We start from the raw sequence: 121,699 nt of genomic DNA, 5'->3' as shown, positions 1-121,699 counted from the left end.
GTTCTTCACGCATGAGATATTCACCAGGATGGAGAAAATTCAGGGACTTAAGCAACCCTTAATAAATCTAAAAAGTAGAAATCATATGAAGTATGTTCTCTGACATAATGGAATTAAACCAGAGAGATATCTGGGAAATTCCTAAGTATCTGGAAAGAAACACACTTTTAAATAACCACGGGTCAAAGAGAAAGTATCAAAGAACCTTTAGAATTTTTTTAACTGAATGAAAATGAAAAACAAATATATCAAATGTGATGGGATGCAGCTAAACTGTACTTTGATGAAAACTGATAGTACTGAATTCTTATTAGAAAAAAACAGAAGGTCTCAAATACATAATCTAAGATTCCAGCTTACTAGAAGCAGAGAAGATAAAGCCCAAACAGCCAGAAGAATGGAAATAATAAAGAGGAGAAGTCAATGAAACTTAAAACACAAGAAAAAATGAAAAAAATCAAGGAGCCCACATATGGGTTCTTTGAAAAGATCAGCAAAATTAATAAACCTCCATCCAGACTTATCAAGAATTAAGAACCACAAGTGGTGGTGCACGCTTGTAATCCCAGCATTCGGGAGGCTGAGACTGGAGAATTGCGGTTCGCGGACAGCCTCAGCTACTTAGTGAGGCCCTTTGCAACTCAGTGAGACCCAGTTTCAAAATAAAGAACAAAAAAATAGGGCAGGGGGTGTAGCTGGGAGGTTGTATGCCCCTGGGTTCCATCCCCAGACCTGCAAAAAAAAAAAAAAAAAAAAAAAAAAAAAAGAATTAAGATACGAATTGCCAGTATCCGAAATGAAAGCAGATCTCACAGACATCAAAAGGAATGTAAGAGGCTGTTTTCCACTTCTGGAAATGGACTGTTCCAGAACTTTCCTTGAATATAAATCATTATCACTGCCTCACTGTAAACTGTACCCCTATTTCCCTAAATAAGCCTTTTGCAGCTGGGTGTGGTGGTGTATGCCTGCAATCCCAGTACTGGGAAGACCTGAGACAAGAGTCTCAGGTTCAAGGACAGCCTCAGCAACACACAGAGACTCTCGGCAACCTTGAGAGATCCTGTTTCCAAAAGCAAAAGTGAAAAAGGGCTGCAGGTGTATCTTGGAGGTGAAATTCCCCTGGGTTCGATCTTAGTACTACAAAAAAATAAGAAAAACTCTTATCTTCCCCTAAAATTAAAACAATATAAGAGAATACTGCTCTGAACTGAGTGCCCCTAAATTCAGCTTTTGGGGCTCAGCCCTCCGCATGGCTGTGGCTGTGGCTGTGCTGGACAGCCTATGAGGACATGGCTGAGGTCAAGCGGGTCCTGGTGCAGCCCTGTCCCCACAGAACTGGGGGGGCCCTGAGGCCAGGAAGAAGCCCGCCCAGAAACCGAAGCTGCCAGGGTCTGATCTCCAGCCTCCAGAATAGTGAGAGGTTAAGGTCTGCTGCGTCAGCCGCACCCTGTGCGGTGTTTTGTTATGACAGCCCAGGCAGACCACGACAGAGACTCTCCATAAACCCAACAGTCCAGACGCCTCGAAAGGCACTAACTACCAAAACTACTCAAGAGAAAAAAAGTAGATTACCTAGGTAGTACTATGTCCTTTCCAACAGGCAAAGCCGCAGCCCAGATGGCCTTGCTGGTCTATTCTACTAATTTAAGGAAGAAATTATGCCAATGTTATGCCATCTATGGAAGCGAACCAGATTAAACATTTAACACATGTGTGAGCTCAGCACTGCCTTGATATCAAAGCAAAGATATTACAAGAAAAGGAAATTACAGGTCAAGATCCTGATGAACACAGACACAAAAATCCTCAAATAAATATTAGCACATGAAATCCATTAATACATTGATGAATAAACTCCAACTAAGTGGGACTTATCAAGGAATCCAGGGTTTCTTCAACACCAAAGAATCAATTGCAATTCACTATATTAACAAACTAAAGAAGGAAATATATATGATAATATTATGTGCAGAAAATCACTTGATGAAACCTGAATTCAGGCAGGTGTGGTAATGCATGCCTGTAATACTAGTACTTGGGAGGCTGAGACAGGAAAGCCATAGGTTCAAAGACAGCCTCAGCAACTTAGAGATGCTCTCAGAAACTTAGTGAGACCATTTCCATATAAATACAAAATCAGGCTGGAGGTACAGCTCCGAGGAGAATGTCCCTGAGTCCAATCACCAGTGCTCCCAAAAAACCTGAATGCATTTATGATAACTAAAAACCTTCTCATCAAACCAAACTAGGAGAAGGGAATGTAACTGACTTGATAAAAGACGTCTACCCAAAGCCTCCACCCAGCTCCACTGCACCGTGAAAGACCACGTCTGGCTCACAGCCACAAGCAGGGCAAAGACACCTGCGTCTGCACTCCAGGCCAACTCCACACCTGCGCCCTGGCCTGGGCAGGAAGGCAAGGAGAAGAAGGGAGGGAGGGAAAAAGATAAAATGCTAAACCTAGACTTTTACAACCTGTAAAAAATCAGTGTGAAATAAAGTTTCCAGACACACGAAAGCTGGAAGAATTCATTGCCACCCAACCTGCACTGCAAGAAGTATTACAGGAAGTTTTTAGGCCAGAGGAGAATGCTACGAGGTGGTAGCAGGGGTCTGCAAACTGGAACACAAAGCACAGAAGTGACAGCCACATGGGTAATAAGCAAGTTTTTATATTTTTAAAAGACACTGGCTGCCTAAACAACATTGTATTGTAACATTTATAACATGTGGCACCAAAGACCAGCAGGGGAGGCTGCCCATGACTTGGTGTGGCTGTACTCAGGAGTGGTGCCATCAATCTTCCGGCTCCACACCACCCTCCCTTGCCTGCTCTGTATGCAGGAGCTGGGCCCTCTGGACATTTCTTAGAGAGAGCATGGTGGCTCACCTGTGGGAGAGGGTGCGGAGAAAACCGTGCAGAGGAAAAGGCCTCTTCTGATTCTGTAGTCTGATTTCTCTTTTAGCTACTGCTCAGCGCTGCAGAGGCTGGGAATCAGTGAGCTTCGTTGCTATGGGGGGCTGAACCCAGCTTTGGGGAGGGGCCCCATAGGCACAGAATCTCCACCCCGGGGTACACTTCAGAGTGCCCCTTTTGGCTTTATAGTTACTCTACTGTAGTTATTTTTTTTTTTTAGTATTAAAGTTTCTCCATTCAAAGTAAAAATTAAGTTGAAATATAAAAAGCTGATTGAAGTCCACATGTTTTAAAGATATACATTAAATAGCATATGTGAAAGAAATGACCTGTTAGGGATTTGCTTTTGTACAACTTGGGGAGGACAGTTGGGGCCTCAGTGACCTGGGGCTGGTGGAGTGGGACTCGAAGCTGGACCAGCTGATATTATTACCCACCTGTGTCAACTGATGGATAAATGGTGCTGAGCACACAATTCTCCATTGTGTGGAAGATACAAGAAGCTCCTCAACGCACAGTGTAAGTCTTTTAAGTGCTAAATAGAGAGAAAACAGGGCTCAAGACAGTCGTATTCTGGTCACTTGACTGCGACCAGGATTCCAAGATCACAGTACAGAAAAATATGGTGTTTTCAACAATAATGCTGAAACAACAAGGGACCCACAGGCAAAGAACAAAACTAGATCCCTGCCTCACCAGTATGAAAAATAACTCCCTATTGATGAAGACTTACATGTGACAACTAAAACTATAGCACTCTCAAAACATACGTAAATCTTTGTGGGCTGAGATCTGACAATCATTCTTAAATTTGGCACCAAAAGCACTTGTAACAGAATTTAAAAATGGACACGTTGGAGCCGGGTGTGGTGGTGCATGCTTGTAATCCCAGCATTCGTGAGGCTGAGACTGGAGGATCACAGTTCGCAGACAGCCTCAGCTACTTAGTGAGGCCCTCTGCAACTTAGTGAGACCCAGTTTCAAAATAAAGAATAAAAAATAGGGCAGGGGGTATAGCTTGGAGGTCGAATGCCCCTGGGTTCCATCTCCAGACCCGCAAAAAAAAAAAAAAAAAAAAAAAAAGAAATACATTGGATCTCATCAAAGGACACCAGCAAGGAAGTGAAGCTGGCCGTGATGGCATGTGTATGCTTGGGACCCAAGTCCTCAGGAGGCTGAGGCAGGAGGATGGCTTAAGCCCAAAAGTTTGAGTCTCAAAAATAAAACAAAACATAAAGAGAAAAGACAACCCACAGAATGGGGGAAAAAAACATTTGTATATAGCCGGGCGTGGTGGCGCACGCTTGTAATTCCCGCGCTTGGGAGGCTGAGACAGGAGGATTGCATAGGTTTGAAGCCAGCCTCAGCTACTTAGTGAGACCCTGTTTCCAAATACAGTATAAAATAGGTCTGGGAGTGTAGCCTGGAGGTAGAAAAGCCCCTGGGTTCTACCCCTAGTACCACCAAAAACAAACAAACAAACAAAAAATTTGTATAACTAATAAGGGTGTAATATCCAGAATCTGTGAATATATGGCGAACTCTAAAACCCAACAACAACAAGACAATCAACTAAACGCAACCAAGGGATCTGAACAGGCACTCTACCAAAGACCCACAGACACCAACACATGGGCAGATGCTCTGCTTCTCGAGCCACCAAAGAACCCAAGACGAAGCCCCAGCCAGACCAACCCAACCACTTCACATGGCCCAGAGGGCTGTCACTAAAGGGGAAGGATAACAAAGGCCAAGGGAGGGGCTTGGAGAAGATGGAACCCTGCACACTGCTGGGGTCAGAGTGCAGCCTCTGTGGAAAGCCACTTGGAGGTTCCACAAGAAGTTCAACAGAATCACCACACGGCCCAGCAATTCCACTCCTAGGCATATAACTGAGAGCAAATGTCCAAACAAAACCTTGAACATAAATGCTCATCGATATTCACAGTGACAAAAAGTAAGCAACCCAGGTGTTTATAGTGGATAGGTAACAAAATGTGATTGGTCTATACTGTGGAATAGTATTCAGCCACAAAAAGGAAGGAGGCTCTAAGACACACTGCAACATACATACGGACACATGCTTCAGTAAAGAAGCCAGACACAAAAGGTCATACACTGGCTCTGTACATATATGATGCATTCAGAACTCATGAAGATAGGCTGGGCGTGGGGGCGCACGCTTGTAATCCCTGTACTTGGGAGGTGGAGACAGGAGGTTCGAAGCCAGCCTCGAGACCCTGTTTCCAAATAAAATATAAAATAGGTCTGGGAGTGTAGCCTGGAGGTAGAAGGGTTCCATCCCCAGTACCATAAAAAACAAAACAAAAAAAAAACTCATGAAGATACAAAGATTAACAGTTGCCAGAGACTAGAAGGTGTGGAGTAATGGCTAAGCCCTGTTCAGGTGATGAAAATGTTTTGAAACTGGACAAAGGTAGAGATTGCATACCTTTTTCAATGTATTAAAACCAGAGAAGTATTCACTTTTCTTTCTTTCTTTTTAAATTTTTTTGGTGGTACTGGGAATGGAACCCAGGGGCATTCAACCTCTGAGCTATACCCCCAGACATATTTTATTCTTGTATTTGATTTTTTTTTTTGCATTACTAGAGATGGAACCCAGGAACATTCTACCTCTGAGCTACACCCTCAGCCCTATTTTTTATTCTTTATTTTGAAACAGGGTCTTACTGGGTTGCAAAGGGCCTCACTACATAGCTGAGGCTGTCCGTGAACCACGATTCTCCTGTCTCAGCCTCCCAAAAGCTAGGATTACAAGCATGCACCACCACACCCATTTTATTCTTTTATTTGAAATAGGGTCTCATAAGTTGCAGATGGCCTCACTAAGTTGCTGAGGCTGGCCACGAATCTGCAATCCTCCTGTTTCAGCCTCTCAAGAACTGAAATTATAAGCATGAGTCACCACATCTGGCTGTTAACTTTTTTATTTTATTTTTGCGGGCCTGGGGGTGGAACTCAGGGGCATTTGACCTCCGAGCTACATCCCCTGCCCTATTTTTTATTCTTTATGTTGAAACAGTCTCACTAAGTTGCAGAGGGCCTCACTAAGTAGCTGAGGCTGTCTGCGAACCGCGATCCTCCCTCCTGTCTTAGCCTCCTGAATGCTGAGATTACAAGTGTGTGTCACCATGACCTGCTGGCTGGGGCAGGGTTGCAGTGGCTGTGAGCTGCAGCAGGGACAGAGGGTGGAAGAATGTGGCATGGGATGGACCTTCCCAGCCTCTCCTCCCTGTGTCCACCATGGCTGGTACTCCAGCCTCTCCTCCCTATGTTCACCACGGCTGGTACTCCAGCTCACTCTATGTCCACCAGGGCCCCAGTCAGTGTACTTCTCTGGAGAACCAGGGTGGACACGTAGTGGCAAGCCTGCAAGGCCATCCCATCTGGACGGCAAGGCCTTTCAACTCAGACAGGAAACTCCCAAGCCACACCCAGGCCTGGCCCCAGCCTGGGGGAGAACAGGCCAGGGACATTTCCCAGCACCCCAGTGGGCCGGGCACACAGCAAAGCCACTGGGCCACCCCTGCAGGGCACAGAAAGTGAAGGGACAGGCTGGTCACATGGCCCCAGAAACCCAGCCACTGGCACCACTGCCTGGTCAGCCCTTGTGCCCAAGTGATGCCTGAGCCTCAGAGCAGGAAGGGTTCTGGGGAAGTTGGGTGGGGCTGGCGGCCAGGAAGACAAGGGAGGTCAGGGGCCCTGTGGGAGGTCAGCACCAACCTCCTCACCCTTCCACATCCCAAACCCCCTCCAAACAGCAAGAACTGAGACCTGGTGAGACCGGGTGCGAGCATGACACCTCCCAGCCTTCTACACCACTCACTGGTGAGCATGGGTGCTGTGACACTACCACCCCGAAGCCACATTCTCCTGGGTGTCTCCAGCTGGTACCAGAGCTGATGAACACTGAGCCAGGGGCCATCTGCACAGGACAGGGGCAAGGAGCTGCCTACTGGCCCCAGAGCCAATCTCCCCGGCCCACTGTGGTTCTATAGCTGGGTACCAGCCGTGGTCCTGAACACAGGACGGTGTCACTACTCAGTGCTCCACCCCACAGAATGCTCCCCAGGGTCCTTCCAGGGTGGGATGGGTGTCCCTACCCTGACACTCACAGCCTCCTTCCCTGCCTGGGAGGTGGGTGGGAATGCTTCATGGATGGCTGTGGGAAGAGCCTCCCCACTGGGCTCTTGGTAGCCTGGGCCAGGGTCCTTGTGCAGCTAGGGGCCCAGTGAAGGCCATCCCTGGGGAAGTTGGGTGGGGTTGGTGGCCAGGAAGACAAGGGAGATCAGGGGCCCTGTGGGAGGTCAGCACCAACCTCCTCACCCTTCCACATCCCAAACCCCCTCCAAACAGCAAGAACTGAGACCTGGTGAGACCTGGGGCCAGTAGGCAGCTCCTTGTCCCTGTCCTGTGCAGATGGCCCCTGGCTCAGTGTTCATCAGCCTGGGTCTCCCACCTGCTGAGCAGTGAACTGACTGCATTTCTCTGGGAAATCTGAATTTTTATAAGAAGGAAAAGTAATATCTATTCATTTTAGAAAATACAGATAACCAGAGGTAGAAGGGCTTCCAGGAACCCCAGTTCCACCAAAAAAAAAAAAAATAGAAATAAAGAAATACTCTGGAGAGAGTGCACTGCCCCACTGCCCACAGAGGAGTGTCCTCAGGCTACTTTCCACCTCTGCATCTTCAGTGACCCAGGGACCTCATCAGTTTCTGCCTGGCTCACGATGGAAATGTCAGGCTTGGTCTGGGCCCAAACTCCACCAGTCACCCGCTGAGGGCTGAGTGATGGCCACCCTGCCGTCCTCATCTGTGAAAGGGGAGAGAACTGGAGCCCTGGGGCTGCTGTAAGAGCCGAGGACGCCATGTCTGGTGGTTCCCTGATGCAGTGGGGGCCTCTGCACATGGCACAGTCTCAGGCCACTGCCAGGACCTTGCAAAGGTGGGGCATGAGGCCCTAGTGGTGGACATGGGCAGAGTACCTGGAGGGGCTGGAAGACGTCCAGTGGTCAGCACATACATGCACACATGCATGGACACACAGCTGCAAGCCCCTCACAGGCTGCAGCAATGCTGGCCACACAGTCCAGAGGACATGAGGGCACCTGGGGGTGGCCACGACTAGACAGGCCCAAACCTTGGAGCCAACAAGGAAACTGGCTTTGAGGAGCCGGAACTGCGCAAGGCCTGGATCGTTGGCGGAGAAGAGCCCTGGGGGCAGTCCCTGGCCCGTGGACGGCCCCTTCCCAGCAGGGCTCAGAGTACCAGCACTGGACTGGCCAGGGTCTGTGGTCCCACACTCACTCAGCAGACCCAGATCCCTCCCTCTCTCAGAGCACCCATACTCAGGACTTGGGCCACTCAAGACTCTAGGGGAAAATTTCTTGCTGCCACCAACTGAGTGAATTCCTGGAACATGGGATTCCCTCCCAAGTGTGAGCCTGGACCTGGCGCTCTCTGACCCCCCCATGGAGGGCCAATTTTACTGCCCCCCTGGCCCTGCCTACCACATCCCAGACTAGCCCCAGACTAGACATGCCCCCCTGCTAGCATCTACCCAAAACCCTTGGGCAGAGATCAAGGGCCACCTGGCCCCACTCCCCAACTCGGCACTGGAATGTCCACTGGCACCTGGAGAGAGCCAGGATGGGAAACGGGATCATGAGCAGTGGAAGCAGACTGGCTTCCCTCGAAGACCCGGGTGTTGAGGGAGAAGCCCCCACTCAGTCCCTAGAAGAGAGGCACGTCCAGCAGCCCCAGGCCTTCCAGCCGCGAGGACGAATGAGATAAATGTGTCAGGCGATGCGAGAAGGTTCCCGTTGGGGTGAAGGGGGCGGCACCAGGTGAGGACCTGCGGAGCTGCTGGGGCCACTTACCCGGAGCCGGTGGGGCGCAGGGCTCAGGCGCGCCCGCGGGGGGAGCCGCTGGCCGGGAACTGTGGCCGCGCGGCTGCTGGCGATCGCATCGTGGGGACCGGGCGGCCGGGAGGGCGCAGAAGGACCGCCCCGCCCGGCCCGCCAGCCGCCCCGCCCCGCCCGCAGCGGCCCCGGGAGGCGGCAGGGGGCGCTCACGGACACCCCGGCCGGGCGGCACCGCGGCGGGTCCTGCGGAGTCACCGCCAAGTACCCGCTGGTCTGCGCGCCGGGGCGGGGTCGCGGCCGGTGCCTAGGGTCACTGCGACCCCCAGAGTCCGCGCGCCCTGTCGTGGGGTCGCGCCCTAGAGTCACTGCAACGCTCCCTGGGTCTGTGTACTGTTGTAGGTTGTGGGGTCCTTCCCTGTGTCTAGGGCCACTGCGACCCCCAGGGTCTACTGTTGTAGGGTTGCACCTTGCGCCCTAGAGTGACTGCGACCCCAGGGTCTGCGCGCCCTGTAGTGGGATCGCGCCCTGGAGTCACCGCAGCGCTCCCTGGGTCTGTACTCTTGTGGGGTCGCGCCCCGTGCCTAGGGTACTGCGACCCCCAGGGTCTGCACGCCGCGGTGGAGTCCGCCCCTCGCGTCTCTGCAGTCCCGCCGAGGTCTGCCCTCTCGAATTACAGCAGCCCTGCAGGGTACGTGGGTCTGGCGGAATCGTGCCCTGAGCCCCTCTGTCCTAGCTGCCTGTTTTCAGCCTCAGGCCTTACCCTTCTTCCCCTCGCCTCGCGCCAGCGCCCGGGGAGGCGGCGCTCACACCAGAGGCTGAGCAGAGGTAGGGGATCCGGGCTCCACCCCACACACAACTCCACCAGAAACTGAGAATCTAAATAGGTAGGTGGAGATACGCGTCCCCCGCCCCCCCACACACACACCACCCCCACCTGCTCTCTGGAATTAAAAGGTTTTTCCAAAGTGTAAAATGATGCGTTTTGATGATTTTTTGTTTTTTGTTTTTTACCCTAAACTCCCCAAGAATTAGATATGCGCCAAGCACGCCAAGGTCTTACATGAGACATGGTCTCTGGGGACATTTCAGGGTCCTCCTTGCTCATCTTCCCGACCCGGGCCACTGCCCTGTCCTCCCTTTACCCAGTCCCCCAGACCCCCTCCAACCCTTAGGGCTCTTCCATCCTTGAGTCTGGATTACCACACCACCGGGCTGGTTCTGGCCTCTGGGAACACCCTCTACTGTTTTTGCACAATGTCTGAAGGGCCCCCAGAGCTCCTCCTTCCCTTGCCCCATCTTCATGGGCCCTCCAAGTCCAGTCCCTGGGAGGCCCCGGGCAGGCAGCTCAGCATCTAAGGAGGTCTTCATCCAAGATCCAGAGAGGGTGCAGGCCCTTAGCCAGCCCCACAGTGGTCCTCAGCAAGGCAGCTGAGCTGCCACACTGGGCCCCCACCAAGCTTGTTCCCTGGCTCCTCCCCCACCCCACACTTACACAGAAGCTCTGAATAAACACGTGTGTGGGTCTCTGGGCCTTTGCACTGCTGCCTGCTCCTGATCACTCCCAGGTGCTCATAGCGGGGCTGTGCCTAGGCCGCCTGCCCCCTCCCTTTGGGAGGCGTAGCCCCTGAGCCTCAGGCCTGTTTGCCAGCTGCTTGGGGCTTCAACAGGTAAGGCCGGGGCTGCTCCTTAAACCACTGTCCAATGCCCAGCAGAGTTCAAGAATGTTGCTGAATGAATGGGTTTACACAGCTTCTGATACGAAACAGCATGCGGCTGTACTGCTGTATTTGTAAAAGTCATTAATTGTATCTCGATCCATTTTTTAAGTGAGATATACACAGAAAAGAATGGCTGGATAGTTCTGAGGTTACTGGTAAACTTCAATTTTTACTTTTCAAAATATCCATGATTCTGTACTTTTGTGCGAAGCATGTAGTACTTTTGTGATCTGCTGAGGGAAATATGTGACCACAAGTAGAATGAGGCTGTGGTGGTGGGAACCTGTGCCAGGGGGAGGGGTCTGCTGGCCCAGGCAGGGAGGTGGGCCCTGAGAACTCCCTCCCCGAAACCTTCGGGCTTTCCTGAAAGTCCGCACTGCCCATGCATGAGAAGCCCCCCAACCAAGGAAAGGGTGCCTTCACTGCTGCCCTCAGGGTGGCCACGGCAGGGAATGCACCCTCCCCTCCCCTCTTCACACTGCCCTGCAGCACACCCCATCCCCACAGCTGTCCTGTGTGGTTCTGCAGTCAGAGGGCTGCAGAGATGACCCTTCCAAAGAAGGCTAGGGCCCCAAGGCAGACCCATGTGGGGCACTGGTGCTGGGCAGCCCATACCAAGGCGCCCTGGCCTCCCAGCAGTGCTCCCTGTGCACAGGGATGTGCCGGCCTCAGCACTTTCCATCCCGACGGCAGTCTGGTGACCCTGCATCCTCGCTGTCATGACCATCCATGCTCCATGACCAGCTGCATCTACACCCCACCCACAGCACCTCCTTTCTGCCTTGGCTGTCTCCAGCACTCTCTTGCCGCCGCCTTTCAGTCAGGGGCCCCAACCAGAAAAGGAGGTACAGCAGGGCGCCTGAGCCCTTCCCCACCCAAGCCCCCAATAGCTGGGCAATGGCCCCTCCCAGAGTTCGAGGGATGGCCACTTGGAAGGACAGAGGACCCAGGTGCCACGCCCAGCTTGTGCACACCTGTCCTGGATGTGCCATTTCCCAAGCTGTGACAGTCCTGAAAGATGGCCACACGTGGTGACCAAGGCCATTCAGGCCCCTCCCCCCACCAGGCCCAAGTTGGTCTCCTTGGAGTGCAGAGCCACAAAACTGCTCTCTGGACTGGGCTTTGAGGGGTGGGGACCCGCAGTGCTCCTGGCTCTGCCTCTTCCCCCTCCTTTCCGTGCTCCTGGAAACTGGGCGGGAGCTGCTAGGCTGCCCTCAGGGCAGATGGTGTGGACCCTCCATGCCAGGCCCTGCACAACTGTGGGCCGCTCTCCCACAGCTTTGGTGCTCTGAGCCATGCCCCACGGCATGTACCCCTTTGCCCCTCAGTAATGGCTGTGTCTTATCACTCTCTTAGAGGACAGAGAAGGCAGGGCCGCTCTCCCACAGCTTTGGTGCTCTGTGCCATGCCCCACGGCATGTACCCCCTTGCCCCTCAGTAATGGCTATGTCTTATCACTCCCTTAGAGGACAGAGAAGGGTCTGGACGTTTTGTTGAAAGCCATCAGGTCACCGTGATGCCGGTGTCCCACTTATCTAGCTTGACTGGATTCCTTCTCCCTCCTGGAGTGGAAGGTACTGTGGTCCACTTGGGCTGATGCATGGCTGGGAGGTTGCAGCTTGGTACAGCTGTACCTGCCGGCTGCACCGGGGGGGGGGGTGTTTGAGAAGCCCAGTGACCCCACCTGCAGATAGGAGGGTACAGCAGCCAGGCTCCTGATGATCCCAGGAGGTCCCCACGGGGCCCCAGAGGGCAGGGCACTGATGTGGCCAGCAGATATTAAAGCCAGAACAGGGAATGGACCAGAGGATCCACTGGCCAGCTGTAAAATGCAGACTCAGGTATGTATCTGAAAACCTGGGGCTTTGACCAGAGCAACCTCGTGATGGCAGCCTCTGACCCCATGCCCCTCCAGCAGGACCTCTGACTTGCGACTCCAGCACCTAGAATATACCACCTCCACCTGCCTTCTCCCAGGCACAGACTCCGTGCCTGGAGTGCTTTTGCCTGTATATCCTGTCCCGTCTTTAGTCCCTTCAGTGCAGACACCCCCCTCCCTCCAGCCAGCACCAGCCAGCCCTCATCACCTGGCCTGGGCCTAGTCTCTGCTCAGAGCAGGAGGGGAATGGGGAGCAGGGGTGGGGGTGGTGCAGGTGGGAGGGGAGGTCCATTCCTGTCTCCTTCCTATGCACCCACACACCCAGTGGCTCATCTGCTTGGCTTTCCTGAGTTTGTCTTTGTCCTCCGCCCCCTCCCTCAGCTCTGGGGCATTTCTGGATGTCCAAGGCCGGCAGCCAGGTCCTATCCCGCTCCCTTGAGGTGCCGCCCTCCCAGGCTCTCACTTCTCCCTTTCCCTCTCCATTCACTGTTCTCTGCACTCCGGGCCCATTTTCTGCTCTTCTCACTTGAGTTTGCTGGGGTACACCGCCACAGGCTTCCTGGTACAGTAACAGAGGAGGTATCTCAAAACACCCATGCTTCACAGGGTTCAGGGTCTCCTCACACAGGTTCGAGGTGGCTGTGTGAGTGCTGGGTAGCACGTCTGCCCAGGTCCTGGCCCCTGGACTTGGCTGCCTGAAAGGCTTCAGGGCCTCCTCTGCCCTGGGAATTGGATATTTCTTACCACAGGCCTCTGTGAGGCCTTCATCTGTGCATCTTGCTACGCACGGAGCCCTTTTAATACAGCCTTACATCCTTAGTTCTAGAAAATTCTTTTCCCTTTTGTTTGAAATTTTCTTCCCTGTAGTTTCCTGGTTTTTAACCTTCCCTATATTTAATTCCTGAGTTACATTTCATTCTGTGATTCTTGGAGAACCCTTCTTCTTCAATGGATGCAGTACCTTCCTTTGGACCTCTCTCTCAAGGTGCTGATTATGGGTTGGAGGGGCTTGGGGAGCCCTCCTGACCCCTAAGTTCCTCTTTTATACACGTGAGGTGCACTCAACACCAGTGCATTGTGCGGGTGGCTCCTCGGGGACTGGACTGCCCTGCTCCCTGTGTGGGCTTCTTGAGATGGCTGGTTTTGCTAGGGCCTTCCTCTGCCTCCTGCCTGGGGCTGGCAGGATCTGGCCTGCAGGTAGCAGGCTTCCCCTCAGAGTGGACCCCCTCCCCAAGTTTGCTGCCCACCCTGAGGCAGACTTCGGGCTGCCATTATGGCTTACAAGCAGGTGAGTTTGGTGGGAAGCTGAATTTTTCCTCCCTCTGATTCTCTGCATTGTCTGAAGGTGACTACAGGAGAAAGCTGGCCATCTTAAACCCTCGCTGACTTGCTGGCAGGATGCTTGAACCCAGCCCTGGCAGGATGGCTATTGCCTATGGATGGATAGAAGGAAGGGAAAGAAGGAAGCTAGTGTTGGCAGTGATGTGGGGAACTAGAATCCTGTAGTGCTGCTGGCAAGAATGTAAAATAAAGCAGCTACTGTAGAAAACTGCAGCTACTGTGGAAAATAGTATAGCAGTTTCTCCAAAAATTAAAAACAGAATTACCATATGATCCAGCAATCAAACAGAACCAAAATATTGGTTTGAAAATATTGGATTTTGAAAAGGGATCTTATGTAGACATTTACACCACACTCATGTTCACAACAGCATTATTTATAATAGACAAAAATGTGAAACAACCCGTTTCCATCAATGGATGAATGGGTAAAATGTGGCCTATCCATCCAATACTCAGCCTTAAAAAGGAAAAAAATAGCTGGGCATGGTGGCGCACACCAGTAATTCCTGTGCTTGGGAGGAGGAAACAGGAGGATCGTGCAGGTTCGAAGTCAGCCTTCCTGGCTCAAGAGACCCTGTTTCCAAATAAAAATAATATAAAATAGGTTTGGGAGTGTAGCCTGGAGATAGAAGGGTTTCCAGGAACCCCAGTACCACCAATAAATAAATAGTAAAAAAATAAAAAAGAAGAAAATTCTGACACTTGGAATATGGGAGAAACTCAAGGGCACTTGCTCATGAGGTAAGCCAGAAACAGGAAGACAAATACTGCAGGAGTCCACTCACAGGGAGTCTCTAGAGTCATCAGATTCATAGAAACAGAAGGTAGAATGGAGATTTCAAGGGGCTAGGAAGGGGATAGGAGGTGGTATTTAACGGGGACAGAGCTTTAGTTCTGGAAGATGAAAGTTCTGGAGATGGGGTGTAGTGATGGTTACACAGCAAAGTAAATTCCTTAATACCACTGGGTTGCACACTTTAAAATGGCAAACACCAATGGGCATGTTGGAACATGCATGCAATCCCAGCAGTAAGAGAAGCCGGGAACTTGGCTGGCCCTCCACCCAATGTCATGGCCATGTGAAGGAAAGGGGCTGGTGAGGAGCCCCCTCCTGGATCCCTGCCTTTAGGGCAGCAGGAAGGTCTTTGGCCTGGAGGTGGTATAGTTGTGAGGGGATTCAGACATAGGGAGAATTCAGCATCAGCTTCCTGGGGACTGACAGCCTATGGCAAGGAAACTAGATCCCACACCTGCCCAGCCTGGGGGGGCTGCACCCCAGCCCCTTTCCTTCTCCAGCCTGACGCCCCCACTCCCATCCCTGCACCTGCTTGCACCTACAGGTGCAGGTGCCCTCACCGGATGGGCTCCAGGGATGGCTGTGTGGTGGCCTCAGAGGGGCAGCCTTGGCTATCCCTTGACTACCGTTCTTCATGAAGGACCCTCCTCAGTTTGTTTCTGGTGGTAACTCCAGGGTCTAGAGCAGTTTCTTCATTTCTGTGCTAAGTCAGGCAAGTTCCAAGTCATGGACACTGCATCCACATGGTTTACCCTGAGGGGAGGATGCGCTGCCCCCCAAACTCACACTGGCCTGGCCACCTCCTCCTGGCAGTGCCTCATTCCAGTCCTACCATCACTAGCTCTCTTCCCACTCCATCCTAAAACTGGCTCTACATAAAGATCAGGGCATCCAGGCAACTCCCACAGGCCTGGCCTCCTCCTGCTGCTTCCTGGCTTGACCACACTGCCCCCATGTGGCCAGAGATGTGCACGACTATCTGACAGGGTGCCTTAGGAGTTGGCCAGCCTGTTTGACCAGCAGTCTTCCTGGTTCCCTCTGCTAAGACCTCATGAGGGGCCCCACCATCCAGGGATGGTACCTATACCGGACGCACCTCATAAACAGCCCAGCACACTTCCCACACTGCCTCTACTGGTGGGACATTTGACTCGAAGTCATTCAGCCCTCCTGAAAGCAGCCCAAACCACATCAAGCCCATCCCTCCTAAGAAAGACACTGGACTCTGGCAGGTACTCCCCTTGGGTGGGTGGCACAGGTACCCACACACACATATGTGGCATAGGTGCTCTGTTCTCAGGGCAGAGCACAGGTATTTCATTCCCAGGTATGTGGTACAAGTAGGTATTCTCAGGTGTGTATCACACATCCCTCAGCTCTTGGGCCTCATCCTCAGCCAGCACAGGCCAGTGGACACCCAGTTTTGATCACTGGCACCAAATGTCCTTAAGTTCCACCCCCTCAATCTGCCACCAAGCTTCATGCAAAGTTGGTGGGGAGGGGGCGAAGGCCACACTGTCAGCACTGCACTCCGTGTGGATCCTCACCTCCAAGGTGCCTGCTGTGCTGGCGACCCCTCCCTCCCCATCCTGCTAACTCTAGCAGAGGCACTTTTAGCAAGTGAGAACATCAAGGCTGGAAAATGTTGAGGATACAGGTGCGATTCTTCACCTGTTTGATGTGAAAAGCTACAAGTAGGGCGCGAGTCTAGAAGAGTATTTTATTGCTTATATTGTACATTCCAAGACATACAATAAACTCTTTTAAAAAAGTAAGGCACATGAAAAGCCTCCTGTGCATGTTCCATATGATTTTAAAATCTTATTGGCTAACAAGAGCATTTCCACTATAGAATGAGAGACACCTAAAAAAGGATGCATTTTTTGCAAGCAGAACACCTGAACACTATTACATTTCGGCTCATGGCACAATTAGTAAGCCAGCACATCCAAGGCTGTAGCATAGAAACATCGCTCCTACTGCAGCCACAACAGCACTAATTAGTGTATTCACATATGTACAGCCAGTCCCCGGGCTAATTACACACATCTGAAGGAAGAGCAGCACCCAACTGCGCCTGTGCCCTGCTGCGCCACAGGGAAGGGGTTTGGCAACTCAGTGTTTTTGTACATTGTGCTTCTATTCTCGAGGTCTGCGTTATACGATGCTGAAGACCATAGAGAGATACTGCTCATAGGAGACCTGAATCCAACCATCCTGATCCGTGTCGTAACGTCTGAATATGTCTGTCAACCTCTGTGGGGAAAAAAGAGGCATTTAAGACTTTGATGTTTGTTGAACAGGACAGCATGGCCACCTAAGACATCTGGTAACCCAATCTCAGAAGCATGTGTCCCTCACTGCCCAGATGGACACTGGTGGTGGGCCCCCGCACAGGAGTGTGGGTGGGATAGCCCTGAGCACCCTACTTAGGGCCTAAACCCTGAGGGTGGTGGAACCCAAGCACATGGAGGGCGGGCCTAGCCAACCAGACCCCATCTGGGCCCTTCTTCCTACTCTACCACCATCCTGTGGGCAGCTCCTCCCCAATGGCTCACCTCTGCTGCAGCAGGGACCCGGGCCAGCCAAGCTCAGGACAGGGGAACCAGCACTGACTGGGACTCCTACCTTGGAACCAAAGTGCATCAGAGGAGGCCAGCTGCAAGCAGTATTTGTAGGTACCACATGGGACCCAGCCATTCTGCCCACCCCAACACCTGAGGATCCAGGCCAGGCCAGAAGCAGAGGGGAGACACACCATGTTAAGAGACAAGGTTCGAGCCGGGTGCAGTGGGCACGCTTGTAATCCCAGCATTTGGGAGGCTGAGACCCAAGGATCGCAGTTCACAGACAGCCTCAGCTACTTAGGGAGGCCCTCTGCAACTTAGTGAGACTCTGTTTCAAAATAAAGAATAAAATATAGGGCAGGGGATGTAGCTCGGAGGTCGAATGTCCCTGGGTTCCATCCCCAGACCCGCCAAAAAAGGTTCAGTGAGTGTCACTTCCAGAGATGGGCTTGAGCAATGCTAACAAGCTCCGAAGAATTCTTTTTCTTTCTTTTTTTTTTTTTGGTGGTACTGAGGGTGGAACTCAGAGGCTTTCTACCTCCGGGCTACACTCCCAGACCTATTTTATATTGTATTTGGAAACAGGGTCTCACTAAGTTGCTGAGGCTGGCTTTGAACCTGTGTGATCCTCCTGTCTCATCTTCCCAAGCACAGGGATTATAAGTGTGCGCCACCACGCCCAGCTCAAAGAATTCTAATTACAAAAAAAGAAGCAGGCACAAGGCAGTTCCATGTGACAGTAGAAGACAACAGCCCCGGCACACTAAGGCCCACAAGGCTGTGTGTAAAATGAGATTTTACACTGCATCTTTTTTGTGGTACTGGAGATTGAACCCAGAGACATTCTACCTCCAAGTTACACCCCCAGCCCAATTTTATTTATTTGAAAACAGGGTCTCATTCGGTTGCTGAGAGCTTTGATAAGTTGCTGAGGCTGGATTTGAACCTGAAATCCTCCTGTCTCAGCCTCCCAAGTACTGGAAATACAAATGTGCGCCACCATACCTGGCAGTGCCACACCTTTTTAAAGTGTCCAGAGGTTACTGAGAAAACACAATCCAATGTTACAGAATCTGAGTGGTTGGGATGGAGCAAGGTTCTCCCCATTTGTAAGATCTGAAGTTTGAATACTAATGAACTTGCTTTTCAGCAAGTGAGTGAAGAACAGGGACCAATGTATCCAAATTTATTTTTAAAAAACTTTGAAGGCTGACCGGGCATGGTGGCGCACGCTTGTAATCCCTGCGCTTGGGAGGTGGAGACAGGAGGATTGCGCAGGTTCGAAGCCAGCCACGCTGACGTAAGAGACCCTGTTTCAAAAATATAAAATAGGTCTGGGAGTGTAGCCCGGAGGTGGAAGGGCTTCCAGGAACTCCAGTACCACCAAAAAAACAAAAACAAAAACAAAAACAAAAAACAAAACAAAACAAAAGCTTTGGAGGCTGTGCTTGGCAAAGTCAGAGCAAATGTACTTTTACTCATCTATCATTTAACTGGGGGGGAAAAATTTAAGATTTTCCCAAAATTCTCTATCTATCCAACAGCTTTCCATGATTCCAAAGCCAAGATGTGGCCTTGACCTGGACTCAAACCATAAGGGCTCACCTTTTAGAGACACATTCTCTTGAAATATTTACAGACCACACCTGCAGGAAGGTGCTACACATAAATGACCCGGAATTAACAACTAATGAATCTGATCATTATACTGTTGTCTCTGCTATCATCTTCACTTGAAATTTACCATAATAAATTTAAGATACAAAAGAGTTAACCAAACTACCACATTTCAAAGGTTAAAGCCACAAACCCTGACATCCAGGTTTAGAAGTGCAGGCCTGCAAGGAAGCTGAGGGAGGCCTGCTTTGTGACAGTTACAACACTGCTTAACAACAGGGACATCCCGAGGCGCAGCACTGTCTGAGCATCCTAGAGTGTGCTCACACAAACCAAGCACTCAGACGTGGTCTGCTGATTAAACCAAGAGCCATGGTGAGCACAGGAGGCTACTGCCACTGTAGCATGGCATATGGTTTACAGTAAACATGTTTTTACTAGTAGAAGATATACACCCTAAAACAACAATAAAAAGTATAGTAAAGTCAGGCGGAATGACACACGCCTACCTGGAAGTACTTGGGAGGCTGAGACAGGAGAATCACAGGTTCTCAGCCAGCCACAGCTACTTAGCAAAGTCATCTACAACTTAGTGAGACCCTGTTTCAAAATAAAAAATAAAGGTAGAACACCCCTGGGTTCAAGCACCAATACCATTCCCGTCCCTCAAGAAAGTATAGTAAACAAGAAAAACATTAACACCACCATTACTGAGAACTATGTGCTGCCATGAATGGATGTGCTATGCTTGCATGAGTGCTAGTAAAGGGTTCTTTACACGAGAGTAGCGCCTGTGCTGCGACTATAGTGTCATAGATTAGGGATTTTTCAGCTCAGTATAATCTTATGAGACACACACTAAAACATCACTATGCAGCACAATGACTACTTCCAAGGGCAGGAAAACCACTATAGTTTACACTTCCGTTAAAAGAACTACTTACTTCTCCAAAGATGAGACTTTTATTATATCAAAAAACTAATTCTAAGCTGGGCGTGGTGGCACACGCTTGTAATCCCTGTGCTTGGGAGGCTGAGACAGGAGGATTGCACAGGTTCAAAGCCAGCCTCAGCTGGTTTAAGAGACCCTGTTTCCAAATAAAATATAAAATAGGTCTGGGAGTGTAGCCTGGAGGTAGAAGGCCCCTGGGTTCCATCCCCAGATAAATAAATAAATAAATTAATTAATTAATTAAAAACTAATTCTATAGGTGCCTAACTCATAAATTGAAGGCCAGGTGCCCTGTTCTGACAGGTACCCTTTCCTGCCCCAGCCCAACCCGTACCAAGTCACTCAGTCACCTGCAAGACGATGCAGCCCTGGATGAAGTCATCAAATGCGATCTGCCCTCGTCCTTGTCTGTCAAACTTTCGAATAAGGATGTCGTGGAACTGATCAGAGAGCCGGTAGCCTTGGAGAGGAAAGACCAAAGTCAACAGGGGGCAAGTGAGGCAGAAGGCACGCAGCCCAGCCCAAGCTGTGCCTCCCCATGCCCCACCGCCATCTTACAGCCAACACTGGCTGGGTGGGAAGAGAAGTATGAATTCATCCAAATGCACTCGAAGACCCATGAGGTGCTGCCAAATTATGTAAGTCATTCTGAAAATAACTTTGCATCTCCAGTGCTGCAAAGTGACCTACTCGGAGACCAGTATCATCTAGGAATCATAGCTTGGAAGCTTTTGCTGTTTGGTCCTTTCCGAGAGCTCACGTGCTCACTGGCTAACTGCATAGAGTCTGTGCTGGTTTCTCAGAAACCACTCCACAGAGCAGTCATGGGCTTAGTAATCCTGAGCCAGGTGGAGCCACCTCACGTCTGCTAATCTGGACACAAAATCTCTCAACAATCCTCTGCCCTGGCCACTCATGACCAGAGAGTACCCTGAGAGCTACAACGTAACACAAGATCCCCCTACCCCCATTACACAAATTGTTGATGTGAGGAAAGGGTGAACTGATGGGGACCCCACACACAGCACTGCATGCAACATAAGGGAATGGAGGGTACAAGGAGTAGTTGGCCTCGCAAAGCTCAGCATCAAAAGGGCCAGCAAGCATTATGATGCTCTTTCCAATTTTCTGAACGTGTTTGGGAAGGTCTCCAGCAGGGAGATAGCTCTGAAGATGTGTGGACACACATCCCTGGAGGCTGCGCCTCACTGTCTTCTTTCTCTCATTACCCACTACCTGTGTGATGGTGGCTTCCTTACTGACTCAGGAGACAAGATCCATGAGACAACATGTTTATGTTTTTCAGTCTTGCTGGAATCTTTGCAAGGACATGCACACCTACTGTCTGAGTGAATCTCACAGCTAATTACCAGTGTGAACACTTAAATTATTTCACTGATAAAGACTCAAGCACAGAACATGTTTACAGTACCTTCCAAAGCAGTCAAGGAGAGCTGGAACTTAAATATAGGGCCACTAACTGAGTCATGGCAAGCCACTATGAGAACCCTCTTCCCTGCAGCCAGGTAGGAAAAGAGCAGGTGGGGAGAGGCTGCCTTGCATCTCTTCACTTCATACCTAGCACATGCCTGGCAGGTCAGACAGCAGCCCTGGCTGGGATGAGAACAGCCGTGGCTGGTTTCCTGTCAGGGCAGGGGAATGCCAGACAGGAGCAAAAATATGTAATTTCCAGTCTGTACACACAACGGAAACAACTCTGTTACTCCTAGAATTAACTTCCAATTTCCCTGGCCACTGGAGTTGTTGTAGGGAAAACAGAAACAAACAAAGTAACACTAGAAAAATGAACATGAACACAGACCATGAAAGAAGGCTCAGCCAGGCACAGGGGCACATGCTCTTTCCAATTTTCTGAACATGCCTATAACCATAGTACTTAGGAGGCTGAGACAGGAGGATCACAGGTTCAAGGCCAGACTCAACAATTTAGTGAGTCCCTCACTAAACTTAGAAAGATCTTGTTTCATATTTTAAAAGTTTTTTAAAAAGAGCCAGGCATGGTGGCTCATACCTGTAATCCCAGTGCTGGGAGGCTGAGATAGAAGGATCATAGGTTTGAAGACAGCCTCAACAATGTAGTGAGACTCTAAGCAACCTAGTGAGATTTTCTTTCTTTTTTGGGGGGGTGGGTGGGTACTGGGGATTGAACCCAGGGGCATTCTACCTCTGAGCTATATTCCCAGCCCCCAGCCCTATTTTATTTTTATTCTGAAACAGGGTCTTGCTGGGTTGATCAGAGTCTCACTACTTGCTGAGGCTCAAACCTGCAGTCCTCCTGTCTCAGCCTCCCAAATACTGGGATTAAAGGCATGTGCCACCACTCCCGGCTTAACCTAGTGAGATTTCTGAAGCAAATTTGTGTGTGTGTGTGTGTGTGTGTGTGTGTGTGTGTGTGTGTGTGTGTGTGTTATTGGGGGTAGAACCCAGGGGCTTTCCTACCTCCGGGCTATACTCCCAGACCTATTTTTTTTTTTTAAACAAGGTCTCACTAAGTTGCTGAGAGGCTAAGTAGCTGAGGCTGGCTTCCATCCTCCTGTCTCAGCCTCCCAAGCACTGGGATTACAAACTAATCTTGGCACGAAAGCTCTCAAAGATCCTCTGCCCTGGCCACTCTTGACCAGAGTACCCTGAGAGCTACATCATCACACAAGACCCCCTCCCTGTTACACAAAATGTTGATGTGAGGAAAGGGTGAACTGATGGGGACCCCACACACAGCACTGCATGCAACGTAAGGGAACGGAGGGTACAAGGAGTAGTTGGCCTCGCAAAGCTCAGCATCCAAAGGGCCCTGCGACACCACGTCCAGCTCAAAAAAAATTGTTTAATTGGAAGCTGTAGCTCAGAAGCAGAATGTCCCTGGGTTCAATCTCCAATATCAGACTAAATAAATAAATAAATAAATAAGAAACCCACAAAAAGGCTCATCTGAAAGGCCAAACCAGGCAGCACCTGCTCATAAGGATTTCCCTCCACGGAAGGCCATGTAGGAATAGCACTGCCTCCGTACCAAGAAGCAGCCTGGTCAGGACTGGCCAGCAAGACACTTGGAACCAGGCTGCCCAATGGACCCAGTATGCTGACCACAGGGCTACACCCACCATACCTAGGAGGTACATCCCATGGCTCTTCACCACTTTTAGATGAAAGCTGACTTTGGAAATACTGCTAAGGAGCCAAACAGAGCCTTGGCCTCCACACAGATCTAGTCCAGCTCCCCTGAGCTGCACCACTCAACGGAACAAGGGCCCTCCAGACCATCAGGGGCACCCCGCTGCTGAGTCTCAGCCCTCAGGCCCAGGTCCTCTTGGGTATGATTCGGTGGAGCTGCCTCATGTCAGGACTGCAAGGTTGGAGCAAAGCCGTGTGGAGAAGATGCTCCCTTGTCCCTAGCCCTCGCCACCTCTGCCAAACGTGTTCCCCCAACACCCCTGGAGGCCTCATCAAAGAGGGACAGGAAACACTCTCTGGTGTCTACTTCTAGGAACCAAACAGCCCTTGGTGATGAAGCAAAGTCCTTCTCTGTCTAGGAAGAATGATACCCCTGGAAGTGACCCTGCAGACAGTCCATGGGCGGGCCAAGGCCTGCACCAGGCTCTAAGCCCTGGCGCACCAGCAGGCCCGTATCCCCAAGAGACACTGCTGCAGCTGTAGCTCCACGAGGGAGGTGATGGATGGGAACCAGTACAGATGGTGGACATGGGAATGGGAGCAAGTGATGTATCCACGCGGCACAATCTGTGTCTCCAGCCGGCCTACGGCACAAGGGATGGGGCTGCTTGTGAACCTTGCCTGACCCTAACTCAGGAAACAGTCATAAAGCACTGTCAGCCTTGTAAGGTAGGTTGAGGGCAATGACCACGTAAGCAGGAGTCCACATGTGCCAGCAGCAGAATGAGGTACAAAGGACACACCACAGGCCTTGGACTGCTTTAAAATCTTCGCCAGAAAAGGGGACAACAAATGCAGCAAAAAGATGGAACATGCCTGAAAATAAGTCATAGGTAAATGGAGGTCTGTGGATGGGCACGGTGGCACATACTTGTAATCCTAGTACTTGGGAGGCTAAGAAGAGGAGGATCACAGCTGAGAGTGGCGATGAACACCAGTAATTCCAGTATTTGAGAGGCTAAAACAGGAGAATCACAAGTTCGAGGACAGCCTCAGCAAGTAGTGAGACTCTCATTAATCTAGTGAGACCTTGTTTCAAAATAAAAATTAAAGAGCTGGAGGTATAGCTCAGAGGTTGAATACCTCTAGGTTTAATTGCCAGTCCTACCTAAAAAAGAACAGGAGGACCAAGGGTTAGAGGCCAAGGTATAATAACTTAGCAAGACTATTTCAAAACAGAAAATAAAAAGGCTGGGGGGGGGGTAAGGCTCCATGATGAAGCACACCTGGTTAAATCCCCATTACCGTAAAAACAGTAAAATAAAAATAAATAAATAAAAGTTCACTTTCTTACAATTTCACTATAAAAAACTAGAATGAGCTGGGCATGGTGGTACACGCTTGTAATCCCAGCATTTGGGAGGCTGAGAAAGGAGGATGGTGGTTTGCAGAAAGCCTCAGCTACTTAGAGAGGTCCTTTGCAACTCAGTGAGACCCTGTTTCAAAATAAAGAATAAGGGTGCATTCATTTCGAGTCACCCCCCCCAATGTCATTTTGGCATGGGGCTGTATTTCTATTTTCTGTATTTCTATCTTTCTAATAAACTTCTTTAAATCTTAAAAAAATCAATAAATAAAAAATAAAGAATAAAAAAGTAGGGCTGGGTGTATAGCTCAGAGGTATAATGCCCCTGGGTTCCATCTGCAGTACTGCAAGCAAGCAAGCAAGCAAGCAAACAAACAAACAAACAAACAACACTAGCATGAGCCACGCATGATGGCAGACACCTGTAATCCCAGTACTTGGGAGGCTAAGACAGAAGGACTGTGGGTTTGAGGTCAGTGTTATCAACTTGAGATTTTTTTTTTTTTTTTTTTGCAGTACTAGGGATGGAACCCAGGTGCATTCTACCTCTGAACTACACCTCCAGCCCTATTTATTTATTTATTTTTTAATTCTTTATTTGGAAACAGTCTCACTGAATTGAAAAGGGCCTCACTAAATAGTAGCTGAGGCTGTCTGTGAACTGTGATCCTGTCTCAGCCTCCCAAATGCTGGGATTACAAGCATGCACCACCATGTCTAGGCTCTTGATGAGATCTTGTTTCAAAATAAAAAACTAACCGGGCGTGGTGGTGCACGTTTGTAATCCCAGCACTTGGGAGGATGAGACAGGAGGATCCCACAGGTTCGAAGCGAGTCTCAGCTACTTAGTGAGGCTCTCAGCAACTTAGTAAGACCCTGTTTCCAAATAAAGTATAAAATAGGTCTGGGAGTATAGCCCTAAGGTAGAAACCCCAAGTTCCACCGCCAGTACCACAAAAAATAAAATAAAAAAATAAAATAAAATAAAATAAAATAAAATGGCTGGGAATGTAGCGTGATGGAATATCTGTGGGTTTAATCCCCAGTACAAAATAAAGCTGCAAAATTTGCAAGACAGCCAAGATGGTGGCACTTGTAATCAAGTTGTTATAATTCCAGTACTTGGGAGGATGAGGCAGGAGGATTGCAAGTTTAAGGACAGCCTCAGCAAATAGTGAGACTCCATCAACCTAGCAAGACTCTGTTTCAGAATAAAAATAAAATAAGGCTGGAGGTGCAGCTCAGAGGTACAATGCCCCTGGATTCAATCTCCAGTGCAAGAGAAGAGAGAGAGAGGGAGAGAGAGGGAGAGAGAGAGAGAGAAAGAGAGAGAGGGAGGCAGACAGACAGACAGACAGACAGACACACACACACACACAAACACACACACTTGCCAGAGGCAGGGTGTGTGTGGAGGGGAGTCCAGAGGCTGATCAAGCTTCTAGGTGACCCAAATTTCACTCCAACAAACAACCCAAGCTGTACCTGCACAGCCTGCTGGCCAGCATGCTGGCAGAGGTGTCATGCCAACCCAGACTCCCTCCCAAGCGGTAGATGTTAACCACGGTTTAAATTAGTGAGCAAAAGGATCATCAGACACATTGTGTGGCCAGGTCAGTCAATGCTGCCAGGCAGGGCTGGGCTGAGACATCTGCAAATTCTGGAAACGCTTGGATGCGCTCTGGACAGGCACTATAAACACTCGTGAAAAGCACAGCACACTGCCACACACCTGAGCCACGCGGTTATGTCCACAAGTGCACACGCCAAGCACACACATGCTAGCGCACTTGAGAATGGGCATAGACACTTCCTACTTCCCCATCAAGGCCCAACTTGGAGGGACTGAGAGTTAGGCCTGATAACTTACAGAACTGTTTCTCACTGCTATTTTCTTAATGTTATTTTCATGTAGTTTGATGTATCATGAAGCTGCCTCATACCACTTTATTTTCATTTACCCATTTTAAATTGTTTCAAAAGCCACATTCTCAATTTTGCTCATCAAATCACCTCACTTCACAAAAGCTGACAATTTGCATAGCCCTTATCTCATTTGGATGAAAACTGCGCAAAAGACTACAGTCCAACGTGAGTCATCAAGACATAGAGAGTACCAAAATATGAACCTGTACAATGTAAACAGAAATGTCATAGGGATTGGGTTAAAAACTGGTACACAAAACAAAGTGAAACACCTCAGGGGCACCTAGGTTCCAAAATGAAATACGCTACACAACCAAGATAAGCGAATTACCAAAACCTGAGAGTGCTTGCTTGAGCTCATTCTTGTCAATCATCCCGGAGTTGTCCCTGTCATAGGTACGGAAGACGTTCTGCCAGTCTGTTATGTACTTCCAGACGCCCGTGAACTCGCTGAAGTTCACTCCGGCCTTGTTCTCCCGGTCAAACATGGCTGTGATAGAGGAACCAGTGACAAGTCAGGTCTCGACCACCGCACGTGCGCCCAGAGCTTCACTGGACCAGCCTGCTGCTCACCAAGTGCTGGTTGGTAAATGCTTGTCTGTCGAAGACACCTGGATCCCTAAGAGCACTGTGACACCTGCCCAGGTTGGAGAATGAGTGTCCCCAGAGTCAGTCCCTAAATCATGGCATGCACAATATACACTCACAACAGTGCAGCAGACTGTGGTGAAGGCATGGCAAAATTAGAAGATGCTTTACACTGAGGTAGGTTCTGCAAGCAGACCCACTGTGGGTGTTCTCGCTCCACCACGACACCTAGGCGTACAGGCCCAGCAGCTCCCACTCTCCTGGCTCCCCGTCCTGGGCCAGGCTGGCCCTTCCACTTCCTAGGGCCCTCAGTCCTCAAGGAGGCTCAGAAAAGTCCTCCTAGAGCAAGGGAAGGCTATTTTAATTAGAAAAAGAAACCTTAGCCTACTGACCTACTGGGGTTAGATTTTTAAGACAGAACTTATTTTTCATTAAAAAAAAAATCATAGTGAGACCCTTCACAACTCAAGTGAGACCCTGTTTCAAAATAAAGAATAAAAAAACAGAGCTGAGAGCCAGGCATGGTGGCAAACCCTTGTAATCCCAGCATTTGGGAGGCTAAAAAAGGAGGACCGTGGTTCGTGGACAGCTTTAGCTACTTAACGAGGCCCTTTGCAACTCAGTGAGACCCTGTTTCAAAATAAAGAATAAAAAATAGGGCTGGGGGTGTGGCTCAAAGATAGAATGTCCCTAGGTTTAATCCCTAGTATTCACACACACACACACACACACACACACACACACACACACACACACACACAGTAAGTTAAGTGTGGTAGGGCACACTTGTAATCCCAGTACATAGGAGGCTGAAAGAGGAGGATTGCAGGTTTGAGATCAGCCTCAGCAACTCAGGGAGACCCTGTTTCAAAATTAGGCTGGGGGTGGGAGTGTATGTAGAGGTAGAGGTACAATGCTCCTGGTTCAATCCCCAGTACCACACACACACACACACACACACACACACACACACACACACACACAAAGAGACAGAGAGAGAAAAGAAAGAAAAATATGAAAGAAAGAGAAAATCAATATAATTTAGGTCCAAATATACATAAGACCTGCTAACTACAATTTACATGTAACTGCAAAATGGCTACAAAATATAACAACTGAATATGAATTATTGCTGCAGAATAAATAATAAACCATTTAGTCTCTGAGTCAGGCCCAATGGCTAGTGCCAGGCTACGAAGAATGTCAGAAGTCAGTAACATTTCAAAAAAGAGGGCCTACTTCATAGGGCTCTCTGCAACTTAGTAAGACCCTGTTTCAAAATGAAGACTAAAAAGTAGGGCTGGGGGTGTAGCTCAAAGGTCAAATGCTCCTGGGTTCCATCCCCAGACCTACAAAAAAGTATGGCTGGGGATACAGCTCGGAGGTAGAACGCTCCTGGGCTCAACCCACAGCACCGCCACACCAAAAAAGATGTAATATCAAACAAGAACAAGCAAGAAGAGAGTATGAAAATTGCCAAATTAAGGTTTAAAATGAACTCAATAATAATGTTACCTTTAGAATTTGGAAACTGAAAGGATGAATTAAACTGTAATTTAAAACTAAAGAGCCAGTGAAAGCCACACAGAGATGAAAGAGGGGTGGAGGCGAGGAGGGTGGGAAGTGCAGGCCAGCGCCATCCGCCTGGCTCCAGAAGACCGGGAAGTGAGTCACGGGTGTAGGAGCAGCCGCCTCACTTGTTTGCACGGATACTTACAGATGATGGAACGGACCGTCACTGGGTTAAATGGGGTCCACGTGCCTGCAAGAAAACACACCACAGCAATTATACAGAAGACAGCAATTGTACAGAAAACTGCAAGAACCTGTACTCTTATAGGCAGCCTGTAACAAAGCCAGGAAAGTCAGATGTTCAGCAGGGACCACCCCAGGGTGCCAGGAGATCTGGTTACCATGATTACAGAGGAGCTGGATCACGTAGGAGTGGTCAGCATGTAGTCTATGCTGCAACTTGTAGGAACCCTTTATGTCCTGCTGAAACATAGTACCTTTTGAAATTAAGAGCTCCAAACTCTTACCTTCTGAACTTTCTCCTGCTGAGGACAGATGCCAAGGAAGCTGAGACTGAAGGGCCATCTCACTAGGTCTGCACATGTCTATTTCCCATGTTCTGTCCCTCCGTGCCCTCTTCTCTTCTAAAAGCTTTCCTCGCCCCTGAGCTGCCCTCCTCCCCTGCCCAAGATGGAGACTTGCGAGGTCTCCTTTAACTTCCTTGAAGCCAGCTTTGAATAAACCTATTTTCCTCACCAACCCGATTCCAAGTATTTGTGGGGCATGAGGAGTGGGAAAGCCTCGTCTTGCCCTGCAGTAACACTGCCAAACATTTAAAGCTACTTATGATCGCTGGAGGCTGGATGCTGACTCTACTCTCTGGAACTCTGCTGGGAATTTTCTGGAGAGAGCAAACTCGGCTGGCTGTGCTGGAGAGCCTGACCACCCTCAGGCCTGATAGTTCTATAGGACCAGACTCGTGGCCAGTTTCTTACCCAGCAGGGACGCAAAGGCAAAGCACACAGGGAAAAGCAGGTAGGAAACCAGGTATGAGCGTCCAAAGTCTAGAAAGGACACCACAACTCCTCAGCACGTGTGCAGTGAGCCACCAGAGGGCAGCTGTGCCAAGCCTGGGAGGCAAGGGCTGTTAGGAGGTCAGTCACTGAACCCCAGACACCCAGAAGGAAAGTGGCATCTGCCACAAATCACATTCTTCGCATAAACTGGGCAGGCAAAGCAGCACAACTTGGCTCAAGGACCCTGGGGAATAAAGTACTCTTCAGTCAGAACATTCTAGGAGCTCTGTCCCCAGGAGCCAAACGAGGGCCAGCCAGCCAGCATGGTTTTCTTGGGAAGGTTAGGAACTGGGCAACCCAGCAGGCCAAGCTGACCTTCCCCATATCTCCAACTCTACCTGCTCCATCATGGGCAACAAACACTGTCACCCACTTAATGGGGCCCATATTGGAGAAGGATGGTGATGTGACCATATTATCACCCAATGGGGAATTGTCATGCTTATGTGGTCTGATTTAAATAGACCTTTTAGCCAGGTGTGGTGGTGCACACTTGTAATCCCAGTACTTTGGAGGCTGAGAGAGGAGAATTGTGCAGGTTTGAAAGCAGGCAGCCTCAGCTACTTAGTGAGACCCTGTTTCGTTTTTCTTTGCTTTGCTTTTTTGCGGGTCTGAGGATGGAACCCAGGGGCATTCAACCTCCAAGCTACACCCTAAGCCCTATTTTTATTCTTTATTTTGAAACAGGGTCTCACTGAGTCGTGGAGGGCCTAAGTAGCTGAGGCTGTCTGCAAACTGCGATCTTCCTGCCTCAGCCTCCCAAACGCTGGGATTACAAGCGTGCGCCACCACGCCTGGCTTGAGACCCTGTTTCTAAATAAAATATAAAATAGGTCTGGGAGTGTTGCTTAGAGGTAGAAAGCACCTGTGTTATATCCCCAGTATCACCAAGGGGGGGGGGGAATAAATCAGTCCTTTTTTTCCTCCTCTTTCTTTTTATTGTTATTTTTGTTTGTTTTGTGTGTGTTTGAGGGGGGAAGAGGCTGGTGATTGAACCTAGGGGCTGAGTTTAATCTGCGCTCCACCTTCAGCCTGATATTTCAGTCTTTATTTTCAAACAGGGTCTCACTGAGTTGCGGAGGGCTTAAGTTGCTGAGGCTGGCCACAAACCTGCGATCTTTCTGGGTCAGCCTCCCAAGTGCTGGGATTACAAACCTGGACTTATATGACCAGCCTCGCAGTTCTTCTAACATAAACTAGAGCTCCATTTGAAAAAAATATCTTCAAAAGAAAATAAGATTATTTTTCTAATACAGCTAAAAGATGCCCCCTCAAATACACCAACATGTAATGCTAAGGCATTTTTTGTACTTCAAAAGCACAAAAATAGGCGGCTTGAGAAAAATTAATTTCTCTGTATCCCAAGAAATATGTGAAAACCAAATATGGGTACTCAAGACAGTTTTGGCAAGTTATTTCAAAAAGAAGGCAAGAGAACACTGTTTTGTATACCTCCATCTGTGCCCACTGACCACGTGGCTCTGCCTAGAGTAGCCCTGGTAGCCGCTCTCCTGTGGACACAGGCCTCAGAGGTCCTGATGCAAAGCCCACACACGTGTGCACATGCTCCAATCTTACAGAAGGAATCTCTGAGAAGCACACACTGAACTGAAACAGAAACCACACTATTTTGCAGCTTTACTTTTCCTACCAGTGAGATATTAAATTACTAAAATGGCCTGGATTGCCTGTGATCCTAGTACTAGGGAGGCTGAGACAGGAGGATCACAGGGTTGATCAGCAACTTTGTCAAAATCAAGTTTTGAGCCCTGTTTCAAAATAAAAATAAAAAATAGGCTGGGAGTATAACTCAGAGGTAGAATGCTCCTGGTTTCATCCCCAGTATAAAGATAATTATTAACTGAACTAACTTAATAACCTAACTCCATTGTCAAAACAGAAGACTGATCCTGGAAGAATAACTAGAAATCAAAATGGTTTCAACCACATGCTCATAAGGATTCAAAGAGAATGAAGAGAACTGGTAAATGCTGTGTGCCTGCACTGACTTTGAATCTTCGTCATGAGCTTACAATCTGGTGGCCAGAGAGAGCTGTCGCTCTCTCTGAAACTCTAGGTGAGTTTTGATTGCCATTGTTATCAGTATTAGAGGTGGGACCTTCCAGAGGTGATGAGCTCAGGAGGGCTCCACATGCAGGACTGGCCTCTGGCCAGGGGAGGAGGGCAGTTATGGCAAGAAGGAGCTCCTAATGAAAGAACATAAATTTGGATCCTTCTTTCTGGTTTGCCCTTCTACCTTCTGCCACAGGGAAACGCAGCAAGAAGGGCTTGACTAGAAGCCCTGTTTCCTGGCTCCCAAGGCTCTGAACCAAACGACTTTCTATGGTATTGTTATAGCAGTTGGAAACAAACTAAGACAGGGGAATCAGAGAAAAGGAGAACACAGGTCTAAAGGCAGAAGTGATACACCATCCTCAGAAGGGTGGTTTTATTATGTATTTATTTATTTCTGGTGGTACTGGGGATGGAACCCTTCTACCTCCGGGCTACACTCCCAGACCTATTTTATATTTTTATTTGGAAACAGGGTCTCTTAAGCCAGAGAGGCTGGCTTCAACCCTGCGTGATCCTGCTGTCACCCAGCAGGAAGGTGGTTTTAAATGCACCTCCAGTGAAGAAAGGCAGGAAGCCAGAGCCCATGGCTCACTGGGGAGAGTGCGCCATGCTGCAGCCTTGGGTAGACACCAGCAGGCAGGACAGGTGGAGACCTGAAAGGTCTCAGAGCAGAGGCTTGCATATAAAGGAGAGAAGTGATGTACAGGGGACCTGTGCACCAAGAGCACGCCTGGCTTCAAATCCTGGCTCTACACAACACTGCCACCATGGCTGGGTAAATGTATTACCATCCCCTGCTCCGTGAGGCTGTGAGAGGACTAAAAATTTGTGCTTATTCATAATCTGCCTTGTTAAAGATACTTATGAAAATATGCAGAGTATGCAAAATAAAGTAAAACTATGTTGCCTGGGAGGAGAAAAGTAGGAGGATGAGAGGGAAGAAAAGAGTCTAAGGTGAAGTCAGAAAATTTGCCCCTTAAAATTCTAAATTCTTTTTTTGTTTGTTTGTTTGTTTGTTTTGTTTGTTTTTTGGTGGTACTGGGAGTGGAACCCAGAGGCTTTCTACATCCGGGCTATACTCCCAGACCCATTTTATATTTTATTTGGAAACAGGGTCTCACTAAGTTGCTGAGAGCCTCACCACGTAGGTGAGGCTGACTTCGAACCTGTGCGATCCTCCTGTCTCAGCCTCCCAAGCGCGGGGATTACAAGTGTGCGCCACCACACCCGGCTTCTAAATTCTTGTTATCAGCAAGCCACAAATTTGATATTAAATATTAGCAGTTCATAGATTTAGGGTTTCCAGGATATATACAAAGAGAATAGTCATTATGACATGCTTTAACAACCAGCCGAGCCAGGGCAGATCAGTGCCTGCTGGTGAAGATACAGGAGCCTAAAAACACATGTAAATCATGAGCTCGTGTCCCCTTAGAGGCCTGGCATAAGGTCTGCGAAGGGCTTGGCATGGTGTTCACTAAGTGTGAGTGCTCAGGAAGTGAAAACCACCACCACCATTAGGTGATGGGAACCTCCACACCTCAAGCAGGCTCCCCAGCCACTGGCCTCTTCGGAGTACACGTGACCCACTGAACTTACTCTCCCAGAAGTCATGAAGACACAGAACCAGCAGGTCAAGTGCTTGCTCAAGGTCACACTACAACAGGGCCAGCAGGACTTGGATCCAGGTAGCACCAGGGGTCCAACTGGAGCCTGCCATGGTAGACAGGTCATCTTGCTAATGAGGGAAGCATTTGAACACCAGTACCAGTTGAAAAGGTTGCACCAAAAGCTTAAATCTGGTCAGCACTCTCTACCATCCAAACAAATGAGCCAAAGAAAGACTGTTCACTAGGTTTGTGATCTTCATCAGTCACTGGACTCCCCTGGAGATACGTACGCAGTTACAGAAGCATGTCTGCAGGGGTGACAGAGCTCTATGCAGCCCTATCACTACACTTTCAAAGCAGGATGTAAAGAAATCATCTAGTCTGTCTACTTGGAAAGTTTTAGGCCAGGATTTGCCAAGCTGCAGTCTACTGGATGCCAGGTAGAGAGAGGTCTTTCTAGGAACTCTGTGTTGCACCTTCTGTTTCAAAATAATAAATAAATGGGCTGGGGGTGTAGCTCAGAGATGTAGAATGTCCCTGGGTTCAATCCCGGTTCCACCAAAGACTAATCACACTGACTCCACAGAGAGGTCTCCCATACCCCTACAAAAAGGCCAGCACCTTCCAAGTCCCTACCCAAACACCTAGTATTCCCCTGATGATAACACTGCCCCATGATCCTTCGACCAGAGCCTCCAATATCCCACTTTCAATTTGTCCCTAGACTTGTAGCAGTTCCTATAGCAACCACATTCCCCTGAAAGTGGACCATCTCCATACCCTTCAACCCCTCAGTGCCCTGATGATCCTTTATAGGAGTCACTAAGATTAAGTTGCCCAGGAAATTCAAGAACTTCGAGCCAAGCCGGGCGTGGTGGCGCACGCTTGTAATCCCTGCGTTTGGGAGGCAGAGACAGGAGGATCGCGCAGGTTCGAAGCCAGCCGTGCGAACTGGCTTAGGAGACCCTGTTTCCAAATAAAAATATAAAATAGGTCTGGGAATGTAGCCCGGAGGTTGAAGGGCTTCCAGGAACCCCAATACCACCAAAAAAAAAAAAAAAAAAAAAAGAAAGAACTTCGAGCCACCTGGAGGATTTCTGCTGTGCAAAGATGAACTTCCCACCTCTCACCCAGAGCCCACACTCTAGAACCACAGGTCCCTGTGCTTATACACATCAGTCCTCCCTGGAGCTTGGTGAGCTCGAGTGTCATCACCAATGACAACCAGGAAACCACTGACTCAGTGAGTCAGAAACACTTCCACCACGTATCACTCATGGTGAGTTAGTCTTGATGACGCTTCTGTACTTGGTAGTCAATTCCAGAAAGGAGCCGCTCACTGTGAGAGGGCTGGGATTCAACTCACCATTGGAAAGTGCTTGCTGAAGCTCATTGTCTGATATCACCCCACTCCTGTCTTTATCAACCCTACAAAATCAAGAAGACCAGGTAAGCTGATGACACAATGTGTAGGAACAGCAAAATACAGTAAAAACATTTACCGCTTCCGGCAACACTCCAGCAGCTCTGGAATGCTCCTCAGGTAGGCCTTTCACCTCAGAGACTTCCTAAAGAGCTAAATCATCTCTTCCGTTTCCCTTTCAAGCCTTCCTTCTGTATCTTGCCCTGACCTGTCTGAATTTACAACTGCACCAGTTTGCATTTTTACAAACAGGAAAAGAAATCTCTAGGATAATTAAGCCATTCCCCAGCTATGAGTCATTCATGTTATGGTCATTTGTTGGAAAGGATGACCAGGGACAGAAGGTCCTGCCAACAGCCACCTGCCCCGAGCCGTGCAGATCTACCTGGCCAGGATCTGGCTTGTTCCTGCATTCCTAAAACTGCTCCTCTAGCTCACTGGAGTGGTTGGAACCTGCCCTTTAACTCTGAGAACCACGCAGGGCGGGCACAACTCCAGGCCTTCTGGAGGGGCCCAGGGCACCGAAGGAGGACAGAGAGGGGGAGGAGAAAGGGGAGAGAGGAGAACAGAGAGGATTAAGATGGAGGCAGGGGAGAACATGGGAGGAGCCCAGGGAGGACAGTGCAGGAGCGAGAGGCGGAGGCCAGGCAGAGGGAGGAGACCCAGGAGGATAGCGGAGAGGCTGGAGGGCGGGGAGGAGGCTGGGGAGGACGCGCAGGGAGGGCAGAGAATGAGGATGGGGGAGGGGGACTCGGAGGCTAGGGAGGGCCTTAGGAAGCCTGGGAGGAGGCTCAGGCCCGGGAGGACAAGGTGGGGTGACGAAGGCGGCAGGGGAGAACGAATGAGGAGGAGGGAGAGCAAAGGAGCCGGGAAGGCATGGAGTGGACTGGAGGCCGAGGAAGGAGTCGGGGAGGGCCGAGAAGGCCGGAGGAAGAGGACCAGGGAGGGCGAAAGGGCCTCACCGCTGGAAGACGTTCCACAGGAAGCTCTGGTCCGGCAGCGCCGCGCCCGCAGCAGGCCCAGGCCCGGCCCCGGGGCCGGGGCGGTAGGAGTAGGCGGCCATGGGCACAGACGCGGCGGGGTCGGGCGGCTCCGCTTCCGCCTCTGCTGGGGGCGGGTCTTATGTCATTTCCGGGGACACCGGAAGTGCGTGTCTTCTTGCTAGGCGCGGCCAATCGCCTCCAGGGCTAGTTGCCAGGAAACGCCGGGCGTCCCTGTGACCCCTAGTCTGGGTTTCCTGCGTAGCGCTGTCAGCCCTGGCCCGCTCAGCCTGTCCTGTCCCTCCTGTCCCCCTGCCTTGGCCTTTTCCTCCTTCCCAGGCCTGTCCTCCCTGCCCCGACCTTTCCTGCCTGGCCCTGTCCACCCTGCCCCATGCTTTCCCTTCTGTCCCCCTGCCCTGGCCTGTCCTCCCTGCCCCAGGCTTTCCCTTCTCTCCCTCCTGCCCTGGCCTAACCTGCCCTATCCCAACCTATTCCCCATCCTAGCCTGTCCTTCCCTGGTGCCCTGTCCGGGCCACGGGCAGCACTGTAGAGGTGTGCTGGGAGAGGGATGCTCATCTACTGAACCAGGGATGGGAAGTGAGGGAGAAGGATTTCAGCTGGATTGATGACATCCCATTCTGTATACAAAGTGTTGGTGTGAAAATGGCAAGACGCCAACAGCCAAGATTCTGCAGAGGAAGATGTGTGATGGTCCGTGTTTTTTCAGATCCACCCCTGCTTCCCCACCAATGCTTCCTCATGCTCTTCTACACAGGTGACTTGACATATTTGGGTCCTGAAGGTGAGAACGTCAAGTCCTCGTTGACCAAGTCACCATCCTTTCTTGGACTTCTGGCCTTAGCCACACTCATGGTAGTAAGTAATACTTTTCCCTCAGTTAAAGACAGGGTTGTCTTCATTTTGAACCCTACCCCTACAATGCGATTTAGAGAGATTTTACCATGAATTACCCACATTAGGAAATGCACTTTGAGGCAATTACTGCCCCAGGTCGTCCTCACTGACTGCCATGCAAGTTCAGAATGCTAAGATTATTCCTATTCAGAGGACTATCCCAGCTGTTTATTTCCTAATTCAAGGCATGTTGCTTTGTTCATCCTCCAAGCTGGTAGACTTTCCATGTGTATGTCTGTGTGGGGAGTGCTGGAAATTGAATCCAGGGGCACTTACGTCTGAACTACATACCAGGCCTATTTTATTTTCTATTTTGAGGCAGAGTCGAAGATTACCACATGCGGATCTCAAGCATTCGATCTTCCAAATACTGGGATTACATGTATGTGCCACTGTTCTTGGCTGGCCTCTTGTGGAGTTTTACCTCACTTGCAAAAGTTGGACAGACCAAGGGCCAAGAATGTGGATTCTTATCACTGTCACCAGAGACTTTCTTCCCTGTGGACCCCAATTCATTATTCAGCACATGGGGCACAGATACAGATCTGATCAGCTCCAACTATATTGTTCTCTGCCCTATTTTTCTTTCTTGTCCACAAGACACCTTGAGGCTTTTTTTTTTTAATTCTTCAAATAAATTAAGCTACCCAGCATCTTTGGCATTCAACTCAATTACTCTACACACTTTTTCAACAATGTGGTTTTTTCCAGTTTAGTAAATTAGTTTCTAATTTTCTCTTTATAAGGTATCTACATCATGTGTCAGATAACCCTCTTTAGAATCTTCCACAGCTCTTTCATCAATAGTTTCTAATACTCATTCTTTCTCCCATACCTAGCTCCTTTTATATTCTAAGAACTACCCAAATATTAATAACTACAAATCTGTGGAAAAAATTTGGGATGTTTCCCTGCCCAACAGGGTCCCTGGATGTATCAAGTGCTCTAGGTCTCCCGTCCAGAATGCCACAACCACCAGTACCCACAGCACACTTCCGTGTTCAATTCTAGAGGTGGGAAACACATTCATTCAAGGGAAGAAACATTTATCAAATGCTCATAAGGAGCTAGAACTTATCCTGGTATTTTTTTTTCTTTTCTGTGGTACTGTGGATTAAATCCAGGGGCATTCTACTTCTGAGGTACACCCTAGACAGATCTATTTTATTTTTTATTTTGAAACAGTCTTGCTAAGTCGCTGAGGGTGTCCTCCTGCCTCAGCCTCTCCAGGACTGGGATTACAGGCATGTGCCATCATGCCGGTATCCCCAGCCATTTTTATTTTTGGGGATGTGTGTGTGTGTGTGTGTGTGTGTGTGTGTGTGTGTGTGTGTTACTAGAGATGGAACCCAGGGACATTCTAACTCTGAGATACACCCCTGGCCCTATTTTTATTTTTTATTTTGAAACAGGGTCTCATTGAGTTGCAAAGGGCCTCAGTAGCTTATCCACAAACCGAGATCCTCTTGTCTCAGCCTTCCAAATGCTGGGATCACAAGCGTGTGCCACCACACCTGGCTTTCAATTTTTTTGAAACAGGGTCTCACTAGGTTGCTGAGAGTTTCACAACACTGCTCCCAGGAATGTCGATATAAATGCACAAAGGGATGAGTCCAGCTAGGAGTGGCGGCACACGCTTGTAATCCCCGTGCTTGGGAGGTGGAGACAGGAGGATCGCGCAGGTTTGAAGCCAGCCTTGCTGGCTTAAGAGACCCTGTTTCCAAATAAAAAAATATAAAAAAGGTCTGGGAGTGTAGCCCGAAGGTAGAAAGGTTTCCAGGAACCCCAGTTACCACACACACACAAAAAAGGATGAGTCTGGAGGACAGAGATGTCTTGACATGTTATGTTGTTGAAGGACACAGCTTTAGTCCTTTCCTTCTCACAGCCTGAACTGCGTCACATCAGCCTCTGGGCAGTGCTGCTGTGGGTGCCCTTGCCCCTCACAAGCGGGGTGCCTTTACAGACAGGATAGCTGCCTGAGCTTGGCTGCCATGTTACAAAGGTTCTGCTCCAGGAAGCCCACCCTCAACAACAGCAAGAGGTGGACCACATCCCAGGCTGCCACCCTCTATCTCTGCCTATCTCGGATTCAATTCCTCTTAACCAGGTCTGTTCTAAGTTTTCCAGGAGTCGAGAAATGAACTGAGAGATAACACTCTTCTCCCTACATAAAGTTAATGGCATCATGTATCCAAACATTGGGCCAGTCTCTCCTTTGGCCTAATTTCTGCAAAGCCTTACTTTCCTTTGAATCATCCTAAATGTGCCTCTTCTAAGAGCTGGAGTTTCTGAGGCCTTACAGCACACACTTGCGGCCATGACAAGCTTCAACAAATGTTTGTTAAATGATTGTAAAACTGAATGGATTATGTGCCTGCCCCATCCTCGCATGTGTGAGGATATGTATGTATGCACACAGTCACATGTATATTTTGTCTGCATCTGACAAGTGTCCTAAAGCCAACTCTGGCTCATTTTCTTACTTTCTCTGGTTCAAAAATGGCTGCAATGCCGGGCGTGGTGGTGCACGCTAGTAATCTCCGTGCTTGGGAGGCTGAGACAGGAGGATCATGTAGGTTCCAAGCCAGCCTCAGCTACTTAGTGAGGCTCTCAGCAACTTAGTGAGACCCTGTTTCCAAATAAAAATATAACATAGGTCTGGGAGTATAGCCTGGAGGTAGAAAGCCTCTGGGTTCAACCCCTAGTTCCGCCAACAAAACAAAACAAAAATGGCTGCATTGTAGCTGGGCGTGGTGGTGCACACTTGTAATCCCTGCACTTGGGAGGCTGAGACAGGAGGATCACGTAGGTTCCAAGCCAGCCTCAGCTACTTAGTGAGGCTCTCAGCAACTTAGTGAGACCCTGTTTCCAAATAAAAATATAACATAGGTCTGGGAGTATAGCCTGGAGGTAGAAAGCCTCTGGGTTCAACCCCTAGTTCCGCAAACAAAACAAAACAAAACAAAAATGGCTGCATTGTAGCTGGGCGTGGTGGTGCACACTTGTAATCCCTGCACTTGGGAGGCTGAGACAGGAGGATCGCACAGGTTCAAAGCCAGCCTCAGCTACTTCGTGAGGCTCTCAACAACTTAGTGAGACCCTGCTTCCAAATAAAGTATATATATTAAAAAAGGCTGCATTGAGATGTTTGCACAACAAAGACCTTTCCTTTTTGAGTAACTTTCCCTCTTAAACTTCTGGCTGTATAATTCTAGGGACAGAATATGCACAGAACTCCTCTCTCTTTCTCAGGATGATGATGATGCCTTTTCTTCTGGTTCCAACCAATATTCTTCCAGTTAGAATTCAGGATGAAAGAGAACAACCTGTCCTTTCCTTTTTTTTTTTTTTTTCCATTACTGGGGATTGAGCCCAGGGACATTCTACCTCTGAGATACACACCCAGCCCTATTTTTAACTCTTTATTTTAAAACAGGGTCTCACTAAATTGTGGAGGGCCTCACTAAGTAGCTGAGGCTGGCTGAGAACCTGCAATCCTCCTGTCTTGGCCTCCCAAATGCTGGGATTACAGGCGTGTGCCACCACGCCCAGCTCAACTTGCCATTTTTATTGAACTTAGGCTTCTTATTGAGTAGCAACTTATGGAATATATGCTATTTATCATTTTAGCAAATGTCTACATCAGTATTGACCAAGGATGGGTTTGTCCTGCACCTGTTCTGTCTGCTGTGATGGCCACTTGCTTCACGTGTACTGAGCATTGAGATGGACCAATGCGATTGGAACACTTTAGATTTTATGCAGTTCTATTATTATTTTGGAAGTAATGGGGTTGATCCCAGGGGTGTTCTACTTCTGAGCTACATCCCTGGCCCTATTTTGTTATATTTTTTTATTTTGAAAAAAAAATTGATCTTGCTAAGTTAAGGCTGATCTCAAACCTGCAATCCTCTTGTCTCAGCCTGCCTAGTACTGCACCAGATAAATCTACAGATTTATGTGTTTTTTTTTTTTTTTTGCGGTACTGGAGATGGAACCCAGGGACATTCTACATCTGAGTGACACCCCCAGCCCTATTTTTTATTCTTTATTTTGAAACAGGGTCTCACTGAGTTGCAAAGGGCCTCAATAAGTAGCTGAGGCTGGCCGGGAACCATGATCCTTTTGTCTCAGCCTCCCAAATGCTGGGATTACAAGCGTGCGCCACCACTCCCAGCTGTATTTATGTATTTTTGATGATACTAGAGATTGAACTCAGGGTTGTTCTCTCTCAGCTCTTTCTTTCTTTCTTTCTTTCTTTCTTTTTCTTTTCTTTTTTTTTTTTGGTGGTGGTGCTGCTGGGCATTGAACCCAGGGGCATTCTACCTCTGAGCTGCACCTCTGGCCCTGTTTTATTTTATTTGTACTGGAGAAGGAACCCAGGGCATTCTACCTCCGAGCTACACCTCAGCCCATTTTTTTTTGTGTGTGTGGTACTGGGGGTGGAACGCAGGGGCCTTCTACCTCTGGGCTACACTCCCAGACCTATTTTATATTTTTAATTGGAAACAGAGTCTCTTAAGCCAGCGAGGCTGGCTTCGAACCTGCGTGATCCTCCTGTCTCCGCCTCCCAAGTGAGGGGATTACAAGCATGCGCCACCACGCCCGGCCTATTTTTTAATTCTGATTTTTGAAACAGGGGCTCATTGGGTTGGAGAGCCTCACTAAGTAGCTGAGGCTGTTGTCTCCATGAACCGCAATCCACCTGTTTCAGCCTCCCATATGCTAGGATTACAAGCGTGTGCCACCACCCCAGCTCCTATTTTTGATTTTGAAATAGAGTCTCACTAATTTGCGGAAGGACTCACTAAATTGCTAAGGCTGGTGTGAATTTGCAATCCTCTTGTCTCATCCCCCCACTTACTGGGATTACAAGCATGCACCACCATGCTGGGGTTTTTTGTTTTGTTTTTAAACAGGGTCTCGCTATGTTGCTGAGTCTCCCCAAATTGCTGAACCTGCAATCCTCCTGTTTCAGTCTCCCAAGTATTAGGATTACAAGTGTGTGCTACCATGCCTGTCTATAATTGCATTTAAATATAAGTAGTTACATGCAGCCATGGCTATAGCATGGGACAGTGCAAGTCTGAAACTACTATAGATCTCACCCTTTTGCTTCCTCTGACAGATTACAAACTATCCACAAAACAACAACAACAAAAAACAAACTATCCACATCTCCTCTGGGCAGTATTCTACTTTATTGTATTGAAATGACTTTGTCATTTCAAAATGTCAGAATGACTTTGTGTAAAATGTGTGCTTCATTTTCAACTTTGAGACCCAGACACTTCCAATATGAAATATTCTGGCCCACAATACCAGAGAAATTTTTATTTGCAGACTACCCACTCTGAGTTGGTCCTTCCTTGGAGGTTTGCTTTTGGTTCGGAAGCAGTAAACAGTGGCACAAGGAAACTGCTCTCGGTCGCGTCTCTGAAGCTCAGCAAGTCTTTCTGCTGTCACCCCGCTACGCTGCAGGGAAACCTGTGCCTTAGTCCATGACTTGAACCTTGAACATTGCTGCAAGCCCAGGTTAGTACTCCCACTTAATTTATTAAATGAGGTGTATTCAACTAACTGGTTGGAAAGCTGCCTGAGGGCCCGTACTCTTTGATCTACACTTCCCTGGTGTTGTTGGACCATGACATTCCATGAAGGTTTCCAACGTGTGGTCACTGGTCATGCCAGAAATGCAAATTCCAGAATGCTACCAGTCCTATAGCTGAAGCCCCTGAATCAGGGTTATACAAGAATAGAATGGGAACAAGCCTGCTGGTGACACTAAATTGTTAGCCTTGCTCATTAATTTGCAGGAATCTGTAAAGAACTTTTCCTAAGCAACTAGGTTACCTTATTCTACCTCCGAGCTATACCCTCAGCCCTATTATTATTTGTTTTGAAATAGTGTCTCACCAAATCGCTGAGGCCCTAGTTGCTGAAGCTGACTTCAAACCTCTGATCCTCCTGTCTCAGCCTCCCAAGTACTGGGATTACAGCCATGTGCCACAACACCGAGGTGTGTGTGTGTGTGTGTGTGTGTGTGTGTGTGTGTGTGTGTCGCACTGGGGATTGAACCCAGGGGTGTTCTAGCTCTAAGCTACACCCCCCAGCCCTATCCTATTTTAAAATAGGGTCTCAGAAAAAAAAAAAAAGAGAGGGTATCATACTGAATTACTATAATGGTCTTGAAATTTGAATTTGAATCCTATCTCAGCCTCATAAGGACTGGGATTACAGGCATATGTCACCATGCCCAACTGCCTATTTTCCTTGAATAGTCCACTATTTTATGGTACTAAGGACAGAATTTGACTACCATCAAATCAAGCTATGTCTCTATTTCTTTATTTTCCCCCCTCCCCATTCCTGTTGTACTGGGGACTGAACCCAGGAACATTCTCCCTTTGATCTACACTCCCAGACTTTTAAACAGGGTCGGTCTCACCTGGGTGCTGATAGTCCCACTAAATTGCTGAGGCTGGCCTTGAACTTGGGGTCCTCCTGTCTCAGCCTTCCAAGTACTGGGATTAGAGGCATGCATTTCCATACTTGACCAATCACAGCCTTTTTTAGTTTTATTTCAAAACAGGATCTCACTAAGTTGCTGAGGCTGGTCTGAACCTGCAATCCTCCAGTCTCAACCTCCCAAATTCTGGGATTACAGGTGTGGACCACTGTGCCTGGCTTGTTTGTCCACTTTTTTTTTTTTTTTTTTTGGTGGTACTGGGGTTCCTGGAAACCTTTCTACCTCCGGGCTACATTCCCAGACCTATTTTTATACTTTTTATTTGGAAACAGGGTCTCTTAAGCCAGCACGGCTGGCTTCGAACCTGTGCCATCCTCCTGTCTCCGCCTCCCAAGCGTGGGGATTACAAGCGTGTGCCACCACACCCGGCTTGTTTGTCCACTTTTAATGTTATAAGTTAGCACCCTAGTTACTCTAAAAATGGCCAACATGGCTGGGATGGTGGCATATACTTGTAATTCCAGTACTTGGGAGGCTGAGACAGGAGGATCACACAGGTTTGAAGCCAGTCTCAGCAACTCAATGAGGCTCTTAGCAACTTAGTGAGACTGTTTCCAAATAAATAATAAAATAGGCCTGGGGGTGTAGTACAGAGGTAGAAGTCCCCTGGGTTCAATCTGCCAGTAACACACACACACACACATCATTGGCTGATATGCTTTTACTAGGTTTTAGCCCTTCTTGAACTCTTCACCTGACAGTCAGACAAGTCGTGCCACCTGACATTTACTCTCTCGCCTATGACCATGGGAACCCTTCCTGCTGGCTGGCCCTGAGTCTCTTGCTTCTGGCTTAGAAAACTCAGGTTCATCCTGTACACTTCTAATTCCATTTAGAAATCTGCAATTTCTTCAAGGGGCCGTGGTTTATTCAGTGGGGAATACTCAGAGCAGAATGGTATGTTCCACTGGTATTCCTCAAACAGAGCTAGGAAATGTGTATTTTTCTCTTTGGGGATTTATTTACTTATTTTGTGGTACTGGTAATGGAACCCAGGAAGATTTTGTGAAGTACACCCCCAGCCCTGTTTGGGGGTTGGCCTGGGGATTGAACCCAGGGGCATTCTACCTGTGAGCTATACCCCCAGCCCTATTTTATTTTAAAACAGGATCTCCCTAGGTTGCTGAGGCTAGTCTAAAACCTGCAATCCTCCTATCTCAGCCTTCCAAGTACTGGGTTTACAAGAGTGTGCCACCATGCCCAGCACCCCCTGCCCTATTTTATTTATTTTCACTAAGTTGTTGAGGCTGCCCTCAAACCTGCAATCCCTGTCTTAGCCTCCCAAGTACTAGAATTAAAAGCGTGTACCAACAACACTCAGCTGGAAATGTTTATTTCTTAAATGAAAAAGGATATGTTCTTATCTCTATTTCTATTTGAAATTTTTAATTACAGGTTTGTTTGTTTATTTATTTATTTATTTTTGTTACTGGGGATGGAACCAGGGGCTTTCTACCTCTGAGACTATACTCCCAGACCTATTTTACATTTTATTTTGAAACAGGGTCTCACTAAGTTGCTGAGAGCCTCACTAAGTAGCTGAGGCTGGCTTCGAACCTGTGCGATCTTCCTGTCTCCGCACAGATTCAATGAGTTGCTAGCTCTGTTGTCTAGGGAACGCTGATAAGAACATACCAGTGGGGAAACTTTACTTAAGGGATGGGTCTGGGGGGCAGGTTCCACCTTCGGGCTCTCCAGCACACTGCTTTCCTTCTCCCTTTCTCTTTCCCAGTGGTTTTATAATAAAGATTTAAGCTGCAACTGTGCTGTTTATTAGTTCTTTAAATCAATTTCCCAACTCAACAAATTTTAGTTGAATTGGGGGAAAGCACCTTCAGTGCAGTTATCCCTGCAACATATGAACATTCAGTTTATAAACATGTAAAACGTGTTGTTTCATTTCCAGATGCGTTCAGCCCCACTTCCACCTCTCGCCGTGCTGCCCTCTTCTCCACTTAAGTTTCTCACCTCTTTTTGCTGCATTGGGGCTTGAACCCAGGGGTACTCCCTACCACTGAGCTACACCCTCCAGCCCTTTTTGGTTTTTGAGACAGTCTCACTAAGTAGCCCAGGCTGGCTATGAACGTGGGGTCCTCCTCCTGCCTCCGCCTCCAGAGTGGCTGAGATCCAGGCGTGTCATGCCTGCTACCTTTCAGGCATCTCAAGGGCCTGGGGTTTGGAGGAGAGGGGCAAACACGTTCTTGCCCAGTACTAAGTATATTCCGTGCAGGTGGTCACAGCTGTACTCCTTCCCTCTCACAGCCACACAGTTCACTACCGGGATGAATGTCCGGTCTCCACGAGCCACGGACATTTTGAAGTATTAAAAAGGCCACAAAACCCACTATGCATATAGTCGTTTTATTTCTTTGAGGTGAATTCCTAGAACTGCTGGGTCAAAGGGTAAGTGTGCAAAAAGTTTTGTTAGATGTTGCCAAATTCTCTTCCATAATAGCTGAAATGTTTTGCTTTTGCAGCAGCAACTTAAGAGTTTGCACATCCCACCACTTCACACAGAAAACCCCAATCACACAGGCGAGAAGTTTTATCTTGGTATAACCATTTATTTTTTTGGTCAACATTTTTAACAGCTTTTCTGAGGCAAAATTGGCAGAAGATAATGAATATATTCACCACCCACAGGCTTCCTTCCCACCCCGAGTCTGCAGGGAACCACTGATCTGCCTTCCACTACCAGTATCAGTCTGCATTCTCCAGACCTGACACAATCGGTGTGCATGCACTCTCTACTGCTTCTCTTCCCGGGCCTGAAGGATCTGTGGTTCATCCACAGGGCAGAGCCCTTCTAGGGCTGAGTGCTGCACAGGCACAGCACGACTGTCCAGGAAGAGCCAAGAGTTGTTTTGTCCTAGCTCACAGGTTCCACAGGGCGCCACCTCTGGGCTGTGCTAGAGGGAAATATAGACACATAAAAGAACACAAATCTGTCCTGCATCTTTGTTTCTGTTTGCTTTAAAAAGGTAAATATCCAGTGGGGGTAGGGGGAAGGTTGATGGATGTACTTTACTTCTGAAAGGGGGGAAGTTTAGTTGGTTAGTTTGGGAACCTGTGTTCCAGATGCTTTTTAGAACGGATTCCAAAAGTCCCAGGTCCTTTTCAGCAGCTAGATTTCCACTAACTTCCTGCTTTTATGTAAATACAGTCAAGTACCTAAACAAACGCTGGCTCTGCATTTCCTGCATCTAAACTTTTCTACTGAACTGTCACGTGCCCACCCCATCGCTCATTTCATTTTCTATTACACGCTAACATTTCCCAAAATCTAGCCTAGTGCCAAGAGAAAATAATAAAAAATTTATACAAGAAGAACATGATTGCAGGGCACTGGATGTTGGAAGGAAATATAAACTTGACCCCTACGAGGACAAGGACACATTCCTTTCCATGCCTGACACCTAACAATGGCCATGGCTTCAAATGCAAAATTAGTGCAATATAGCCTGGCCTGCTTTATGAAAAAGTGCTTCTTACAAAACAAACAAACAAACAAACAAACAAACAAACAAAAAAACCCCATAAACGTCAGGAAATAAATTTATATTATACTGTGGTGAAAATTTTTTAAATAAAGAATAGCTTTGTAAAGTCAGGCATGGTAGTACAAATCTCAGTCGTGGGAGGCTGAGTCAAGATGACTGCAGGTTTGAGGCGAGGCCCTATTTCAGAATGAAAAAAGCAAAAGGACTGGGAGTATAGTTCAGACGTAGAATGCCCCTGGGTTTGATTACCAATACCGCCCCCCCCCCCAAAAAAATAGGTTTGTTACATAAAATAAATTGGACCTTGAAAAAGAACATACTAAAACTGAAAAATCAGTCCATTATTTTCATTCAGGATCTGGTTCTTTCTTTTCTTTTCTTTTCTTTTTTTATTTTGGTGGTACTGGGGGTGGAATCCAGGGGCTTTCTACCGCCGGGCTATATTCCCAGACCTATTTTATACTTTATTTGTAAACAGGGTCTCACTAAGTTGCTGAGAGCCTCACTATGTAGCTGAGGCTGGCTTTGAATCTGTGTGATCCTCCTGTCTCAGCCTCCCAAGTGCTGGGATTACAAGCGTGCGCCACCAAGCCCGGCTGGATCTGGTTATTTCAATACCTTAGGAAACAGGTTTGCCTAAGTCACTTGCCAAAAACAAGGAGGAAATGTTAGTTTTCTTCATTTGCTGTCAGGCACCAAAATTCTTCTTAAACATAAATTACAACAAAAGTTCTGGATTTTGATGTAAAAGAATAAGAACATTAATTATAGTTTATATAACTTCAGGTTAGTAGATATTCCCAAAGTTTTAAATGGATTTAGAAATAAGCGAAGGGCTACTCATTTATGTTTTATTTCATTGTGCCCAGTTCTATCATGTCACAAGCAGGAAGCCAGAGACAACTGCAGGCACAGCTGTCCCTCACCTGAGTTCTGGCAAGCCATTGGCCTCTGGGCTGAAAACATTGATGAAGTGTATTTCACAAGAGTAAGAAGTTACCAAGCCAGGTGGGCACAACACCCACCTGCAAGCTATGTCGTGATGCAGTTGCAGGTAACATCAGTAGGAGCGAATGGCAGGGGGGACTGTGGCGCAGTCGGCCTCATTCAAGGTCTTGTCAATGACAGGCCTGTACTCCAGAGTGACCTTGAGAAAGAAGAGCAGGGCAACTTAAGACTGCAGAATGTAGAAACAGCCATGCTAACTATCAGAGTACATTTACAGGCATGGGAACTTCTAGACAAAGGAATGGCAAACAGGAAAGTGATCTGCTTGCACAACAGGGCTGACTATGTGAATCATGACAAATCCACAGTAGAATAGAACAACAACACAGAACAAGATTCCTAAAACGTTACAAAAATGCTCCATCATGCAAACCTCATTTGAACTTTGTACATATTTTGTTTGCCCTACTTAAAAGAGAACAATTAAACTGGACATGGTGGTGCATGCTTATAATCCCAATACTTGGGAGTCTGAGACAGGAAGATCACAAGTTCAAAGCCAGCCGTCTTTCAGCAACCTAGTGAGGCTGATTTTTTTCTTCCTCTACTGTGGATTGAACTCAGGGGCATTCTACCTCCGAGGTACATCTCCAGCCCTATATTTTATTCTTTATTTTGAAACAGGGTCTCACTGAGTTGCAAAGGGCCTCACTAAGTAGTAGCTGAGGCTGACCTCGAATCGCGATCCTTCTGTCTCAGCCTCCCGAATGCTGGGATTACAAGCTGTGTGTGCCACCACAACCAGCTGGTCCTCTTTTAATTTTATTTTGAAACAGTCGCACTAAGTTGCTGAGGGTCTTGTCAAATTGCAGAGGTTAACCCTGAGCCCGAGCTCTTCCCGTCTCAGCCTCCCTCGTACTGGGATCTCAGGTGTGTGCCACCTCACAGCGGGCTTCTCGATCTAAAGCGAGAGCAGCCTTTACCTTAATTTCTCGAGGCATAGATAAATGATTAAAAGATTCTCTTAATAAGATATGAAGAACTTTAAGGGTAAAAGCTATCTTTTTCTGTTTGTTTTGTACAGGGGATCAAACCCAGAGGTATCCTACCTCCAGGCTATACCTCCATCCTTCCTTATTTTCTTTTGAAATAGGGCCTCGCTTAGATGCTGGGGGTCTTGTCAAACTGCTGAGGCTGGCCTCAGATCTTTGACCTGCTTGGCTCAGCCTCCCAAGTACTAGGTTACAGGTGCATGCCTTAAAAACTTAAAACAGCTTAAAAACTCTCTTAATTATTTCAGAATCTTGATGCCCAGAGAAATGCTAACTGAGGCAACAAGACCACAGGCTGGTGCAGCTGCAGCTGACTGCCTGCTAAGTCAACCCTCCTCTGCATGCTGCAGAGGGAAGCTATGAGCTGAACCACATCCCCAGGCTCCTCTATAGCTGCTTTGATGTGGCCCAAATGCGGTCTCTTCTGCTCCCAAGGTTCCAGTAGGGTTTCTGGTGGCTGTGTCCCTGCCCCTTACCCCAGAGCCTAAACTCTGCCCACAAACCCAGAGGCTGGTGTTACAGCAAGTCTCCCCTGAACCACTGCAGGCCCTGAATTGTTTCTATCGAGAAGCTGGACTCACAATGTACATCTGCCAGTATCTAGTTTAAATCTGGGCTGCTTCTCTCAGCGACCACCACAGGCTAGACTAAGAGCCACTCAGTGCATCCCTGAGTAGATGTGTGCCCCACATACCTTCCCAGTCTTGATGTCTACATAGGACAGTGTGTGCTTCCGCCAGTGCTCCCCAAACGGCTTCTTCTGCTGCCCCTGAATGGGCTTGGAGTAATCATACTCATCAATCCGTACCTGAGGCCAGAAATGCACCACGTTTATTATTTTTTATTTTTTGGTGGTACTGGGTCCCTGGAAACCCTTCTACCTCCGGGCTACACTCCCAGACCTATTTTATATTATTTTTTTATTTGGAAACAGGGTCTCTAAGCCAGTGAGGCTGACTTCGAACCTGCGCGATCCTCTTGTCTCCACCTCCCAAGCGTGGAGATTACAAGCATGCGCCACCACGCCCGGCACACCATGTTTATTAATACTTGGAGTAACATAATCAGAAAATGTACGAGAACAGACAGCAGGTAGGCAACATCACTCTCAGGACTCTTAGAGGGTCAGAGTCAGCAACTATTAAAAGTTCCAAAAACTCTCTAAAAGAAGCTAAATGCCAGCAAGAAAAATCTTGCATGTGGAAATGGGTAGGACAACTAACAGCCTTTTCAAATAAAGGTCCAAACACTTGGCCATTTCTGCTAGAGTGAGTGTGGGTGAGAGGAGATAGCCCCTGCTTAGGTGGTGGGGATACTCTGAGCTCTATGCACATAATTTTGGGACAAGCTTTTCCTGGGGGAGCAGGTTCTGCCCAGTACTCAGAGACTTGTTCAAACAACTCCTAAAACCAACTCTGGAGAAGCTTCCAGCCCTCATTACATACTGGGTGTACCTGCTGGCCCATCTCTTCTATCACCTACCCGATTGGTGCAGAGTAAGTCAATAAAACTCTGCGGCAAAGGAAAACTTCTTTTAGCCAACTTTTCTACTCATCTGTGCCACCCCACAGGAACCAGAGTCTGTACGCATCTCATGGTCTAACCTTTTGGCTGGTGTACTTCACCGTGAACCTGCACTTGAGCCCCATCCTGTACCACACAACATGCAGAATCCCAACATGTGTGCGCTCTGTGCAGATAGCAATCCATCCGAAACACACAAGATCTATGATAACTTTCGCAAACTTCGAAGCAGGTCTGAACCATGATTCATGATTCACCTCACATTTAATAAGCTAGTGCACCCTGGCAGCATCTATAACCTTGGCCTTAGTAAGAACCAGACTGGTTCTGCTACAATGGGCAGCAGAAGAAGATGCTAATCTGAGGAAGGAGAGGGGCCATCTGATTTCTGAGAATGGCAAGAACAAAGGTAGAAGGTACCCCAGGAAGAAAGCACCTTTCTTGATTTACTTTTGGGGAAATGAAGTGAAATTTAGAAAAGGTATTTGGGAGCTGGGAGAATGCCAAGCCACATCAGCTGGGAGGACACCAGGTGCTCATCCTACCCTGAAGGCCCACCTTATAATCTTCCCTGGCGTGAGCACCCCGAGACTCCTTCCGTGCCTCTGCTCCGTAGATGGTCTGCAGCGCGCACAGCATCAGGTTCTGTAGCTCCAGGGTCTCTACCAGGTCTGTGTTCCAGACCATTCCTAGGGACACACAAGGATTCATGAGAAGCTAACAGAAGCCAGTCAAAGCCAGGCTCACTAGAGCATGAATCTGCTGGTCCAATTGTATAGCTGTGGGCAAGGGTCATCTGAGAGTGGGCACCCAGGGAAGATATCAGTAACTTTGTAAAAAGTATAAAATCTTTCTGTCAAACATGTAGCCAGACAGCAGCCATTTTAGATCATATAATGTTTAGTTGATCAGAATCTTACTTTGTTTCAAAATTCCCACCCAACCTAAAATGATCACCACAGAGTTGTACTTTAAACTTTCTGTGCCAAACTTTGTTCCAGAATTCCTGCCTGTCTTAGAAAATAGCCAATCACAGAGTTGTGAATCCAATCCCCCACCAATCAGGGCAAGGGGTTGGATCAAGTCAGGAGTAAAAATCCAAGCAGACTTCCTGCTCATGTGCTTGCTTGGCAGACTTTCTATCCACTGCACACCCTTCTGCAGAAGTAAACATGTTTTGTTGCCGAGTGACACTTGAGTGCTTTGCTTTGATCAATGACTGGAGAGACACCCTCTGCCCACCCCTGGCCATGGAAGCCATGTGCCAGTGCGATGTGGACAACTCACCTCTATCAAATGTCTTCAGGTGTTTCAGGTCTCCATAGAGCCGGCTGATTTTCTCACAGCCTTCCTGCAACACGCTACCCTCACGGAACACCGCAGCATGATTCTGCATCGACTGCAACAAGACAATGTCTGTAAACTTTTAATCCACTAAGCCATGCCAAATCATGCCTGCTGCCATTAGATTATCAATTTTCTGCATTTCCTTTTAGGTAAAATGTTCATGTAAATTTAACAGATAAACTAGGAAATTCAAACTGAGTTTCCACAACAACCAGGCAACTGCTGACTCCCCACCTGACGGCAGCAGCCCTGTAGGCCACAAGACACCTGGCACCGGTGGTCTGTGGTAAACACACAGCCTGAAGCCCCACTGACAATACAAACCAGGAAGTGTTGAGAAGAGAGTGGTGGTGTGCAGGTGGGAGGGCAGAAGGCTGCAAAGGGAAGGGGAGCAGAGATGCTGCTGCCCAGCCCAGCCCTTTCCTGCCATCGAAGGGCTACTGGTCCTCTGTTATGCTGCTAATCTCACATATCAAGTGCCTTTATAGTTCAGTTTATGCTCATAAGAAATGTGCTATGAGCTGGGCGTGCTGGCGCACGCTTATAATTCCAATATTTGGGAGGGTAAGACAGGAAGATACGTGGTTCATGGACAGCCTCAGCTACTTAGTGAGGACTGTGAAATCCAGTGAGATCCAGAATGCCCCTGGGTTTCATCCCCAGTGCAAAAAAAAAAAAAAGAAATGTGCTATGAAGTTGGGTGTGGTTGTGCACACTTGTAATACCAGTACTTTGGAGGCTGAGACAGGAGGAGGCAAAGACAGGAGGATTGCAGGTTCGTGGCCAACCTCAGCTACCTTAGTGAGGCCCTCCACAAGTTAGTGAGACCCTGTTTCAAAATAAAGAATGAAAAAAATAGGGCTGGGAGTGTAGCTTGATAGATGTCCCTAAATTCAATCCCCAGTACTGCATTAAAAGAGAGAGAGAGAAAGAAAGAAGGAAGGAAAGAAAGAAGCTATGAAACAAATCTCAAGTTCATTTTGGAATGCTGAACAATACCTGGCTTCCTGTCAAATGTAGAAAAGCAGTATCTACTAGATAATCTTTCCCCTTTTTTTTTGTACTGGGGATTGAATCCAAAGTGTTCTACCTCTGAGCTAGATCCCCTAACTATTTATTTATTTATGTATTTATTTTGGGGTGCTGGGGATTGAAGCCAGGGGCATTATACCTGAGCTACTCCCCAAGCCCTATTTTTAAAAAATTCGTTATTTTGAAACAGGGTCTCACTAAGTTGTGGAGGTCTCACGAAGTAGCTGAGGCTGGCCACAAACCTGTGATCCTCCTGTCTCAGCCTCCCAAGTACTGGGATTACAAGCGTGGGCCACCATGTCTGGCTTAGCCTATTTTATTTGGAAACAGGGTCTGAGCTGCTGAAACTGGCCTCAAATCTGCTATCTTCCCATCTCATTGTGCAGGTACTGGGATTGCAGGCATGTGCCACAGTGCCTTACTATCGTCTTCATCTACTCCTCCTGAATGAGTGAACCGAAGTGTCTCTTCCTCTATTAACATCAAAGGAAGCCAAGTGTGGCGGCACACGACTATTCTTTTTGGTGGTACTAGGGGTAGAACCCAGAGGTTTTCTACCTTCGGGCTATACTCCCAGACCTATTTTATATTTTATTTGTAAACAGGGTCTCACTGAGTTGCAAAGCATCTCTTCCTCTATCGAACTAAGCCAAGTGTGGTGGCACACAAATTTTTTTTTTTTTTTTTGGTGGTTTTAGGGGTAGAACCCAGAGGCTTTCTACCGCCGGGCTATACTCCCAGACCTATTTGGAAACAGGGTCTCACTGAGTTGCAAAGCACCTCACTAAGTAGCTGAGGCTGGCTTTGAACCTGTTAGATCCTCCCGTCTCAGCCTCCCAAGCACTGGGATTACAAGCATGTGCCACCATGCCAGGCTAAGTTGCACACAATTGTAATCCCAGCATTTGGGAGGCTGAAACAAGAGGACTGCAGTTTGTGGACAGTCTTGGCTACTTAGTGAGGAGCTTTGCAACTCAATGAGACCCTGTTTCAAAATAAAGAATAATTTAAAAACAGGGCTGGAGGTATAGCTCAGAGGTAGAATGTCCCCGTGTTTTATCCCCAGTACTGAGGGGGAAAAAAATCCAATGAACACAGTTTTAATTTGGAGACATTTCATCTAATTTTTTTTCCCTTGGCAGTACTGAGAATTGAACCCCAGGGCTCCAATATATAATAGGCAAGAGCTCTAGTACTCAGCTATAGCCCCAACCCTTTTATTTTTTATTTTGAATCAGGTCTTACTAGGTTGCCCAGGCTGGCCTTGAATCTGGGGCGTCCTGCCTCAGCTGCCCAAGAAGTTGGTATTATAGATATACACCATGCCTGGTTCATCCAATTTTCTTTAGACTAATACATAATTGGTAAAGTTGTACCACAGGCCATCATTTAATGGTTTCTCAGAAGAAAAACTGAAAAAATTTGTTTTAGAGTTTGGTAAATATTAAATATCTTTTCATATCTTTCCTCTGTCATATATCCTTTATACATTTATGTTTAGGTTTGCTCAAGGATTTTATATTTTTTGGCTACAGTATGAATAATTATTGACTTATGAGTGGCTTTCTATGGGAAGACTAGAAAGCTACTGATTTCTATATAAGAATTGTTTATCCAGATACCTATCTTCTTGTAGTGTCTGTTAGTTTTTTAGTTCTCTAGAAATTTCTAGGTAATCTTATCTATAAGTAATTTTATTGATCCCTTTTCAACATATACCTCATTTCCTTCATTCTTACTAGTATTAGCTGCAGCCAGCAGAAAAGTCACTACTGCTGTGGAAAGGCACATTCTGTGAGTGCCGGATTTTGTGCCTGCTAAGCACCGACAGCCCTTGCTTGGCAGTCCAGTGCCAGGCTACATCCAGCATGGCGGGAATGCCTCTAGCATTTCCATCCCAAGTATCTACTGCATGGGGCTGCTGTTCTGCACCTCAGCACAAGCTCCTGGACTGCAATGGCCACATCTGTACTAGCTGGCCTCTCTTCCATGCCAACACCTGCCAAGTCCTGCTGAGCAGGACTGGCTCGCTCTGTGCCTCATTCCTATTTCTCTCACCATCGCACAAGGCCTCCTGAAGGTCAGACATCTGAAGACAGAAGCACGCAGACCTGAGAGAAGAGGACAGGAGCCTTTCTTACTTGGAGTCTGAGTACATGGCCAATGCCCCCCTTTCATACAGAACTAAGGAAAGGGCCTTCTAGAAATACATACAGAAATCACTGCAAATAACCTAAAGCAGAGAGAGCCCTCATATATGGAACAAAAATCCCCGTATTAGATAAAACTGTTTCCTGTTTTATATATATATATTGTTTTTTTACTGATCTAACCCTGTTATCTAATGCAAAGCTACTAATGATATGTAGCCACTTACATTAAAATTGGAAAATGGAAACTGAGCTTCTTAGACTGACCACATTCTATTGATTGATTGATTGTGTGTGTGGAACTGAGGATTGAACCAGGGGCATTCTACCTTCCAGCTACACCCCCAGCCCTACTTTTAAAATTCTTTATTTTAGTTTTTGGCAGTACTGGGGAAGGAACCCAGGGGCATTCTACCTCTGAGCTACATCACCAGTCTTATTTTTGATTCTTTATATTAAAACAGTATCTCAATGAGTTGCAAAGGGCCTCATTAAATAGTAGCTGAGGCTGTCTGCTAACCAAGATCCTCCTGTCTCAGCCTCCCAAATGCTGGGATTACAAGCATGAGCCACTAAGCCCGGCTTAAAATTCATTATTTTAAAACAGGAATTTCACTAAGTTGTGGAGGGCCTAAGTAGCTGAGGTTGGCCTCAAACCTGCGATCTTCCTGTCTCAGCCTACCAGGTACTGGGATTATAAGCATGTGCCACCATGCTTGGCTGACAGACCATGTGGCTGCCATCCAGGACAGCAAAGGAGGAGACATTCCCACCACCACTGACTGATGAAGAAGGTGAACCTACAGAGGTCATCTCCTATCTATCAACTCCTATCTACCATCTCCTATTTACCAACATAGCAACGGTGGTCATCTACCTACTACTCTTTGGGTTAGGGTTAGGCATAGCAACGGTCCCAGTTTGAAGATAATTCCATACCTACTGGAAGTCAGCTGAGTTGGCCTGATTAACTTCTGGGAAATGAGATGTAAGTACTATGGTGGCATCTAAGAAGCCTGGAATTCAGCTTTTCCTGTTCTATCTCCTCCTTCTGGCTGGAATACCTTGGGGCAGCCTGGGCTGGCTTGAGGATGGAGCCAAGCTCAAGTACAGGCATATAAGAGAGGGCAATGTCTACTCTTTCTGCCCTAGACTACTAACTTCCAGACTTTTATGTGAAAGGAAAATAACTGAGGCCTCCTAATCACTTTTATATTCTTATTTTGAGACAGCAAGGAATACATACTTCTGCTGTTTGTCCCTGAGGACCTGTGCAGGGCAACTGAAGGCAGTGTCTTTCCCTACCTTCTGCATGTTGAGACGCAGTTCTGATGTTCTTATGCTTCCGTCAGCAAATCTCAATTTGTCCAGATTCATGACAGATTCTTCCCCAGCATTTGGTTTAATTGAAGGAACTTTATCTCCTAAGAAAAAAAGTCACCAGAATTTATTTTTCCAAAAACATTTAGAAAAAAAAAATGGATGGAATTTGACACTCAAGTATGTATCACAGACATTTAAGTGATTCGCAAGCCAGGTGTGGCGGCGCATGTTGTTGTAATCCCAGCACTCGGAAGGCTGAGACAGGAGGATTGTGGATTGTGGACAACCTCAACTACTAGTGAGGTCCTCTGCAATTCAGTGAGACCCTGTTTAAAAATAAAGAATAGAAAATAGGGCTGCAAAAAAAAAAAAAAAAAAAAAAAAAGAAACAAAGAAAAGAAATCTGCAAAACATGGCTACACTCGAGCCAACATTCTACATAGAGAGATGAGGCTCTGACACACAGTAGGTGTTCAGTAAATAACTCCCACGAACTACACAACATATGGAGATGAGGCTCTGACACACAGTGGGTGATCAGTAAATAACTCACACAAACTACACAACATACGGAGATAAAGCTCTGACACACAGTAGGTGTTCAGTAAATAACTCATAAGAACAAAACAGAACCATCTTAAATTATGAAACATTTTCTACAAAGCAGAAGAGATATCATCCCTAAATTTACAAAACAATTTGTGCAAGCTGTATTTTGTGGCTTTGGTAACAAAATGGGACATACTCCAGACAAGTGGTTCTTGACTCCAGGGGTAAAACTGCACACTGTCTTTCTACCCTGTATGATTCCAAAGCCACCTACTGGTCCTAACTCTTATTTTCTCTAACTTAAACCTTGAGATTTCATGTGCATGTGTGTGTGGTGTGTGTGTTTTATCAGGAATTGAGTCCAGGGCATTCTACCTTTGAGCTACTCCCCCAACCCCATTTTTAAATTTTTTTATTTTGAAAACTTATCTCACTAGGTTGATGAGATTCTCACTATACTTGCTTAGGCTGTCCTAGAACCTGTGATCCTCCTGTCTTTACCTGGGAGAAGTGTGCAACACCATGCCCATCTGAGACTTTGTGAAAGGATGTTTTGAGAATTTTTATGTTTATTTATTTATTTATTTTTTGCAGGTCTGGGGATGGAACGCAGGGGCATTTGACCTCCGAGCTACACCCCATGCCCCACTTTTTATTCATTTTGAAACAGGGTCTCACTCAGTTGTGAAGGGCCTCACTAAGTAGCTGAGGCTGTCCACAAACAGCAGTCCTCCAGTCTCAGCCTCCTGAATGCTGGGATTACAAGCCTGTGCCACCATGTCTGGCTTTTTTGAGAATTTTGAAAAGTGGTTTCAGATGACACATTAAAAACTTATTTTAGCCGGGTGTGGACCACATACCAGGTCTGCAGGACTCTGCGATGCTCAGGGCACAGGCCCGGCCGAAGACCACCAGGTCCAAGAGGGAGTTTGCCCCGAGACGGTTGGCACCATGCACGGAGGCACAGGCGGCCTCCCCGCAGGCATACAGGCCAGGCACGACCTGATCCTGGCCATTCACATGCTTTAGCACCTATAGCAAAGATTTCAGACAAGAAGTCAAGGTATCCATGTTTCCCCAGGCCTACTGCCCCAGGATAGAATGTTTGAGGTCAAGGAGGAGAGGAAGTAAAAACCACGTCTGCTCTGTCTCAGGGGGAATCCTCTGAAAGAATCCCCAGTTCTCCCTCTGCCCCTGAACACGTGCCATTATAAGTAGGCAAAGGGTCCTACACCAGCCTGTGACCTCACCTCCAGGCTGATGCTTCCCACCTGACTTGAACACCAGCTGGTTGAGGTGCAGACAAGGGAGCACAGCAGGTGAGGGAACATCAAGGGGAGAAGCCTGAGAGGTATTTCAGATGCAAATTCACTGTTTAGGTATGAAGGGAGAATAGCAATCCCTATCCCCTGCCTTGACTAGGAGCTTAAAGCAAGAGTGCCTGACCCTAACTCTTGTGAACTTACCTCCCCAGCCACTAATCACGAAAATCACTGATTTACAAGGTCATAGTATAAAGAACACAAGACATACAGGAATGTAATTATTAGCTGGAAAAACTGTACCCAATAATTAACCTATGGGGGGAATAACACACTACTGACAAGGAGCTGTTACTACTAAGTGAACGCAAACCCTGGAAGGTAGCCAAACCTCCCTCTGCCTCCCACGAACAGTAACTTAAATAAGTGAGAATACCAAATAACAGGGTACATTTTGGGCCCAAACACCTGTCTTTGCCTCTCAGCTCTAAGGCACAGTCATGAGGTGGCCTGGCGTCTTTACCTGACCCTTATAGTTGGTAGGAATCCCACCCATGTTGTAATGCACAGTAGGGAGGACGGGGATTGGCTCCTTGGTGACATCCACTCCAGCAAAGATCATAGCCGTCTCTGAAATGCCAGGCAAGCGCATAGCCAGCTGCTCAGGGGGCAAGTGGTGCAACTGTAGGTAGACGTGGTCTTTCTCAGGGCCACAGCCTCTGCAAAATGGAGCACTCTAACATTAGCATGAACAAGGGGAACAGACTCAAATCACTGATACACATGAGTTTTAACACATTCTTTTTCTGTATGTGTGAAACTGTAAACCGAATACAGGTGCATTCTACCTAAGTTACACCCTAGCCCCAGCCCACTTTTTTCTTGTGGTGTTGGGAATGGAACCTGGGTCTTTGCACATGCTAGAGAAGCACTCAACCACTGAGCTACATCCCAGCCTCTGACCCAGTCCAGTTTTCCTGTTTTTTAATTATTTATTTATTTATTTATTTATTTATTTATTTTGCGGGTCTGGGGATGGAACTCAGGGGCATTCAACCTCTGAGCTATACCCTCTGCCCTATTTTTTATTCTTTATTTTTTAACAAGGTCTCACTAAGTTGTGGAGGGCCTCACTAAGTGAGGACAGCTGAGGCTGTCCACGAACTGCAATTCTCCGGTCTCATCCTCCCGAATGCTAGGATTACAAGTGTGCACTACCATGCCTATTACGTGGCTCTGTTTTTTTTGTTTTGTTTTGTTTTGTTTAGTTTTTATTTATTTTTGTGGTATTAGGGATTGAACCCAGGGACATTCTACTAACTCTGAGCTATACCCCCACCCCTATTTTTTGCTCTTTATTTTGAAACAGTCTCACAAAGTTGCGGAGGTCCTCATCTCATTAAGTTGCTAAGGCTGGCTGCAAACCTGCAGTCCTCCTGTCTCAGCCTCCCAAGTACTGGGATTACAAGCATGAGCCACTATGCCCAGCTTATTTTTTTTATTTTTGAGACAGGGTCTCATTAAGTTGCTGAGGGCCTAAGTAGCTGAGGCTGACCGAGAACCTGTGATCTTTCTGTCTCAGCCTCCCAAGTACTGGGACTACAGGCGTGTATCATCATGCCCAGCTTCAACACTTTCTGGTTCTGAAGAAAATATCTGCTTTGCTCCTGGTCACCGTTTCAACAAGTATTCTCTGAGCACCAACTGTGTGCCACAGAAGACTGCTATGGGACACTGCCTGTCCTCGCCTAGCTCTTGCTCTAGTCTTGAGGACCACAATTACTCTAAAAACCTTGTGACTGGTCGTTTTTAAATAAAAATGCAAAATGTATACAGGGCACAGCAGCAGATGTGTGATAAATGCCTTATGTCAAAGGACACGGTCAGTACTGGAGATCCTAGAGCTGTCTTACTGATCTTAACTAACAGATCTTGAAAGTTGCCAAAATACCTGTAGGTGCTGAACAATACAACATAACACCCAACCAAGGCTTTCAGGCTAACCTCTCTCCCATACTAATGTCTATCACACACAGACACCAATGTGAGAAGTTTTACACTGCACTGGCTAAAATTCTTACAATGTAGGTGTTTAGGAAACACCACAAACTAATAGACCACAGACTGATGACAAGAGGTAACTTTACCCTGGTGGGCAGGTGGAAAAGAGCCTGCCCAGGAGTTAGGTGGGAGCGTTAAAACTTAATGAAGCAATACCAGCTTGGAGTTAAAATGTAAATGTGACTCAACAGTCAGCAGAAATAGGGTGCGTGTGTACCCGCCCACATATGCTCACACGGCCTGGAAGTGAAATGCACAGACCTTCCTTCACGGATCTCCAGAGTCATGGACCGAGACACCACGTCTCTGGACGCCAGGTCCTTCGCAACGGGGGCATATCTCTCCATGAACCTTTCGCCCTGGCTATTAATGAGGATGCCTCCTTCTCCACGGCAACCTTCCGTAATGAGACAACCAGCACCATATATGCCTGCAGAAAACCCAAGTGATTGAACAACTGTAAGCTAAGGATTACTAGGTATATATTCAAATACCAATTTCGTTCCTAGGACATTTTTATGGGTGGAGGAAAGGATATGCAAAGGACATCATACTCAAAATAAGACAGAGGAAAAGTGAAGAAATAGTAGGAAGTATGCATAACAGCACTGACAAAGCTGAAAGTGCAAGGATCTCAGAATAGGTCATCCAGTGAGAAAGCTTTGCGCAGCACTCTGATTAAAGCCCCATGTACAAGCCAGGTGTGGCAGTGAACATCTGTAGTCCCAGTACTTGGGAGGATGACACAGGAGGAGGGCAGGTGTGCACAGGAGAACAGTATCAGCAAGTAGTGAGACTCTCAGCAACCTAGCAAGACCCTGTTTCCCTGTTCAAAAGAAAATAAAGAGGGTCTGGGGTGTAGTTGAGAGGAAGAGCGCCCCAGAGTTCAATATCCAATTTCGCAAAAAAAAAAAAAAACCCTAAAAACTAAAATAATAAGTAAAATAAAATTATATACACTGAATGCCTTTTTTTTTTTTTTTGGTGGTACTGGGGGTGGAACCCAGGGGCTTTCTACCTTCGAGCTACACTTGCAGACCTATTTTCTATTTTATTTGGAAGCAGGGTCTCACTAAGTTGCTGAGAGCCTCACTAAGTAGCTGAGGCTGGCTTTGAACCTGCGCGATCCTCCTGTCTCAGCCTCCCAAGCGTGGGGATTACAAGCGTGCGCCACCACGCCCGGCTTTACACTGAATGTCTTGACTATTGTTTTAACCTATAAAAACAGTATACTTTTACACCATAAAAATGCAGTGGCTTCTTTGGGAATTAACAACTAGCAAGGAGAATTCCTATGTGAAATACCCAAGTGGCAACAATGAAACTAATTGGTACTAGGATGGTTAACACTTAGTGTGCACTTTCTATGGACAGGTGTACCTGTTGTATACACACTTAAGTGCTATGCAGCTCCAGGTGACACCCCTATCCTCAGAGATGAGCAGGTGAAAGCTTAGTACTAGTCCAGGTCAGGCAGCTGGCAAGGGTAGAGCCCAAATCCAAATCAGGTGGCACAGTGTGGCCTGTGCTCCAAACCATGACTATGCTCCTCAATGTAATGAAAGCAAAAAATGCCAAATAACTAACTAAATAAATGAATGTGACTTGAGAGCTAAAATTTTCTTGAGTACACCAAAAAGAGTTATATCTATCCTCCCTCCTTCCCTTCCTTTCTTTTTTATGTGGCACTGGGGATAGTACCCAAGGGCATTCATCTTTAAGCTACATCCTCAGCCAATTTGTTTCTTTTATTTTGAAACAAGGACTCACTAATTTGCAAGGGCTTCATGAAGTTTTTGAGGCTGAGTGTGAGCCTGTAACTCTCCTGTCTTAGCCTCCTAAGTACTGGGATCATAAGCATGCGCCACCATGCCTGGCTGGGTTACATGCTTTAAAAACTAGAATGAAAGCCGGACATGGTGGCACACGCTTGTAATCCCAGAATTTGGCAAGCTGAGACAGGAGAATCGTGGTTCAAAGACAACCTCAGCTACTACTTAATGAGGCCCTTTGCAATTCAGTGAGACCGTTTCAAAAAATAAAAAAAAATAAAAAATAGGACTGGGGATGTAGCTCAGAGGTAGAATGGGTTCCACCCCTAGTACCACATACACGCACACAAAATGAAACAACTAGAATGGAAATTCTTGCCTTTCATCTGCTTTAGTTTTTCCTGGTGGCATTTTTTAGGTGGTTCATTTATCAGCTGTCGGGAAGGAAGCATAAGCGATGAAGCTCTAAGTATCACACATTAGAGAGGGATCTGGAGGCTCAGCCGCATTTCACTCAATAGCAACAACAGCAGCAAGTCAAATGGTTCTTCTTCCTTGTTTGCAGTACCGGGGATGGAACCCTGGGGCATTTTACCTCTGAGCTAAACCCCCTCCAGCCCTGCTTTTTAGTCTTTTTAAAAAAATTTTGAAACAGGGTGTCACTGAATTGCAAAGGGCCTCACTAAGTAGCTGAGGCTGTCCACAAACTGCAATCTTCCAGTCTTCGCCTCCTGAATGCTGGGATCACAAGTACACGCCACCATGCCTAGCTATCAAACATGTTTCTTATTGCTTATCTCTGTTACGGATGAGAGAGGATGTACTGACAGAACAGAGAGAGAAAGTTCCTGCTGCAGCATTGTGGAGCCTCAGGTGCAGGTCAGGAGAGCAGCCAGGAGCAGGAGCATCACCTTGGCAGCACACACCCCTTTCTCAGCCTCACTTCTGGGTAACGTCTCATGAACTCAAGACCGGAATGATCATTTATCATTTGCATGCTCAACCATTCCATTGGCCCAGGAACAGATCACCATGACTAGCTCCCTCCTTCATCAAAACCCTAACTGAAGCTCAGGTGGATTCCCACCTGTCATATCTGCTTCTTAACTTCATATCCCATTACCAAGGAGAATGACATTTCCTACACAAAACTGAAATCTGCCTAAAGCACTTCTCCAGTTTTGTAATCTTTCTACCTCTCAGGACATCTACCCAGTAAATATTGACCGAGGTCCCAATATGTCCTGGGTACTGGGCACAGCAATACTTGAGATACTGCCCGTTTGCTACTGGGGTAAGTACCACCAAGGAAATGCTAGGGCTCTCCACGGAAGACATTATGATGGAGACCTGAACTGCTTCAAGGACCCAAGACAGAAGGAATTGACAATCAGAAGCATGTCAGTGCATGAAACCATACAGAGCCCGCAAGATACAAAGAGGCCCAATGCCAGAGCCCTTCCTACCTGTGGGGTGGAACTGAACAAACTCCAAGTCCTGGCAGGGAAGCCCCGCCCTGGTGATCATGGCCGTGCCGTCGCCAGTGCTTGTGTGGGCAGATGTGCAGCTGAAGTAGGTGCGACCATACCCTCTGCAAAGAACGAGGCACGTGAGTGCACAGCAGCTCCCCAAGGCCCTCGGTCTTGGGGACTACAGCCAACCCTGGGGCACCATCTGTACCCCCCACACGCCACAATGGTACCACCTTGGGAGGAGCCCTGGGGAGAGTGGAGCGACACTTGCCAGTATTACAGTACTTTGTGCTATCTGAGCAATTTCCCTGGTACATTTACATTGCTTTCATAATAAAAATTTTTAAAGCTTGTAGATTTTCTTTTGTTGTGTGTGTGGTACTGGGGATGGAACCCAGGGGCATTCTACCTTTGAGCTACATCCCCCACACAATTTTATTCTTTTATTTTGAATTTTTTTTTCGGTACTGAGGATAGAACCCAGGGTCATTCTACCTCTGAGGGACATCCCCAGACCTACTTTTTTATTCTTTATTTTCAAACAGGGTCTCACTGAGTTGCAGAGGGCCTCACTAAGTACCTGAGGCTATCCGCGAACCACCATCCTCCTATCTCTGCCTACCAGATGCTGGGATTACAAGTGTGAGCCACCACACCTGGCTTATTTTGAAAATCTGAAACAGGGTCTAAGTTGCAGAGGACCTCATTAAGTTGCTGAGGCTGGCTGTGAACTTGTGATCCTCCTGTCTCAACCTTCCAAGTACTGGGATTACAAGCATGTGCTACCATGCCCGGTTTCCGGCTAATGGATTTGTTTTTACTTTTCCCCCAGCTTTACCAACGTATGAGGGACACACACACACACACACACACACACACACACACACACACACACTCAGATGGCCTACATGATATGCTGCTATGTGTACATGGTGAATAAACCTACCACAAGGTCGCTAACACATCCACCACCTCATAGTTACCCTTTTTTTGGGTGGTGTGTACACTTCAGATCTACTCTCTTAATAAGATTTGGGTATACATACATTATTATTATGGCCAGAATGCTGTGTGGTCAGTCTCAGAACATAGTCACCTAATGACTGAAAGTCGTACTTCTGACAAACATTCTGACTCCGAGTTTGACATTTTTAGATTCCACACACAAGGGAAATCATGTGGTGTTTTTCTTTGCTTGGCTATTGCACTTAGCACAGTGTCTTCCATACAGTCACAAGTGACAGAATGTACTTCTTTCCTTTGGCTGAATAATATTCCAGTCTATACAGAAGACATTTTCTTTTCCATCAACAGACATGTAAGTTGATTCTGTATCTTGGCTATTGTGAATGAATTTTCACACCCATGAACATGGGTGTGAAAATATTTTCATGATGGGCTGACTTTACTTCCTTTGGATAGTGGGATTGCATGGTAGGACATAAAATATTTTTAGTTTTCAGAGAAACTTCTGCACTGACTACCAATTTACGCTCCTATCAACAGATTATATCTTTTTGATATTAGCCATCCTGACAGGTGTGAGGTGATTCCTCCTCCATAATCCCATCGATAGTCTGTATCTTTCTGTATGAGCCATCCTAACAGGCATGAGACAATAGCTTCCTGTAGTTTTTATTTGAACTCCCTTAATGATCAGTGATGTTGAGTACCTTTAAATAAACCTATGGGCTGTTTGTGTGTCTTCTTTGGAAAAATAAATGTGTACCAGGTATTATGCCCATGTTTTAATTACATTTTTATTTTTTTTTTTGCAGTACTAGGGATGGAACCCAGGGGCATTCTACCTCCAAGCTACACCCCCAGCCCTATTTTTTATTCTTTATTTTGAAACAGGGTCTCACTGAGTTGTAAAGGGCCTCATTAAGTAGCTGAGGCTGGCCGTGAACCGCGATCCTCCTTATCTCAACCTCCCGAATGCAGGGAGTACAAGTGTGCGGCTTTTTTTTTTTTTAATTATTCAACTAAGTTCAGTATATTTTTTGGATAGTAACCCCTTATCACACAAATGGTTTGCAAATATTCTCTCCTAAAACTACAGGGCTGCCATTTCACTTTGCTGTTTCCTCTGCTGTGTAAAAACTTTTTTTTTTTTTTGTTGTGGGTCTCGGGATGGAACCCAGGGGCATTTGACTTCCAAGATCCACACCTTGCCCTAATTTTTTATTCTTTATTTTGAAACAGGGTCTCACTAAGTTATGGTGGGCCTCACTAAGTAGCTGAGGCTTTCCACGAACCACAATCCTCCTGTCTCTGCCTCCCAAATGCTGGGATCACAAGCGTGCGCCACCATGCCTGGCTTAAAACTTCTTAATTTTTAAAGTCGTAAAATTGATCATGTATACAGTGAAATTTTCTTTTTTTATCCCATGAACAGACAACTTTCTATTCTATAATCGACAATCACTAAAGAAAGATTATACCAGATTGCCAAGTGACTCTTCAGGCCTCGGCTTCCTCACATAATGTAGGAGGGTAAAACTGCGTGTGATCTTAGTTCCTCCTCACCGCAACCTGAGTGCAGCCTGTGCTGTGACTGAGGGCTGCTCTGTGTGTGCTCTGCCACCTTTGGAGGTGAAAACCAAGGCTCAGAATCATTATCCTATACTGCCCACATTTTTATTGAAGAAACTACTTTTTTGTATGTGGTGCTGGGGCTCACACTTAGGGCCCTGTGACTAGTAGGCAAACATTCTAGCACTGAGCTACAGCCCCAGCCCTAAAGAAACTCTGGAACTCAACTTTTCTATAAAAAATTGAACGATAGCTGGGTGTGGTGGCGCACGCTTGTAATCCCCGCGTTTGAGAGGCTGAGACAGGAGGATCACGCAGGTTCGAAGCCAGCCTCAGCTACTTAGTGAGGCTCTCAGTAACTTAGTGAGACCCTGTTTCCAAATAAAATATAAAATGGGTCTGGGAGTATAGCCTGGAGGTAGAAAGCCCCTGGGTTCCACTCCCAGTACCACCAAAAAAAAAAAAATTAAATGATTAAAATTAGATTCCTACCCAGTAGCAACAACAGTGTTCTTTGCTTTTATGCGATGTATGGTCCCATCTTCTATGCACAGGGCAATAACTCCACGACACTCCCCATTTTCCATCAGGAGATCCAAGGCAAAATACTCCACAAAATAGCTGGTATCATATCGCAGAGACTATAAGACAAAAGACCTCACATTCTAAACTGCACTTAAGCAGATTGCTAAACCAACAAGCATTTAAAATGTGACAGGTTAAACCATGTGGAAAGGTTCAAGAACTTGACCGAGTTTGGTTAACAAGTGGACTAGATAACTCGCTAGAGTTTGAAATGTAGCCACAGGCTGCAACTCAAATCATTGTCAGGGCCTGTGATATCGTCGGAGTACAAAAGGCACGCTATGTTTAGCAGTGCATACAAAGCACGTGAGCAAACACTCAACAATCCATGCCAGAGAGGCTTTGAGTCGCTCACAATTTGGCAACATGTCTCTTATTTCTGCACAACCTTAGTAAATACTTCAGGCTTTCTGCTGGCCTTGTGTAGCACTGAATGTCCTCAGGTGATACCAGAGTGAGGCCCACATACCTTGGGATCATGACCCAGAAAAGAGCTGCAGGCCACATGCAGCCACTACATTAACCAAAATTAATAAACATTCAGTTCCTCAGTCACACCAGCCATATCTGCAATGGCCACATGGGGCTAGCGGCCAGCTAACTGGACAGTGCAAATAAACCCAATTCCACCCAGAGTTCAACATTGGAGGCACTGCCTGGGCTGCATCTGATGGTTCCCAAATGAGGGCAAGTGGCTTTCAGGAGTCTGGGCCATCTCGAGACAATATGAGGACAGATAGGTCCTGTCACACATTTATTAACATACTCAGCCACAGAGAAGATAATACTTTCAAATTAATTTCCTGTCCCCATCTATCTATAAACAACAGAGCTCAGAATATTCATTATCTGATCATGCCAAAGCGGGCCCTGATGATCCAATGACTACTGTCCCTCAAACCTTCACCCAATTTTTAAGTTAAATAATAAATCTATCACTTCAGGAATTCAGATATAGTGAAAGAGCCTTAGAATATTTATTTTTACACTTAGAGCATGAGAGGCCACAAGTTCAACCCAGCGTGCAATTATTACTCATTTCATTTTCCACAAGAGATACAAGAAATGACACATTGCCTTAAAGACAGCTTTTTACAGCATCTGTTCGGTACTTTCACATTAACAATTACTATAGGTATTGAGCTATGGGCTGCCACACAAAGTTGTTCTCTGTTGATTTTTCTTTCAGTGGTACTGGAGATTGAACCCATGGGTATTCTACCACTGAATTATATCCACTTCAATATTTTATCTTTTTTTGTGTGTGTGTGTGTGTGGTACTGGGGATAGAACCCAGGGGCTTTGTACCTTCGAGTTACACCCTTAGCCCTATTTTTTAGTCTTTTTTTATTTTTGAAACTTCAAAATTGCAAAGGGCCTTGCTAAGTAGCTGAGGCTATCCACGAACCACGATCTTCCAGTCTTTGCCTCCCTCATGCTGGGATTACAAGTGTGCACCATCACACCCAGCCCCAATTTTATCTTGAAATAGGAGCTTGCTAAAGTACTATACTCTGGCACTGGACCTTTGATCCTCCTATCTCAGCTTTCCAAGTACTGGGATTACAGGTATGCACCACTGCACCTGGCTTCTCTGCTGCTTTTAAGAATCCCGTGGAATGGCTTCCTGCTCTGCTGAGCCACTCCCAGGGGACCACAAGCCTTGCCTGTCCAGACTTCTCATCATGTCTCCTTCACCCCAGGGGCAACCTCACCCTTCCATACAAGGTGTGCAGAAGTGAGTGGCCTGTCCGATCAGCCACACAGCAGCACCGATGGGCCTGCCCGCCTTTTCCAAATTTGAGGCTCTGTCCACCAAATGCACGCTGATAAATCCTTCCATCTTCAGTTCTGCTAAATGGCATGCCATAATTTTCTAGCTGTGAAAACAAGAACTGATTACCTTAGGGAGCAGAAATATTCGTGGCTAATTTGCACTCAACAGGTCAGTACTCACCTATATACTATACACTAATGTTTTATGAAAATGTCGACACTCCAGTTAAATGAACTAATAAAGTTACAGAAAAAGATTTCCCTTGTGAGCTCAGCTCATCATCATTCTTTCAGCTGGTTATGTCCACCAGTTCCTTGCTTTCTTCAGGACTCCCTTTGTATTAGCACCAGACTGTGAGAGGACCGAAAACTAGAGTTACATTACCTCAACCACTGATGCAGGGGCCTGCTCTGTCATGTAATGGATGGCATCCTGGTCCCCAAGCCAGTCAGAGCCCTTCACGGTGTCATAGAAATGCCACCTCCAGTTGTCCTCTTCCATGTTCCCCAGAGCAGCATTGATTCCACCCTGGAAGCACACGCACTGCTCAGAGGCTTACTACCTGGAGCCACACTTGCACCTTCCAGCCCACATCCCAGACTCACTGCTGAGAAAGCAACTCCCCAGCTGGGCGTGGCTGCACATGCTTGTAATCCCAGCATTTGGGAGGCTGAGATGGGAGGATCACGGTTCACAGACAGCCTCAGCTATTTAGTGAGGCCCTTTGCAACTCAGTGAGACCCTGTTTCAAAATAAAGAATAAAAAAACAGGGATGGGGGTGGAGCTTGGAGGCAGAATGCCCCTGGGTTCCATCCCCAGTACTGCAAAAAAAAAAAAAAAAAAAAAAAGAAAGAAAGAAAGAAAGAAAGAAAGAAAGAAAGGAGAAAAAGAAAGCAACTCCCCTTGCAGTGCTTCCCTGGGAGCTAGGTCAGTGAGGGAGGTCAGGTCCCATGACAAGCCATACATCTGAACCCTTTTTGCAGTGGAAAAGCTGACCCTCCAAGGGACACCAGGAGGACAGAAGTGGAAAGGGTGCATGAAATGTGCCTACTGCTTAACTAGCTGGCACATTAAGGCACTCAAAATATCTACCTGGTAATTTCTTTCTTTTTTTTTTTTGGTGGTACTGGGGGTGGAACCCAGGAGCCTTCTACCTTCAGGCTATACTCCCAGACCTAGTTTATACTTTATTTGGAAACAGAGTCTCAATAAGTTGCTGAGAGCCTCACTAAGTAGCTGGGGCTGGCTTTGAACCTGTGCCATCCTCCTGTCTCAGCCTCCCAAGCGTGGGGTTACCAGTGTGTGCCACCACACCCGGCCTACGCGGTAATTTCATGACCAAATGTTCCCAATGTCACTTACTGTGTTAAAGAGTAGAAGCACTTCCTGCCATGTAACACACCCCAACCTCAAGGGCCACACAGCCTGCCCACTCCCTTTGGCTGCATGTGAGCTTCACCCCATCTCATCCCTTAAAGAGTCACGGCATACAGCAGTACAGGGACAAACGGCAACTCTCCCATTTTCTCCCACTTAACTTCTTTTTCACAAGTAAATGCATAACGACTGGCGTCAGTGTAGGAGGCGTCGTCCCCAGGGCAATGATGCTAAGAGGTGGAGACCTCCAGGCAGCCCTTACATCACTGCAGGTGCGCCCTAGGAAGGGACTAAAGCTGCTCCTGTAGAACTCTGGTCAGGTCTTTCAAGAAAGTTGTCAAAAGGTAAGACTGGCCTTTCCTGCGCTCCGGCTCCCAAGCTCTTCCTTCCACATGCACCCTCAGCATGCCACTCACCGTTGATGGTAGAGGTCAAGGGTCCCAGACACCAAGCACAGGAGGAACTGCCCAATATCAGAATTTCAGCCTCCAAAACTCTGAGCTAAATATCTTTTCTTCATACAGAAACCAGCCTTAGGTATTTTTTTAAAGAAATGGAAAATGACCTAATACACACATTTCCTAACTTCCTTCCCCTCCCAAATGTTGTTGAATTACAACTTTTGAGTCAAACAGACCCAAGCTGAATTCCTCCCTTCACTAGTAGTGCTGTAACTCAGTTCCTTACTTACAATACCTTCCAGTTACAACGCCTTCACGAGAACAGAACTCAGACACTTGCAGTAACAAGCTGCCGTGACTTCCCTTCCTTCCAGGACCCTCCAGTTGTAAACTAGCAGTAAGTCATCCAGTTCTCCCCTTCCCTTTTTTTTTTTTTTTTCAGTATTGGGGATTAAACCCAGAGTCTCATTAGGTTGCTCGCTACTTACTGAGGCTGACTTTCAATTTGTGATCTTCCAGTCTTGGCCTCCTGACTACTGTGATTTCAGGGGTTTTGCCCACTAAGCTTAGCTCTTCCTTTCCTTTCAGAATCCTCCAACTCTAAACTCAAGTTCCTTCTTCTCTCTCCAATTGACACAACATAAGTCACCTAGTTCCTCCTTTCCTTCCTTATAAACTTCCACTATAAACTTGAGATAAGTCACCCAGTACTTCTCTCCCTTCTCTAGTAGATGATTCGGGTAAAAACGAATAACAATGAAAACCACGTTAAGTTCCATAATACAGCTGGGCATGGTGGTGCATGCCTATAATCCCAGTGCTTGGAAGGCTGAGACAGGCAGATTCAAGGACAGACTCAGCAAGTTGCGAGATTCTCAACCTAGTGAGACCCTGTTTCAAAACTAAAAATTAAAAATATTAGGACCAAGCTGGGCGTGGTGGCACATGCTTGTAATCCCAGCATTCTGGAGGCTGAGACAGGAGGATCACGGTTCGAGGACAGCCTTAGCTACTACTTAGTGAGGCCCTTTGTAACTCAGTGAGACCCTGTTTTAGAATAAAGAATAAAAAATAGGGCTGGGGGTGCAGCTCAGAGGTAGAATGCCCCTGGGCTCCATCCCCAGGACGCAATAAATGAATACATAAATAAAATAAATAAAAATATTAGGACTGGGTGTATAGCTCAGAGTTAGAGTGACCCTGGGTTCAATCCCCCATTACACACACACACACACACACACACACACACACACACACACACACTCCATAACAGTAGTAGAATACAGAAAACTAGTCTGGAAGTAACAGAAAAATAGCAGTATGCACATCATGAATGTTAGCCATGATTTTACTGTAACCACCTTGAAAACCAGGGCCACCAGTGCTGGTCTCCTGAGAGTTTCCAGTTCTCTCTGGAATCCCGAGGTTCCCATCAGGTCTACTTTCCCCCAGTTCAGGCTTCAGAGAACTAGCATTCCCTATCCTTTTCTCATTCTTTACTTTATACTATTATAAAACATGACAGTAATTACATGTTCGTATCCACTTTTTCTTTTACGCCATGATTTCTTTGAGGAGGCATGTATTCTTTCTTATTTACTTACTGAGTACTAGAGATGGAACCCAGGGACATTCTACTCCTGAGCTACAGCCCCAGCCCTATTTCTTAGTCTTTTTATTTTTTGGTTTTTTACAGGTCTGGGGATGGAACCAAGGGGCATATGACCTCCAAGCTACGCCCCATGCGCTATTTTTTTTTTTTTTTTATTCTTTATTTTGAAACCAGGTCTCACTGAATTGCAGAGGGCCTCACTAAGTAGCTGAGGCTGTCCTCAAACTGCAATCTTCTTGGTCTCAGCCTCCCAAATGCTGGGATTACAACCATGTGTCACCACTCCCTGCTAGTCTTTTGAAACAGTGTCTCACGGAGTTGCAAAGGGCCTTGCTTTGCTAAGTAGTTGAGGCCATCCCTGAACTGTGATCCTCCAGTCTCCACCTCCCAAATGCTGGGATTACAAGTGTACACCACCCGCCACCCGGCCAAGGATGCATTCTTTTTTTTTTTGAGGTATTGGGATTGGAACCCAGGGGCATCCTACCTCTGAGCTACAACCCCAGCCCCCTATTTTTAATTGTGTTGTGGAAGGCCTCACTAAATAGCTGAGGCTATTGGTGAACCATGATCCTCCTGTCTCAGCCTCCCAAATACTGGGATTACAAGCATGCACCACCACACCTGGCCCATTTTGTTTTTTAAAACAGGGTCTCCCTCGGTTGCTGAGAATCTCTGTAGGTAGCTAAGATTATCCATGAAGCTGGGTGTGGTGGTGCACGCTTGTAATCCCTGCGCTTGGGAGGCTGAGACAGGAGGATCGCACAGGTTCGAAGCCAGCCTCACCTACTTAGTGAGGCTCTCAGCAACTTAGTGAGACCCTGTTTCCAAATAAAATAGAAAATAGGTCTGGGAGTATAGCCCGGAGGTAGGAGGCCTCTGGGTTCCACCCCAGTACCACCACCAAAAAAAAAAAAAAAAAAAAAAAAAGGCTCTGGGAGTATAACCCAGAAGTAGAAAGCCTCTGGGTTCCACCCCCAGTACCACCACCACCACAAAAAAAAAAATTACCCATGAACCTATCATCCTGTCTGAGCCTTCCAATTATTGGGATTACAAACTAAATGCCTGAGGAATGTGTCTCAGGCTGTTCCAGCCACAGCAGTGACCAAGCAGACTTCTCCTGGCTCCTAGAAGTCACTATACACTGCTGTCTCTACAAGGAAACATATTCCAAACACTGGGAAAGACAAATGTGATTTCGGAAAACTACCTGCATACAAGCTTTGTATAATCTATGGTGAGCGAGAGTGAAATAAAATTATAAAATTACTACATATCTGTGGGGAGCCATTGAGGTTTTCCCCTAGATTAGTGTCTCTGACTCAGCTGACCGTCCTTCGCCCAGAGTCAACAAGGTTTGGGGAGAAGATCAGATGGCGATGGCACGAGGGTACTGATTAACCTATCTGTATTGTATGTGCTTTGGATTGGTCTGTATTGTATTCCGGTGGCGATGGCACGAGAATGTTGATTGACCTGTAGCAGTGTATAAATACCTCTGGAAAAACAATCCCAGCGTCGGTGTCGCGCAAAAAAGATGAGAATGACCCAGAAATAGGTGTTGGCCAGGAGCGTTGGCACAATAGAGAATACTGACCCAGGCATAGTTGTCGACCGGTAGGAAGTATTGACCCAGACAGGGGTCGGCCAGTAGAGATAATAGGCTGGTGGCTCCCCCACGTTAGAATTAAAAATCCTTTATCCTCATGCCTCTCTTCAGAACCTGTACTCTTGCCGGCTGGCTCTAGCACATATCCCTCTACTTCAGTCTTCCTTTAAATTGAACACACCCAAGGACATGGTTTCTCCCATCCAAGTACTAACCAGGCCTGACCCTGCTTAGTTTCTAAGATCAAGTGAATTCAGGATGTAATGTATTAGTCCAGTTCTTCTACCCTGCACACCCATGCCAACATCAAGCTCAAAGTGTGCTGCAGTATGGAATGTCTCCCAAAGGCCCCCATGTCAAGGCTTGGTCACCAGCCCACAGTGCTCTTGGGGTGTGTGCAGAACCTTCAGAAGGTGGGTGGAGCCTAGTGGAAGTAAAGTTATGTCATTGGGGTGTGCCCTTGAAAGGGACACTGTAAACTTGGTCCTTCTCTCTCACTTCCCAGAGACCATAAAGTAAGCAGCCTCCCTTGCTACACGCTCTTGCCCCTCAATAGGTACGGCGCCACCACAGCCCAAAGCAACTGGGTCAAGTAGCCACAGACTAAAATTCCTGAAGCGAACTGAAACAAACCTTTTCACCTTTTTTTGTGGTACTGGGGACTGAAACTAAGGGCATCCTACCTCTGAGCTACATCCTCAGCCCTATTTATTTTTTATTTTGAAATAGAATCTCAATAAGTTGTAGAGGACCTCACAAGGCTGCTGAGGCTGGCTACAAACCTGTGATACTCCTGTCTCAGCCTCCCAAATACTGGGATTATAGGCCTGCACCACAGCGTCGAGCTAACTTTTCCACCATTTATTTATTTATTTATTTATTTATTTATTTATTTATTTATTTATTTGCAGTACTGGGGAGCTATACCCCCAGCCCTAATTTTTTTCTTTATTTTGAAATAGGGTCTCACTGAGTCACAGAGGGTCTCACTTAGTAGCTGAGGCTGTCCGTGAACCTGGATCCTCCTGTCTCAGTCTCCCAGATACTGGGATTACAAGTGTGCACCACCATGCCCGGCTGTCCACCTTTTAAATTGATTGCCTCAGGTATTTTTTCAGTAACAAAAAAGCTGATTAGCACATAAGACCTGGACTGTGCAAGCATATTTCAGACCCATAAACACTGCAGAGGAAGGTGAACCATGACAGAGAGGGCAGTACTGGGTGGCACAGAAGGAGACCGAGTTAATGATGACAAGCCGGCTCCAGCCCCACGTGGTTCCCGGGGAAGAGGCTCCCAGCAGTGACTGTCATGTGAGAGTGAGTCCAGTGGGTGGCGGAGGCTGCTGAGGCACCTCCAAGCAGAGGCACCTCTCTGCTCTATGTGGCCCGCCCCAAGAGCAGAGAGGGCTGTTCTCTTACCTGTGCTGCAACAGTGTGTGACCGGGTGGGAAAGAGCTTCGTGAGGCATGCAGTGTTGAACCCTGCCTCAGAAAGACCAAATGCGGCTCGCAAGCCTGCCCCTCCAGCACCTACTACCACTGCATCAAATTCATGATCCACAACTGGGTACTGAGTAGAAATCTGGAAAAGAAAGTTCAGCTGTCAATCACATACTCAATTGCTAAGCATTAAGAATGCAGTTATAACAGATTAGCCTGAAGACACGAGGGCAGTGTCCCGAATCAAAGCACAACAGCTCCGCACCCTGACCTGGGGAAGAGCACACATGCCTCGGGTCTGGGCATGGTGGGGACAGCCTCCTCTAGAAAAGGATCAACCACCATTGATGAATGACAGAGCGTCTGTCCCAAGGACCAGGAAACCCACAAGTAGCTGAACTGCTGTGCACTTACGGATGCACCCTCAGAAAAATCCGTTTTTGAGAAAGCTTAAAAACATGAAGGCCCCACAACCTGCAGTTCTGCCACTTCCGCCCTCCTGTTCCCATCAGGGAAGTGTGGAAACACAGGATGTAGCAACATAGTCAGCACCAGCTTTAAAGAGGTTTGTTTTTCCCAACTGTCATTTAACTTTCTGTTTCTATGCTTATATCCATATCTATACGCAAGTCTAAGTTTATAATTTAGCGTAGCTAACACTTCTCCACCTGAGATCTGCAAACTTCTTGTGAAAACAATGCATGTTGCTTTAATTTAGATAAACACATTCTGCTTCACCTGAATATAGACCACAACCCTCTCTGTGCTTAAGGGATCCAATTTATAACTGAGAAAGTACCACATAGTATTCAGGAACTATGGTAAGCATATAAGAGAAGAAGTCGTAGGCAAAGTTCTGTTTTTTCAAGAGAAAATAAGCACACTAAATAATCTTATTTGGGGGGGGGTACTGGGAAGTATAACTGAGCTACACTTCTGGCCCCCACCTTTTTGGTTTTGTTTTGAAACAAGGTATCACTAGGTTGCTGAGAATCTTGTTAAATGGCTGAGGCTGACAAGAACCTGCAATTCTCTGTCTGCCTCTTGAGTACTAGGATTACAGACATGTGCCACCACACCTGGCTTCCACAAAACCCTATTTTGAATGGGGACTACATTATCCATCACAGCAAATGCTATCCATATCTCATTACTGTGTAACCTAACTCGATAAAAATTTAAAGCTCGTCCACAGACACATTAAGAGCTATGAGCAAAAATTGTCAAAGTCTATATCTAAGTGTGTACAACTATTATTACACTAAAAATAATTTGAGCATACAATAAATGCCCGATATATTTTTTTTCCTGGTACTAGGGATGGAACCCAGGGGCATTCTACCTCTGAGCTATACCCCAGCCCACCTTTTTTATTCTTTATTTTGAAACAGGGTCTCACTGAGTTACAAAGGGCCTCACTAAGTAGCTGAGCCTGTTCGCGAACCCGGATTTCCTGTCTCAGCCTCCTAGATGCTGGGATTACAAGCGTGCGCCACCACGCCCGGCTTGCCCAAGAATTTTTCTTTAAATATGTGCACTATTGAACTATACTAAAACAAACTGGTATAGATTATTACTTCTCTAGGCCAAAATAATTGTTTATAATGAAGCAAAAAGCCATGAACTTACTGAATCTGAAACTTTAGCAGATGTCCTCTGATTCCCATCTACAGTGAAGTGAAAACCACGAGTCTGTGTCTGGAAAGCTGCAGGCCCCTGTTGGAACAGAGAGGAGTGTTAGCGTCTGGAAGGGCAACAGAAGCAGAGGGGAACTATAACTAACCTTCCTACTACCCAAATGTTCTAGAAAGTTCACTGGGACCCAGTTCAGCTCCTCCCTACCGTGACTTGACACTCCAGAGGAAGCCCTCTGGATAAAACCTTTTTCCGATAGGATACTCACTGATTCAGACACAACTTGGGGAAGAAGGCTTTCTCTGTGGCATCCTAATTTACATTACCTAGTGAAGCTCAGAATGACATTAGGTTGCATTACTAACCGAACACGTGGCGGTTTGCAAATAATGAAGCAGTGTTACTGACTGCATCCAGCCCATTCCACACTGAAGGTCCAGACCAAGCCTCCCCAGGCCTGGCAGTCACTGGGAAAGGCACTAGGCAGTGTATGGGAGAGGCTGTTGTTTTTTAGCACTTAGTAAAAGTTGTTAGGCTCAGAGTGGTGTTACCCCTTTACCCAATACACAAGGTTCCCAGCCCAAGGCTCAGCCTCACCCCCTTCTCACCGGTCTAGAAAGTGCTGCTCCCTCTGCCTGGTTGCCTCTGGTCTTTAACTGGCAAACCTCCACAACTTGCTATGACTCAGCTTAAATTCTCCATGCTACCATTTTGTGTGTGTGTGTGTGGTACTAGGGACGTGACATCTGGGCTACACTACCAGACCTATTTTATATTTTATTTGGAAACAGGGTCTCACTAAGTTGCTGAGAGCCTCACTAAGTAGCTGAGGCTGGCTTTGAACCTGCGCGATCCTCCTGTCTCAGTCTCCCAAGTACTGGGATTATAAGTGTGCACCACCATGCCCGGCTCCTTGCTACGAATATGGTACTAGTAGCCAGGTGTGGTAGTTCCTACCTGCAATCCTAGGACTTGGAGGCTGACAGGAGGATTCCAGGTTAGAGGCCATCCTTCGCAACTTGGTGAGACTATTTCAAAATAAAAAATCAGCCGAGTGTGATGGTGCACGTTTGTAATCCCCGCGCTTGGGAGGCAGAGATAGGAAGATCACACGGTTTCAAAGCCAGCCTCACTGGCTTCAGAGACCCTGTTTCCAAATAAAATATAAAATAGGTCTGGGAGTGTAGCCCAGAAGTAGAAGGCTTCCATCCCCAGTACTACCCAAAATAAATAAATAAAAAATAAAAGAGCTGGAGGTCTAGTTCAGTGGTAAAACATTCTTGGATTCGACCCCAGTATGGCTACAACAAAAAGGGAACTGGTGTCAGTGAAACCACAACCCAATATAGTGAGACAGTATTTCCATATGCTAAGATGATCAATCACAGAAGATTTATTTTCCATTCTGGCTGCATTCAGGGAAAGATACTCAGAAATACCCTAAGGAATAGTTTGGGAAATATGAGGGGAAGAGATCTGAGATGCCTTCAAGTGCTCTGGAATTTGGAAGAGCCTTTATTCAGTGGAGTAAAAAAAAAAGACAAACACGACAACATAGTCCAAGGTTTCTCCACTTCTAAGCTAGAATGATAGTTGGCAGAAACATCTGGGGCTCCTTGAAGAGCTCATGCTTCTGTTTGGAGTTGATGTAATTGAGTTATGAAGGTTATAATCCCAGAAGTGGATAAATCCATCATAATGGGTTACCCATTGGTACCGTGGATAGGCCGGTTGGGTGTGGCTAGAGGTGGGTCCTGGGGATTATATAAAGAGTCACACCACCACCACCACCATGGGTCCCTCTTGCTACAGGCCTCCATGATGAGGACACAGCCCAAGTGCCCTCCCTCACATGAACTGAGACTGAAACCATAAGAAAAAATTCTTCTTTCCTTTATGTGGCTAGATTTTTATGTTATGGCTGTAAGAATGTGGACAGATACAAGTTCTAACTACAAAATTTAGGGTTTTTTTGTGGTATTGGTAATTGAACTCAGGAGTTCAATCTCTACTATCTCTGCATTACATCCCCAAACCTGTTTTCTTATTTTGAAACAAGTCTATGTTGTTGAGGCTAGCACTGGACTTGAGATTCTCCTGTCTCAGCCTCCCAAGTACTAGGATTACAGGTGGGGACTGCTGTACCTATTTTATATCATATTTTGAGAAGAAACTATCAAACATTTTCTAACAGGAAAAAGAATGAGTAAATCTTTGAGTGGTATAACTAAAAGGTACTTAGACCTTTTGCAATAGCACAAGAGTTCAAATGAGCTGGGTGAAGTGGTCCACACTTGTAATCCCAGCATTTGGGAGGCTGAGACCAGAGGATCACAGTTCTCGGACAGCCTCAACTATTTAGTGAAGCCCTTTGCAACTCAGTGAGACCATGTTTCAAAAATAATGCCAGGCATAGTGGCACATACTTGTAATCCCAGGATTTGGGAAGACTGAAATGGGAGGATCACGGTTTACAGACAGCCTCAGCTACTTAGTAAGGCCCTTTGCAACTCAGTGAGATCCTGTTTCAAAATAAAGAATAAAAGCCGGTCAAGGTGGTGCACGTTTGTGATCCCCGCACTTGGGAGGCTGCGACAGAAGGATCACACAGGTTCGAAGCCAGCCTCAGCTAATATAGCTGAGGGTATAGCTCAGAAGTAAAATGCCCCTGGGTTCCATCCCCTGTACCGCAAAAAAAAAAAAAAAAAGAGTTCAAATGATTGAAAGGGAGAGAAAAAGTCAGAAGACCAGAGACCATTATTCTCAATAAGCAAAATGCACTCATCCTCTGATGAAATGCACCTACAAATCATGAACAAGACACTACAATCTATGCAATTACAAAAGTAGCTAAGGACCTAAAAATGGATGATACTGGGAAGACAGGATAAGTCGAGTGGCTTAAGTGATTAAGAAGATGTAACAAAATCTTCTTCCTCAAGGAAAGAGGCTGATGTCTCAAATAGACAACATACACATTAGCAAGAGAAATGGAAATAAACACCAGGGGCCAAGGAAAAAAATCAGAATGGTTTCCATAGCTGGACAGGAAATTATCTATTCCTTTTCATTTATAAGGCTTCTATATTCACAGACTTCTCTCTACAACTATGTGTAATTTTCATTCTAAAATTTAAGGCTTCTGGGCATGGTGGTGCACGTTTGTAATCCCATTACTTGGGAGGCTGAAACAGGAGGATCATAGGTTCACAGCCAGCCTCAGCTACTTAGTGAGGCCCTCTGCAGCTAAGTGAGACCGTTTCAAAATAAAAGATAAAAAATAGGGCTGGGGGTATAGCTCAGAGGTTGAATGCTTCTGGGTTCAATAAAAAAATTAATGCTTATGATTTTCAAAATGAGACACATAAGAGACAGATAACACGGATGCAGAGCATGGGTTGAGGTAGGAGGCCTAGCTCTGGATGAGCACTGTCCCAAGTTCCAGAGCAACTTCACAGCACCCTCACTAACCCTACAGAAACTGAAGGTTGGGGATGCTGACTCCAGATCCTGTACTCCTCCCACCCCCATTCAAAGATCCTCAGGAAACATGTCTGAGAAATTCCAAATTAAGACTAAAATCTTGGCTATACAAAAAAAACAAAAAACAAACAAACAAACAAACAAAAAAAAAACAAATCACCGTTTTCAAATGAACCAGGAAAAATATCACACAATGCAGAAGTGAATGCCACTGGTGTTATAATGATCCCAAGCAGCAAAATAAACTATTATTATAATGGCCTAACTAGTGGTATTCCAGATACACCTTTAAAACATATTCATAACAATCCATTCATAGAACAGGTAATGTTCTAAATCCTAAAACAGTATTCTGTAGTCATTCTGAAGGATTTGAAAAATTTTATTGGAACTGAGTGGCTAATAAACAACGACTTTATGTTCTCGGTTTTATTCTTTCTCTTGATTAAACTGCTTTATGACAACATGTGAATTAGGTCAGTATGGGGTGGGGGTATGAAAAGATATCAAAAGCCTGGAGAACTGATAACTTCAAAGCAGCTGTCAATATAGAATGACTTGAAAATATCACAGGATTAAACAAAATGAAATAAAGGAAAATTTTCTGTGGACTTTACAGAAATTATCTTCAGTATCTATTTTCCAAATACATTTCTCAGTTGTCTATCAAAAATTTCTTTCGTTTTCTCCTAATTTGATTCTATTTATTTGTAAACTTTAGTTCTTCAGGAATAACCCAATCCTAAATGCCAATAAATATAGTGCTTGGGGGTCACAATTTCTGTATGAACTTTCTTATAAAGATAAAGGACTTCTTAAAAGTGTAAGCCCAAGCTGGATGCAGTGGTACATACCTGTAATCCTAAAACTTGAGAGAACTTCATATTGGAGGACAATGTGTGTGGTAATTTAATGAGACCTTGTTTCAAAATGGAAAATAAAAAGAGCTGGGGTTGTCACTCAGTGGTGGACCACCCCTGGGTCCAATCTCCATTATTACACACACACACACACACACACACACTGACAACAACAACAGCAGACAATACTCTGGGAGGCCTTTTTGCTACCTTTACATTCCCACCTTGTTTATGAGTTTCTAACCACAGGTCAGGCGTGAAGATTCAAGAAAAAAATGCAGTTAAAATGTTGGCAGATAACAGTTGACTCAACTAAGGTTGGATAAAGATCACTTTCAATAGGGTCACTAGGAAAGAAAAGGGTTATACAACCTGATCTCTTATGGTGCTTTGAACTTTATTCTCACTTTCGGCTAAAAGTTCAATGCCAGAATTCTTCTATTCCAGTCTGGATAAGACAGCACTGTTTGCTGTCTTAGACTGCATAACCATTGGGCACCAGCTTGGGGTGAGGATATACCACTCTACTCCAATCACAGGCTACTAGTCTGCCATTTCCTGTAAAATTCCCACCGACCAGGACTCTGCATTCTACAGTGTCTTAAGAACCCAAGAGGGGGGTGGAGAGTGTATTCAGTAAGCACCAACTACAACTATTAAAGTGTTTGAAATGCCTTATGGTGTTGAAGGGATGGCTATCATCTAATCTTCACGTTTAATTGAACATTTTTTAAAATATTTCTATTTCAAAATATAAAAACTGAAGAAAAAACTGAAGTCATAATTACATGCATAACACGTCAGTATTGTTGAATGCCTCGTCTCCTTTCTATAGGGACTTTCCTTTGTAATTAAATAAGACAAGTGGGTGGGCCAGTTCATTTTAAAGAACCAACATAATAAAATCATACAAATTTAGTTTCTTTAAATAAAATACCAGGGCCAAAAATAAATCAGTGTCAAGCCGCCTGATTGTTTACTCTTCAGATTCAATGGAAGTTAGCATGGGTAAATACAGTCCTAAGGTTATTAAAGCATTTAAAGAAATTTGAACATAAAAACTACCAGATTATCCACAGTAAAGATCATAGCCTTTTTACACTACGCAAAAGAATAATTAAAAAAAAAAAACCAAAGGTCGAAGCTGAGTACATCAGGGCTCAGGGATGGTAACTCCGACCCACATCCTCCCTCGGGGGGGGGGGGTTCTCCCAGAGCCCCGATGGACTCAAGGGAAAAGAAAGGGTTGTACGCCTCCCCTGGTCAGTGTACTGGAGTCTTGCCTGGTTTTCTAAAACGGTGTAGAGGCCGCCATACAAAATCTAACGGCTCCTAACTTGCAAGGTCTCGGTGTGGACAAGCACAGATATGCCTGCAGATCCCCCACGTCCAGCTTCCCACCGACCACCAGAGGCGGAGACGCCCGGCTCGCCCCCACCCACTGCCCAGTCCCGAGGCGACCTCCGTACAGCTCAGAAGGTGACCTTGGCAAACAAGACTCCAGGGCTAGACTGGACCGGGTCGCGTCCCCGGGCGACTAGGGTAGTTGTGACCTTCATCAGGACGTGGCAGGCTCCCGCCCGCAGAACCTTTCCAGTCCCATCTTGGCCCCAACGGAGGGTCGCGGGAGCTCCGCTTGCCCTCTGCTCTGCCCGCTGGGGACCGTCTCACCACACTCTCACCCTCTCGCAGTGTCGACTCACCGCCCGGACCAACATCAAGCGCCGTGAACGAAGCAGCCGCGACAAGGCCCCGACCCCAGCCATGTCTGTACTCTCCCGCCAGCCCCCTGCGCCGGACAGCGCTTGCGCACTAAGCTGTTCCCCGGGTCAGACGGGTTGGGGGATCCTGCGCCTGCGTATAAAGCTGCGCCCGGGTCGGAGAGGAAGATGTTCTGCGCCTGCGCATCAAGCGGCGCCCGCGCCTGCGCATCAAGCGGCGCCCGGGTCAAGAGCAATTGGGTGGGGGATCCTGCGCCTGCTCATCAAGCTGCGCCCGGGTTGAGAGGAATGGGTGGGGTATCCTGCGCGCCTGCGTATCAAGCTGCGCCCCAGGTGGCGGAGGGGGGGGTGCGGGGGAGGGGTATCCTGCGCCTGCGCACTGCGCGGCGCTCGGCCAGGGCTGTTTCCTGCGCAGAGCCGGCCCGCGCACAGCGGCGTTGCGGATGTGGCCGCCCGAGCGCTGCGGCTGCGGTAGGTCGTAAGGATTGGTAACCGGCGTGGTTGGGCCTTGCTTAGGACAGGGGTCGAGCACGGATATATTATTTTTTGGTTCTGAGGGTTTAACCCAGGGATATTCTGCCGCCAAGATACATCCCCTCCCTATTTTTAAATTTTTATTTTGAAATATGATCTCGCTATGTTGATGGAAGTCTATTTGCCGAGGCTGTCCTCGAACCTGCGATCTTCCCGTCTTAGTTTCTCAAGTACCGGGATTACCGTACTGCAACACCACGTCCGGCTGAGCACCGATGTTTTTATTTTTAAAGCCAGTCCTTGCCAGGACTAAGGGGGTCCGAAGATCCCGACGGCGAGGAATTGGGTCCAGAGGCAAAGGCCGCGGCCTCAGGAGAACCCCGCCCTGGGGCCCCGAGCCACCAGCATCGCAGGGCGGGAGGGGCCCTGGCAGTGCTGGGCGCACTGGCCCGGGCGGACCCCCGGGCGTTGCCCCCAGGACGGGGTCTGGGCAGTGGAGACCACCAGGCTTTCCCGCGGCGTCAGCTGCTGGGAAGCTCAGAACCCTTGCTTAAACGTTTCCTAGAATCATTGCTTGCAAGCCTTTTGCCAGCTTTGGGTTTAACCTCTGGTTCAGACAGTATTTTTATTTTTCAGTGTGGATACTTTTTTAAGGTAGCTGAAATATTTTGTAGTGACGTGCAAAATAAGTCACCAATCCTAAGTGATTGTGTTTCCTGCTCTTTCACTTAATGGTGGGTTACTAAAATCTTACTCTGTCCACAGTCCTTATGAGCATAATTGTGAATTGTTTACAAGGAACCATTCTCATTTTGTTTAGGTTACCAATTTTTGTTACCAATAAGGGCATAAGAAATATATTTGTGCATGATTTTGTCTTTAGAATTTATTTCCTCAGGCCATGTGCCCCGATGCAGACTGTTGTCGTGCAGAGAACAAACAGTGTTGGGCCCTTGTTGGTGGGTTCTGCATGCGTGGATTGATCCAGTTGCAGATCCAAAATATTTGGGGGAAAAATCATGTCTGTACTGAGCACGTACAGAGTTATTCTTCTTGTCATATTTCCTGAACAGGATAGGAGTGATCTAGAGATGACTTAAAGTGTCCCAGTAGGATGTGCATATGCAAGGAGTAATTCACTATTTGATATAAGGGACTTGAGCATCTGTGGGTTTTGGATCCTCTGAGGGTCCTGACATCAATCCTTCTTCTAAGTTAGGTTTCTCACCAATTTTTTTAAATTCTATGGTTAAAACCTCCTAGTACTAAGTTCTGAGCCATGTATGTATGTTGGGCATGTCTTTATTGCCTATTATAATTTTGTGTCCTCAGATATTAAACAAGTATATATTTAAAACCATATTAAAAATTTTCAAAACTTTAAATTCCTTGTTTCTTAAAAGCATTATGATTGAATATTTTGTGATCAGTGTATTTCTGGTAGCCACATAAAAAGCTGAAAGCTCTTGTGAGCACCTTGTAAAAATGCCCATCTAGCGTGGGTACTTAGTAAATTAGAATCATACTAGTATTAGCCCTGAACCTAATTTAGAGAGTATACGCCAAGCCTGAAGCAAGGACCTCTGCAGTTCTGGTGATGACCATATCAGGAGACTGAGAAAGCCTTAGCACTGCTGTCTTCCCTCCTAAGGCCCATCCCATTGTCTTATGTCTTCCTCAGTCTTTCTGCTCAGAGACACTTTCTTGTGATCTCTTCCTGTTATATAAATACTATTCATCTTTTTTTTTGCAGTACTGGGAATGGAACCCAGGGGCATTCTACCTCGGAGCTACACCCCCAGCCCTAGTTTTTAGTTGTTCTTATTTTTGAAACAGAATCTCAATTGAGTTGTGAAAGGCCTCCCTAAGTAGCTGAGATTGTCCATGAACCACGATCCTCTGGTCTCCACCTCCCGAATGCTGGGATTACAAGCATGCACCACTGCACCCTGCACTATTCATCCTTTAAAACCCAGATCACATGAAATATGAGCTCATATTTATTGAGTTGATTATATGTACTTTCTTCTTTTTGTTACTGGGATTGAAATCAGGCATTCTACCTCCCAGCTATATCCCTTGCCCTATTTTTTATTTTTATTTTGAAACAATGTCTCACAAGGTTGATGAAAGTTTCACTACTTGCTGAGGAACCTGCCATACTTAACCTCCTAAGTACTAGATTACCACCACAGTGATTATGTTTTTATATACAACTATATCAAGATTTTGCAGAGACAAAGCCAGTAAGAGACTGTGTGTGTGTGTGTGTGTGTGTGTGTGTGTGTGTGTACCCATATGTTCCTTAACAATGAAGATGTGTTCTGAAAAATGTACCCACAGGGGTTTTTGACCTGTGTGAACTATAGAGTGCACTTAAACAAGTCACGATGGCACTATCAATACCACTACCCTGTATGCATTCCATTGACTCCCAGAGTGTTATGGGAGTATGACTTTGTGTGTGTGTTTGTGCTTAGTCTTACATGTTATAGCTGTATACGTGTGTACCTGCACATACAATGTTTGATTTGTTCTAAGAAATTGTAACAATCTAGAGAGCTACTACATTGGCCTGTGCTTCAATTACTTGAGACATGGCTCTTTCCCCACTATGTTGTGAGGGGTCCCCCCCACCCCACCCCAGGAGCATCTTCCCTCTGAGCTATACTCGCAGCTCTGTTTTTTTTTTGTTTTGTTTTTTTTTTTTTTTTTTTTTTTTTTGGTGGTACTGGGGGTGGAACCCTGAGGCTTTCTACCTCTGGGCTATATTCCCAGACCTTTTTTTATATTTTATTTAGAAACAGGATCTCACTAAGTTGCTGAGAGCCTCACTAAGTAGCTGAGGCTGGCTTCGAACCCATGTGATCCTCCTGTCTCAGCCTCCCAAGTGCGGGGAATTACAAGCGTGTGCCACCACGCCCGGCCCCAGCTCTCTTTTATTTTTATTTTGAAATAGGGTCTTGCTAAGTTGATGAGTCTCACTACTTGCTGAGGCTATCCTTGAACCTGTAATCCTCCTGTCTCAGCCTCCCAAGTACTGGGATTATAGGTGTGTACCACCATGCCTGGCTGTGTTTCTTCATAAAATCCCATAGGGCTCCATGTTATGCAGCACAGTGAGAAATTTTTTTTTAATTAAAAAAAAAAAACATGATTCCCATAGGTGATATAACCATGACAGTTGTATTTTATTTCTTTTATAAAATTAATATTTGTTTCTTTCTTCAAGGTCTACCTCCATGAATAATTTAAATGATCCCCCAAATTGGAATATCCGGCCTGATTCCAGGGCGGATGGTGGAGATGGAAGCAGATGGAATTATGCCCTGTTGGTACCAATGCTGGGATTGGCAGCTTTTCGTAAGTCAAAATTTCCCTGACTTTGTGTTTTCTGGGCTAAAAGTTCAGAGCCATCATTGGGAGCAGCAGGGGACGGGTGCCAGTGGCCCTTGGGCAAATTACATAACATTTCTGAGCCTCAGTTACCCATTTCTGGGAGATGACTAACCCTATTCACATTCATACATTCTGAAGATTAAATAAAACAAATGTATTGAGAAGTGTTTGGGGTGGAGCTAGGCATTGTGGCGCATGCCTGTTCACCCAGCACTTGGGACAATGAAACAAGAGGATTGTATGTGAGGCCAGCCTCAGCAGCTCAGCAGGATCCTCAGTGACTTACTGAGACCCCGTTTTTGAAATAAAAATAAAAAAGGCAGCGAGTGGAGCTGAAGTAGAACACCCCTCAGCCTGGGTTCAGCCTCTAGTCCCACACACACAGAGGCAGCATTGGATGGCCTAGGTCTGAAGCTTCCTTTTATCGCTGCACTGTGGGGACTCCCTGCTGTAGTCCCCTCAGGACTGATGAGGGAAGACCGGGCCCGAAGAATGCCAGCCAGGGTGTATGTCTGACACTTGGGAGGCGCCGTTGGAGCCTGACCCAGGGTAGCTCTGCTTGGCCGGCCAGAAGCCCACCAGTTTGATGTCTGGCTTGCCTTTCCACCCATCATTAGTCACTGATGTGGAGGAGTTTGTTTCCTCACATTCTGGGATTCTGGTTGGAACTTAGTTAAGAATGTGTGAAATTTAATTGAAGAGAAGATTGCCTCTTTTTATGGTGCCCAGGATTGAGCCCAAGAACGTCCCCCTGAGCCCAGCCCTTTTTGTTTTTTATTTTGAAACAGGATACATTAAGTCGCTGAGGATCTCGTGAAGTTGCTGAGGCTGGCCTTGAACCTGCAGTTCTCCTGGCTCAGCCTCCCAAGTACTGGAATTGCAGGTGTATGTCATCCTGCCTAGCCTGTATGTAGTGATTTTTTTTTTTAATGCAGTGACTTTTGTTTGTTTATTTGGGCTTTTTTATTTTTTATTTTTTTGCAGGTCGGGGGATGGAACCCAGGGGCATTCAACCTCCGAGCTACACCTCCTGCCCTATATTTTATTCTTTATTTTGAAACTGGGCCTCACTGAGTTGCAAAGGGCCTCACTAAGTAGCTGAGGCTGTCCGCGAACTGCGATCCTCCATTCTCAGCCTCCCGAATGCTGGGATTACAAGCATGCGCCACCACGCCCGGCTGGGTTTTTTTATTTTGAAACAGGGACTAAGTTGCTGAGGCTGGCTTTGGACCTACAATCCTCCTGTCTCGGCCTCCCAACTATAGGGATTACTGGCGTGCGCCACCATGTTGGCTGTGCAGTGACTTTTTCCTTACCTGGACTTGCCAGATCAACGGGTTTGCCATAGAGGAAGGGAGGCTGACAGAACCAAATGGCATTGGCTCAAGCATCTGAGCGGTGCCTGATCTTGCTCCAGGCCCAGCCCTGAGTGTGCTGCTAAAGGCTTACCAGCCTTGGCCTTGCTCAGCTGACTTCCCACTCAGCAAGGAACCTGGAAGGCTTAAAATTCCATCTGTTGTTTCATAATTACTTGGTTTTGAGGCTGGGAGAAGCCCTTTTGTTTTTCAGTCAAAGACGTTATCCCCTATCCTTGTTTTTCATGAATGGGTGTTGAATTTTGTTAATTTTTTTAGGAGGAGATCCATTGCTGAGGGCAGCAGTTGATTGTTGATTGTGAGATTTTTCTTCCCTAGCCTAATCTGTTATATCTATTGATTTTTTAATGTTGAACCAGCCTTATATCTCTGGAACAATCCTTACGTGGTTATTGCTGTATAATTGTTTTTATATATTGTAGAATTATATTTGCTAACATTTGTGTGTGTGTGTGTGTGGTACTGAGGATTGAACCCATGGGCATTCTACCTCAGAGCTACACTCAGCCCAATTTTTTATTCTTTATTTTGACAATCTGAGTGTGTGTGTGTGTGTGTTACTGGGGATGAAACCCAGGGGCCTTCTACCTCCAGGCTACACTCCCAGACCTATTTTATATTTTTATTTGGAAGCAGGGTCTCAGTAAGGTCATGAGATCCTCACTAGTAGCTGAGGCTGGCTTTAAACCCCTGTGATCCTCCTGTCTCAGCCTCCCAAGTACTGGGATTACAAGCGTGCACCACCACGCCCAGTGACTTATTCTTTATTTTGAAACGGGGTCTAAGTTGCAGAGGGCCTCACCAAGTAGCTGATAATGACAGCTGGCCGTTTTGATCCTCCTGTCTCAGCCTTCCAGGCACGAGGATTATAAGCGTGTGCCACCATGCTGGCTTATTTGCCAGCATCTTATTGAGGATCTTTGCATCTGGGCTCAAAAGGGGTATGTTGAGTATCTCATCTCAGTCCTTTGTCAGGGTTCACTCTTCTCTACATCTCTTCTGTCATTCATTTAAAAGTTTAGTTAATTGTAATTTTCATTTCTAAAATTTGTGCTTGCTTCTTTATATTTCCTAGTGTTTTGCTTAGCCTTATTATTATGCTGACTATGTTAAAGTCTTTGTCAGACAATATTAACATCTCTCATCCTTGTATTATCATCTGTTGATTATTGTTTTTCATTCAGCTTTAGTTCCTACTGGTCCTTGGTATAATAAGTGATTTTCATTTGAAACCCAGATGTTTTGGGGATTATGTCCTGAGACACTGTTTTTGTATGTAAACCTGTTTTTTAGATTTTTTTGTTTGTTTGTTTGTTTGTTTTGGTGGTACTGGGGATGGAACCCAGAGGCTTTCTACCTCCGGGCTATACTCCCAGACCCATTTTATATTTTATTTGGAAACAGGGTCTCACTGAGTTGCTGAGAGCCTCACTAAGTAGCTGAGGCTGGCTTTGAACCTGTGCGATCCTCCTGTCTCAGCCTCCAAGCGTGCGCCACCATGCCCAGCTTTGTAAACCTGTTTTAGCTGGCTTTCCTGAACCATTCTCTGGTGGGGAGGGGTGGTGGCTTACTGCCAGGTGGGATGGAAGTCCATGCTCCCCACTTAACCACTGGCCCCGTGGACTAGCAGGGTTGGGTGGGAGTTCCAGCCCCAGGCCACCCTTGGCTGAGAGCAGGGGAGTGCCCTCACTGCCCCACATCTTGCTCTGGCCTCCATCAGTCCGGCCTTTGTGCCTATGGAGGTCACAGTTTTTGAGTTGGAGTTGTTAGCTGAATAGGACTAGAAGCTGGTTTGGGCTGGGGAAGGATGGGCTTGCTTTTATACCTAAAGAATTGAGGTGGTCACAGCATGGCTGAATGCAAATGGTTTTCAGACATACAGATATATTACTGTGGTGCAGACGTAGCTGCAGCATGGTTATATGTCACTGAAACGAACGGATTGGTAAGTTTGGGAGGCTGAAACAGGAGGGTCGCAGGTTTGCAGTCAGCCTCAGCAACTTAGTGAGCCCCTCCACAATTCAGTGAGACCCTGTTTCAAAATAAAAAATAAAATAGGACTTGAGATACAGCTTAAAAGTAGGTAGCCCCTATGTTCAATCTCAAGGACCACAAAGAAACAAAAGAATGCAATGGCCAGAACACCAGCTTCAGGGGCCTGCACATGTTAGAAAGAACCTTGAAGCTGGCTGGGGATGAGTTGTAGAGTGTAGGGTGCCAAAGAAAGCAGGAACAGAGGAAGAATGAAATTCATGGGAGAACCCAAAGCTGCTGCTCTTGGTGGCTTTGAGGCCTTGGGATTTGAAATGCCAAACAACTTTTGTTTTCTAGGAGTCAAATCCATGCTGCTTTTAAGAAGTACAGGCTGAACGTATCATTTTGAAAAGCTAGGATTCAGGTATCACTGCTCATGTTCATTAACTGCTTGCAGCAGTACAAGGTCAGAAGCTGGTGGGTGTCCTCACCACACGGCCTTCAGCTGCTGGTGGACACGTCAGGCTGCTGTTGTAAGTGGGATGGGAAGAGCTCATGACTCTCCAGACATGGGCAACTGCCAGCTGGCCGGCTCTGCACAGAAGGCAGCCAGCTGCTCCTGGGTGTGAGGTAGGGCAGGCAGTGGTCACCGGAACCCCCCGCCCCAGGCGCCTGTTGTGAGTTCAGTGTCTCCACTTTGGGGAAGGAGACCAGACCATGTCTTGAAGTTGACTTCCTCACTGTATTTTTATAGAACATAAGCAAACACTTTGGGCCTAAGCTAGGGGTAGTGGTGTATGCCTGTAATCCTAGTACTTGGGAGGTTGAGACAGGAGGATCACAGGTTCAAAGCCAGCCTCATCCTCAGTAATTTATCAGGGCCCTTGGCAACTTAGTGAGACCCTGTTTCAAAACAAAAAATAAAATAGGGCTAGCTCACAGGTAGAATGCTCGTGGGTTCAATCTCCAGTACCCACCATAAAAATTTTTAAATGATGCCTGGGCAAAGCTAAGCACGATTTCTACCCACATTAATGTTTTAAATATTGCTAGTATTCTGTGAAGCCCTGAAGCCAGAGCAGGTAAACAGCAAAGACAGCAGTGGTAGGTTTTCTTAGCCCTGGAAGCTAGATGCAGGGGTACTGCGTGTGCAGCCTTGTGTGCCCTGCCCTAGACTGATGTTAGGATGAGGGCTCTGCCTATTAGGTAGTTTCCCACAAAATGTCAACCTCTTGGTGGCTGTCAGGCCCAAGGCTTTTATTGAAATGCTGTCCTTGCTGCTTTATGTTTTCTTGAGTGAAGGTCATTGAACCTCAGCTGTGACTCTTCATTATGTGTCTTTTTATCCTCTACTCATGTCAGGTTGGATTTGGTCCAGGGAGTCCCAAAAAGAAATAGAGAGAGAAAGAGAAGCATACCGTCAGAAAACGGCTGCTTTCCAGCGGGATCTTGAAGCCAAGTACCACGCCACACTCTCAGAAAACCGGCGAGCAGTTGCTCAGCTGTCTTTGGAGCTTGAAAAAGAGCAAAACCGAACAATAAGTTATCGAGAAGCCCTTATCTCTCAGGGGCGTAAGTTGGTAGAGGAAAAGAAGCTTCTGGAGCAGGAACGGGCTCAGGTAATGCAAGAAAAGAGCCAGCTGCAGCCTTTGAGGAGTGCATATCTGAGCTGCTTAGAAGAGGAGGAAGACTGGCAGAAGCGAGCTCGGCTCCTGCTGAAGGAGGTAGGAGAGGCCCTCACAGAAAGGCAGAATATCTACTGCAGCCTGATTGTGCCCCGTCGCTCAAGGCTGGAGCTAGAGAAGAACTTGCTGGTGCGCGCAGCTGTCGACCCCGTGGCTGTGGACCTGGACATGGCACCTGGCTTGACTGACATATTTAAACATGATACCTACTGCGGTGATATCTGGAATACCAACAAACGCCAGAATGGGAGGATCATGTGGTTGTATCTCAAGTATTGGGAACTCGTTGTCGAACTGAAAAAGTTCAAGAGAATAGAAAAGGCCATACTAGAAAAGTGAGAGAATGAGACAGAGCTGAAGACCAGACAGTTGTTTGTATGGTGGTCTGCATCCTGGGTTCCCTGACCCTTTCTCTCCCTGCTGCCTGTGTCCACCCCACCTTCAGTGAGCAGTGCAGTGAGGCTTCAGTGCATAGAGGTTATATTGTACTCTAGCTATGAAGGATTCAGTTTCTCTGAAGCATTTTTTGAGCTGCTAATATTTAGCAGAACAGTATAACTTCATATTTTAGCTCTAGGGTAAAAATTGTTTTCAAAAGGTAAAATACAGTATTGATCCTCACCATAAGTACTTTTTTGTGTTTTTGTTTTATGAGATGGGTCTCGATATATTGCCAGGCTGGTGTTGAATTCCTGGCTCAAGGGATCCTCCTTCCTCGGCCTCCTAAGTGCTGGGGTACAGGTGTGTTCCATTTGGTGGCACTCATCTGTTTGTATGTTTGCCTAAATAAGTTGTGTCCTCTTGAATTATTTTCTCTCTCTGTAAGTTGTCAGACAATATATAAAATGGCCTCACAGATGATAGTAGGAAGTAGTAATGTCATCAAGACTTTATTTTGTTTGAATGATCTCTCTTCAGGAGGATAACAGGTTCACAGCCAGCCTCAGCTACTTAGTGAGGCCCTCAGCAACTTAGACCCTGTTTCAAAATAAAGAATAAAAAATAGGGCTGGGGGATGTAGCTCGGAGATAGAATGCCCCTGGGTTCCAGCCCTTGTACCACAAGGGGAAAAAACAACAACAAAGAAAGAAAAAAAATCTCTTACCCATATTGGGAAAAAATACCAAGTTTCTTGTATCCAGTTAATACCCTAGTATTTGGTTGTTTTTGTGGTTTTTTTTTTTCAACTTTTGATTCTGTTTCTGTTGGGGTTTGGGATATGAGGGAGGTGTAATACCCTAGTATTTGTTAGGAGTTTAGCTTGTGTCTCTACTCAGCTGACATTATTTTGTAGCAGTGCTTTGAATCAAAAATACTTTCCATTTAGAAGCAATAATACCACTTCTTCTTTTGGTGTAGTTCTTTATTCTTTACAAATATTTTTACATATATTGTCTTACTTTTTGCCACAATCTAGGAAGTAGTACACAGGCACTTTACAAGCCCACTTCACACATCAGTGTGAATTGAGCTTTTGTGCACATCATTTTTGTAGACCTCACTCAAATTTTGTGAGCCAGAGTATAATAACACCATTGCGATCATCTGGGTGCTTGGCCTTCAAGACCACCACAGATTCTGTGACCTGCTGGAGGACCTCTGTGGACATGCACATAGTCATCTTCACAACTACAGTATTTACAGCGAGAGGTAAAATCAGAGGGCATAGGTGCGTGGCGAGTCCAGAGGGAACCAGGGTGAGTTTCCAAGAGTCCCTCCCTAGAGAGTCACATAGAGCAAGCTTCTCTCTTCCCGGCACCCTGATGGCACCTGGGCGTGCCCACCAGGGCACTTTGCACTGGGGCTGGTCAGGAGGCCACGCAGCACCTGGACTGTAACATGCCCAGCAGGGAAGCAGAGTGTGGCATGGACCATGCTGTGCTCACACGGTTTGGGCCTAGGAGCCATTTGTCAGTTGATGTTGAAAACCCTCCCAGAATCCAGGTTCCTGCCAGTGCTGTAAGTGGGCCTTTGGTCAGGACAGTCTCAGGCCTGTTTTGTGAACTTTTCTACACACCCCTCTTTTACCCAGGTGGAATCAAACTCAGGTACAGGAAAGGTAACCTGCCCAAATTGCATGGGTACCAGTGTTGGAGTTGGTCTAAGCTAGGCACTTTGATCCCACAATTGTTAGGAACCGTGTGGCTGCCTAACAATGGCCAAGGGGATCCATCTGTTTTCAGATCCTGGGTTTTTCCACCCCGCACCCAGCTTTCCATGTAGGAATAAGACAAACTATCAGACATACTCAGCTCATAGAAAACTGGAGTTCATGTCACACAATGGGTGACAGCCTCACATAATCTGTAATTTGAGGTTATCAGAACCATTGGAGCAAAGGTAGCAGCCTCAGCTGGAGCAAGCTGCTCCAGCCCCAGGTACTCTGCTTTGGATGGTTTGAAGCTTGTCCTAGTGGCCACTTGTAGTATCTCTCTGCTATATTGCCAGCAATTTATCTGAGGAAAAGTAATTTCCTCTGGTACATAGGGACAAAGAGTGCTCTATTTTCTGGTGCACATTGCTCCCTCAAAGAAATTGGGGCAGGTTCAGTTCTGTTAATCCACATTTGCCATATAACTTAGCGACCACTTAGTGCTTTTCTCTGTTGTCTTTAAAATGATGCCATGGTGGCGTATGCTTGTAATCCCCGCACTTGGGAGGCTGAGACAGGAGGATCACACAGGTTCCAAGCCAGCCTCAGCTACTTAGGCCCTCAGCAACTTAGTAAGACCCTGTTTCCAAATAAAATATAAAACAGGACTGGGAGTATAGCCTAGAGGCAGAAAGCTTCTCCTCCAATACCACCAATAAATAATAAATAAAATGAGGCCATCATGCCGGGCATGGTGGCACACACTTGTAATCCCAGCATTTAGGAGGCTGAGTCAGAAGGATCGTGGTTTGCAGACAGCCTGAGCTACTTAGGCCCTCCACAACTTAGTGAGACCTTGTTTCAAAATAAAGAATAAAAAAGAGGGCAGGGGGTTAAGCTCGGAGGTCAAATGCCCCTGGGTTCCATCCTCAGACTCGCTAAAATAAATAAAATGAAGCCATCAGGAGGAAATGTTTTGTAGATTCAGGGTGAATTGGTAAGCTACATACTTCTTTTCTAGAAGTGTTCAACATGCTTGCAGTTTGGCATTCAGCATGTAGGTAGGACATACCCATGTTCCTATTACACAAGTCAGTTTAGACACTGGCCCAGTACTGTAAAATGAGGACGAGTTTTCCATAGGAAATTACATCAGGACTCTTTGTGGGGTATGGCCACCTTCCACAAGTCTGCGTGTGATTTGCTGCTGTCCATCTTTTTTAATTGAATTCATTAGGTTCAAATATTTATATGGTGTTGTGGCCATTTAGTGACTTCACAGGTACCAAAGGATACACGGACACAGATTATAGTGGAACATTATTCAGCAAAGTGGTTTGAATGCACCAAAGGGCCGGGCATGGTGGTGCATGCCTGTTATCCCAGCATTTTGGAGGCTGAAATGGGAGGATCGCAGTTCGCAGACAGCCTCAGCTACTACTTAGACCCTTTGCAACTCAGTGAGACCCTGTTTCAAAAAAAAAAAAAAAAAAAAGAATAAAAATAACGCTGGGGATATAGCTTGGAGGTAGAATGCCCCTGGGTTCCATCCCCAGTACCACAAAATAAATGCACCAAAGGAAGGAACCCAAGTGTGCTTTGTGTGTAAAAGAAAGATCCCAGGGACCCCCCAGGGCCTCACACACTAAGCTGGCACAGGCTCTCCATTGAAGGTGTATCCTCATTTTTCCTTACCAAACCTCTGCATTTATCTCTGACCTGGGCCTTGTTGAAATTCTTTGCCAAGAAAGTCAGAGACCCTGCGGGCCCTGGGGTGAGTTTCCCTTCCCCAAACCCTGGATTCTTAACAGGATCGTCATCCTGTGACCAACCCACAAGGTGGAGATGACCTCCAGGCCTATGGAGCCCCAGCTCTGGAAGACCCTGGTGAGGCAGGTCCAAACTCTGGGGACAGGAGGATCGCCTTGCAGTCTATTTTCAGTTGAGCTGGGATATCAAATTGTGTGTGCAGTTACAGTGACTTAAAAATGGAAGAGCTTGGCAGGGCGTGGTGGCACAGGCTTGTAATCCCAGCACTCGGGAGGCGGAGATCAGAGGATCACGGTTTGCTGACAGCCTCAGCTACTTAGGGAGGCCCTTGGCAACTCAGCGAGACCCTGTTTCAAAAATAAAAAAGACAAAAAAAAAAAAGGACTAGGGGTATAGCTCAGAGGTAGAATGTTCCTGGTTTCCATCCCCAGTAATGCATTAAAAAAAAAAAAAAAAAAAAGGAAGGGCTTTGGGGGAGGGCTGGGTTTTGCTTTCTCATTTGGTTAATGCTGGCTGCTTTACCATGGAATGAAGTTGGAAGCATAGTCATTGGCCTAGATGTTGCAAATCTGAAATGTACAGTGACAGGAATTCTGTAGAGATGCCTTTTCCTCCTTGTTCAAGCTCAGATAAAGTTACACAATTCTTGCATATATATTTTATATGCATGTATATAGAATGGACTGGCAGATACAGTGTTAATTTCATGATGACAAGGAAATTATTACACAAACTTGCCAGTGATGAGGTTTTAGGGCAGGGAAGCACTTCCCCCAGAGAACCTGTGCTCTTAAAAGAGAAGTCAGGTCTAATTGAAATGTAAAACCATTTCTGTGTTGGGTTGCTTAAAAAGCCTGATTGCTTCACCGAGATCATCTTAAAGTAAGGGAAGAAAAGGCTTTCTAGCCGCTTCTGTTTTCATAGTTTCACCATGTAAAAGCAAATCTATAATAAATGCACCTGAACCCTAAGCCTGAGCTGTGATGTGTGCTTCAGGCAAGCAGCTGCCTTCTTTCTCTGGGTGGTCCCAGGCTGCGGGGATGAAGTCCTCATCTGGGCAGAGATGGGCTCGTGCCATCTGCCTGACCCATGAGAGTGGCTGGGCTTTGTGTGTTGGTGTCCAACAATAGTGTCCTTATTCTAGGCCTGACAATCACTATTTCTCAGTTGCAAGCAACTGGACTCCAGGACTCCAGTTACAAGCAACAGAAGTTGACTCACTCTAGCTTAGATATTTAAAAGGGGGATTTATTTTAAGCCTATCTCATGGTTTTCAAGGCAGAAATGGAGAAGGCAAGTCAACAAATAGCAAGAAATGGCATATAATCTGCTATCAGGACAGGGAGTAGTTGTCTCCTTGGAGGCCTGGGCTATAGGATGCTGGGGCACTTGAGTGGAAACTGAAAATCCAGAATTGCTGTGTGTGGGGGTGGGAGGGGTGGCTTTTGTTAACTTCACAGGACATCTTAAAGACAGGAAACAAAGACCTCCATAAGCCAGCTTCAGGGCCTGTGGCAGAAGCCTGAAGGCCCCTGTAGCTATGGAGGATGCTCTGGCAGGTAAAGGAGTTTGGGAAGCTCAGGGTCTGAGTTAGCCTGAGTCCTAGGTGGTGTGTTGGGCGAGTGAGCCTGAGTTGGAATCCCAGACAGGTAAGAGTTCTTCCTATCAGCTCAGGCAGCAGGGTGAGACCTGGGGATGCCTTGGTGGGCCCAGTCCAGCATGTGGCTAGGTGCTGGCAGGGCCTAAGGCAACAACATTAGTTGGCCAGAAGGTATCATGTTGGGTGCTCTTGCACCCAACTTCACCTTAATGTTCTGGCAAGATCACTGGGACTGAGCCCACCTGCTAGAATGTCCCTTTGAAGCTGGTCAGTGCCCAGCAGGCACAGAGTAAAGTGCTGGAGTGTCCTGGCAGCAGTAACCCAATGGGGTGGGATGTTGGGTCCTGCTGGAGAGGCCTTGACACTGTGGCATGGCTTGGGGGCTGCCCCTTGGTCCAGGACTGGCCTTGTTGGGTAGTGCCATGGGACAGGCCTTGGGACTGGCAGATGGGTGGGATGGCCGTGGACCTAGTGGCTACCATAGGACTTTTTTCCCTGGGGCTGCTGCAGGTGCCAATAGGTCATGGGATCCCAGGGTTGAGCAGGTGATGGCTGAGTAGAGCGCTGTTCAGGTCCTAATGAAATCGTCAGCAGTTGATGACAGACCCCAGCAGGCTGGTGTCCTGCACGGAGCGTCCACCGGGTCTGTGGAGACGGCCTTGGTCTCCAGGTGTGCAACCAGAAGTCCCTCCTGCTGGAGTCCTGACCTGTGGAGTCAGTTATAAAAGTAGGAAGGGCCACACTGCCTTCCTCTTGCAGGCTGGCCAGCAGGAAGCCCTGCTGTGTTCTTGGGAAACTGCAGAAACGAATGTTTCAGTGGAAGGCCTAGGAGTGCAAACAGGTGGGCCTCAGTGTCCCTGCCCAAGTAACCTGCCTGGCCCTGAGGTGATAGGGGACCCCAAAGCATCACCAGGAGTCGGCCCAGCTGCAGCCACCACATCTGCTCACTGGCTCTGATAAGCACACTCACGGCTGGATGCGTTCCTAATTCCTACCTGTGTGCCTTTGGGTGGGAATACAAAGTTCTGCAGTGGAGATGTTTACCATAAAAACATCAGGGTGCTTCTGGGCCCTGACGGCTGGCACAGGTCCCAAGGGGATGCAGGTGTGATGGATGCCTTTTGGGTGCTGACATGATGTGAGGCACAGGTCACTGGGACTCCTTTGAAGTCACACTGAGCCAAATGTCCCACAGCCTCTTGGCTTCTTTATAAGGGTGGGCTGCTGCCCAGGAAGGGCTTAGGGCTGGCATAGGGGGGGGGGTGCTGTCCAGAAGGTTTGCCATCGTCTTCACCCAGTACCAGAAGACATCTATGTGTCTGCCCTTGCCCCATCATAGGTCACATCCTGACCCTCTCTGTTCAGCTGCTGGCTCCACCACACAAGCTAGAGGACCTGGGCTGGATGCCCCAGTACAATAGTGCCAGTAGAGGTTGTGTCTGTAAATGAAACAAAAAACTCAGGCACTTAAGGCAGTGGAGCTACTCTGCTTTGTAATAGAATTTGAAAAAAAAATTACTTGGAAATTTTGCATGGTGCAAAATTTCTTTCCGAGAGCTTGCTGCAGTCATCAAACTCCATGGACCTGAAATATTCTAATACAATTTTGCCAGCATGAGCCTTTTCCTGTAAGATGTAGCTGAGCAAGCAAAGAGCAATTAAGGTGGTTGCAGGGTAAGTACAGAAAGGGAGAAGTCATCGTTCCCACCCCAGAGACATCTGCCTACTCAGGTGGCTGGTCATGTTGACCCAGGAAGAGGGTTACCCTCAGCAGGCAGACCCTGTGATGGCACTCACCCTGTGACCCACATCTGAGCTGCCCCCATGTTGTGTGGAGAGTGGCCAGAGATATACCTGAAGGCAGGGGCCACAGGTGCACCTGGGGGAGGGGCTACACACAGTGGAATCCCTTTTCAGACTCTCAGGTGGTCTGGGCCCAAGCTCTTGTTTCTGTCTTGAGGAAATATTTTGTGATCAGACTCTTAGATTCTTTTAAAAATTATGAATTGAACCGGGTTTGGTGGTGCACGCTTGTAATCCCAGCATTCGGAAGGCTGAGACCGGAGGATCGCTGTTCATGGACAGCCTCAGCTACTACTTAGTGAAGCCCTCTGCAACTCAGACCCTGTTTAAAAATAAAGAATAAAAAATAGGGCTGGGGATGTAGCTCAGAGGTAGAATGCCCCTGGGTTCCACCCCCAGTACCGCAAAAGGGGGGGGGGCTAGGAGTGTCGCTCAGAGGTAGAATTCCCCTGGATTCCATCCCCAATACTACACAAAAAAATTATGAATTGCAGTGAATCAAATGCTGCATCTGAGTAAACCATACTTGTTTTATTAGGACTACTCATTCTAATACCCAGCCCTTTGCACAGAGCAGACCTTGGTTGAAACCAGGTCCCGATGTGTCTTCTCCAGGTGGTAATTTAACATTCTAGGATCCACCAGGCACCAAGCCTCAAGCACTCTGAGGAGCAGGGGGCCAGACGGGGGCAGGAGCTTAGAGTATGGCAGCTCAGTGTAAAGTGAGACAGTGGGATCCTGAGAAACAGCCGGGCGTCCCTTAGCAATTCCATGCTCTAAACCTGCACCAGGCCTGCAGCTGAAGCCAGCACTCACTTGCTTGGTTACAAAAAGGGAGCACAGATCTACTGACAGCAACCAAAAGCTGCCCCCCACCCCTCGCATGCAAACAGGCCTCCTCTTGCAAATGTTGCAGCAGCAGACACACCCAGCAGGGTGTGCTAAGCCTCCTGCTGTACACACGGGTCTGGACAGCTTTTCACTTTGATTCTCAGTCCATAGTTCTTATGGGCTCCTCATTTTATGCATTCTCTGTAATGAGCTCTCCCCGTTCCTCCTTTCTCTGCTGTGGGGCTGTCAGCCCTGCTTCCACTGCAGCCTGCCCTGGCACCTGGAGTACTCCCCGCCCCTTGACACTTTCACCTGGGTGCTCTGTGTCTTCACCTCAGCTCTAGGATCCGGCTGTGCTGACATCCAGGGAAAGCAGGTTCCTCTCCTATGGCAACCAGCAGGCACACCTACGATTCTCACTAACAACTGCTTTCGGTGGTGATGCTGGTGAAGTGATGACTGTTGGGCCAAATCTCTGACCCAAGGCTGGCCGGAGGCTACCATGCAGGCTGAAGTACAAGACTGCCTTTGGCATGGTTCCAAGGTCTAATCCATTTGTTTTAGTGCCCTGGAAAAGTTTTCTAAAGCAGTTTTGAAAGCTTGCAGCAAGAAAGTACCAAGCTCGTTGCTGGTTTCCTGAATGTCTGAGTCGAAACTCCCGAAGAGGGGTGTGGAGGCCTGGATGTCCTCCCGATTGGCCCGCAGCAGCACTGCTTGCAGCTCCTGGGCAATCACGTTGTACTTCTGCTGGTCAAATTTGGACACAGCCAGCTCGTCCTGTGGGTAGGCAGTGCCCTCGGGGTAGCAGTCCTTGGGCACCGGGAACTCGATGCACCTCAGCTTGGGGAGCTCACAAAGTGAAACAAAGAGGCGCCTAAGGGCACGGGCAGACAGTGGGTTCCCAAGGAACTTGAACTCCTGTAGCTGGAGGCAGGGGCTCAGGCCCAGGATCAGCATGCCGACCTGGCTGTCTGCAATGCCACAGTCCTCCAGTGTCAGCACCCTCAGTGTCTGGGCAGCCTGACGCAGCAGCTTAAAGAAGGCTGAGGGGTACAGATGCACCAGATCGTGTCCACTGAGGTCTAGCACCTCCAGGTGGGTGGCGTGGGCACAGTCTGCCAAGAAGACCATATCTGCGTGGTTCAGGGCACAGTTGGCCAGGTCCAGTGCTCGCAGGGGGGTCCTAAGAGGGCTGTGCAGAAAACAGTACAGGTGAGAGCAGATCCCAGCTGAGCTGAGAGTTAAGATAGATGTGAAAATCCATTTGTTTATGCAGGCCACAAACTACATCCAGTGGAGCAAATCCAGATTACTATCTGATTTCATATAGTCTGCAAGCTGAAAATGACTTTGGATATATATAAATATGTTTTTTTAAATAGTTGAAAAATCAATAGAAGCCAGACGTGGTGGCACATGTTTGTAATCCCAGCATTTGGGAGGCCGAGACAGGAGGATCACGGTTCGTGAACAGTCTCAGCTACTGAGTGAGGCCCTTTGCAACTCAGTGAGACCCTGTTTCAAAATAAAGAATAAAAATAGGGCTGGGGGTGTAGCTCGGAGGTAGAATGCCCCTGGGTTCCATCCCCAGTACTGCAAAAAAAAAAAAAAAAAAAAAAGCCAAAAGAATAGTTTGTAAGACATGGGCCACATGGCCACATGAAATGAAAACATCTGTATCCATAAAGGCAGTTTATTGGAACACAGCTATGCTCCTCTGCTCACTAATTATCTATGGCTGCTAGGCCTGCTATGTGGTCAAGAATCAACTTTAGAGGAGCATATACGAGTCTCTGGGTTGTATCCCTAGCCACACACACACACACACACACACACACACACACACACCCCTTAACCCACAGGAACCTTTGTCTTCAGTGCCTAGAGGGGCAGATTTTGCCAAGAGCCCCTTTTGTGTTGCATAGAAATTTATACATGTGGTCCTGCCAAGAATGTTGGCTCAGAGAGTTGCTTCAGGAGCAGTGAAAGAATTAGCAAGAAGAAAAAAAAACCTCAATCAAATGACTATGAAGCCCACACAACTTTAGAGCTGGGAAGGGAACCCTAGAGACCCTGACCTGGTCTCCACATCCCTAAGTCACTAATTCTGACTTAGTTGGTATAGGAGGCATGGGGGAGAGGGGTTCTGGAATACCATCCACACCCAGGACTCATGAGAATACACACCCACCCTCCAAAGACCCTGGACCTGTCACCCTACCATCCTTGCTGAGGGAGGGAGGATGCATGTGTCTCTGCTCTGTCCCTCCCAACCTCCCCCGAGGCTGCCTCTCCACTGCCCACCCATGTCTGGCCCCACCTGCCTGAGAACCTGCCACTGGGATGGCACCCTTTACATGAGGCCCCCTACACCGTGTTCCTCCCTGGCTGCTTTCCCTCTGTCCAGGAGCACAGCTGCAGACCTCCTGTGAGTGACCCAGGAGGAGCACCCCCGCCCCATCTGGGGTAGAGCCTGAGCCACAGTCTCACTCCTGACCTGGGTGCTATCTGTAGTTGGGTGGTTTGTTATGCAACAGTAGGTAAAACTCTGGTTACTACTGCCTTTCGCTAGTTAGTGTGTTCTCTAGCTAACTGAAGATAGTCCTCGACTGCTTTCCGATGGCTCTAACTCAGGGTTACCCTGACCTTGTTCCTCTTCTGAGTTCCAACCAAAGCCATGGTAGGGAGGGATGAGCTGGTGACCTTGAGAGTACGCAGATCCCATCCTCATCCCATGGCGCCTCTCAGGCCTGCTCTGCTGAGGACCCAGAGTGCATGCCCATCCCCCCTCTGTCCTGTCACCTGAGACTCACCCAAGCAGTGTCTGGATCTTCCCAGTGAGTGTGGAGAAGGCCACATTCAGCTCAGTGAGCTGGGTCATCTGGCTGAGCTCCCAGGCGATGGAGGCAAGGAGGGAGTCCTCACCCCCAGGAGCTGGGGCGCAGGTGGGGGGCATGTCGAAGGCTTTGGTGGGCAGGGTGAGTGAGGCCAGCTGAGGGAAGCCCACCTGGGCCAGCAGCTGCTGCACATGGCTGGCATTGAGCCGCACGTTGTGCACCACCTCGAGCTTGCGCAGTACACCTGGCCTGGCCAGGCCCAGCACATGCAGGAGCTGCCCAGGGCTCAGGCTATCTGCCCTGAGTGAGGGGCAGCACACCTGCAGAGGGGCTGGGCCTGCCGGCTGCAGGGCCTGCACCACCACCTCAAAGCTGCCCTCGGTGACGAAGAGATCAACAAAGACCTGGATGGAGTGCCCAGCTGAGCAGGGTTCTGTCTGCAGCTTGCAGCAGGTCCTGGCTAGCAGTTCAGTGCGGCCCCACCTTCCCAGCGCCCTTCCACAGGGGCACCGCTGCACCTGGACGTCTCGTATGCCTGTGAGATCAGCCATCTGCAACCGGCGGCTCCCGCTCCTCAGCACGTGGTCAGCAAGGCCCCGCACACAGGCCTCCAGGCATGCTCTGCAGGCTCGGTCTCGCAGGTCCTCTGGGTGGTCAGCACTCGGCCCCAGCAGTCTGGCCAGTCGGAACTCCTCCAGCGGCCAATGCCCTAGCACTGCGCGGGTCACATCTGCCTGCTCCAGCAGGTAGCTGGCCTTGAACAGAAGCGGGTATATGTTGTGGGCCACACTGTCCAGGCTCTCCCGGGCCAGCTGGGGGTGGGACACAAGGGCTTCAGCAGAAATGAATCGGAGCGACCTCATTGTGCCCTCAGCCCAAGGCAGACAGCACTTTCCCCTCTGATTGTTTCAGAGCTGTTTGCCCTTCATGCCTATTTTTAGCTACTGCTGCTGGGAGCCTTGGCTTTGGGCAGAACATGGTGAGCCAGCCCTTCAGTCATCTGACAGTTATTTTGGTACTGGGGCACTTGCTTGGCCATGGAGAAGTCTGTACACCTCGTGGAACCCTGGTGAAAGCAGAGTGACTTGGCTCCAGGGCAGAATGGCCAAGGTCGGGTTCATGCAGGCAGCTGGAAGATGGATCACAACCAAGGAACCTGTCCCCAAGAAGTAGAGAATGAGGCCACAGCCTGAACCACCCCTGAGACCGCTGGAGTCACTTTGCTACAGTGGCTTTTGAGGGCCAGAGCCCTCCTTTGCCTTATACCTGGAAGTCAGGAACCTGGGGCCCGTGTTGAGGGAAGCACATCTGGCAACCATTTTCTGATTTTAAAGAAAGACAAATGATGTCCTTTCTCTGTTCCTCTGTTTTCCAGGTTGACTCAGGTTCATGGTACATGACAGGGAGAGACCTGTTTCCCAGAGAGCCTCCAGAGTGGAGCAGGCCACCCTGAAGATGCACTGTGGGCTGTAGTCGCTCTCAGCCCACACTAATGGGCATTGAGTGACTTGGTAGCTGAGCCCTGCCCTCCCAGCACCACCATTATCTGGGGCAGGATGGCACACCTGGCTCAAAGGTCCTGAGGCATGAGCTGAGAAAGAGGAGCCAGGAGCCAGGACAGGCACTCAGGGAGCCCCCAGCCCCACCATCTGACCCTCCATGGCTCCTTCCCTGTGAGCCTCAGCCAGTCTCCTGTACAGTTGGGAAAGGGATCATACTTCCATGGTGGAGCCCCAGGCAGCGCCAGGCAGGTGGTGTGTGTGCAGGGGCAGGTTTGTGATGGGACTTCACCTCTGTTACTGGAGAGTCGTGGAGCATGGCTATCCTTGGCCAGTGCATGGACCAGGCCAGGTCACAGGGCCACCCTCTCTCATTACACATGCAAATGACATCTCTGGACACACGGCCTATTTCCAAGGCCCAAAAAGAGACTTTGGAGGATATGGTAGAAAAACATGTTTCATTTACATTCTTAAAGTCTTTTTTTTTGCGGTACTGGGGTAGAACCCAGGGGCATTGTACCTCTGAGCTATACCCCAGCCCCATTTTTTAGTCTTTTTTTTGTGTGTGGTACTGGGGATGAAACTCAGGGGCCTTCTACTTCCGGGCTACACTCCCATACCTATTTTATATTTTATTTGGAAACAGTGTCTCACTAAATTGCTGAGAACCGAACCTGTGTGATCCTCCTGTCTCAGCCCCCCCAAGCACTGGGATTACAAGTGTGTGTGCCACCACGCCTGGCTAGTCTTTTTATTTTTTGAAACAGGGTCTCACTGAGTTGCAAAGGGCCTCACTACATAGCTGAGGCTGTTGGCAAACTGTGATCCTCCAGTCTCTGCCTCCCAAATGCTGGGATTACAAGCATGCACCACCACACCCAAAATTCCTAAAGCCTCGAACAAGTTGGCACTAGGACAAAGGGAACAGCTGGCAATTGCTGGGAGATCCCAAATGACTTCCTGCTTGGCCTCTGGAGGGTAGTGCTGGAACCCTCCTGTGGCCATTTGTGTCCACGGCCTGGGAGGTCAGGGGTAAACACGGCCCTAGGAGGGCTTGCCCAGCTCTGAGACATCTAGCGTGCCCCCTCGGCCAGAATGAGCCAGAGAGCAGGGCAGTAAGGGCATGGCAAGCCATGTAGGGAGGCTGGTGGAGGTCCTCACCCCCGAGCAGCTTGTGTGAGGAACCCTTGCTTAGGGTTGCATTTCCAGGCTTACACAAAAGTTTGGGTGGAGCTCCCTCAACTCTTGCTGACAGGCTCTCTGGAGGAGCCACATCTCACCAGATGGATCACAGCTGCCAAAAGAGCACTGTTGCTGGGTGTGGTGGCACACGCTTGTAATCCCAGCATTTGGGAGGCTGAGACCGGAGGATCGTGTTCACAGACAGCCTCAGCTACTACTTAGTGAGGCCCTTTGCAACTCAGTAAAACCCTCTTTCAAAATAGAGAATAAAAAAGGTAGGGCTAGGGATGTATCTCAGAGGTAGAATGCCCTTGGGTTCCATCCCCAGTACTGAAAAAAAAAAAAAAAAAAAAAAGCACTGTTGGGTCCCAGAGCCTCTCCCACTCTGTCTTCTGTGCCCAAGGTTGTGATACAGGCATGTCCAGCTGCCTGCCTGGCTTCTTGGACCAGGCTCCAGGACAGGGCAGCAGAAGCCAGAGCATGGCTGAGCTGCACATCTGGCTCCAAAGAGAACGGAGGCTCCTCCTATAGCACACGAGGTCCTACCAGTGGCACCTGGGCTGCTGCAGTGAGTCAGAGATGTTCATGGTTGTGAACTGGCCTCTGTTGAGCTGTGGCTGCAAGCCCCTTGTGAATGGTGAGAGAGGCAACTGGAAGGGACTCCGGGTGGGTGGGCAGGTGAGGCTCCTGACGGGCTCCTGAGGCTCAGAGCTCTTGATCACTGTGGAGGAAAAGTACTCCAGGACTAAATACTCCTTGGCCATAATGTGTAATACTCTCAGTATCTACTGAGTGTGGTGTGCTAGTATTTTGCTGAAGACTTTAGCATCAATTGATAAAGGATGTTGGTTTGTTTTCTTTACTTCTTTTTTAAAAATTTTTATTTTATTTTATTTTTTATTTGCGGGTATGGGGATGAAACCCAGGGGCATTTGACCTCTGAGCTACACCCCCTGCCCTATTTTTTATTCTTTATTTTGAAACTGGGTCTCACTGAGTTGCAGAAGGCCTCACTAAGTAGCTGAGGCTGTCCGCGAACCGCAATCCTCCAGTCTCAGCCTCCCATATGCTGGGATTACAAGCGTGCGCCACCACGCCCGGCTCTTTACTTCTAATGTCTCTGGTTTTGGTGTCAAGGTACTGCTGGCCTCACAGAATGAGGATGAAAATATTCCCCTTTCTGAAAATATCTTGAAAGGTTCAAAAAGGAGTGTTGTTGGCTCTTCTCTAAGTGTTTGCCAGAACTCACCAGTGAGGACATCAGACAAAGAGCCTTTCTTTACTGGGAATTTTTTTTTTTTCAGTACTAGGGATGGGATGGAACCCAGGGGCATTCAACCTCCAAGCTACACCCCCATCCCTATTTTTTATTCCTTATTTTGAAACAGGGTCTCATTAGTTGCAAAGGGCCTCACTAAGTAGTAGCTGAGGCTGTCCTCGAACCGGGATCCTCCCATCTCAGCCTCCCAAAAGCTGGGATTACAAGCATGCACCACCATGCCTGGCTACTGGGAATTTTTTTTTTTTTGGTGGTCCTGGGGTTCCTGGAAACCCTTCTAACTCTGGGATACACTCCTAGACACCTATTTTTCATATTTTTATTTGGAAACAGGGTCTCTTAAGCCAGCGAGGCTGGCTTCGAACCTGCGCAATCCTCCTGTCTCCGCCTCCCAAGCACAGGGATTACAAGCATGTGCCACCATGCCTAGCTACTGGGAAATTTCTAAAATTACTAATTATACCTCTTTACTAGCTGTAGGTCTATTCAGATTTTCTATTTTTTGAAATTCAGTTCTTTTTATAAAGTTTATTTTAGTGGTGCATGATAATTATATATTATAGTGAGATTCAAAGTTTTATATTCATATGGGTATATAGCATCACCTGGAGTGTTTCACTTTCTAGACAGGCAACCATTTAATCTAAGGTATCTAAAATATTCACAAGCTGGGTGTGGTGACACATGCTTGTAATCCCAGTACTCAGGAGGCCGAGACAGGAGGATAATGCAGGTTCAAAGCCAGCCTCAGCTACTAAGTGAAGCTCTCAGAAACTTAGACCCTGTTTTCAATTAAAAAATATAAAATAGGTCTGAGGGTGTAGCCTGGAGGTCGAAGGTTCTTGGGTTCTCTCCCCAGTACCACAAAAAAAGTAAAAAATAAAAAAAAATATTTACATAGAAGTGTTTATAATGCTCTCTTGCAATCCTCATTCTGAGGTATCAGTTGTGATGTCTCCATTTTCATTCCAGACTTTAGTAATTTGGATTTTCTCTTTTTCCTTAATCTACCTAGGATTGCTAACAGGTTTTTAATTTCTTCCTTCCTTCCTTCTCTCCCTCCCTGTGGTACTTGGGATTGAACCCAGAGGCATTCTACTTCTGAGCTATATCCCTAAGCACTTTATAAACTCTTTTTTTTTAATTGTAAAACAGGGTCTCACTAAATTGCTGAGACTGGCCTCAAACCTGCAATCTTCCTGTCTCAGCTTCCCAAGAACTGGGATTATAGGCCTGCACCACTGAACCCAGCGTGCTTCATATATTTTGATGGTCTCTGTCAGGTGTGTTATATCTTCTTGCTGCATTTAGCTTCATTAATATCTAGTGTCCTTGTCTCTGTTAAGTTTTTTTGTTTGAGTCTATTGTTTGATACTAGCATACCCCACCTGCTTTCTTTTGCCAGTGTTTGTGTCCACACTCTTGTACCTCTCACTGCTGACCTTCCTGAGCCCAGTTGGCCTGTGTGTGTTGCAGTATCTGTCTACCGTGTTAAATGTTCCTTGAGACCACTGACCTGACTTCCAGAATTAATTCACTCCAGTTAAGAGCCAGGAATGTTCATGCTTGTAATCCCAGTACTTGGGGGTATGAGACAGGAGGATTGCAGATTTGAAGCCAGCCTTGGCAACTTAGTAAGGCCTTCTTGCAACTTAATGAGACCCTGTTTCCAAATAAGAAATAAAATTGGGCCGGGGATATAACTTGGAGATACAATGCCTCTGGATTCAATCCTCAGTGCCAAGATGAATTAATAAATAGAAAATTAAAAACTAATGTACTCCAGTTAAACGCTTGTCTGGATGTGGGTCCTGGTTGGATACACAGCACCACTAGGGGCTGAGATGTGTGGAGGTACAGGAGCCCTCCACTCAGCATGTGTTCCAGAGACTGTCCTATGGCCAACAGCACTGAGTCTCTGCTGCCCCCCTGGCCAGGCTGTGCTCATTTTGAACATCCCTGTTAGAGAATTTTTTAATAAAAGTGTATAGAGGACAAGAAATAGTATTAGAACCAAGGTCTGTCTGCACCAGGCCCCATGAACCCTCTGACCTAATTATTCTGGACTTGGAGAGGTAGCTAAGGTGCATTTTAATTGATTAGTTTTGAGGGAGAGGACACAGCGCAGTGTGGGCACTCTGAGGAAAACTGAGTGGGGTGGGTGTGGAGGGCGTGACATAGAGCGGCCCTCAGGGAGAGCTCAGGGAGGAAGAGAGGAAGGAGCCATGGTAGGAATCATGGTAAAGAAGACCCCAGTCAGAACAAAAGCAGCACAGAGGCCCCACAGTAGGAACATCTTGGGAGTGTTTTATGCAGAACAAGGCTGATCTCAGGAGGTTAGTGGCCAGACTAGAATGGTGTTTAGGGCAAAGGAAGATGCCATTAGCATTAAGGGTCGGGAGATTCGTGTGCTTTCGAAGCAGCTCCAGGTCACCTGAGTGCCTGCCAGTCATGTCTTGACAAGTGTACATTAGGAGACCTCATCCAGATATCTCAGCAATAGAAATCCATTGCTCTAACTTCCAGAACAAATGCACAGCAAGAAGAAATGAAGCGTGACTTAGTTTCTTCCAGAGTGCCTGTCACTCCATTTCTGGGTGTCTCCTGTCCTGAAGGCACATGGTGTGGAGGTTGGTTTTCCTGTGGCAAGTGAGGACTCGTCAGGTGTGTGGCGTGTGCCACATACTAGTGATCCCAGTAATTGGGAGGCTGAGACAGGATCAGTGGTTTGAGGACAGCCTCACCAGGTAGGGAAACTCTTCAACCTAGTGAGACCCTGTTTCAAAATTCAAGAAAAAAAAATTGGCTGCTGCTGCTGCTCAGAGTTCGAATGCTCCAGGATTCAATCCTCATAACCACAGAAAAGGGGAACTCTGAGTGAACCCCACGCATTGCAGAAGGATCATGGAGTAACAGTGGCCACTGTCTTGGCCAGTCCCTTGACTCTCCTCTTGGCCCTGGACTTGGATGCCTTGAATAAGTTCTCTCTGCCAACTGGAGCTGGATGCCTCCTTCCTCCCTGCGGCCTTGCTAAGTAATGCTTGCTCAGGGCCACCTCCCTGTCCTAACCAACCCTGCCCCTCACAAGTTTCTTTTGACCCACAACCCTGCAGTTGATGCCTGCAGCTGCTCCAGAGCTCCTGGCAGCCTTGTGTGAAGGGATTTCTCCACCTCCTTCCACTGCGCCAAGTCACTATGAGGGTCCAGTGTTACAGGCCATTTCGCCCTTCTTGAACACCAGGAAGGAGAAAAAGAACATCTTTCACAGGCAGGGAGAGAAAATCTGTAAATGGTGGGAGGCAAGGCCAGTGCAGTGACTGAGGTAAATTAGGTAGGGAGCCCCCCCCCCCCCCAAGGCCAAGCATGGCGGCAAGGCAGCTTCTGGGAGACTGAGACAGGAAGGTCATGAGTTCAAAGACAGGACATAGAACTTAGCAAGGCCCTGTTTTAAGGTAAACAGTTTAAAGGGCTGCAGCTCAGTGTTCAATCCCTAAAATCACCAGAAGAAGGGCCAGGGAGGGGTCGCGTCCCCTCCCCTTCCCTCTGCTCCTGACAGTCAGGGCTGCATCAGAGCGCTGGAGGCCTGCACCCTCCCTTGGAGTGAGCATCCCTTGGTGTGGGCTGCTGCCATGGCCTTGACCGACTTTCTAGATCAAGCACAAGTACCTTTAGGTTCTGGCTGGATATGTCCACTAAGAAGGACCCTCAGGTGTGTTTCTGAAGCGGGTTATAGTCTACTTAGACAGTAAGCAGAGTGCTATTGAATCCTGGGAGTGAGGTGTAAGCACGACTTAGGCAAAGAGACCTTAGAGACACCGTGCACGCTGCCAAAAGGGATAACATTCTCTTTTCTTTGCCGGTCTGGCAGTGGAACCCGGGGCATTTGACCTCCGAGCTGCACCCCCTTTGCCATTTTTTATTTTTAATTTGAAACAGGGTCTCACTGAGTTGCAGAGGGCCTCACTAAGTAGCTGAGGCTCTTTGTGAACCGCGTTCCTCCGTCTCAGCCTCCCGAATGCTGGGATGACAAGCGTGCGCCACCACGCCTGGCTGGATAACATTCTCTTACTTGTGCGCTAGAATGTGACTTTCCAAATATTGGACAGGAATAGTAACTGCCTGCTTTATAAAGTGCCCATTAGCCAGGCGTGGTGGCCACACTTGTAAAACCTGCGTGCTTGGGAGGCAGAGACAGGAGGATCCTGCAGGTTCGAAGCTAGCCCCCCTGGCTTAAGAGACCATGTTTCCAAATACAAAGTATAAAATAGGTCTGGGAGTGTAGCCCGGAGGTAGAAGGGTTTCCAGGAACCCCAGTACCACCAAAAGAAAAAAAAACAACAAAAAATAAATAGGCCAGGGCTATGGCTTGGAGGTAGAGCACTCCTGAGTTCAGTCCCCAATAGCACACATGCACGGTTGTACTACACACAATCATACACTGCATGGTTTATTACTTTACCCAACCCAGATGTGCAGTGCCAGTCAGTTCTCTGAAGAACAAGTGCGTTTACACAATAGGATGGGAGAATTTCTTTGTCCCCCTTCCTTCTTCCTCCCAGGAAGCAAAAGGAGCATCAGGTAAGATAACATACTTTCCTTCACACTTAGTAACTTCTGTCCCCCTTTGGCTTTACCTGTGCAGTTTCCATCAACTGAGGAGACCTGGGTATTGTGTCTATAGGGAGAACCAGCAATTTCAAATGGCATTTCCCTTTGTGGCCGCATAGGAAGATTTAGTCTTAATTTTGAAACTGGGTCTCACTGAGATGCAGAGGGCCTCGCTAAGTAGTTGAGTCTGGCCTCAAACCATGATCCTCCCAACTCAGCTCACAAATGCTGGAATGACGAGCATGCACCACCATGCCCGGGTTCATGCTGATGTCTAGCCTCGGCCAGTCCAGGGGTCTTGAAGGAGATGTAGGTTCAGAAAAATTGAAGAATGAGAAACCTTGTGTTTAGTACAGAGAGAAGGCATCTCTCTGCCTGTGCCCTAGAATATGCTTTATTTGTACATTGATAAAAACAGATGACAGCAAGCCACGTCATACATATTTTGTTTTACATTTGGTATTTTTATTAACCTAAATTTCAAAAAGCAGTCACCCTTAAAACCATCTATTTTTTCTGTTCTATTTTTCATTTAAATCTGTTAGGAGGTGACCTACAAAACTTATTCTCATCTATAATCATTTAAAACTTTTACTTACCTATGTTTAACCTATGACCTTATGTCATAAATGATGAACTGCAACTCACTTTTATTCTCTATCTTTTTTTTGTTTGCCTCTAGATGATTATATTTGTCATAAATGATGAACTGCAACTCACTTTTATTCTCTATCTTTTTTTTGTTTGCCTCTAGATGATTTTATTTTTTTATTTTTTATTTTTGGTTTATTTATTTATTTATTTATTTTTTTATTGGTGCACTGTATTCATACATCATAGTAGGATACATACTTTTGTAGACATACATGCACACTTTTCCCAGTCAGCCCCCACCCAATCCCCACCCCATTCTCTCCTTATCCCTCACTCCAATGCTTGGCTTAGTAGTTGACATCTAGTATTATGGCAATTTATCTAAAATTAAAAATGACAATCTCACATAATGGTTTCATTTGTCTGATACCAAGCTTTTGATGACTTAAAGATAACATTTCAATATTTCTTTTTGCTTTCTTTCTTACCAGAGAATATTTTTTTCTATTTTTTAGGTGAAACTATGATATATTTATATATTTATTTTTCAGAAAAAAATCTATCCTAATATGGAATATGGACTCTAGGTACCCAAAACGATCTTGAAAAAGAACAAAGCTAGAAGATATATATTTTCTGATTTCAAACCATATAAAGCTACAATAATTGAAACAGTGTAGTACTATTCTAAAGGCAGATATATAAACCATTGGAGTTAAATAAAAGCCTAGAGCTAAATTCTTCCCTATATTGTCAAGTTATTTTTGACAAGGTTTCCACGAACATTTGGTGGTAGAAATAATAATCTTTTAACTAAATATTGTTAAAAATAATAATTACATGGAAAAGAATAAAATTGGACCCTTACCTAATCCCATATACAAATATTAACTCAAAATAGATAATAGACCTAAATATAAATCTTAAGACTATAAACTTTTAGGAGAAAACCTGGGTCATAAAACCTCACAACATTGAAATTGGCAGTGATTTCTTGGTTATGATTTCAATGGCACAGGCAACAGAGGAGTATACAAACTCCCTAAAAAATAAAAAAAAATATTGTATATCCAAAGACAATGTAAACAGAGTTAACAGTTACTAATAGAATGGGATAAAATATTTCCAAATGCTATATCTGAAGGTATATTAATGTTCCAACTAGAAATCCTAGAAATTAACAACAATAAAGGCAAACAATACCCTTTAGAGATAGGTAAAAGACTAACATAAATAATGAATCTCCACAGATAACCAATCTTAGTTGTCTGTTGGATAGAAAATCTTGTTTCTCTAGTTCTGGAGTGTGTTACCTATTTCTTCTTTGTAGTTAATCTCTTTGAGTATTTTCTCTAGTGCTGGTTTTGAAGACATAAATTCCTTCAGTTTCTGTTTGTCATGGAAGCTTCTTATTTCTCTATCTAATTTGATAGAAAGTTTTGCTGGGTAGGAAATTTTTGGCTGGAAGTTGTTTTCTTTCAGAATTGGGAATATGTTACTCCAAGCCCTTCTGGCTCTCATAACTTGGTTTGGGAAGTCTGGAGTGATTCTAATTGGTTTGCCTCTGAATGTCACTTGGCCCTTTGCTTTTGTTGCCTTTAAGATTCTCTGCTTGGCTTCCACATTGGTCATTTTGACAATTATGTGGCATGGGGATCCTCTTCTCCGATCCTGTCTAAAGGGAGTTCTATAAGTTTCCTGGACCTTTGTATCAACCTCTTGCTCTATGTTTGGAAAATTTTCTGCTATTACTTCCTTGAAGAGATTGTTGATCCCTTTGGTTTCACTTTCTTTTCCCTCCTCTATTCCAATTATTCTTAGGTTAGCTCTCTTAAAATGGGCCCATATTTCTTCAATATCAGATTCCTGCTGTCGGATATTTTTTTCTAGATTAGAAACTATGAGTTCATTTTTGGATTGCTCATCTTCTAAGAGAGCGAGATTCTGTTCTCCATGTGGTGTAATCGGTTGTTTGTGCTTTGAATTGAGGCCTTTACTTCATTAATTGCATCCTTTATCTCTTTTTGGCTCTCTCTGAGTTCTTTTCGAAGCACCTCTATTATTTCTACAGTTATTTTCCTGATTTGATCTTCTAGAAATCTCTGATTTTCTGTTTTATGGGGTTCTGATATTGTGGGGTTGTGGGCATTAATTGCTCCAGTATTATTTCTCTTTCCCATGATTTCGGATGTTTGTGCCTTCTCTGGGTTCTTCCCTTGGGTCACTATGACTTCCCTTAAGGTGTTCTGGATCTTGAGTCAGTAGTATCTCAGACCCCACTACTCCTTTACTGGGTTGTATCACAGAGTCTCCGACCCAGAGCGTCAATAGAGGCTGCTTTAGACTGTGGGGGGTGCCAGGTTGCACGTTCTCCTATGGTGTGATATCTCTGCCACCGCCACTCCCTCACTGGGTCAAGTCCCAGGAGGCCCAATACTGCGATTTCTCCTCTGTGGCCCGCAATTTGACTCACTGTTCTTGAGTACGCAGATGTAGCTGTACTGGACTCGGTGAATTCACTGCTGCTGCCGCTGCCGGTGGCAATATGGCGCCTCTGCCACGCCCTCGGCCATGAGGCTGGCATATTTTTTCTTCTCTGGTTTTGATTTCCACTCTGAATCCCTGCAGCGTGTGCTGAGCTCAGCCACTGGGAGCTTTAAATGCTGTCTGCGCCGAAAGATCCCGCCTGGCTGTTCCGCAGCGGCTCACCTGGCTTGCTGTAGCCGTTCGTTGAGTTCGCCGCTGCTGCCGGCAGTATGGCGCTGCTGCCGCGTCCTCGGGCGCGTGTGTCTCCTCTGTGGCCCTGAGCTCTGTTCTCAGTCCGCTTTCTCTCTGGAGCCTGGTGGTTTTTTTTGTTTTTCTGGTGATGGTGTTTTCTGGCTATGAAAGGCGCTGATTTTGTGGTAATGGAGATTGGTTGTTAGCGGGACTCTTAAGCCCCGCTTTTCTCGGTCGCCATCTTCCCGGAAGTCCCTGTTAACTTAATCTTAACCACCAAACCTACACTGAACTTATTCTATTTCTCATGGTCTCAACATATATATTGTCTATACCTTAGTTTTCTTTTCTTTTCTTTTTTTTTTTTTGTGGTACTGAGGATGGAACCCAGGGGCATTCTACCTCCGAGCTACACTACCAGCCCTTATTTTTTATTTTAAAAGAGTCTCACTAAGTTGCTGAGAGCCTCACTAAGTAGCTGAGGCTGTCCTCAAACTGATCCTCCTGTCTCAGCCTCTCCTGCTGGGATGACGAGGGTGTGTCACCACACCCAGCTATACCTTACTCTTCTATAATTTCTATTAAGTTGTTTACCAAGAGGATTCTTGTGCTTTAGTGAGCAGGCACCAAGGAGGTCCCTGCCTGCCCATTCTCTGCAGGAACAGCAGAGTCTTGACCTCAAGCCATTTTCTACTAATATTAACTCTGCTTTCCAAAGTGGAGGATCACCTGGAGGTGAAAAAGTATTCTAATGAGTGCGAGCCCCTGAGGGGTATACCACAGCAGACCCCCTATCTTGGAGGTGACATGCCGAGGGCCTGATACCTTTTCAGCCGGGCATGGTGGTGCATGTTTGTAATCCCAGCATTTAGGAGGCTGAGATGGGAGGATCGTAGTTCTCGGACAGCCTCAGCTACTTAGTGATGCCCTCTGCAACTCAGTGAGACCCTGTTTCAAAACAGAGAATAAAAATAGGGTAGGGGATGTGGCTTGGAGGTCAAATGCTCCTGGGTTCCATCCCCAGACCCACACAAAATAAAAAATAAATAATAAAGTTACTTTTTCTTTTTATGGCTAAAACCATAGGTGAGCTAAGTGTTGTAAGCAGTACGTACCTCTTTGAAAAGTTCCCCATGAGTCATATTCTTAGTGCTATTCCTAGCACAAATCTTAGGACATTTTCCATTCATATTAATATCAATTTCCCAATTTATTACAGAACAGCAGTTTCCATTCAAGGCTATTTTCATTTTTCCCCAAAGAACCTTTAATATTGTCATTATTATAACTAAAATCATGAGGCATCATGGAGTCTTATGGAGGACTCCATTTCATAGGATTCCAAGTCATAAGAGAAGAGTCTTCTATCCCTGTGGAATTCTCTTCCCAGCTGCGACCCTGTCATATAGCAGGAGTGGCTCTGCTTCTGCTGCCTTTATTCTTTTCATTTTGAAACAGGGTCTCCTGAGGTTGAGGAGGGCCTCACTCAGTAGCTGAGGCTGGCTGAGAACCACGATCCTTTCATCTCAGCCTCCCAAGTACCGGGATGGCACGCATGTGCCTTCATGCCCGGCCAGGTTCTGTGTTTCTAACATTCAGTGTTCAGCTGTGCTGACAGACAACCTTGAGCTGACCAAGGTCAACCTTGGCTGCAGCTCTGGCTGAGAGCTCAGAGACAGAAAAGGATTTTATTGTTTTCTGCCTAAGTAGCAAAGCTTGTTCTTATTAGCCATCAACACAGGCTCCATCCCCATCAGATCAGGCAAGATGCCATGATGAGGCAGCATCAGGGCTGGGATTTACAGGGGCTTTATCTTGGCCTCTCCAAACTGGATGTTGTGTGTGTGTGTGTGTGTGTGTGTGTGTGTGTGTGTGTGTGCACGCGTGCATGCGGGTGTGTGTGTTTGTGGAGACATCAGGGTACAGTTTGTTCACCCTTCAGGCCTCCAGACATGGCTGGGCAGTGGTTTAGTGACGCTGGTTCTCACCGTCTTGGTCCTCCTTCTCCCTGGGAGTTTGAGAGAGGAGACCAGCCCTCCTTGAGTGTCATCTGGGACGTGGCTGCTCTCAGCACCTGTAGCCTTTGGGACCATAAGGGTGATGGTGGGGCACCTGGTGTGGTGGCTGACCATTGGCAGAGTGCTGTGTCTGTGTCCTCTGCTCAGCAGGGAGGGTCTGGGGTCAACTATCTGTGGGGACACACTCCCTCTAGAGCTTCTGGGACAGGGTCGCTCTAGGCCTTGCTCCAGCAGCCGGTGTAGCCCGGCTGAGGCAAATTCTGCAGGGCTGGAAGACGCTGGCCAAAACGAAGCCATTATCCCTCTTGATTTCAGTTATAATAATGATAATATTGATGATTCTTTGGAAGAAATTGAAAATTGCTTTGAGTGAGAGAGATTGCTGTTCTGTAATAATCCAGAAATTGATATGAATATGACTAGAAAATGTCTTAAGAATAGCACGAAGAAGAATATAAATTTTTCATAATTTTTGTTTTTGTAATTGGAATTTTTCTTGGAGTGACATAGAAAGAGCTCTTTGTTGTGTAGTTGGGAAGTTTTCAAGGACCTATATAGAAAGAGCTCTGCCGGGCGTGGTGGCACACACTTGTAATGCCAGCATTTGGGAGGCTGAGACCGGAGGATCGCGGTTCGTGGACAGCCTCAGCTAATTAGTGAGGCCCTCTGCAACTCTATGAGACCCAGTTTTAAAATAAAGAATAAAAAATAGGGCAGGGGGTGCAGCTCAGGGGTCAAATGCCTCTGGGTTCTATCTCTAAACCCGCAAAAAAAAAAAAAAAAAAAAAAAAAAAGCTCTTTGTTCCTCTGCTTACAATTCCTAACTCACTTAAGCTTTTAGCCATGAAAGGAAAAGTTAACTTTAGGAAATTCATACCTACTGTGCAAGGCCTTCTGAATGTCACTTATCAGATAGGTGGTCGCTGGGCGTGGTGGTGCACGCTTGTAATCTCTGTGCTTGGGAGGCAGAGACAGGAGGATTGCACAGGTTCGAAGCCAGCTGCTCTGGCTTAAGAGACCTTGTTTACAAATAAAGATATAAAATAGGTCTGGGAATGTATCCCGGAGGTAGAAGTGTTTCCAGGAACCCCAGTACCACCAAAAAAAAAAAAAAAAAAGAAAAAAGAAAAATGGTGGTTGGTCGACTGTAGTATCCCCCGTGGGGGGCTGGTGCTCATTAGAATACGTTTCCACCTCCAGCAGACACTGCACTTTCCTGTACAGGAATATATGATGAATGGAAAGCGCAGAGTTAATATTAATGGAAAGTGGTTTGACATCAGGACTCTGCCGTTCCTACAGGGGGTTGGGCAGGTAGGGATCTCCTTGGTGCCTGCTCACTAAAGCACAAAAGAGTTCTCTTGGTAGACAACCTGATAGGTGTTATAGAAAATTAAGTGCAGACATTGTAAGATTATGAGAAATTGAATAAGTTGTGTGGTATTGGTGGTTGGGACAGAATAAGTTAATAGAATACCTAGTGGTTAGAATGGCAGATAAGATTAGCAGTTGATTTTAAAACCAGAGACAGTATGTTTAGCACTAAGTAGTTAAGACAGAGGATAGGAAGAGTTCAGTTAAAGTTTTATCATCGGTGACGTAGAGTAGTAGTACATTTTATAGTTCACCTCATAACAAATTAATAATGAACAAAAACAGGAAAAACAGGCTGGTCTGAGGTATGCTTGCTTCATGGAATTTTGGTTAATGAAAAACTAGATGAAGAAGTATGTGTGATGTGGCTTGCTGTCATCTGTTAGACTCACGTATAAATAAATTATATTCTAGGGCATAGGCAGAGACACCTTCCCCCTGCTACTAAGCGCATCATCTCTCATCCCCTCGTGTGCCGACTCCTCGACCACCTTCAGGGACTTCTGGCTTGACTGGAGCAGATCTCTGGCACCTATCCTCTTTGTTAATTTTTATTTTGTGGTTATTTGTAAGTTTATTTATTTAATGGTACTGGAGATTGAACCCAGGAGCATTCTACTTCTGAGCTACACCTTCAGCCCTTATTCATTCATTCATTTATTTATTTATTTGGTGGTACTGGGGTTCCTGGAAGCCCTTCTACCTTCGGGCTACACTCCCAGACCTAATTTTACATTTTTATTTGTAAACAGGGTCTCCTAAGCCAGCAAAGCTGGCTTCGAACCTGTGTGATCCTCCTGTCTCTGCCCCCCAAGCACAGGGATTACAAGTGTGCGCCACCACGCCCGGCTAGTTTCTATTCTTTATTTTGAAGCAGGGTCTCACTGAGTTGCAAAGGGCATCACTAAGTAGTTGAGGCTGGCCATGAACCACTATCTTCCTGTCTCAGCCTCCCAAATGCTGGGATTACAAGTGTATGCCACCACGCCCAGCTTGTATATATATTTTTGGTACTGGGGATTGAACCCAGGGACATTCTGACTCCAAGCTATACACCCAGTCTGATTTTATTTTATTAAATTTACTTTTTAGGTACTGGTGGTTGATGGAACCTAGGTACATTCTACCTCCAAGTTACGCCCACAGTCCTATTTCTTATTTTGAATCAGGGACTCACTATAACTTGCAGAGGGCCTCACTAAATAGCTGAGGTTGGCTGTGAATCTGCGATCCTTCTGTCTCAGCCTCCCGAGTACTGGGATTACAAGTGCGTGCCACCACTCCTGGCTAATTTTTTATTTTGAAATGGTCTCACTGAGTTGGTGAAGGCCTCTCTAAGTTACTGGGGCTGGCTGTGAACCTGTGTTTCAGCCTGCCAAGGACAGGGATGACAGGCTGGATCTCTGGGATCTATTTTCAAAAACAACACTGACCAACTAGTTTACTGCCTGAGTAATATTTACAAGCTAAAAGTTCAGTTTTGCTATCGTTTCTATAATAACATTTGGTGTGAAGGAAAATCCTTAGATCAAAATAAAACTTCACAGATAGAAACCCCAAAAACCCAACAACCAAGAAATCACAGGAGCCGGGGGTGGCGATGCAGGCTTGTGAACCCTCAGCTACTTAGGCCCCTTGTAGCTCAGTGAGACCTGTTTCAAAAAGAACAATGCCAGGTGTGGTGGCACATGTTTCCAAATAAAATATAAAATAGGCCTGAGAGTACAGCCTGGAGGTACAAGGCCCCTGGGCTCCACCCCCAGTAACACACACACACACACACACACACACACACACACACACACACACACTCACTTAGGGCTGGGGGTGTCGCGTAGAGGTAGAATGCTCCTGGGATTTGTCTCCAGTACTGCAAAGAAAAAGACAGGAACAGAAGTGAGTGGAACAGAAAAGCCTGGAGCAAAAGTTATATAATAGAGCGATTTATTGGAACCGATAGACAGGAATGGAAGTGATCAGAAGAGTAAACCCAGAACTAAAGTTAAATAACAGAACATATTATCAGAAATAGGAAATAGCAACCCTCCCAGACATTCTCAGGTTCTTCCAGGTACACAGTACATAGGATTTCTGCGTCCCCAGAGATCATACTGTGCCACCAGGTTTGCCTTCTGCATGTCCTTTGAATTGTCCATCTTTCACCACTCAAAGTTTGCTTTCTCTCCCCTCCAACTCTCTCCAGTGCAATGAGGCCAGAGAAACCAGGACTCAACAGGGCACCTAGCTTCTGGGAGGCTCTGCAGTCAGCGCATCTTCTCCCCACCCTGAAACTCAGGGGACTCCCTTCCTGAGAGCTCTGGAGGGGTGCAGGGACAGATGGTTCCCAGCGAGCAACCCAAGTATCTCAAATGGAACTTGTTGATTGTCTTCCTTGTGGCCGGCTCATAGGATCAGCACAGTCCTGCAGGGTCCTTCAGATCAGCACAGCAGGGACTCTTCACCAGAATGTGGTTCACTTCATGGGAATTTTTTTCAGCTTGGGAATGATCTACGTCTGGATCTGGTAAGTGCAACTTATTCCTCAAGGAAGGTCTCCCCAAAATTTGGCTTCAGCCAGGCGTGGTAGCTCATGCTTGTAATCCCAGCATTTAGGAGGCTGAGATAGAAGAATTCTGGTTTGAGGACAGCCTCAGCTACTTTGTGAGGTTCCCTGCAACTTAGTGAGACCCTGTTTCAAAATAAAGTATAAAAATATACTTTATTTTGTATCTCCAAGGTAGAATGCCCCTAGGTACCAGACCCACACACACACACAAAAGATGGTTTCACTGGGCAAGGAGATGTGCTGTCCATGGCCTCCCACCTTCCCTGGCCCTCGGAGAGGTGGGCACCTAGCGGTGTGTGCACAGGATGGTGGGGCTTCAGCCATAGGCACAGGTGGAGTGCTGTTGTCTTGGGTCTGCATGTGTTCCATTCCTATGGTACCCGGGCAGGCGCCCTTATTAGCACAAAACATTCGTTCTGCCTATAGAGTTTCATGTACTTCCGGTACGTCCCGTGGGCCCCAGCCAGGCGCCCTATTACCGCGGAACTTTTGTTCTGCCTCTGGGGTTCCGGGCACTTCCTGTCCATCACTATGGGCCCCGGCCAGGCGCCCTATCACCGCGGAACTTTTGTTCCGCCTCTGGGGTTCCGGGCACTTCTGGTCCGTCCCTTGGGCCCCGGCCAGGCGCCCTATTACCGCGGAACTTTTGTTCCGCCTCTGGGGTTCCGGGCACTTCCTGTCCGTCACTATGGGCCCCGGTCAGGCGCCCTATTAACGCGGAACTTTTGTTCTGCCTCTGGGGTTCCGGGGACTTCCTGTCCGTCACTATGGGCCCCGGCCAGGCGCCCTATTACCGCGGAACTTTTGTTCCGCCTCTGGGGTTCCGGGCACTTCCTGTCCGTCCCTTTGGGTCCCGGCCAGGCGCCCTATCACCGCGGAACTTTTGTTCCGCCTCTGGGGTTCCGGGGACTTCCTGTCGGTCACTATGGGCCCCGGCCAGGCGCCCTATCACCGCGGAACTTTTGTTCCGCCTCTGGGGTTCCGGGGACTTCCTGTCGGTCACTATGGGCCCCGGCCAGGTGCCCTATTACCGCGGAACTTTTGTTCCTCCTCTGGGGTTCCGGGCACTTCCTGTCCGTCACTAAGGGCCCCGGTCAGGCGCCCTATTAACGCGGAACTTTTGTTCTGCCTCTGGGGTTCCGGGGACTTCCTGTCCGTCACTATGGGCCCCGGCCAGGCGCCCTATTACCGCGGAACTTTGATTCCGCCTCTGGGGTTCCGGGCACTTCCTGTCCACCCCTTTGGGCCCTGGTCAGGCGCCCTATCACCGCGGAACTTTTGTTCCGCCTCTGGGGTTCCGTGGACTTCCTGTCCGTCTCTTTGGGCCCCGGCCAGCGCCCTATCACCGCGGAACTTTTGTTCCGCCTCTGGGGTTCCGGGCACTTCTGGTCCGTCCCTTGGGCCCCGGCCAGGTGCCCTATTACTGCGGAACTTTTGTTCCGCCTCTGGGGTTCCGGGCACTTCCTGTCCGTCCCTTGGGCCCCGGTCAGGCGCCCTATTAACGCGGAACTTTTGTTCTGCCTCTGGGGTTCCGGGCACTTCCTGTCCGTCACTATGGGCCCCGGTCAGGCGCCCTATTACCGCGGAACTTTTGTTCTGCCTCTGGGGTTCCGGGCACTTCCTGTCCATCACTATGGGCCCCGGCCAGGCGTCCTATTACCGCGGAACTTTTGTTCCGCCTCTGGGGTTCCGGGCACTTCCTGTCTGTCCCTTTGGGCCCCGGTCAGGCGCCCTATCACCGCGGAACTTTTGTTCCACCTCTGGGGTTCTGGGGACTTCCTGTCTGTCCCTTTGGGCCCCGGTCAGGCGCCCTATCACCGCGGAACTTTGGTTCCGCCTCTGGGGTTCCGGGGACTTCGGTCCGTCCCTTTGGGCCCCGGCCAGGCGCCCTATCACCACGGAACTTTGGTTCCGCCTCTGGGGTTCTGGGGACTTCTGGTCCATCCCTTGGGCCCCAGCCTGGCGCCCTATCACCGCGGAACTTTTGTTCCTCCTCTGGGGTTCCGGGCACTTCCTGTCCGTTCCTTTGGGCCCTGCCTGGCGCCCTATCACCGCGGAACTTTTGTTCCGCCTCTGGGGTTCCGGGCACTTCCTGTCCGTCCCTTTGGGCCCTGGCCAGGCGCCCTATAACCGCGGAACTTTGGTTCTGCCTCTGGGGTTCCGGGC

The 121,699-nt window shown here is 47.2% G+C and overlaps 4 protein-coding genes across 6 annotated transcripts; 1 reads left to right on the top strand and 3 right to left on the bottom strand.

The window, feature by feature from the left end:
* Positions 1 to 16,704: 16,704 nt before the first annotated feature.
* Positions 16,705 to 35,467, bottom strand: PDCD6 (programmed cell death 6; the record flags this gene model as incomplete). 3 transcript variants are annotated; one of them, XM_080695866.1, is made up of 6 exons in its annotated part: positions 16,705 to 16,803; positions 20,034 to 20,143; positions 26,439 to 26,597; positions 28,413 to 28,457; positions 34,336 to 34,397; positions 35,355 to 35,467. In XM_080695866.1, the coding sequence occupies 6 exons, from the start codon at positions 35,453 to 35,455 to the stop codon at positions 16,705 to 16,707; spliced, it is 576 nt and encodes a 191-aa protein (XP_080551992.1). The 3 variants fall into 3 exon arrangements, with proteins under 3 accessions (XP_080551992.1, XP_080551990.1, XP_080551991.1); XM_080695864.1 differs by having other exon boundaries at positions 26,445 to 26,597; positions 35,355 to 35,455; XM_080695865.1 differs by lacking the exons at positions 26,439 to 26,597; positions 28,413 to 28,457 and having other exon boundaries at positions 35,355 to 35,455.
* An 11,912-nt stretch (positions 35,468 to 47,379) lies between these two features.
* Positions 47,380 to 81,896, bottom strand: SDHA (succinate dehydrogenase complex flavoprotein subunit A; the record flags this gene model as incomplete). The annotated part of the gene is made up of 15 exons (XM_080712192.1): positions 47,380 to 47,466; positions 49,014 to 49,127; positions 50,402 to 50,532; positions 51,131 to 51,242; positions 55,678 to 55,796; positions 57,105 to 57,276; positions 58,030 to 58,225; positions 59,829 to 59,997; positions 62,806 to 62,930; positions 65,839 to 65,987; positions 67,647 to 67,811; positions 68,093 to 68,236; positions 74,133 to 74,294; positions 75,782 to 75,868; positions 81,834 to 81,896. 15 exons carry the CDS (start codon positions 81,894 to 81,896, stop codon positions 47,380 to 47,382), a joined length of 1,995 nt encoding a protein of 664 aa, XP_080568318.1.
* Positions 81,897 to 85,567: 3,671 nt separating this feature from the next.
* CCDC127 (coiled-coil domain containing 127) lies at positions 85,568 to 91,098 on the top strand (the record flags this gene model as incomplete). The annotated part of the gene is made up of 2 exons (XM_080706102.1): positions 85,568 to 85,688; positions 90,437 to 91,098. The coding sequence occupies 2 exons, from the start codon at positions 85,568 to 85,570 to the stop codon at positions 91,096 to 91,098; spliced, it is 783 nt and encodes a 260-aa protein (XP_080562228.1).
* An 8,303-nt stretch (positions 91,099 to 99,401) lies between these two features.
* Positions 99,402 to 102,555, bottom strand: LRRC14B (leucine rich repeat containing 14B; the record flags this gene model as incomplete). Its single annotated transcript, XM_080710145.1, has 2 exons — positions 99,402 to 100,047; positions 101,669 to 102,555. The coding sequence occupies 2 exons, from the start codon at positions 102,553 to 102,555 to the stop codon at positions 99,402 to 99,404; spliced, it is 1,533 nt and encodes a 510-aa protein (XP_080566271.1).
* Positions 102,556 to 121,699: the final 19,144 nt, after the last annotated feature.

Source organism: Muscardinus avellanarius (assembly GCF_963383645.1).
Source record: "Muscardinus avellanarius genome assembly, chromosome: 1".
NCBI lineage: Eukaryota > Metazoa > Chordata > Mammalia > Rodentia > Gliridae > Muscardinus > Muscardinus avellanarius.
This window is presented reverse-complemented; position numbering and strand designations above follow the sequence as displayed.